The 143,458-nt window shown below is 43.9% G+C and overlaps 3 protein-coding genes across 3 annotated transcripts; 1 reads left to right on the plus strand and 2 right to left on the minus strand.

Annotated features, from left to right (window-relative positions):
* Positions 1-18,323: 18,323 nt before the first annotated feature.
* On the minus strand, positions 18,324-48,603 carry SYNJ2BP (synaptojanin 2 binding protein). The gene is made up of 4 exons (XM_075844567.1): positions 48,427-48,603; positions 33,416-33,552; positions 28,963-29,058; positions 18,324-21,721 (listed from the first exon to the last, which is right to left on the minus strand). Exons 1-4 carry the CDS (start codon positions 48,482-48,484, stop codon positions 21,578-21,580), a joined length of 435 nt encoding a protein of 144 aa, XP_075700682.1. The 5' UTR covers positions 48,485-48,603; the 3' UTR covers positions 18,324-21,577.
* Positions 48,604-57,246: 8,643 nt separating this feature from the next.
* Positions 57,247-68,580, minus strand: MED6 (mediator complex subunit 6). Its single transcript, XM_075844675.1, has 8 exons — positions 68,408-68,580; positions 66,488-66,647; positions 64,380-64,471; positions 63,207-63,289; positions 60,079-60,187; positions 59,493-59,608; positions 58,797-58,824; positions 57,247-57,496 (listed from the first exon to the last, which is right to left on the minus strand). Exons 1-8 carry the CDS (start codon positions 68,427-68,429, stop codon positions 57,369-57,371), a joined length of 738 nt encoding a protein of 245 aa, XP_075700790.1. The 5' UTR covers positions 68,430-68,580; the 3' UTR covers positions 57,247-57,368.
* A 22,287-nt stretch (positions 68,581-90,867) lies between these two features.
* On the plus strand, positions 90,868-118,431 carry TTC9 (tetratricopeptide repeat domain 9). Its single transcript, XM_075844826.1, has 3 exons — positions 90,868-91,360; positions 109,977-110,159; positions 113,469-118,431. The coding sequence occupies exons 1-3, from the start codon at positions 91,108-91,110 to the stop codon at positions 113,546-113,548; spliced, it is 516 nt and encodes a 171-aa protein (XP_075700941.1). The 5' UTR covers positions 90,868-91,107; the 3' UTR covers positions 113,549-118,431.
* The last annotated feature ends 25,027 nt before the right edge of the window (positions 118,432-143,458 follow it).

Raw genomic sequence — 143,458 nt, forward strand, 5'->3', positions numbered from 1 at the left:
GAATTAAGGAATAAAGGTAAAATATTACATGTGCCTCCAGTATCTCCAATTACCGTTTCCCATTGAAAAGATGAATTCGAGAGTTACACCAATATGTCGGATTACAGGAACATGAGTCATTTTAAGGGAGGTTAATTCAGGCCTCAAGATGTCATTGTGTTGTGGGGGTACTGAAAGTGACATGCCTTGGGCTAACACGGGAGATAGCACTCATACTTGCCAAACATTAGATTATCTCTTCTTACCATAGGGGAAGTTTACTCTAATTTGTACTTTCTTCAGCCCCAGGGCAACATTTTTTGATATACAGTACCATTGTATAGAGCTCCGCTACTCTCTGTGACCTCACTTTTCATGACAGTCAATAATTGTCAAAGTAGTTATGGTTTTATTAACTGTGCTACACATGCACAAGAATAGCGGATTCTCCCTTTTAGAATGGGGAAAAATCCCTTAGGCTCTGTTAATATCAATGTGAACATGTTCGGTGTATGTGGTGGGAAAGTTTGCGGTGCATACACTTAATTTGACCATTTACCCAGTAGAGTCCTCCGTCAGCAGACCTTTTTTTTTCACTTTATAGGAAAGCATGGCAGACTGCACTTTCCCATACAAAGGACCACTGCAAAAAAACATATACCGCGCAGTATCCATTTTTTTTTTTTACCTTGTGACCAATGGGCAACGTACGTCATTGTATGGCTATATAGTGGCATACGTCAGAGCCTCATGTCACATGCCACTGAAGCCAGTGATTGGCTGCAGAAATTACGTGGGAATACGGGCATGTCAATGCTGTAGCAGTTTCAACAACGAGCATCGGGGAGCTCCGCTGCAATGCCGGGGGATTTTTTAGGTGAGTAATGGCTGTTTTATTGTTTTATGGTTCCCCCCCTTCCTTGGTCAAATTTTTGCTGACCCCGGGAAAACGCCTTTAAGGACCCTTTACGGATGGGTACGTTTGGCCTTCACAACACAAAGATTTGTTTTTTTTGCCTTACCACATTATGAGAGCTATAGTTTTTTTTGCTAATGTTGCTGTGTGAGGTCTAGTTTTTTGTGTCGTGGGTGTAATTTGTTTTTATTATCCCTTGTGATGATGCAATTGATTGAGGCATCCCAAGGGTTAAAGGAGTATTACAGCTAAAAACAGGTTTTTGCTCGTTTAATTGTAAAAGAGAGACTTATGTACATATAGATGGCCAATCCGGTGTTCAGATGCACTATTCCATCCCGTTCCACCGTTATTAGCGTGAGTCACGTGATCATGGCACACTGTTCTTCTTTCAGAGGGCATTCCAATGGGTGGGTCAATTACATAATGCGCACTGTGAACCCCTCCCTCTCCTCCTCTACATCTTGCCGCTCGTAAGCAATAAGATGTATTTGGTATGGTCTGACTCGCCGACCACTGGAGGCATGTTCCAACCGACGGGTGGTCAGAACCACTGACTACAAATGAAGAGGTGGAGCAGATGTAATCACGTGACTGGTGCCGATAGCGGGGAACGGGGCAGGACGGTGTATATGACCACCAGCCCAGCCATCTATATGTAAGTAACTCTCTCTTTACATTTAAATGAGCAAAAACGGAGGGAATATCTCAATAACCGCTGCCCCCCGCGGGCACAACCGTTGTACCCAAACGACTACAGGCTCCCATCTACATACATTTTTTGTCAGATTGGGGCAAAGTCTATGGTCAACCTTAGACCAATAAACCAATTTAAATTATTTTTTTAAAGACTATTGAAAGTACAATCTTACAGACTATAACTGATGTAGCCCTAGAGGAATATGTATCACTGGCGAGGAGTTTGTCCCAGGGGCAGAAAAAGTTATTTTTATAGAAAAGACCACGCTAGAACTGCTTTGCGTGTCTGAGTAATTCCCACAACGTATCATTACAAATAAAGTGAGCAAATTATAATGCATCATTTAACTCATCTTGTGGATTTCCTCCAAGACGCAGGCTTGAGCAGATGGGTTTCAAGATTTGGATATCTCTATATAGAACGAATATTCCAAAGTCTGGCTCATATCTTGGATTGTAGGTGGAAGAGTTAAAATGAGGATAATGCATTGCGTAGTCCATGGAAACATTGTGCGGAGTAACATGGAATGTTTTCCACTTTAATGTGTTTTTTTCTGCACACTTCAAATAGCTTCTAAATTGGACGACATGACAAGCATATGGATTCGTGATTAGCCCTGTCTGCCAGATACCATTTTCTTTTTTTCCAAGTCAAAAAATAAAAGAAACATGATATCTTGAGGCACTTCAAGAAACGATCCTCGGGGAGAAGAATTCCTGGAGCCCTCATTTATAATCTGTTTCATCCAACATGAAGCAATCAGATGGGTTTGCAGAGCCATCAAATAACAGACTCATTTATGAAACTGTGACACCTGCTCCCCACCTCCGCTCTATTAGCAGGACAGGATTAGATCTTCTGTTTGCCCCTGAAGTACAAAGTGATGATAAAGGAATGATGGAGATGAAACCGGCTCCAAAATGTCATAGATGACTAAGCGCGCAGCTACACTTACCAAATGTACATGCTAAGTTACCAAATACATTTGGTCTGTTGAGAACATCAAAATAGAAACAATTGTTCAATTAAAGTAATTTTAATATAATATATAGTAATACTAATAAAAAATAATATAACTCTACCAATAGGCCTTGTCCGGTTTCTGCAAATTAATCTTATTTTTTTGTTTAATTAAAAGTTATACAATTTTCCAATACATTTTCTGTATTCATTCGGAACATTCATGGTTTACTTCAAGTGGATGCAATTCTGTCCATGGTCATGTGATGGACACACAGGTGCAGGGATTGTTAGAAAACACATATCTGATACACGTACTGTCACTGTAAGGAGCCCAGCACCTGTGTGTCCATCCCATGGACAGAATTTTATCCACTGGAAGTAAACAATGAATGTCCCTATTGAATAACAACAAGCAGAGATTCGGAAAAACTAAAAGGAATTAATAAAGAAAGTATATTAGAAAATTGTATAACTTTTAATTATACAAAACAATAAAAATCATTTGCTGAAATCGGACAAACCCTTAAAACCACTCGAATGACACATGGACCACTTGTATCATGTCCAACCATCACCATCATAGGCGTGAGTGATGTTTGGATTCACTCATTTCTCTCCATCCCTACTTATACCTTCCCTTTTTTTTTTACCCCTTTACCCATCATTCTATGCTCTGGCTTCCCATTTTTTCCCCACCATCCCTACCTCTACTTTACAAGCGATCTTAGTGAGATTGCATCAATAAAAATTGCGAGTGAAGTGCAGACAAAGAAGATAGTGAGAGTACATGAAAATACTTTTATTAGTAGTGTTATGTGTTATCTGTACCGGCCTCATAATTTTGGGGGATTAACTAAATGAAAGGACACATATGAGAAGATCCCTGATCTCTGACCATCAACTTCGGACTGAGGCTCCTTGGGCTCACCCTCCATCTATAGTGAACCTGCACCTCACTTATAATTACATTGTAAACTCTGTTATTATTGTTCACACAGAACATAACATTAATTAAGTCTTATAGGTTATTTGTTAGCCATCCCATAAGAAATAATCCCTAGTGGCAAGCGATTAGTTCAAAACGAGGTTGTCTTCTGCTGGACCTCTTGGGGTCGATTATGGTGTCAGACCTGGGTCCCACCGGAGGATACTCTGATAATTGGGTTAGCCGTGCGACACTACAGACCACCGCTGATTTCCAACATGAAATGGCTCTATAAAGCCCTCAGAATTCCCATCAACAGAAATTTCTGAGCAGTACAAAAGGGTTTTAAGAAACCGGTGGTGCAAGATCACAGACTTCACTAGTGTGATCTTCTGAGATGTATCAGAAGATTGTTTTGGCTGGGTTGCTTGATCATGATTCTTGAAATGGCTTACATAACAAATCTAGATACGTTCGAGCTGGTTCTGTCTTGAGTTGGTTGGGCAGATCAGCACATAATTAATTGCAGTCTTTGAGTTTATTTAGAAGATAGACTTCCAGAGCCATTTTTTCCATCCTGACAATGACTTTATCATTATCTTGACAAAATGTTTATGTACCCCACTGCGTATCGGTTATTAGTAGTAGTACTCTCCAACTCAAATATGAAGAAATGTTTACCTATCGAGTACTATTGAAGTGTAACACCGCACTTTTGAAAATATGCATGGCGTCCTGGGTTTGACATTGCTTCCAATAAGGTCAAATTTTGGATTTGTCAACATGTCAATCATACCTCTCCATTAAAACCAAGAACCTTAAAAGCACTGTGGTCAACTCATTCTTGAACTGGTAGGGGTCCCGGACAATCGGGGAAGCTATGAACTTGCAAAATTACAAATGTTGAAAAGCAGAGGTCAGACAACCATACAGAAAGAAAGAGGACCTTGTCCATAAGAGTTTATCTTGAAAATAAGATAAGTGAAATTATAAAATTTACAAAGTAATGATTTTGTCTAATAAACCAAACCACTTACGCCTCATGCACACGACTGTGTGTGCCGTCTGAGTCCCGTCAGTGATCCGAGGAAAGATAAGACATGTTCTATCTTTCCTTGGATTGGAGACTCAGACCATTTTTCACGGACCCGATTCACCCGCTAAAGTGAATGGGTCCGTGAAGACTATCGGGTGCCACTCGGATGCCGTCAAAAACTGCCCGAGTGGCACAACGGTCGTGTGCATGAGGCACTAGGCTTCGATCACATCTGCGTCAGGGCTCCGTTCATGGATTCCGTTATAGTATTCCGTCAGGGGAACCCATGAACGGAACCCTGACTGAAACAAACGGAAACCATAGGTTTCCGTTTGCATCACCATGACGGATCCGGTGCAAATGGTTTCAGTTTCTCACACTTGTTTAAGGGTTCCATCGTTTTGATGGAATCAATACCGTAGTCGACTGTGCTATTCATTCTGTCAAAACTACAGAACCCTTTCACAATGGTGACAAATGGAATCCATTTGGCGCTGGAGGGAGCCCGCGCGCAGGATCCCTGACGTCCGACCCGGGCTCTCCATCCTCCCTCACCTCTGCTCCTCCTCGACGCAGTAGCTCGGTCCCTGCTCTGCCACCGACGGGAGCAGCAACAAGCCCGCAGAGCCCGACACAGCTTGCACAGGCGGACATCTCCGCGCCGGACCTCCGGAGCCGCCATCTTGGCACAGCTACACGGGGCACCTCCTCACAGCCCTCCTCTCCTTGCAGCTCCAGACGCCCTGTAACATGGGCTCCGTGCCGATCTCCTCCTCTCCTCGTCAAGGACCAGGTAGGGCATACTAGCACTGTGACACCTGACCCTCCAGCACCAGGAGACACACTTGCTAATGCACCCTCCTCCACTGACCCTATCACTGAGCACACGCTCAAAAGCATGTTGCAGGCCCTACAGCACTCCATACATTCTGGGTTTGCCCAGCTGCTTAAACCCCTATCTGACTCACTTCAGGCAGTAGAAGACAGAGTCCAACATGTGGAATTAAAGATGGGGGTGCTCACTACATCCCATAACGAGCTCATTGATGCTCACTATGATCTTGAAACAGATCTCTCTCATTTACAAGCTAAGGTAGCTGATTTGGAGGATAGATCACGTTGGAACAACGTTAAATTCAGAGGGGTTCCTGAGGACGTTGCAACCAAAGATTTAACCCCTTATATACAGGATTTCATAAAAGCTCTACTTCCCGATTGCTCCCCCAGGGACCTTATCATTGATAGAGCACATAGGCTTCCAAAGCCGAAGCACTTGTCCGACAATGTACCGTGGGACGTGCTAGCCCGCTTTCATTTCTACCACATTAAGGACTCGTTCATGTCTGCATCTAGGAAGAAAGAAGCGTCCCCCGCGCAATACTGGATGGTCTCCGTCTATGCAGATTTTTCGGCGGCCACTCTGCAACTACGGCGGCAATTTGCGCCCATCACCTCTGCACTCAGAGATAATAAAATTCTCTACAGATGGGGATTTCCTGTACGCCTGCTCGTCCACAAAAACGACTCCTTACACATCATCAAATCCGTACAAGATGGCATCTCTCTCCTTCATCTGTGGAATATTCGGGTCATATTGATGGAGAATACGCCGAAAGCTGCTCCCCCTCCTGTTGCAGAGGAATGGCACATGGTTCGTTCACGCAATCATCCACGGCGTTGAGGTGGCTTGCTTACTAGGATGCACTGCCGTTCACTGTACCGGTCTTCAAGATGACTGTTTTCCCCCATTATTGTCCTGAACACAGCCGGTGTTCAGACACATTTCCTTTAATGTACATTTTTCTTTTGTTTTGGTTTGTCCTGTTTTGCCACATATATCTGCAGACTTGCCGAGGTAGCTATATGTTCTTCCATAATGTCTTTTCCTTGATGATATCTGTAATGCATTGGTATGTACTCCTGATAGGCCAATTCGATACACGGTTATTTTCATGTATCCGCAGGCAACGACACACCTTACATAGTCATGGCGCTTAAATTTGCTTGAATAACCCATATAAACGCTCTACTATGTGGAAAGAAGCCCTTAAACTCTCCTGTGACGTCCTCTGTGTTCAAGAGACGCATCTATTAAAAAAGGATGCCGTTCGCCTGAAACATCCTGCATTCCCCCACATTTTTCAATCTCATCACTCAACCAAAACTAGGGGTGTGTTGTTGGCTGTGAAAAATACGGTCGCTTTCCAAATGTCTGAATTATTAACTGATCCCAATGGCCGATATATTATTTTGCGGTGTTCTATTAATAACGTCCAATATACCATAGTTACAATATACGCCCCTAACCGTCACCAATTGAAGTTCTTACACAAGATGACACGCCTAATTTCTAAACACAAACAGGGTAGATTGACCTTGTGTGGGGACTTCAATTCTATAATGGACGCGGAGCTGGACTCCACCTCGCAATCCCACCATTCACATGCTGTCATAGGAGATTTGTTCTGGAAGGAAGAAATACACGACATTTGGCGCATGTAACACAGCTCGGGGAGGGATTTCACTCATCACTCTCATGTGCATAATAGCTATGCCAGATTAGACATGTTCCTAGTAGACAAGGAGTCTATCTTCCTAGTTGAGTCCACGACTATTGTTTGACGTCTGCTGGTCAGACCACGCTCCTCTCACCCTCACTCTCAAAGAAGCACACAATGCCCCGCCTACATACCTGTGGAGGGCTAGCCCCTTTCTCCTCTCTCATCCCACACATAGAAAGACCGTGGGGACCGACCTGGCGGAGTATTTTGCAAATAATGACACACCAGACGTCGGAATTGCAGCCCTATGGAACGCTCACAAGGCCTATATTAGAGGCACCTTTATAAGACTGCGTCATATGGTTAAAAAACAGAGGGTAGCGGAGGTCTTGGGCCTGACGGAGGAAATCAGACGCAAAAAACAAATCTGCTCCCACAGACGCCCAAGCTTCTCAGCTCCTACTTCTAAGACAACGTCTCAGATTGTGTCTGCTTTCAGAGTATGAAAAATCCCTTAGAAAAACTAAGGCGAAATATTATTCCCAAAATAATAAGGCAGGGAAACTATTAGCGGCGCGCCTCAAACTCCAACACCAGAAATCCAGAATACCGTACCTCCTGAACCCTCAGTCTCAAGCTAAAATTGTAGATCCTAGGGACATAGCTGAACAGTTCCGTAAATACTACTCCTCCTTGTATAATATTAGAGATGACCCTTTTGTCGCACGGCCAATCCCCTCTGATACACAGGGCTTCCTCCAATCTGCCTCTCTACCCAGTTTCTCTCCAGCGCAACTTCAGACACTAAACGCCCCTATCACCGAACCGGAAATTTAAAAAATTATACAATCCCTTCCACAGGGGAAAGCCCCTGGTCCTGACGGACTCACTACCTTATATTATAAAAACTTTGCTACCCAACTGATTCCATATTTGAGTAGATTTTTCCAACAAGCCATGGCCTGTGGTTCATTCCCTAGGGAAAACCAAGCGGCACTAATTGTCACACTACCCAAACCAGGGAAAGCCACTGACACACCTCAAAACTTACGGCCTATCTCATTGCTTAATGCCGATCTTAAACTCTACGCAAAGTTGATAGTCAATAGACTCACTCCTATGTTAGCCACCCTGATAAGCAGTGACCAAGTCGGTTTCATCAAAGGCAGACAAGCATCCGACAACACCCGTCGTGTCTTGAAACTATTACACCATCTTGAAACATCTAAAGAGCCGGCGACACTTTTAGCACTAGACGCGGAAAAGGCGTTTCACCGTATTAATTGGGCATACGCTTTTTCGACCCTACAAACAATGGGGTTGGATGGTGGCATCTTGACTGCTATTCAGGCTCTGTACTCTGCCCCGTCGGCCAGAGTGTATACCAATGGTGTCCTCTCTCAGGATTTTGATATCTCTAATGGCACCCGTCAGGGCTGTCCCGTCCCCAATAATATTCATCCTCTCTATGGAACCCCTGGCTCAGCACATCAAAAAACATAGCTTAATTCATGGTATAAAAATTGGTAACAGAGTGCATACCATCTCACGGTATGCGGATGATATTATCTTGTCCATTTCTCAGCCTGTTAGTTCACTTGAATCAGTTATGGATGTTATTAAATCCTTTGGTAAACTCTCCTATTATAAGCTGAACACCCAGAAATCCCAGATGCTACCCCTACACTTAGACTCCGATACATTGTACTTTCTGAAATCAAAATACCCATTTGACTGGAGAGTAGATGGTATTCAATATTTAGGCATTACCATCTCACCCTCCTTCCGCGACCTATACAAAGTCAACTATGAACCTCTACTTCAATCCATACATGCAGAATCTGACAGACTTCAACACGACACGTCATGGATAGGACGCATAGCGGCGTATAAAATGCTTCTTTTACCTAGACTATTATACCTATTTCGCACCCTCCCAATCAGCTTGCCCTCCAAGTTCTTCGTGGCGGCACAAAAAACACTATCCCGATTTGTTTGGTCTGGATGTAAACCCAGAACCTCCCGACACATCTTGTCTCGTGACAAAAAGTTAGGTGGACTGAGTGTCCCAAACATACATAGCTACTATACTGCCACCCTAGTGGCACAGACTATGGATTGGTGGCATGATGATCAAGATATCCATTGGCTCCAAATTGAATCATCATACATATCTCCGATAAGCTTAAAAACCGCCTTGTTTTTGACCTTCTGGGATATTCCGTCGATTCGCTCAATATCTCCACTAACTCAGACGATTCTACAGTGTTGGTCCTACTTGTACCGCACATCTACTGAACAAATCCCACTATTAAAGTCGTACATCCCCATAGATATTTTTTCAGATTGTTCCCAATTTACCACGGTCTTCATGGTCCCTGAAAGGCATTACTACTGTATCTCACTTGTTTAAAGATAATTGCTTGGTGAGCTTTGAACATCTCGTGTCTCAATATTCTATTCCTGTCTCAGATTTCTTTAAATACCTCCAGATTAGAGATTGTGCTACGACTTAGGCCTCATTTACACGAGCGTAATATACGCGCGTGCTTTTCACGCGTGTTGTACGCACCTATATTACTCTATGGGGCAGTGCAGACGATGCGTGAATTTTGCGCAGCGCGAGTGCGTTGCGTAAAACTCACGACATGTTCTAAAATTCTGAGTTTTTCGCGCATCACGCACCCATTGAAGTCAATGGGTGCGTGAAAACCACGAAGGTCGCACGGAAGCACTTCTGTGCGAACTGCGTGATTCGCGCAAGAGCTGTCAAACTGAATGTAAACAGAAAAGCACCACGTGCTTTTCTGTTTACAAACATCCGAACGGAGTGTCTTACACATGAGCGAACCGACCTTTACCGGGTTCGGCCGAACTCGTTTTGACCGAACCCGGCAGGAGACAGTCACTGTGCAGGGTGCTGAAAGAGTTAAACTGTTTCAGCACCCTGGACAGTGACTTCCGATCACAATATACGTGAACGTGTATAAAAAAAAAAAAGAAAAAAAAAAGTTCTGACTTACCGATAACTCCCGGCTTCTTCCTCCAGTCTGACCTCCCGGGATGACAATTCAGTCCAAGTGACAGCTGCAGCCAATCACAAGCCAAGCACAGGCTGCAGTGGTCACATGGACTTCCGCGTCATCCAGGGAGGTGGGGCCAGATGTCAAGAGAGGCGCGTCACCAAGGACGCGTCACCAAGGCAACGGCCGGGAAGTTCTCGGTAAGTACGAACCTCTTTTTTTTTCTACAGGTTACTCGATATGGTGATCGGAATGCACTGTCGAGGGTGCTGAAAGAGTTACTGCCGATCAGTTAACTCTTTCAGCACCATGGACAGTGACTGACGTCGACTAGCCTCATCTCTATGATGGCTGCGCGAAAATCACGCAGCCGCGCATCATACACGGATGACACACGGAGCTGTCAAGTGCCTTTTGCGCGCGCAAAACGCACACGCTCGTGTAAATGAGGCCTTATAATAATTTTGATGCTGTATGTCTTTTTAAAATGTTTGGGTATCTTTCTAAACGTAGCAAGGGCCTGAGATTTGTGTATAACTTACTACACTCACACTCACTCTTCTCCAGGGGCGTAACTAGGAAAGACTGGGCCCCATAGCAAACTTTTGACTGGGGCCCCCCCCCTCCCCTGGGTGTCACACAACCCCCCCCCTTGTAGATAGTGCCTTTTTTACAAACCCCCCCCTTTTGATAACGCCATACAGCCCCCCTGTAGATAACGCCATACAGCCCCCTTTGTGGATATCTACAGAGGTGGCTGTATGGCGCTATCTACAGAGGGGGCTGTATGGCGTTATCTACAGAGGGGGCTGTATGGCGTTCTCTACAGTGAGGGCTGTATGGCGTTATCTACAGAGGGGGCTGTATGGCGCTATCTACAGAGGGGGCTGTATGGCGTTATCTACAGAGGGGGCTGTATGGCGTTATCTACAGAGGGGGCTGTATGGCGTTATCTACAGAGGGGGCTGTATGGCGTTATCTACAGAGGGGGCTGTATGGCGTTATCTACAGAGGGGGCTGTATGGCGTTATCTACAGAGGGGGCTGTATGGCGTTATCTACAGAGGGGGCCGTATGGCGTTATCTACAGAGGGGGCTGTATGGCGTTATCTACAGAGGGGGCTGTATGGCGTTATCTACAGGGTGGGCTGTATGGCGTTATCTACAGAGGGGGCTGTATGGCGTTATCTACAGAGGGGGCTGTATGGCGTTATCTACAGGGGGGGCTGTATGGCGTTATCTACAGAGGGGGCTGTATGGCGTTATCTACAGGGGGGGCTGTATGGCGTTATCTACAGAGGGGGCTGTATGGCGTTATCTACAGAGGGGGCCGTATGGCGTTATCTACATAGGGGACAGTATGGCGTTATCTAGAGGGGGTACTGTATGGCGTTATCTACGGGGGGCTGTATGGCGTTCCCTACAGAGGGGGCTGTCTGGCGTTATCTACAGGGGGGGGGTCTGTAGGGAACGCCATACAGCCCCCCCTGTAGGGAACGCCATACAGCCCCCCCTGTAGGGAATGCCATACAGCCCCCCCTGTAGGGAATGCCATAGAGCCCCCCCCTGTAGGGAACGCCATACAGCGTCCCCCCTGTAGGGAACGCCGTACAGCGTCGCCCCCCCTGTAGGGAACGCCATACAGCGTCGCCCCCCCCTGTAGGGAACGCCATACAGCGTCGCCCCCCCTGTAGGGAACGCCATACAGCGTCGCCCCCCCTGTAGGGAACGCCATACAGCGTCGCCCCCCCTGTAGGGAACGCCATACAGCGTCGTCGTCCCCGTAGGGAACGCCATAGAGCGTCCCCCCCTGTAGAGAACGCCATACAGCGTTGCGTCCCCCCCTGTAGGGAACGCCATACAGCGTCCCCCCCTTGTAGGGAACGCCATACAGCGTCCCCCCTCCAAAAAAAATGCGACCTACAGTGTGTCCTAATAAAAGACATGTATCCCCTATCCACAGGATAGGGGATACATGTGTGATCGCTGGCAGCGATAGGGAGAACGGGGGACTAAAAGTCCCCCAAGTTCTCCATGACTAACCTCTGACTTCCGGCGTCTGTGTCGGCAGCTCACTAAAAATGAAAGGAGCGCTGGTCACGCATGTGCACAAGCGGGACCGGCGCTCCATTCATTTCTCCGGAGCTGCCGACACAGACCCCGGAAGTCCGAGGTTTGTGATGGAGAACTTCAGGGGACTTTCAGTCCCCCGTTCTCCCTATCGCTGCCAGCGATCACACATGTATCCCCTATCCTGTGAATAGGGGATACATGTCTTTTGTTTGATGGCAGAGCGGGGAGATACCTCCCTGCTCTGCCGTACTGTTCAGTAGCGTCCCGCTGTAGCAGCCATAGCGGCTGCTAGCGGAGCCTGCGGCCATGGTGGGGGCCCGTGCTGGCGGGCGACACGGGCCCCCTCATGCCGCGGGCCCCGTAGCAGCTGCTACTGCTGCTACGGCGCTAGTTACGCCACTGCTCTTCTCCAAAACGCATCCCATGCGGTCCTGGGAGAGAGAATTGAACTGCTCTTTTTTAGAAGCCTGGGTGTCTGCGTTTAAATTAATTTACAAAGCATTACCCTGTATGCAACACGTAGAAGCTGCTATAAAGACCTCACTACAGTGGTACTACACCCCTGATAGACTACACAAAATGTTCCCTGAGTCATCACCTTTATGCTGGAGAAGCTGTGGCCACATTGGCACTCTTTATCATACGCTGTGGGCATGCCCTACACTTATTCCGTACTGGTCTGAGGTTTTTGACCTTGTGTCCACAGTCTCCAAATGTCATATTACACAGTCCCCCCAGATGGCCCTGTTGTTTATAGATATGGATTCAATACCTGTAGCGCTACGATGCTTGATTTGCAAAATCTTGGTCATAGCCAAACTGGTGGTAACTCGCCATTGGAAGGAGATCGCTGCCCCGCTATTAGGAGAACTGATTACACTTATCAATACGACATATGCATATGAAAAAATCATCTCCTTGGGTAACTCCTCAATCCACAAATTCTGAACAATATGGAATCCATGGTCAACTAGTGTGTACTACAACGCATAACACGATTGTTCATTTGGCCTCGAAGTCATTGTCTCTCCCCAGTACGGGGTATCGAGATCTGCCAAGACGATATATGTGGCTTACATGTTCTTCTTTGCCTGTTTATTCTTTTTCTGTTCTTTTTTATGTTATGATGCAATGACATCTCTCCAATCACGACTGCCTGAACTCTTGCTCTCTATGTAGAGATGATTGATTGTACCGATATCGCAATGTTTAAATGCGAAAATGTTGTTCTGTTTTCTTGCAAATACTAATAAAAAACTATTGAAACAAAATCAATCGGGATGCAAACGGAAAATGGTTTCCGTTTGCTTCAGTCAGGGTTCTGTTCACGAGTTCCCCCGACGGAAAGCTCAGACAGAACCCATGAACGGAACCCTGACACAGATGTGAATGAAGCCTTAATAGTTTAATTGGGAAATATATAAACTAGCCACCCAGCCAGTATGTACCAGCACAGTTATAAATTGACTTGTGATGTAAAACATGCGGCAATTGTACATGGACAGCAGATTTTAGTGGAGGGGTACTGTATGGGTAAAACGGTCAGGTTGTATATGGCCCGGTCTGTTATGCGGCATAAGCATCCCTGAAACTGAGGTTTAAAGCCATGCCTAAAACTGTGAGTGTGTCTGATGGTCAGAGACCAATAATTCTAGAGTATAAGTGCAGCACAAGAGAAGTTTTGGAGACCGCTAATAAATAGCTTAAAGAGGCTCTGTCACCACATTATAAGTGCACTGTCTCCTACATAAGTAGATCGGCGCTATAATGTAGGTGACAGTAATGCTTTTTATTTAAAAAAAACGATCTATTTTTACCACTATTAGCGATTTTGGTTTATGCTAATGAGTTTCTTAATGCACAAGTGTGCGTGTTTTTACTTTCGACCAAGTGGGCGTTGTACAGAGGAGTGTAGGACGCTGACCAATCAGCGTCATGCACTCCTCTCCATTCATTTACACAGCAGCATCGCGTTCTTACTAGAACACGATGTGCAGCCACATACACAGACATTAACGTTAATCAAGTGTCCTGATAATGAATATACATGACCTCCAGCCTGGATGTCATGTGTATTAAGAATCCTGACACTTCTGAATCTTTTCTGTGAGATTTCCAGCAAGGGAAACGAAATCTTGTGGCTTGCTGGAATCTCACAGAAAAGATTCAGAAGTGTCAGGATTCTGAATACACATGACGTCCTGGCTGGAGGTCATGTATATTCATTATCAGGACACTTGATTAACGTTAATGTCTGTGTATGTGGCTGCACATCGTGTTCTAGTAAGAACGCGATGCTGCTGTGTAAATGAATGGAGAGGAGTGTATGACGCTGACTGGTCACTGATTGGTCAGCGTCATACACTCCTCTGTACAACGCCTACTTGGTCGATAGTAAAAACACGCCCACTTGGGCATTAAGAAACTCATTAGCATAAAGCTAAAAATCGCTAATAAAGTGGTTTAAAATAGATCGGTTTTCTAAATAAAAAGCACTGTTGTCACCTACATTATAGCGCCGATCTCCTTATATAGGAGATAGGGCACTTATAATGTGGTGACAGAGCCTCTTTAAGGTGGTTTTACACGGGCAGATATTTGCCCACATTTAACCAACTTTTACAAGCGCCATTCGACAATACAGCTTGTCGATCGTCGCTCATTTGCTCCATTCAAACTGAGCAATGATTGGGAGTAGGGGGGGCGCTTGATAGTTACTTCGATCGTTCGTACCCATACAAAAGCATCTTGTCAGCAGAACATCCCGTTTACACAGGTAGATGTACTACAAACTAGCGACAATTTCTATGGGCGCATAAAAGATCCGATCAGCCAGGGAACGAGCTGCCCTGTTTACATTGAGTAGTGATAGTCAACGCTCGTTCACCCAATCCTTGGCCCTTGTAAAAGGGTCTTTATGTGAGGCTGCAATTCTTATATAAGAAACTCATTTGTGTCACAGGCCATTATTGATCTTCATATGGGCACATCTTTTTCAGCTGAACTGTAAATTACAATTCTTTTATTTAAAGCCTTAGTGTGCTCACTGTGTAATCTATTTTCCTGCAACATTACTTATTATAGTCTTTCCAGCAGATCTACCACATTTTTTCAAGTAGTTTTCATATTGCCCACATGCCAAAAGAATTGCTGCGATTATCTGAGCAGACTTGTTTCAATTTATTTGTAATTGGATCTATTTCTATCTATGTTCACACAGCATATGTTCAGGCCTATTTCGGAGCGCAAGACACTCGTATTATACTCCAAAATACACTTAAAATATGCCTGCAAACTGCTTCCTATTGATCTCGATGGAAAATACCCTGTGTAGTTAATGAGTCATACTTTTATGTTGCCGATTTAAAATACAACTCGTAAAAAAAGAAGTGAAACGTCACTTTTTGAAGCGTTTTACAAAATTATTTTTTCGAAATACGCTGCAAAAATCAAAAACGCTTTGAAAATCAAATACAAAAGCGCCGGGATTTCGGAGGCTGTTTTCTCATCAGAGTCCGTATAAAATATTGTCATGTGATGCATCCACCTTTCTGAACCTGTAAATCCAAAGAAGTATTACTGGACAAAGCAATTTTCGTTCTTTTCAACAAAATATTGGCACTTGAGAATCTTTAATATATTGTTAATATCATTCACGTTTTAGCAGCTGGAAAGACCTGTAAAATAGACAGGGTAGTCTAGGAAATGATAGGCTGTATATTATTTCCTATAGTCCATGCTTTCCATTTCTCGCTTTATAAACGGTCCATAACGTGCTAATTGGATGCTCAAAGAAATCTCTACAAGTCTAACCTCCTCCCAGTCGCTTGCCCCCTTTTTGGATCATTTTAGAGATGCTTTGTTATCAATATACAGTGAAATTCCTTTAATCCAGCATCTGATAAACCAGAATGTCTGCTAAGGGTATGTTCACTCTACAGCGTCCGTAACGGCCGAAATTACGGGGCTGTTTTCGGGAGAAAACAGCCCCGTCATTTCAGCCGTAACGGCATGTGCAGGCGCTTGAACGCCGCGTCCAATACAGACGTAACTGGAGCTGGTTTTCCATGGAGTCCATGGAAAACGGCTCCATTTACGTCTGAAGAAGTGACATGACACTTCTTTGACGCGGGCGTCTTTTTTACGCCCCGCGTTTTGACAGCGGGGCGTAAAAAAAATTACCGTCTCAACAGAACATCGTAAGACCCATTCAAATGAATGGGCAGATGTTTGCCGACGCTATTGAGGCGCATTTTCGGACGTAATTCGGGGCTAAAACGCCCGAATTACGTCCGTAAATAGTGTGTGTGAACATACCCTAATACTTCAATTGTTTCCAATACTGCAATATAATTAGGAATTTTACATGAGCACAAGTAGAAGACTGAGCTGAATGAACCACATGAGAAACTCTTCTGATTAACATAATACAGTAATCTTAGCACATTTTATATTTAAGACGTTATTTGATTAAAAACATGGATTTTTTTTCTTCCAGAAACGGCGGCGCTCTTGTCCACGGGCTGTTTCTGGTATTGAAGCTCAGTCCCAAGTAAATTATCTAGAACAGAACACCAGGTCTTTAGATACCCATAAAGAAATAGTGAACAAATATAGGGGAGTCCCACATTCAGAACCTCCATAAATTAGCCGGTCCTGAGAGCAGCTACAAATAGCCTCTCTCTCGCAGGAGGACCTTGCATGTCCATTCATTACACGTATCTCCCAATCATTTTAATGGCCACCATGTAATGCTTTGTTTCTCTGGTGGGGGAGCTGCAGGGGAATTTAACACTTGCTGTTGTGTTTCCCCACAGATTACATCGGTTTGCTGGTGGTCCTAGCAGCATGATCAGCTTTTTTTCCTGTGGACATAGCCCTTGGACAAGAATGGTGGGGTTTCTTGAAGAACGCAGCCATGCTTTCCAAATCAAGTAAAAACCCCTTTAAACATGTAATTTTGGCCTTCCTTCCTAAATGTTCTCTATCCTTGCAATGAGTTTTATATACTTTCAATGACCATCTGATAATCCATAATTTATATGGTCCCATGGATGCCAGATTAAAGGAATTTGACCATATTAGGTGTTTGCTGTTTATGGCTTTTTAGATTTAATCAGGTTTGCACAATTACTTTTAGTATTGCAGTTTCTCATGGGATGTCTCACTGCGGGAAACCCTCGGGATCAGCAGTTATCACCAAGGGAAACACCTTAACTCACTTATTTTCCCTTCAGCGCCGCTCCAGTGAAAAGGAAGCATTACCCAGCACCAATTGAAATGAAGACGGCATGGCTCTTGATAATAAAGACCCGACTGGGGACCTCTTTTTTTTTTTATATGTCTTTTTTAATTCAGCTTGAACATCGCCTAGACAGAAATATAACAAGCAAGGTCTTGTATGAACCAGACAACCACTTTAATACAAGGTAGAAATCGGATATGAATTCTGTCTGGAAAATAACGCATGCATAGGATAGACCAAGCCAGTATAGGAGTGAAGAAATAAACAGATTCTGACTTGACTAAAGCTGGCCAAACACTAGGTCCGAAAAGGAGGATCGTCTGCCAACTGACGGTGCTTTTTTGTGACATGAACAAGTATGACAGACGCCAGATATCTGTGGAAATGTTGATCTGGCGTGTTGTATTTTATTTTTTCGTGCTGTAGTTGTAAAGACAATCTTGCCAAGTGACAGATCTGCATCCCATCAACAGAAGCCCAGATCAAAACAGAGATCGATCGAAGGTTTGTCGTTAACTTAAGGCGACGTCATCCAGAACGGCAAACTTCAGAGCCTGATCATGAAGGACAAGTCCTTCTGAAAACGGCCATTTGAAATCAGTAATGGATGGCCAACTATAAGGGGTTTTCAAGCCTCCTGCATTTTTCACCTTTACACCGGGTGAGTGTAGATCCAACCGCTGGGACCCCCACCGATCGCTAGTACAGGGGACACAGCCCCCCCCCCCCCACCAGCAAGACAGCAGCTAGAAGTTTGAATGGAGCAGAGGCTGACGGAAACAGCCAAGTACTGTTCTGTCAAGTGGATGGATCCCCACTGATGTAGGATTTTCACCTATCCAGTGGAAAGGTGAAACGCGCTGGAGACTGGAATACCCCTTTAAGCTTTAATTTCTACTTCTGCTATAATATGTTCTTATCAAATGAACAAAATGTAACATCAAATAAATGAGATTTCAGAAGTAAATGCAGGTTGCTTAAGTGTGTAGTTTTATTTTTTTCATACCAACACAGACTCTATGAAAGCGATGTTTAAATATCCTACACATTTTCACAATTGAGAACCCATTTGATAGTGTAGTGCCTTGATCACAAACCTTTTAGTCTTAAATGAATAAGTGAAGCTCCATTTTTTATTAATCAGCTCTATAGTAACCAAATTCTATCATCTGTAATGTATGTCAATATCATGCGCAAGTGCGTATAGAAGCTGCATACAACTTCAGAATTTTACAGACCCATAGACTTTTATGGGACTCTATTAAACCTCTGTATAACTCTAAAAATTGTATGTAGGCTCATATGGAATCTCAAAAAGATTGCTCCATTGGATGCCTTAAAAGCAAAAAAATCTCCATAATACAGAGTGCATACAGCTCTGAAGTACAGAACTCTTCTGTGCACACAGTTTTGCCGTGTCCATGAGGCTTTATTCTGATTTCACACAGGGAATCTCAGCTGAACCACTTCTTGAGAACGTGTGGAAACAATTTGAAAACATCAGCAGAGTAGATAGGAAGGAAGTAGAAATGATCCCTAAATAAGTTAAGACCGTGGGAGAGGTTAGAATAATTTTTTTCGCTTTATGAAAAGAGTTCCGACCTGAATATATCGCTCATGCTCTAGGGACTACGTAGCTACTACCGTCAAGAAGTGTTGCTTCCAGCGAACAGTTGTTATATAACAGGGTATTGGGGTAATGCAGCTTTCTCCAGCGTCACACGAATTAGTGTTCTCACGAATGGTTGGGCACTCTAGATCACTACAAGAATTTTAGCCCCATTACCTTCATACAAATTCAGTGTGTATGTAAAAGCCTAAGGGTATGTGCACACGTAAACTGCATTTATGTCTGAAATTACTGAGCTGTTTTCAGGAGAAAACAGCTCCGTAATTTCAGACGTAAATGCTCGTCCTCGCATTTTGCGAGGCGTCATTGACGGCCGTAATTTAGAGCTGTTCTTCATTGAATTCAATGAAAAACGGCTCAAATTACGTCCAAAGAAGTGTCCTGCACTTCTTTGACGAGGCAGTCATTTTACGCGTCGTCGTTTGACAGCTGTCAAACGACGACACGTAAATTACAGGTCGTCGGCAAACCCATTCAAATGAATGGGCAGATGTTTGCCGACGTATTGGAGCCGTATTTTCAGGCGTAAATCGAGGCATATTACGCCTCGTTTACGCCTGAAAATAGGTCGTGTGACACCAGCTTAAAACACAAATATTCGTAGCTCTGTAACTAGGCTTTGTATAGCATCTATTGAAGGGGCTGTCCAGTTGTGGAATATGCAAGTTGTGCAACTTTGTAATATACATTTGTTTTAACCCTGAAAATGCACAAAATCTCTGCTTGCGGTCACAAAGTACACTAGAAAATGGTATAACCCTTTTTTACATAAGAATAGACAAGCCCTTGAGGCAATGTATAGCTCAAGCACCCAAATACTAACAGAACACCAGAATGAGCATTATTTCAGTGCCTTACACATATACAGTAAAACAATGTTAACATAAAATTAATCTTAAGATGTCAAAGCACCTGTTACAAGGCACTTCCGCCAATATCAGGACAAAAGGCACAAGTCATGAAAGTATTTGGGAGAGAATCCACTTTCCTTAACCACCTATTTCTTTTCTACAAACAATTCGAGATGTCCCAAATTAGAGGCTATCCCTCGCCAGCCAGCAGACTAGTCTAGTAGAGTGGTTGCATCGAAAAAGCTGATCGACGTTGGACATTCAATGTAAGATTCAAGCTCTGAAACATATTCTAAACATGGAGGTTCATGTTCATGTAAAAGGGAGTGGGGAGTCACATGCTTATCATTAGGAAACCCATAGCAAAAAAGGGCGTCCGCTGCAGTCTAGTGGTGCCCACAGACAAAGTATATGGGTAGTTTTATGATGTTAAAGGCCAGATTGGATATTGCCATAGCCAAAATTAATTAAAAGATAGAGAGGACATATGGAATGTTACATTCTAAGGGAGTAGTAACGTAATAAAGGCTATGACTTATTTTTTTAGAAGTAGAACCGTTAAGACCCCCTGCAAGATAAATGTCATGGAATCTCAAAAATAAAATATCTATATTAAAATTTGTTAATATTTTTTTTTTTTATTGTATTGGGTTCATTGTATGAAATAAATAAGACTTTAATAGTGTATGAAGAGTACGATGAGGGCAAACTAATTGTAGGAACCGCGACTCTCCTTACTGAGAGGTGGCCACCGAATAACCACATAATTGAGCTTCGTAGAACCCAAGATTTTACATTCTCTACCAGTTCATAAAATAACAATATAAGTATTCTGGGCATACGAGGGCCAGTACAATCTGTGAATGCTGCCTGCAGCGTCTATAGTTTATTAGTGAAAACTCTGAAGCTAAACCATCAGCTACAATTGGCCAAAAAGCAACCACCAGATGCCATGGGCTAAAACACAGTAAATAGTACAACGGTGTATTAATGATGAACCAATGATTAGGACAGGCCTTTGTATACATTTCATCCATATGATGCCCTACCAACGTTTCGCCTTAAGGGCACATGAGCATAACTGGCCACATACGAAGCACCTACTGTGTCCTCTAAACTATTCAGTAGAACCAAGCTGGTCACACTATCCTGTAGCCATGACACCCAAGAAGCAGAAATGCCTTTTTCTAAGAAGTCATGGGGCAAAGCTCACTGCTCCTACCCCCAATTGGCACTTGCGGAGAATACAACATTGCGCACTTAACATCTTACAGATGCTCCAATCCTAGTGACAGGTTCTCTATAAAGGCTTATGTCGTAAATATTTTTTGTAGGAAAAAAATATCTTCTCTCCTTAACTTTGTCGTTCAGTACATACAAGCATTCACATACCGTCCCTCGTGTTTTGAAGGCCCCCCCCCTAATTCATTTGGAAAAAAGGTTATCTGAAATAAGTATACATGGACACAAAAAGGGACATTTACAAAAAAATAACTTATTTCAAATTAATTAATAGGACAGGAACAGAGGAGGTGTATAGGAAAGTATAATGTCACAGCTAATGCAAGATACCATATAATGTCAGAATGATTGTACTCAAAATATTCCTGTGGTTTGTACCACTCCAAGCGATTAAATCTATTTCCAGGCAGAAGACACTGTGGAGGTATCTCGGGAGCTAGCGTATGTATAGCTGTATTCGTTTGTCTTCTTCGTATTTGCATACTTTGGCCCATTTAGAATCTTGCCGAACGTTGTCGAAGTTTTACAAATGCATAGATGGCCACAGCAGCTAGAATTACAGGCACCACAATCATTACCAGTGACGTCCCTTCAGAGTCTCTATCACTTTTACTTCCCAAAGGACCATTTAGATGACTCTGGTAAAAAAAAAAAAAAATAAGCGATGTAAATAGGAAATATTCAAAAAGACATAATATACACATTTAAGAGGAAAAAAATCTTCAAAAACAAAAAGCAGCATCCTACCATAAATAGGAGACATAATAACAGTTGCATTTAAATTTTGGTGGAAATGTTCTACAACCAGGGTGGCCACAGTGTGACTTGCAGGTCTCTCGTGTGGTTCTCGACTCTTCAAACACCATAACAAGTATCCAGAGTTTAGTGATACAGCCGGGTTCCTGGTATTGTACCAGATCTACACACATCAGTCTTGCTCGAAGAAACCTACAGAGTTTTCCAGTGCTGATCGGACGTTAGAGATTGACATAGAAAGATCTGGCTACATGTAAGTGCCTGCGCAAATAGAAGGCTGGCCATACATTTTAGATAGCCGTCAGCTGAATGCTCGTTCGGCCGACAGCTGCTCCTCCCGACTCCCCCGTACACATGCACACTCTGATTGGCTCGTGCATGTGTTCTTTGGGGAAAAAGCCACCGGCAGACTCCTCTGGCAGTGGCTTATCTAATAACGAACAAAAGGATCGGGCATGTTGATATTCAACATGCCCAAACCTCTCCACCAACCTTTGCCATCATTGGAGTCGAAACGCCGCCATACACATAAGATGGTAGGCCGGTACTGTCGAAATCAGCCTATATACATTCGGTTCACGTGACGGTTGAGGTGCACACCTAAAAAAAACGCATCCGAAATCAGCATGCGCTTTTGCCGCAATTTGGTGCGTTAATCGATGCGGTTGCTTTTTTTTTTTTCTGTTTCGTAACAAATCACTAACAACGCATGTGGTTTTCAGATGCGTTTTTTCTATGCGGTTCTAAGCCCATCTTAACCGCAACGTGTGAGTGGACCCTAAAGGTCTAAGGCCCTGTTCACACAGAGTGTATTTGATGCGTGTCGAATGCATGATTTAAGCTTCCTATTGACAACGGGTAAGGGCATTGTTATTGTATGCAACGCGTTTTTTACACAAGTGTATATAAAAAAGCGTGTCATGTAAAAAAAGAAGCGTCAGGGCAATTCTTTGGCACATAAACCACGCCTAATTCCCATAGCCAACGGGAGTCCTAATAACGCACCAATAAAAAGTGCAGAAAGAGTGAACAAAACACGTAAAAAACGCGTCCCAAAATGCCTGTATTTTAAAAAGCGCTTTACAAAACCGTTTTTGACACGTTTACACTGCATTGTTTTTTAGCGCCGTGTGAACAAGGTCTAAGGATAACCGGATCACCACATCTGCATTATATATTGCCTTATGGATTGGGAGTTGGAAAAGTATCACTAGTCTGCCTATAGTATTTCACGGGTTAAAGTAGCATCAAATATGGAGAAGAGGAAACTTTTGAGAAAGTGAGAAAAATAGCGCTATCTTGTGAAGCAGAGCTTGCTATCCGGTGGTAGAAGCATGACCGGTGAACGAGCCGAGGGAACGCGACACAGAGGTGACTTATTAAACAGCAAACCGGCAGCTTCTGCAATATGTAACTCGCAGAGACCTTCACTTGTATAATAACTGGAGAGATTCTGATGCCATTGCTCCTCAGTGTTACACAGAGCAGGAACTCCGAGGCTCTAGATCAGAACATAGGACCAGCATATGAGGCAAGGACAGGTTAAAAAAAAATCAGTCCTGACAGCTCGCGTTTGCCTGCCGTGTTGGGTATCACATATCTGCTGCCATCTATCTTTGATGGATAACCCCAGATCAAACCTGTTTCTATGGCTACAACTAAAAATCGTGATAGTTTAAAAGTTGTTCAAGCAAATACTAGAGTAAGGCCTCATTCACACGGCAGGGTTTCCCGGCCGGGTGCCGGCCGTTCATAAATCGGCCGGCACCCGGCTGCATTAGGAATGATAGACCCCTAATGGGGCTATTCACACGACCGATTTTTTGACGGCCGGGAAATCCAGGCGTCAAAAAATAGGACATGCTCTATCTTCGCCCGGGTACCCGGCTCCCATAGAAGTCTATGGGGCCGGGTATTACACGGCCATCACCGGAATGTGTTCCGAGTGATGGCCGGGTTTCCCGGCGCTTGCGCTCTATCTCCTCCTCCTCACAGCGCAGAGTGCATGTGAGGAGGAGTTGATGCCATTCGGACAAATGGCATCGCTGTACACTGTGTGGCAGGGCCGGGGTGTACAGCAGGTGGAAGGGAGCGCTGCGCTGGCTCCCTTCCCCTGCTTGTTTTAAAAGCACCCTCGCCCGGCGACACCTTCCATGGCGCCGCTAGCAGCTGCTACTGCTGCTGCTACTACTGTAGCGACGCCACTATAGCAGAGCAGGGAGGTATCTCCCCGCTCTGCTATGTGCTAGCCGCACTTTAGCTCCTTGAAGGAGCGGAATCCCCGTGTTTTCGGGGATTCCGCTCCTGGACAGAGCGCTTGATGTCTCTGTCCATATCTGGGCAGTGACATCAGGGGAAACTCCTGAAGCGGAATCCCCGAACACATGGGGATTCCCCTTCAGGAGTTGCCGCTGATGTCACTGTCCGGATCTGCCCGGCCCGGCACGGATGCAAAACTTATGCAAACCGGCCGGGCAAAATGGCCGATTTTACCGGCCGACACTCGGGCTCAGGAACGACCCGGTCGTGTGAATCCCGCCTAACGCAAGTCACAATATATTTCTTAAAGAGCGTTTCCACCTAAAATGACTTCTATCAGTTTCTGCTGTCCTCTCCGAAATCTAAAAGTGAAAAATACGAAGGACTACAGCTCCCAAGCTCTTCCAAGCCCCTGAATGGCAAATGCCTAGTTTTATTGAGATATATACGGCCTCTCCTATATAAATAACAATTATATTTATTTATTTATTTTCACATATTCTGCAGCACTTTATAATTCAGAGGGAACATGTACAGACAATATCAGACATTACATAGTGACAAAGCTAATTAACAATCCAAACAAGAGAAGTGAGGACCCTGCTCGCAAGAGCTTACAATCTATGAGAAAATAGGGCTGACACAAGAGGTTAAAAATGCTTGTCCAGTACAATGGTCCAGCCATCTTTTATACTTGTGAGGTAATACACACAAAGCTGCATGAGCCGGTCACCAGCCAATATGCGTGTAAGACGGACATGAAGTACATTAGGGTGCAAGGAGTGTGGGGGGGGGGATGCTGCTGAATGAGGGGGTCAGGTTCTAATGAATAATGTAATAGGCGGGCATAGGAAAGGAGTCAGATTAGGGAACGTGATAGGCCTGTCTTAGAAAAAAAACATACATTTTCAAAAGTCTTGGAGATGGGAGGGAGGTTCAGATTATGGAGGGTGTTAAAGAGGCTCTGTCACCAGATTTTGCAACCCCTATCTGCTATTGCAGCAGATAGGCGCTGCAATGTAGATTACAGTAACGGTTTTATTTTTAAAAAACGAGCATTTTTGGCCAAGTTATGACCATTTTCGTATTTATGCAAATGAGGCTTGCAAAAGTACAACTGGGCGTGTTGAAAAGTAAAAGTCCAAGTGGGCGTGTATTATGTGCGTACATCGGGGCGTGTTTACTACTTTTACTAGCTGGGCGTTCTGATGAGAAGTATCATCCACTTCTCTTCAGAACGCCCAGCTTCTGGCAGTGCAGATCTGTGACGTCACTCACAGGTCCTGCATCGTGTCGGCCACATCGGCACCAGAGGCTACAGTTGATTCTGCAGCAGCATCAGCATTTGTAGGTAAGTAGCTACATCGACTTACCTGCAAACGCCGATGCTGCTGCAGAATCATCTGTAGCCTCTGGTGCCGATGTGTCCTCGCTCGTCCGACACGATGCAGGACCTGTGAGTGACATCACAGCGTGATCTCTTGAGAACACGGCTGTGTCTGCACTGCCAGAAGCTGGGCGTTGTGAAGAGAAGTGGATGATACTTCTATACACAACGCCCAGCTAGTAAAAGTAGTAAACACGCCCCGATGTACGCACATAATACACGCCCAGTTGTACTTTTACTTTTCAACACGCCCAGTTGTACTTTTGCAAGCCTCATTTGCATAAATACGAAAATGGTCATAACTTGGCCAAAAATGCTCGTTTTTTAAAAATAAAAACGTTACTGTAATCTACATTGCAGCGCCTATCTGCTGCAATAGGAGATAGGGGTGGCAAAATCTGGTGACAGAGCCTCTTTAATCTTAGAGCTGGCAGAATATAGGGCACGGGTCAGGTGGTAGACATAGATGAGTGAAGAGATGTAAGGAGGTGCAGCACAGTGGAGAGCTTTGTGGGTCAGAGTTAGAAGTTTAAATTGTATTCTAAAGTGACTGGCAAAGGGTAATATATGGCTGCATATTTTCGCAGAGTTGTACAACAGACATTTTCCATTATTAATATAGGAAAGGGTTCTTTACAGTAAGACTGGTCAAATTCTGGAAGGCGGTAGTAATGGCTTAATCGATAACATTTAATAAAGCACTAGACACTTATTTTTGTTCCTAGCCGAGAAGCCCGGGATAACACCGTTAAAAATGTTGTCCCTGATTATGAGGGCTTGTATCTCTGGGTCCCCACTTTGCTTGCATTCTGTGGATGCAGAGAAGGCCTTTGATAGGGTCAGCTGGAGGTTCCTAGAGGCAACTCTTCACTCTGTCGGCTTGGGTTCTCGCATGTTACAATGTATTATGGCACTCTATAAAAACCCCACGGTAAGGATATGTGTAAATGGCTCCCTTTGCTATCTCGGACGTGACTAGACATGTCCCCTACAGACTCGGAGGAGGGGGGATGTTTTGGGGGTCAAAGAGATCTCCTGATTCCCACATGGGCATTTCATCGTTCCTACAGACCCTAAATGCGGCTTGACATAAGTTCTGAGTCTTATCGGGGCTAGTAGCTATACCAGGTCCCCTCACACCGATAGTAGATAATACGCAATTCCCTGCCACTCTCCATCTTAGCATTGCCCCTCCACATACATTACCTCGAGTTAGGGATGTCATTAATGAGAAAGGGGTATGAACCGTGGCAGACTTTGTCGACATTATGGGATTTCAGTCTAATAGATGGCCTCCTTACTTTCAACTTCATGGCTTCATTTCCTCATTGGCTCCTATTTCATGTCTCATAAAAACACTTACCTCCTTCGAAAAGCCGTGTCTCTCCCTCTCCCCCGACTCACACTTTCTCTTTAGTCTATGGAATGTTATCAGGGGAGATGGGGGACTCAAGACCTCGTTTTATGCGCTCATGGGAGTCTGTATTGGGCCAGAAGTTTATTGATGAACAGTTACTTAAATCTTACGCTCCCATTCATAAAACGTCAGTCTCATGTAAAATGCAAGAATTAAACTATAAAGATCTGTCTCAATGGTACAGGACTCCTGACAAGCTACATAGGGCTTATCCAAAGGTGACCCCAATGTGTTGGCAATGTAATCGGGGAGTGGCATTCATGCTGCACACTTGGTGGCAGTGTCAGCCCATAGCTTCGCTATGTCAAGATATTGCTCTCCTTTACAACTCCTTGTGTTGACCCAATATTACCTTGGTACCATCCCAAGCCCTTCTATCTATGTTCACAGGCTTACTTCGAAATGTTATAACAGACGTGGAATAATTTGTCTTACTCTTATGGATATCTAGCGTAGCGACTTCACGTCTCACATGGTTGAAGCCCTCAATCACATCATGCATACGGAAGAACTTAAAGCTAGTGACGATGGGCGATTAGAATCCTTTCTTGCAACATCGACCCCATGGGTGGCATTCAGGTCTTCAGACTGTTTTGATTTCTGGGTAAATGGTAATTGATTTCAATATCTTTTTGTATTGCAATCTCCACCCGGATTTATTAAGTGGTCATAAATATTATGTCCCCTTCCCATCTCCTCGTGTACCTTCTCCACACCCATCTTCTTTTATTGGTTTCTTTCCCCCCACTCCTTATTGGATTGAATTCTATCATTTGTATGTGCAGAATGCATTATCCAAGTTTATTTTTCGGAACAACTTGTTTACACTTACACTCCTATGTGAAACATTTTTCCAGAGCCGAATTAGAATTATTTTATACTTTGTAGCTGTTCTATTAAAATTTTATTGAACCATAAAAAATGTACTAGACACTTGTTTTAAAAGTTACAAATAAAAGTAGGGTAATATGGAGTTGAGTGGTTGAACTTGCACAAAAAAGTTAAGTCTCAAAGACAACTCCTGTGACAAGCCAAACGTTTACTTGCAGCATAATTTCAATGACTGACTATGTAATACATGAGTGGACCCAGTCCAGCAGTGCGAAAGTAGCTCTCCGCTCTGGCTATTAGACGGTGGCCCTGAGCAGGGGACCCCCTTTATGGTGTCGATATGCCCTAAAAATCACATAGAAATAAATGGGTAGTCCATATGAGACAACCCCCTTTAATCTGATTCATAGAATTGATCTAATTTCACATCATCCACACGCAACCCCTAATAGATCAATATAGGCATCTATGCAAGGTGGGCATTTATTTGGTTTTGTTGTTTTGCCCTCTTCAGGATTAACTAGGCACATATGTGATTCAGGAGCCTGGGAAAACTTGGGACAAATCCTATGGGAGCTGTAATGGATATAAGTGACTCTGTAGTTCATTGTAGTGAAATAGTCTTATGGTAATCACTAACTTTATAAAATCCTGTTCACACAATGCAAAATGAAATCTGTGATTTTAGGAAACGCGAGGTGTGTTTCGTGGATCTCTGGATTGACTTTGAGGAAAGACATACCATTAAAAAACACAAGTAATTGTTACATAAGGTATCGGGACATATCCACAGCGAATACATTTAGGAGGTTCCACTGCTGCAATTAAAATAATTGTGCGTCCTGGGAGGACCAAGTCGAACAGAGATCCAGTTTTTGACCAGCAATGTGGTGCTCTACATGTCCCAAAAGCTTCACTCTCATCAGAACTGCTGTTTCAGAAATCCCAGACCCTAGATCAATCCTGGGCAAGTCCATCACTTCTGTCATGAGCTACCTGGGAGTCTGCATAGGAAATACTCCCACTGTACACGAACCAGTGACAATGATCACACGTGACGTCCCAGAGCACAGGAATAAACTGGGGCCTAGCAGAGGATGGTGGGTGACCAGCTCTGGACTTTATATATACATATACAATGCCTTTTCTCCAGATAAAAGGGGGCTATATATTATAATATATTCATGTATAGCTGTAGCCCATGGAGTTGACCAGTAGATGTCACTGACCTGATGTTGAACTTTTAGCACCACACGTTCACCAGAGCTTCTGAAGAGGTCCACAGCCTTCTTATGCAAGAGATTTTCTAGTTTGAAACCATTTACCTGAATAGAGAGAAAAAGAAATTATATCCAGATAATATTGAAGGCATTCGTAGTTGTCTCCAGAGGCTAAGTCAACACCTTGATCTCTTCATCATGTTCCTCAAAACATTCCTGAACAATTTTTGCAGTGTGGCAGGGCGCATTATCCTGCTGTAAGAGGCCATTGCCGTTAGGGATGTCATGAAGGGCTATACTTGGTCTGCCACAATGTTTAGGTAGTAACATCCACATGAATGCCAGAACCAAAATTTCAAGCAGAACATTACCCAGAACATCACACTGCCCCTGCTATCGGCTTGTCTATTTCCCATAGTTCATCCTGGTGCCATCTCTTCCCCAGATAAGCGACACACACGCCCAGACAGTCCACATGATGTTAAAGAAAAAAAAGTGACTCACCAGACCAGGCCATCTTCTTCTATTGCTCCATGGTCAAGTTCTGATGCCCACGTGCTTATTGTTGGCACTTTCCACAATGGACGAGGCTCAGCATGCCCACTCTAACGCCTAATGCATACCACCGCTGTGTGCCAACCAGGTCCCGTCAGTGATCCGTGGAAAGATAGGACATACCCTATATTTCCACGGATCGGAGAATCTGATCATATTTTACGGACCCGATTCACCTGCTCAAGTGAATGGGTCAGTGAAAACTATCGGGTACCACTCGGATGCCGTGTAAAGCGGCCCAAGTGGCACTAGGTTGTGTGCAACTTCACTTACATTGTACATCTCAGAAAGTTGCTATGCACGGTGTATTTGGACACCTTTCTATCATAGCCAGCATTAACTTTTTCAGGAATTTGTGCTATAGTAGCTCTTCCATGGGATTGGACCAGACAGGCTAGCCTTCACCCCCATGCGCACCAATAAGCCTTGGGCACCCATGACCCTGGTTATCCTTCCTTGGACCATTCTTGGTAGGTACTATCCACTGCATACCCCACAAGAACTCCCGTTTTGGAGATGTTCTGACCCGGTCGTCTAGCTATCACAATTTGTCCCTTGTCAAAGTTGATAAGATCCTTCCACTTGCCCATTTTTCCTGCTTCCAACTCATCAACTTCAAGAACTGACTGTTCACTTGCTGCCTAATATATCCCACCCCATGACAGGTGCCATTGTAACAAGATAATCAATGTTATCCACTTCTCCTTTCAGTGGTTTTAGGTTATGGCTGATCGGTATAAATCAGAGATGTATGTGTGCATCCCACCCATAAAGCCATCTGTATGTACCTGCATGCTGTATTCAGCTGTACCATGCAAGTATTGTCCTGGTCTCTACGGAGTATGAAGTGTACTTCTGGTCAAGAGGTGCTTTAACTAAAATATTAGGGAATTCGATTATTACCAAGTTAATAAGGCAATCGCAGGGAATTCTAATTTCATGAATTGTTCTTAAGCTGGCTGTACACATTAGATAAACGTACGCATTAAGCTTCGTTCACATCTGCGCTAGCCCTGACAGACACAACCGGATTTAGGATTCAGAATCGCTGCTCTTCTATTGTGGGTTTTCCCCATTGAATTCAATGGGAGGTAAAACCCTCAGCAAATAGCCAGGTGTTGCGATCTTTGCCGCGGAAAAGCTGCGATTCTTTTGAGTTAAAAATGAATAAAAAGGATACTCACCCAACCTAAGCGTGGTCATAGCGACTCCTCTGTTGTCTGTCCGGGACAGCCTCCTGGGATGACGTTTCATCCCATGTGACTGCTGAAGCGTCATCCCAGGAGGCCACGCTGCACGGGGACCAAAAGGGACGTATCTCTATTAGTTGTTTTTTTTCAACCACAGCTTTCCACGGCGGAGATTCTGCCCAAAAAACGGCAACATAATTCAGTACATTTTCAGGCGGAATTCCCTGCAGGTTCCAGGACGGATATGTGGTGTACTTTTACGCATATACCACCCTGTGTGAACATGGCCCAAAAGGCAGAGAAGGGGCTTTGAGAAATACTAAGTCTGCACAGGGCTCTGTTGCTTGCATATGGTAGCAGCCAGATTTATTACTATAAGGCCCCATGCACACGAACGTGCTTTTGCGGCCACAATTCCCCCGAAAATCCACAGGACAATTGCAGCCCCATTCATTTCTATGGGGCCATGCACACGACCGTAGCTTTTACGGTCCGTGCGTGGCCCGGGAGCCCGCACCGCAGAAAGAACGGACCTGTCTTATTACGGCCGTCTTCTGCGGCCATTGAAAATAATGGCCGCGGCCACGTGCATGTTCCGTGATTTGCGGCCGGCTCGCGGCTGACAGTCCGCAGCCGGCCGACCCGAAAATCACGGCCGTGCACATGGCTACGGTCGTGTGCATGAGGCCTAAGATAGGTATGCCTCCCTGTCATTTTCAATTGGATCGAAAGCTAGACTTTAATTCAGTGCTGGATGAAACCAGAAAACCGACCCCGTCAACATGGTTTTGCTCCCTATCATGTAGCTTTCTGCAAGCGGAAATGACATGGTGGGAGCGTGCGAGAGGTGAGTATATAGGAGGGGAGGCCTTGCTGTGCAATAGGGTGGAATGTTGTGACTGGGGTGGGGGCCTGCTAGGTCTAATGGGGGGACACGTAAAGGGAGAATGGTAGGTCGGCCCACACTGATGTGATTACTATTAAGTAGCTCTCTAGATTACTGTGCTTATGATGGGCATTTACAGCCTCGGATTAAAAAGGCTCACATCAATTTGTATAGGTTTCCGAACCCTGAACCATAAATCTAAAACAAAAAGCTATTGGCTAAATAACATGCTAACCAAAGACCGCAATATGCATGCATTATCGGCCGAGCAAACATTAACAAAAGCAGCATGTTGGGTTGAACTGATATTCATGAAATCAGACAACAGTAAAGACTTAAAGAGGCTCTGTCACCAGATTTTGCAACCCCTATCTGCTATTACAGCAGATAGGCGCTGCAATGTAGATTACAGTAACGTTTTTATTTTTTTTAAACGAGCATTTTTGGCCAAGTTATGACCATTTTTGTATTTATGCAAATGAGGCTTGCTAAAGTCCAACTGGGCGTGTTTAAAGTAAAAGTCCAACTGGGCGTGTATTATGTGCGTACATCGGGGCGTGTTTACTTCTTTTACTAGCTGGGCGTTCTGACGAGAAGTATCATCCACTTCTCTTCAGAACGCCCAGCTTCTGGCAGTGCAGACACACAGCGTGTTCTCGAGAGATCACGCTGTGTCGTCACTCACTTCCTGCCCCAGGTCCTGCATAGTGTCGGACGAGCGAGGACACATCGGCACCAGAGGCTACAGATGATTCTGCAGCAGCATCAGCGTTTGCAGGTAAGTCGATGTAGCTACTTACCTGCAAACGCTGATAATGCTGCTGCAGAATCAACTGTAGCCTCTGGTGCCGATGTGTCCGACACGATGTCTCTCGAGAACACGCTGTGTGTCTGCACTGCCAGAAGCTGGGTGTTAACGAACAGAAGTAGATGATGCTGATTCGTCAGCATCATACACTCCAATTCCTAACGCCCAGCTAGTAAAAGAAGTAAAAACGCCCCGATGTACGCACATAATACACGCCCAGTTGGACTTTTACTGTAAACACGCCCAGTTGTACTTTTGCAAGCCTCATTTGCATAAATACAAAAATGGTCATAACTTGGCCAAAAATGCTCGTTTTTAAAAAATAAAAACGTTACTGTAATCTACATTGCAGCGCCTATCTGCTGCAATAGCAGATAGGGGTTGAAAATCTGGTGACAGAGCCTCTTTAATTTTAGTCCAGGGTAAGGTGCCTGTCACACTTTTTTTTTTTTCCCCCATCGGAGGAATGCTACAACATTTCCTAGTAGATAGGCATAATGTGGGATAAGCTCGCCAGGGAAGCCCTAGTGACCTGCAGAGATAGCAGCTTACGTGGACAGGCTAATGGAGCCCCATGAACAAGTTTAATGTGTATGTAGAGCTAAAACTTAGTCTGAAACGGGCCTAACACAAAAAAAATTCAGGGACATTTATTTTTTTCCCATTCTACAAAACTATAATTATCAAACCCCTCACCCCAGCTTAAATTTAGAAAAAAAAAAAAAAGAAGAATTGAAACAGGTTTCAAGTACTGGAGGTATTTGTTTAATAGATGAATGAGCCGCACACATCTATTATAACACCTACTATGCAATACTTTCTTCAGTACACACACGGACGATACAAGTTCATCCACATAGAGGTGTAGAAGAACCTATCCTGGTGAAGTCTCGCTCTATGTGAATTTGCTCGTTAAAGGGGTATTCTTATCTTAGACATTTATGGCATATCCACAGGATTGTATGAGAATATAAGTGAAGTAGATAGCAGCCAAACAGTTCACAATCGTCTATGGTGCCTCACCTCCAATATCCGGTCTCCTTCCTGCAGCCTGCCATCAACCGCGGCAGCTCCATTCTCCTTGATGCTGCTGACATAGATACCGCTATCATGTGAGACATATTGTTGGTCTGTGCCACCCACAATATTAAATCCCAGACCTAAAGAATGAAAACATGTATGAACTAGGTGTATATAATAAACCGGCTGCTCCAGCCAGGTAGAGAAAGCACACAGTGGCTGCCATATAATGGCTTATACCCTACCGTAACTGCCTGCTGAGAAAAAGGGGTTGGGTGGCCATGCTGTGATCTCAAGTGAAAAGTGACCTGCTGAGACTACTGGGAATATCCTGCTGTGATTAATGGGTGAGGACTGCAATGACTACTGGGGCAGTGGGATGCCTGCTGAAGCTACTGTGGAAGTGTGTAAATCCTGCTGTAACTAATGGGCGAGGACTGCAATGACTACTGGGGCAGTGGGATGCCTGCTGAAGCTACTGTGGAAGTGGGGAAATCCTGCTGTAACTAATGGGCGAGGACTGCAATGACTACTGGGGCAGTGGGATGCCTGCTGAAGCTACTGTGGAAGTGTGTAAATCCTGCTGTAACTAATGGGCGAGGACTGCAATGACTACTGGGGCAGTGGGATGCCTGCTGAAGCTACTGTGGTAGTGGGGAAATCCTGCTGTAACTAATGGGCGAGGACTGCAATGACTACTGGGGCAGTGGGATGCCTGCTGAAGCTACTGTGGAAGTGAGGAAATCCTGCTGTAACTAATGGGCGAGGACTGCAATGTCTACTGGGGCAGTGGGATGCCTGCTGAAGCTACTGTGGAAGTGAGGAAATCCTGCTGTAACTAATGGGCGAGGACTGCAATGACTACTGGGGCAGTGGGCGGCCTGCTGAAGCTACTATGGAAGTGGGTAAATCCTGCTGTGGCTAATGGGCGAGGACTGCAAGGACTACTGGGGCAGTGGGCGGCCTGCTGAAGCTACCGTGGAAATGGGGAAATTCTGCTGTAACTAACGGGGCAGTGAGAGGCCTGCTGTAACTACTTGAAGGGGTTTCTATGACTACCAAGTCAGAGGGGCTGCTGTGACTATTGTGGAAGGGGGTAATCTTATATGTGGACCCGACCCTGTAGCCTGTCGTTTTAAAATAATTTAAAAAATAAATAATGTTAGATATATTACTAGCAATACTTGTGATTGTCCAAAATCTACGAAGCCCAACATTTCATTAACACTGGTTATATAGTCAGCATATCTGATATCCTTGTAATACATTTCCAGGACCATTTTTTCAGTCTGGTTTTAGATTTGCAGCAGTTTTGCTTCATTGATTTCAACGGGGAAATCTGCAGAATTACAAATCGCATCTATAAACCGTGATTACAACTTTATAAAAAAAAAATCTTTAAATAAGTGACCTCTTTTTATAGTGTGTTTCAGCTCTGAGCTGGAGTGTGTGAACTTACCCTTATACTTCCAGAAGGGAGTGATTTTTGTGGGTTCACTTTTTGACCTATAAGGGTATGTTCACACAGGGCGGATAACCTGAGTAAAAATACACCGCGTATCCATCCTGGACACTGCAGGGAGTTCCAGCAGAAAAACCGCACCAAATTGTGGTGCAGTTTCTTGTCCAGAATTACCACTGCGGGAAAAAAAAAAAAAAAAAAAAAAAGAGAGCCCATACTTACCAGTAGCCATTGGCGATGCGTCCTTCTGACGCCCTGCAGCCTCGGCCTCCTGGGATGACTTTATCTCATGTGACCGCTGCAGCCTGCGATTGGCTGCAGTAGACATGAGATAAAACGTCACCCCTGGAGGCCTGGCTGGACGCAGAAAGATCTGGATAAACCTTTTTTTTTTTTTTGAGTCGAGATGTGATTTTTGCAGCGGAATCGCAGACTTTTCGCTGCAAAAATCGCAACATCTGTTTTTTATTGCAGGTTTCACCTCCCATCGAATTAAATGGGGAAAACCCGCAACAGAAGAGCAGCGATTCCACAGCATAAATTGACATGCGGCGGATTAAAAAAAACGGAGGTCAATTTATTAACAGTTTTTCGGCTGTTTCTTTTATGCAGCATGTGGATGAGATTTATTCAAATCACACTGCTGCTACTGTAACACGGATACTGCTGCTACTGTAACACGGATACTGCTGCTACTGTAACACGGATACTGCTGCTACTGTAACACGGATACTGCTGCTACTGTAACACGGATACTGCTGCTACTGTAACACGGATACTGCTGCTACTGTAACACGGATACTGCTGCTACTGTAACACGGATACTGCTGCGGATTTTCCGCAATGAAATCTGTTGCGGAAAATCCGCAGTATTTATGCCACATGTGAACCCGGCCTTAGTGTTTAATCAACACAGACTGCCCCGGCAACTGGCTAGTAGCCATGTTTCCGGCTCCTGAGACCCCCAGCAAACAGCTAATTTTGCAAAGGGAGGGGGGGTTCTAGTTTTACATGCAGCCATTCGTCTACGGTGTGTAGTCAGGGAAGGGTCGTCCACTTTATCAAATTTCGTTACATGTAATTACGTAGTTACTTAGGTTGAAAAAACGACCTAAAGTTCAACCTTTACACTGTACAGATCCTCCATAAATACATTTACTGTAAACCATTAGCTTAATACCAAGCCCATTTGTCTTTGGTGGTCAATGTTGTGGCTTCTGGAGCACTGCAGACACCATTAAATATCTGGTCTCTCCATAGAATCAATGAAGCCTTGAACAGTTTTATGACCTCTTTCGCTAAGTTCTCCCCTCCCCCTCCGGTCATATAGATCGAGTTACATGTATCCTGCAGGTAGATGGGATATAAATCATCATCCTCAGACCTATCCTCATCCAGGATTCTGTCACTAGTAGCTTCACACATGGAAAAAACACAGCCAAAAAGAGACAAATCCAGAAGCAAATTGGACTTTTAATGAAATCTACAAAAAGTGACACAAAAAGTTAGGAAAAAGTATTTGCCTCTTCCCAGATTTCCCCAATCTCCTTTTTTAACGGATTGATATTTCTGTATATACTTGTGATGTGATAACATTTGGATATATTTTTGAATATATTGTTTTGGAAATTCTTTTCTTCAGTGTTTCTTCGCTTTTTGGTTCAATGGTTTGTGGAGGTGCCCTGGTTTGCTACTCGAGAGGATGTTTTTTTTTGTAGGTTTTTCCTTCACACTAGACAGGTTTTGAACCATTCCTGAATTTCTTTGCGAGCAATGTAGATTATTGCTCCAATGATCCTAAAATAAAAAAAATTATGCAACTTTGCATATCGTCTTGATTTAAAATATCCTACCGTTTTAGGTGTACAGTTCCTATGCTGACCTATACATCTCCATGGTAACAGAGGACACCCTCCCTGTGTATCCGGATCCTGCAGCTATACTCCCAACTGTCCCAGAGCTCCAGATGACAACCATAATGGTCGCAAACAAGGCCTAGAATTTGAAAACGGCAACATGGGTTTACATTCATGTCGCTATTTGCAACAACCCCATCTCCAATATTTTGCGGCTGCAATTTTAAGAAAAAAGATGCTCTCTTAATGTGATGCACAAACTAGCGTTTACCTGTTTGCTTGTAGAGGCTCGGATTTGTGGAGTCGCCCCAATTTAACAGCCCGGGACCCTTCAGGTACAGGGAAGGAGAGGCACAATGGGGCCAAACTTTGTTTGGTCTGGCCACGGCATTACAGGGATATTCCCAGAATGGACAATTATCACTTCCCGCAGTGAGGACGACTTTGAATGGAGGAGGACTTTGAATGGAACAGCGGTTGAGCAGGCGCGCTCCGTTCACGGTCTATGGTATTATCGGAAACAGCTGAGAGCAGCGCTCGGCTACTTTTGTCAGTCTCATAGACGTTTAATCTAGCGACGGGCGCATGCTCGACCACCATTCCATTTAAGCTCCTCCCCACTGCAGGGGGTGCAGTGAGGAGGAACAGGAGGGGGGTTCAGGACCCAGTTCTCACGATCGGTGGGGATGCCAGCAGTGGGGGACTCGAGCTATCAGACGATTGTCACCTATTTTATGAATAGGTCTTAATTGTGGATTCCGGGACAACCCCTTTAATACTCCACATGAACTGGCGCTGTAAGCAGCACCAGAGGCCTATAGAGGGACCTAGAGAGCAAAGTACCACTAGAAATCCCTTAAAGAGGCTCTGTCACCAGATTTTGCAACCCCTATCTCCTATTGCAGCAGATAGGCGCTGCAATGTAGATAAGAGTAACGTTTTTGTTTTTTTTAAACGAGCATTTTTGGCCAAGTTATGACCATTTTTATATTTATGCAAATGAGGCTTTCTTGAGTACAACTGGGCGTGTTTAAAGTTAAGTACAAGTGGGCGTGTATTATGTGTGTACATCGGGGCGTTTTTACTTCTTTTATTAGCTGGGCGTTGTGAATGGAAGTGTATGATGCTGACGAATCAGCATCATCCACTTCTCTTCAGAACGCCCAGCTTCTGGCAGTGCAGACACAGTGTGTTCTCGAGAGATCACACTGTGTCGTCACTCACTTCCTGCCCCAGGTCCTGCATCGTGTCGGACGAGCGAGGACACATCGGCACCAGGTGACAGAGGCTACATCGACTTACCTGCAAACGCCGATGCAGAATCAACTGTAGTCTCTGTTGGATCCAATTCTGGTTTTGGGTTAAAAAAAATATGTATGAAAAATCTGCAGCAGATCTGCACTGTACCTGCAGATTTTCCTTCTAAGTACCAGCCATGTAGATGAGATTTCATCAAATCTCACCTACACGCCACAGATTTTTTCCTGCATGAAAATTAAAATCTGCAGCAGGTCTATTTCTATTGCAGGTTTTAACTGCATATTTCCCGCTTTTCAATGCGAGGGGTGAAAGCCGCAACAAATTCCACAACTTAATCTGCATGTGTAACATGCTGCAGATTTGTCGGTTGTACCCTAAGGCTACATACAAACGAACGTAGCCAATTTACGAGGTGCACCCGTGTGGGATGCGTTATCGTGCATCCCCCATAGGCTAGAGTTTTTGGAGGGATGCGTGAAGCGCAAAAAAATAGGACAAGTCCGATTTTTTCACGGACCCTTCACGCGCTCCGTTGAAACAACGGTCATGTGAACGGCCCTGTTGAATTACACGAGTTCGTGTGATGGCCGTTTTAATAGCAGTAATTCATATTTATTTATACTTATCAGCTTAGGGGACATTGGTGTTCGCAGTGTGCGGTCGCCATTTTCTTGTGTGTTTTAATGGCCGTCACACGGACTACATATACGCTCGTCTGAATGAACCCTAACAGCGCTCCCGAACTCCTGTGCATGGACTATACATTAGGATGCCTTTCAACCTGATTGGCCGAGAGGCAACACGTAATCAAGGCTACGGCACTTCAGTGCCAATAGGAGTCCTGGCCATGATAAGATCGTGCCTCTTGGCCAATCTATTTCAAAAGGCACCTTTATTGGCATACAATATGTGATTTACATCAGCACCCTGAAGCTCGACACAATGTCCAGACGGTGCGATTTATGTAGTGTAGAAAGACTTGACAGTTTGTTACAGGGGGTCTGTCTGATAAGACGTTGCGGTCTGCCATGGTTTAAAAAAAGTAAAAATGTATAATAAAACCATGTATTACGTGTGCCCAATCGTATGGAGATCAGAATGTACGTATGGCATATGACATGTAGTAATAGGGGCACCTAGAACACATTTGTTCCCCACTGCTGTATATATATTTCAATGTGAAATGAGGTCATAGCGTTCCTGCGCCTCTTCATATTACTACGGTCAGCAGTTACATGAAAGTAAATGGAATCATCTATTGTGCAGAAACTCAAAGGGTGTTCACACCAAAATCGAAACAAACGCCACCTATAAAATGTGGTTATGAGCTGCCATCATAACAAGGCACAGAATACATTACACCCAATCCTAATGTACTAGGATTTATTGTATCTATCAGCATAAAGGATCAGGCTCCACATATCAAATACGGTGAAAAGACACGTGGGCAGTCTTGTGATTTCTCTGCGGGATCATCAGACGACTGCTGTGCGGATAGGTGTACGGCTTACAGCCACGTGCAGGATTTGTATAGAATGTAAATTATGGACTAACAATACGGATAATGGACTGCTATCAGCAGGTGCGGCACATTGGATTATGGCTTCAATGAATTTACTTCTGGGTAAAAAGGAGCGTCAGCACTTATTGCGTAATTCATGATATTCAATCTTTACCAATAAAATGGCATACAATGTGATTTTTCACGGTCTCTTAGCCAGGCACAACATTTATATACGATCAGCACTGGTTCACGTAGCAGCTCAAGTGCAGCTTTATGTGAACGTTCCAATCACAGAGTATCCCATATCACAGCAGACGAGGCTCTGATGACATTATTAAAGGGAAATTGGTCCTTGATTGTAATTAGTCGTTAATTAGGAAATCTACAAGGACGTCTAATCATTTTTAAGCACATCATTTGCTACGCAGGTCCTCAGTGCTGGAATTTGGATCTCTTGGTACCTTTTTATTTTCCTCTTTTCAATGTCACCTTTAAAATAAGCACAGTAAGAACGAACAAAGAACTTTTAACCTCAATGCTGGAATTCTTTTCTTCACCAGATGCACTCTCATGATGTAGTCCTTGAGTGTATCTGCACCCAACGAATTACCCCTGATCTTTTGAGCAGTTTGATCCCCGCACGATTTGCAATTGTGCTCTTCTGAGTCAATCAGATGAGCCAAAAAGGCTCACGTGCCGACGTAGACTAATTCAGAAAGAACGGCAGGTGACATTGAATAGGACTGCTATTTCAATTCCCACATGGGTTGTCAACCAGCTTTCCTACATTCCTGAAAAACAGACCTGTCTAGTTATACAGCTATATGAGAGCGAGGAATATATCAAATAACTAGGCAGATTTGTGACTCCGCTAGATGTTAAAGTGGTTGTCCACGAACGGACAACTGTAGACCTATCCACAGGATAGTTCTCAGTATATGATCAGTGTAGGTCCAACACCCAGACCCCGCACCGATCAGCTGCCTCCGTGCAGCGCACATCCATGCCGGAAGCAGATGGCTCTGGTCACGGAATAGCGGCCGAGCTGCAGTTCTGCAGCACGGCCACTATGCAGTGGTCTTAGCCATCTGCTTCCGGCATGGATGTGCGCTGCCCGGAGCGGGGTCCGGGTGTCGGACCCCCACCGATCATATACTGATGACCTTTCCTGTGGATAGGTCTTCAGTTGTCCGTTCGTGGACAACCGCTTTAAGGAAAACCCCCGTGTAAGGCCTCATGCACACGGCCGTGCCCGTAATCATGGCCCGAGATTGCGAGCACGGCCGGCCACGGGTCGAATTTTCGGCCCGTGCTCCCATACTTCGGCTCGTACAATACAAAAAGTAGGACATGCTCCATAAATCGTATTACGGTCCGCAATTACGGAGATTTTTTACAGTCATGTGCACGGGGTCTAATGGCAGCCAAATTGGTTGTCATCCAGATCTCCTAGACCCTGATAAAACAAGGAAATAGAATTCTTAAAATCACACAAAAAGAAAACAAGGGGATTTCATGAGGAAACGCTCTTTAAAACGGTTTCTTAAATAAGTTTACATAAATTATCTAATATAGGACAAATTTATCTAAAAGGAGATAAAATGTTATAGTTTAAAGGGGTTTTCTCACTAAGAATATTGATCACCTATCCAGAGGATAGGCGATAAATGTATGAACGCCGGGACCCCACAAACAACTAGAAAGGGGTCCTGAAAGTTCGTTCCTCCTCACAGTAATGAGGACTTTGAATGGAGTGGTGGTCGTGCATATGCCCTGCTGTTAGGGCTGGGCGATTATGATCAAAATCACGATTAATTGAACATGTAACCACGATTATGATTAATAATTTGTTTAGGCCACACCCTATTTGCATGCCACACCCCTATTTGCATGCCACACCATTTAATTAATATAGAACCCCTAAGCCTGCTGTATACTACTGTATACAATATACCCCCTGACACAGTATAATGTCCCTATAGCTCCCCCACACACTATAATGCCCCAATAATAAAATGCATACTCACCTAACTCCGTTCCAACGACGAATGGAAGAGATCCCTCTGCTCATCCAGTCTGTAGCTCGGCACATATTTTCAGGTTCCGCTGCACTTCTGACATATACCATCGTTTTAAGCATCCTATTGGTCCACAGTGTCCTCAATAGCCACCCCATTTACTTTTTGTTTAGCCTAAATGCCCGCGCGCCACGGCGAGCGGTAGGTGCCCGCTCTAATGGTATATTCATGTTTCATGGCGGTTAAATACGGGGATTATGGCTGACTGGTATATACAGGGATGATGGGAGTTCTATAAAGGAATACCAGGGGGTTATATACAGGGATGATGGCGAGATGGTACGTACAGGGATGATGTGGGTCCCTGTATATAACCCCCATCATCCCTATATATAACTCCCATCATCCATGTATACAGGGATGATGGGGGTTATGTACAGGAATGATGGGGGTTATGTACAGGGACTCCCATCATCTGGGTATATACCATTAGGGCAGGTATTAAGGCTTAACAATAAATAAATGGGGCGGCATTGGGGACTCTGTGGACCAATAAACTGCCTGAAATGCCGTTATATGGGAGAAGTGCAGCAGACTTAGAACACATTCGTGCTGAGCCGCTCACGCTCAGCACAGACAGGTGTGAGGCAGTGACGTCATCGCGCCTGTCTGCGTTGAGCCATGAGCAGCCAGCATTATACAGTGAATAGTAGAGCAGGGAACGGATGTTCCCCTGCTCGAATATAGGACTCAACTGTATCTGCGTACGCGTCTGAAAACACAGATACAGTTGAACCCAAAAAAAATAAAAATAAAACCAAAATGCACAAGAGGACCTCTGTTATTTGCGCTGAATTTCGGTTTCGTTTTTTTTACGATTAATTGCCCAGGCCTACCTGCTGCTCTATTCAATGAGTATGGGACTGACGGTAAGAGCTGAGCGCTGCACCCACCTATCTCTGTTGGCCCCGTAGATATTGAATGAAGCGGCAGGGCACTGCGGTTTGGTGATAAATGGTCTTAGAGGGAAACACCCTGTTCACACCCAGCGTAAATACTGCGGATTTTCCGTAATTGATTTTATTTCAGAAAATCCGCAGCATAGTACATTAGCAGCACAGTGGATGAGATTTAAACAAATATCATCCACACGCTGTGTAAATGCGGAGCGGAAAAAATTAAATAAAAAAGGAAGCTCAGAAATTGACCTGCGGTTTTTTAATCTGCAGCATGTCAGTTGTATTTGCGTAATCGCTGCTCATTTGTTGTGGTGTTTCCCCATTAAATACAATGGGGAGGTAAAACCTGCAACAAATCGAGTTGAGTTTTTTTGCACCGGAAAAGCAGCGATGCCACCACAAAAACGCAACTCAGAAAATACTTACTCAGAATTCTGGTTTCTTCGTCCAGGGCGGCCTCCTGGGAGGACGTCTCATCTCAGGCTGCAGGGGTCACATGGGATGAAAAGTCATCCCAGGAGGCCGGCCTGCAGGACGGCAGAGGGACGCATCACCATGGCTACGGAAGTATCAAACGTTTTTTTTCTTTTTTCTTCCTACGTGGAGTTTGCTGCAGCGAGCATTGCAGCCGAAAAACTGCACCGCAGTTTGGTGCGTTTTTTTTTTACCAGAACTCCCTGCGGTGCCTAGAGCGGATACGCTGTGTGCTTTTACGCAGTGTATCTGCCCTGTGTAAACTTATACTTAAAGGGGTTGTCTCATAAGAGACAACTTTTTTCAGAGTAGAGCCGCCATGGTGATCAGGCACCCTTGGCAAATAGCCGATTTTGTTTGGTAAAGCTGTAGGGGAAATGTAGTATTACTTGGGAGCAATTCTACTAAATGGTTAGCAATGGGATGCACGGATGGCTCGAGTCCGCCAGAGAAGGGGTCCACTCACTATGACATCCATGTGCCCTAAATGGGCATATGGATAGGGCTCATCTTTATCAGACACCTCTTTAGTGGTAACCCCATGCACACGACCGTTGCCCGTAATCACAGCCCTCGACTGCGGGCACGGCCGTCGACAGCCGCCTGTATTTTTGGGCCGTGCGCCCATACAAAAGTATAGGAGCACGGCCCGTAAAATACGAAAAATAGGATATGCTCCATAATTCCCGGCACGGTTCTACGGCACGGACACCCATCCATAGCACTACGGAAAGGTGTCCGCAAACAATAGAACCGAATGAGTCTGAGTTTTACGGGCATGTCCATAGGGCCTTACTCGAGTTGCATGGTACATCAAAAGTGTAAAAAAAAACAAAAACGTATGGAAATGCCACAAATGTTTTAGTCTCGAAGGGTAGGTATATCTGCAGATCCTACGGATAATCTGGATATGGGTTCCCTAGAATAGTCCAGTAGTTGCTCGTCTCGCTCTCTCCTATTGCATTAGCTATCTAAAAATATGGAGATTGACATATGTCATGCATATGGCAGTAACGTATTTACTTACAGGTGTATTTATATAAGTTGGCTGCATTTTCAATTGGGCAGCGTGCCACATCAGATGGTTTATTATGGACATTTGTTCCCATAGAGATTAATTCAGCCTTAAAAAAATGCATGTGATGTGTATGAACACCCATATGTATTCCATATATTTTATTCAAGTACCGGCAGGGTGGGCTCTGAGAGAACAGAAAGTCTTCCTAAAGAAAGCCCTCTACAAAATACGGGTAGCAAATGGAAAAAATAGAGGTAAAAGAAAATCATACGGACAAAATACGGTGTCAATACAAAAAACGTATACGGAACTGAACACTGATAAAATATTCTGTATATTAGAACCGTATTTGGTTTAGTATTTCAATATGCTTATCTTAAGCATTCCCTCCCTTGTTTGGGCAATGCCACAGCAAACAGTTAAAAGGGGCGTTTTGGGGCAGAGCTTAAAATGTCCCACAATTTGGCATTTAACTGTTAATAACTATGATATCTATTTTTTGGGGGACCGCAAAAAAACCTTTGTTGTGCATCCGCGTGTCATCAGGATTCTCGGATCTACAACAAATATGATTTCACCAAGAGTGTGAACCCGTAAATCCGGACCATAAAATTACTTGTCCTGAGATTTTGCGATCTGGATTCATGGGCCCAGCACGGATCCGTGAAAATCACAGTTGTGTGCGTAGGGCCAGAGAAACTAATGTGTCTGCAATATATCTGCAAAAAATGCGGATAAATTGCGGACGCAAATGCACGGTCGTGTGCATAAAGCCTAACATCCCACAAAAGTGGCACTTAGCTGGCAGGCTATGGCTACTCAGCTAGACTAGACACGTGATGTGTGTCAATCATAAATTTAATACAACAATAGTGCAACATTTAGGCTGGGTTCACACGAGCGTGGCGTTTTGCGTGCGCAAAAGCCACTTAACAGCTCCGTGTGTCAGCAGCATATGATGCGCGGCTGCATGATTTTCACGCAGCCGCCATCATAATGACACTCCGTTTGGATGTTTGTAAACAGAAAAGCACATGGTGCTTTTCTGTTTTCATTCATCCTTTTGACAGCTGTTGCGCGAATCACGCAGTTCGCACGGAAGTGCTTCTGTGCGGCATGCGTTGTTTTCACGCACCCATTGACTTCAATGGGTGCGTGATTCGCGAAAACGCCCAAAGAACGGACATGTCGTGACATTTTTTCAGGGGACTGACGCTGAATAAAAATCACGGACATGTCTGCACGGCCCCATAGACTAATATAGGTCCGTGCAACGCGCGAGCGTTGCACGGACGCAATTCCCGTTCGTCTGAATAAAGCCTTAGGGTATGTTCACACAGCTTATTTTCAGCCTTTTTGGGGCCATGAAAGTCTCAAAAAACAGCAAAAATATGGAGGCTGAACACCTCCAAACATCTGCCCATTGATTTCAATGGGAAAAAACGGCGATTCGTCCCCACTGGGCGTTCGCACCGTTTGTAAAAACGACGTGTAAAAAAAATGTCCCGTAAAAAAAGAAGTGCATGTCACTTCGAGGCGTTTTTGGAGCCGTTTTTTATTGTGTGAATAGAAAAACATTTGTAAAAAAACATCAAAAACTGCTGCAAATAAGGGTCTGTTTTCCCTTTCTTCTCACATCTACACTATATGGACCAAAGTATTGGGACACATCTTAATCATTGAATTCAGGTGTGTCATTCAGTCCCATTGCCACAGGTGTATAAAATCCAGCACCTCGTCATGCAGTCGCCTTTACGCTGGGTTCACACGAGCATGTTCGGTCCGTAAAGGACGGAACGTATTTCGGCCGCAAGTCCCGGACCGAACACACTGCAGGGAGCCGGGCTCCTAGCATCATACTTATGTACGACACCAGGAGTCCCTGCTTTTCCGTGGAACTACTGTCCCGTACTGAAAATATGATTACAGTACGGGACAGTTGTCCTGCAGCGAGGCAGGGACTCCTAGCATCGTACATAACTGCCGTGTGTTCGGTCCGGGACTTGCGGCCGAAATACGTTCCGTCCATTACGGACGTAACATGCTCGTGTGAACCCGACCTAACAAGCATTTGTGAAAGAATGTGTCGTCCTAAAGATCTCACTGAGAAGTCCTGCGTGGTCCTGTAATAGGATTCTGCCATTGTAAACAAGTCACTTCGTGAAATTTCTTCCCTCCTAGATATTCTCAGATGAATTGTGAGTGGTATTATTTAAAAGTGGAAACGTTTAACCCCTTAACGACCGCCAATATGCCCTTTTCACGGCGGCCGTTAAGGGTACTCATGCCAGAGGGCCGCCTTATTACGGCGCTATGACATAAGCCTGGCAGTGTCGGGCGGTCTAAAGACAGCCGGGCACCTGCTCTAACAGTGAAGATCACAGAGTGAAGTCCCCTGGTGAGACTAAAAATAAAAGTTATCAAAAAGTTTAATAAAGTTAATAATGAATAAAAATCCCAAATTAAAAAAACTTTTTTTTCTTATAAAAGACCCAAAAAAATATTCAAACATATTTGGTATTGCCGCGTCCGTAACGACCCCAACTATAAATCTATTATGTTATTTAACCCGCATGGTGAACGCCGTAAAAAATAAAATAAAAACCAATGCCAGAATTGCTGTTTTCTGTTCATCCTGCCTTCAAAAAATGTGATAAAAAGTGATCAGAAAGTCGCAAGTACTCCAAAATGGCACCAATAAAAACTAGAAGTCGTCCCCCCAAAAAAACAATCCCTCACACAGCTGCATTGGCGTAAAAATAAAAAAATGATGGCTCTTAAAATATGGCGACACAAAAACAAATAATTTTGAAGAAAAAAAAAAAGTGTTTACTGTGTAATAGTAGTTAAACATACAAAATCTATATACATTTGGTATCACCACAATCGTAATGACCCACTGAATAAAGTTATTATGTTATTTATACCACACAGTAAACGGCGTAAATCTAAGACTCAAAAAGAGTGGCGAAATTTGTGTTTTTTTCCCATGACCCCCCCCCCCCCCCCAAAAAAAAAGTTAATCAATAAACTCTATGTACCCCATAATGGTGCTATTAAAAAATACAAAACTTGTTCCGCAAAAAAACAAGACCTTATACAGCTATGTCGACGCAAAAATAAAAAGTTATAGCTCTTGGAATGAGACGATGGAAAAACTTTGCCAAGTGCTGAGGTGCATAAAAGTCTCCAACGCTCCACTGACTCAATAGTTCCAAACCTCTCATGGCATTAACATTCGCACAAAAACTGCGCACCGGGAGTATTGCATGGGTTTCCATGGCCACTCAGCTGCATGCTCCGAGCATTGGATGGACTGGTGTAAAGCGCGCCGCACTGGACTCTGGAGCAACGTGTTCTGTGGAGTGATGGATCACGCTTCTCTATCTCGTGGTCTGATGGAGGAGTCTGGGTTTGGACAATTTTATGCTTTCAACTTTGTGGGAAGAGTTCGGGATTTGGCCCTTTCCTGTTCCAGCATGACGGTGCCCCAGTGCACAAAGCAAGGTCCGGAAAGGAATGGTTGGGTGAGTTCGGTGGGTAAGAACTATAAAGGAAAGATTGATCTGTCTCCTCCCCTGTGTCTGGCTCAGGAAACTTAATCAAAAACGGCATGTGAGCTTGGATGAGACGTTCATGGCGTATCTACAGGATATGCCATAAATCTCTAATAGATGCGAATCCCACCTCTGGGACCCGCACCTATCTCCTAAAGGGAGGTCCGCCGACCCCATCCCACTTGGTGGGCAGGCAGAGTAATGGCGTTTCTGTAACTTGCATCGAAGTAAATGGGAGATACAGAAACAAATCTGAAGGGTGTTACAGAAACAGCGTAGCTCAGCGAACTCGGCTGTTTATAGAAACCCGTCCCGTCCTGTTGTGCATTGCTTCTCCGTCTGAAAGCAACGACCAGAGGCCGGCGGACTCCATTCCCAAGAATAGTTCAGGTACCAGAGGTGGGACCTGCATCTATCAGACATTTACAGGATATCCGGTCCATCGGACGTTTACGGGCTATCCGGTCTATATGGTATAAATGTCTGTCGTGAGACAACCCCTTTGGGGGAGATGGCGAATTTTAATAATGAAGTGTCTATAAAGCAGCATTCTCCAACCAATGGTTCTACAGCTGTTGAAAAACTACAACTCCCAGCATGCCTGTCGTTTTGCAGCAGCCGGAGAGCCACAAGTTGGGAAGCACTGCCATAGTGTGCGGCACAAGTCATTGACAACCAGTGATCGCTGATATAGTTGGAGCGGTCACCTCAGTGACCTGGATGTAATGTGAACACGTCCTCCTCGCTGGCAGCAGTGCACTGGACATGCAGCTCTTCCCTTGTATCTATCTGCATATTCCCACAGCGAGGCCTGCAATGCACCGTGACACGGCGTCCATGAAGTGACCCGCATGGGGCGCGCAGTGAAACCCCAGGCTGCTGCCGTGATCACCCCACCCCTGGTACCTGAGGGGCCCCTGATGAGCTCGATCTCCTCCACCGGAGCCCGGGATCCTGCGCTCATGTCGGCTACTCGCCCCCCTGCAGGTCTGTGATGAGATGAGGGCTGAAGGTGAACACAACCCAAGCACTTTCTGTTTCTGCAGCCAGGCGGCCCCACGTGGGGAGGATGCGGCGCATGGCATCTTGGGACTTGTAGTCCTGTGCTTAGAGGCGGAAAGTTCAGCGCAGTCAGTGGTGGAATATATAATCAGAGGATGACGGTTTTTTTCCTATTTATTATTATTATTTCACGTATGACTAACTAAAAACTAGTAGACGCCTTGCCAAACAGCTCAATGTAGGCGGCGTGCAAACCCCGCTACATGGTATGACACATTTTAGTGTTTTGTTTTTTTAATGTAAACTATAACGAAAACGCCAAATAGAGTGGTATCCATATTCATACTCTGTACTGTTTAGTAAAATTGAAAAAAAATGCATGTATTTTGTGTCCTATAAGTAGTGGTGCACTTTACGACCGCACGACAATGGTTACAGGTGCACTCACACGTGACTCTGCAGTCATTTACCAAATGTGATATTGTAACTAAAGGGGTTCAGAGGATGCAGTCACCGGGCCCTGACACTAGTAATGAAAACAAGTGATTTTACTCTGTACTGTCATGTATTGTGACATTACTGTGTGCATTATGCTTGCTCTTACATCACTGTGGTCATTAGCTGTGACATCAATATTTAATATCCCACTTCTGTGACATCACTGGTCTTTAGGCATTAGCTGTGACATCACTGTTCTATCGCCTCACTGGTAATTAGCTGTGACATCACTGTTCTATCGCCTCACTGGTAATTAGCTGTGACATCACTGTTCTATCACCTCACCGGTAATTAGCTGTGACATCACTGTTCTATCTCCTCACTGGTAATTAGCTGTGACATCACTGTTCTATCACCTCACCGGTAATTAGCTGTGACATCACTGTTCTATCGCCTCACTGGTAATTAGCTGTGACATCACTGCTCTATCGCCTCACTGGTAATTAGCTGTGACATCACTGTTCTATCACCTCACCGGTAATTAGCTGTGACATCACTGTTCTATCACCTCACCGGTAATTAGCTGTGACATCACTGTTCTATCGCCTCACTGGTAATTAGCTGTGACATCACTGCTCTATCGCCTCACTGGTAATTAGCTGTGACATCACTGTTCTATCACCTCACCGGTAATTAGCTGTGACATCACTGTTCTATCTCCTCACTGGTAATTAGCTGTGACATCACTGTTCTATCGCCTCACTGGTAATTAGCTGTGACATCACTGCTCTATCGCCTCACTGGTAATTAGCTGTGACATCACTGTTCTATCACCTCACCGGTAATTAGCTGTGACATCACTGTTCTATCTCCTTACTGGTAATTAGCTGTGACATCACTGTTCTATCGCCTCACTGGTAATTAGCTGTGACATCACTGTTCTATCACTTCACTGGTAATTAGCTGTGACATCACTGTTCTATCACCTCACCGGTAATTAGCTGTGACATCACTGTTCTATCACCTCACCGGTAATTAGCTGTGACATCACTGTTCTATCTCCTCACTGGTAATTAGCTGTGACATCACTGTTCTATCGCCTCACTGGTAATTAGCTGTGACATCACTGTTCTATCACTTCACTGGTAATTAGCTGTGACATCACTGTTCTATCACCTCACCGGTAATTAGCTGTGACATCACTGTTCTATCACCTCACCGGTAATTAGCTGTGACATCACTGTTCTATCACCTCACTGGTAATTAGCTGTGACATCACTGTTCTATCTCCTCACTGGTAATTAGCTGTGACATCACTGTTCTATCACCTCACCGGTAATTAGCTGTGACATCACTGTTCTATCACCTCACTGGTAATTAGCTGTGACATCACTGTTCTATCACCTCACCGGTAATTAGCTGTGACATCACTGCTCTATCGCCTCACTGGTAATTAGCTGTGACATCACTGTTCTATCACCTCACTGGTAATTAGCTGTGACATCACTTTTTATTATGATGTTGTTTATTATATTTGTGCTGTGACATCACGGTGGTGCTCAACCATTTTATATGACATCACTATGTTTAATATCCCTGTTCTGTGACGACATTGTGTTTATTATTTGTTTTATGACATTACTTTTTTGCATCATCCCTGTCTAGGTGGGAGAAGGGGACGCCCTGTTAATGGTTTTACATCAGGAGCTGAGTTTTAAGTTACACATCTGGTAGTAGCAAATTAAAGTTCACAAATACCATTCCCTCCCTATTTGTTTATAGGGAAAGACTTGTCAATTATAGTGAGTCGACAGGAAAGATACCCTTCGGAGACTTCTCCCTGAGTCCAGCACATAACATTGGCTGTGACCCAGTGTTAGGCCGGATTCACACGAGCGTGAGCGTTTTGCGCGTGCAAAAGATCCATAACTGCTCCGTGTGTCAGCCGCGTATGATGCGTGGCTGCGTGATTTTCGTGCAGCCGCCATCATTATGACACTTTGTTTGTATGTTTGTAAACAGAAAGGCACGTGGTGCTTTTCTGTTTTCATTCATAGTTTTTACTGTTGCGCGAATCGCACACGGAAGTGCTTCCGTGTGCTGCGTGTGATTTTCACGTACCCATTGACTTCAATGGGTGCGTGATGCGCAAAAAACGGACAAATATAGGACATGTCGTGAGTTTTACGCAGCGGACATACACTGCGTGAAAATCACTGACAGTCTGAACGGCCCCATAGACTAACATAGGTCCGTGCGACGCGCGTGAAAATCACGCGCGTTGCACGGACGTATTACACGTTCGTCTGAATTAGCCCTTAAAGGGAACCTGTCACCAGCATTTCACCTATTAAACCAGCAATACCTGGTGGTAGTGGGTGAAAAATCATTTCTATATAACCTATAATTGTCTTCTTAGTCGGCTCTGTAGCTTTAGTATTCCGTTTTTTAGTGTTCCCGCACCGTATGCTAATGAGCATAAAAGAGTCATATCTTCATTCCTCAAGTCTTTCCGAGTTTACCCCGCCTCCTTACTTTTGATTGACAGCTCGTCGCCTTCCCCCAGCACACAAAATCCTGCGCTTGTGCATTGATGTCCTCTTCTGGTGTGTGCGCACAAAGGGACGCCGGATTATTACGATAAAAAGCGGAAAATGTTTGCAGACCATTATTTACAGTCGGGGGAGGAGTTTAGGAGAGGGGATAACGGCAATGAACTTTTTATAGCAGCGGCCAGTGAGGGATAAGTGAAGTTCAATAGGTGAAATTCTGGTGACAGGTTCCCTTTAAAGCTATGTTTTCTCTATGACATGGCAGCACTTTAGAGTTAAACATAACAGATTTAAGGCTATGTAAACCTTTGAAACCGTGTTTTTTTGTTTTATTTTAATAATAAAAATGTGTATCAATGTGTTTGGTGCATCTTTCTAATTATTTTTTATTCAAAATCATCTTTACTTTTTGAGATACAGCTGCTTTGTATTTTGTATACAGAGCAGCTGTATCGTGCGCTAAGACCTGAATCCGTCAGGTCCGCGAGACTGACGAGTTCAGTGAAAGTTTGAAGTTATGAACTCAGATGTGATCGATAGCAGCTCGATCCTGCGTGCCAGAGACACGCAGGACCCGCTGACACGGAACCCGTCAGTCCCGCTGACCTGACGGGTTCAGGTCTCCTCAGCGCACGATACAGCTGCTCTGTATACAGGATACAAAGCAGCTGTATCTCAAAAGTAAAAATTATTTTTAATAAAAATTAGAAAGTTGCATTAAACACACTGATAGACATTTTTATAACAAAACAAAAACTTTTCAAAGGTGTACATAGCCTTTAAAGCTGGCCATACACAGTAGAGGAAAATTGGCCAAGCCCGCCGATTTCAGCAGGATCGGCTGATGTGCCTCCAGATCAACCCCCAATGCAGCGGAGAGAAAGATCAGGCATGTTGGATTTCAAAATGCCCAATACTTTGCTCCCCTCCCCTCAATGTAATAAACATTAATGCTCTGCCGAGTTGGGTGAAATTGTTTTTTTTAGGTTAAAAAGCGCTCAGCCGAGTGAATATACGCACAACATCTCTTGCATGTGGATGGCCAGCTTGACCCATGCTGCCCGCAGTTAGGGCAGCATGATCTTGGTGACCGGTTCACTATATAAAAAATTAAATAAGACACAGCTTTAAGGCCTCATGCACATGGCCGTGCCCATAATCAATACAAAGTATGGGAGCACGACCCGTAAAAACCGAAAAGTAGGACATGCTCCATAATTCCTGTCACGGTTCTACGGCACGGACACCTATCCGTAGTGGTACGGAAAGGTGTCCGCGGGCAATAGAACCGAGCGGGTCCGTAATTGCGGACCGTATTGCGGTCAAAATATATTACAGTGGCAGAACCACAACAAAAACTGCATGTTAGAATTGCAATACAGCCTGATTCACAGCAGTCGCGCCACCACCGTTCTGATCCTGATGGTAAATGTAATTGATATGCCATAAATGTTGACAGTGAGAAAACCTTTCATAGAGTTCTGCACTGTGATCCAGTCGCTCTGACTTCCTAATGTCCATGCTGCAAAAAAGTTCTGAAAATCACAAGCACATACTTTGTGGATCCTGTACTCAGCGTGGAACACGTGCTGTCAATTTCATATTGTTTATAAAAAGGTCATGAAAGCCAGATGGATGCATAACTGTCCACAGTCCCGAATCTTGCTGCAGAATCTCATGTGCTTTCTTTGTTCTGGGCTCCATACTGGGAAGTATTCACAGAGACCCTCCTTGTCACCCCGCTCACGTCAATGGCAGGAGGGCAGCACAAATCCAAGCTGGTGTCTAGGGTAAGCAGGGTTTTGAAGGGGGCGCATCTGTGACCGGAACTGAAAGAGGGCATCTGAGGTCAATGCACTTAAAAACATTGAGTGTTCCTTTAGCTTTTGTAATGGACATTAGGTACACAGTTGTTCAGTTTAAAATCCGACCAATCGCTTTATTCCAGATTTATCAGTCTCCGTTGCACCACGCAACCGTTCTCTGACTCTCCGAATCATACAGGCCCTTCTGTGTGGACCGGAAGTCAGTCTCTTTATGTAAGTCTGAGAGCCTCGACCTGGGTCTCATAGGTGAGACTGACCTCTGGAGAGTCAGAGTGCAGTCACGTATTGCAACCGAAGAGCCGTTACGGAGTCTGATCAATCGGGAATAAACCGATCAATAGGATTTTTAATTAAACAACAATATACCCAATGTCCATTACAAATGGGGAAAAGGATAAAACCGTTGTCGGGAGTAGTTTAAGTACTACCGCTTCACACTATTAAGAGAACGCGTGTGGCGTACTTAAACTCGATCAGTGTACAACATCGGGTACTACATTTGACTTGTGTTTTGTAATTTGAGCATACCTGCATATATTACTTGACAATTTCTAATTTAACCCTTTCATGACCAAGGGTCATTGATGCCCCTGTATCCAGGTAAAATGTTCCATTTTTGATATGCGCTTCTTTAAATACAGTTGTGATATTCAAAGCGGTTTCAAAGATATTATCGTTTACTTTGTTTTTTACAAGACTAACAGGCTCAAGACTTATGAGGCTTTCATTTTCTAGATTAGTTTAATTAATTCAGCAGACAAATCACACAAAAATTAAAAAAGCCCACTTTTTTTGGTAATTTATATTATATATATATATATGTATATATATATATATATATACACATACATACACACACACACACACACACACACACACACACACACACACACACACAGTAGAGCTCGGTAACAATTAGTCCTCTTCTCTCTCTCCGTCACCCTGGATCTCTGAGTGGGAGAGTGAAGAGGGCTATATACACACGACCGTGAAAAAAATGGCAGTTGTTAACGAATCAACTGTCAGTTTTTCATGGCTGTTTTGCATCAATGTGTCTAAAAATATGAATCCATTTCCCGGCCATCTGACCGTTTTTAACCGCCATTTGCCATCCGTTTTTCATGGACATTATAAAAATGGATGAATTTTTTTCATCAGGGTTGGTTTGTCCCAACCCCCTGAAAACACCACAGTGCCCATGTAGATAGTGACGCAATACCACTGTAGATAGTGCCACATTGCCCAGATAGATGGGACCCATTTAGATAGTGCCACACCCCCTGTAGATAGCACCACACCCCCTGTAGATAGCACCACACCCCCTGTAGATAGCACCACACCCCCTGTAAATAGCACCACACCCCATTAATAGCGCCAACCCCCCCTGCAGATAGAAACATCTCTGCTGCAGATAGCGCCAACCCCCCTCCGTAAATGGCACCCCCTTCCTGTAAATAGCACCACTGTAGCTCTCTGTAGGAGTGGAATCCATCTGGCCGAAGATTCCGCCCCTACAGGAAGCCCCTGATGTCTTTGTCCATATATGGACAGTGACATCAGGGGTTAACACTAAAAGCGGAATCCCCTGCATATATATATATATATATATATATATATATATATATATATATATGGACAGTGACACCAGGGGCTTCTCCAGTAGCGGAATCCCTGACACAGAGCAATCACACCGCTGACGTCATTGTCCATATATGGATAGTGACACCAGGGGCTTTTCCAGTAGCGGAATCCCCAGCCAGAGTGTCAGCCGGGGATTCCGCTTCTAAAGAGAGCCACTAATGCCACTGTCCAAATGGACAATGACGTCAGGGGCTCTTTCTAGAAGCGTAATCCACGGCTGGTGTGATCTGACATCGGGGATTCCGCTCCTAGTCAGTTCAGGTGGCGCTATCTACATCGGGGGGGGGGGGGGAGGCGGGGATAGAGACAACGGAGACTCCCTCTAGGAGGGGAATCCTCGACAAGAGCGCTAGCCAGGGATTCCGATGCTGGAAGGAGCTTAAGTGGCGCTATCTACAGAGGGTTGTGTTGGCACTATCTACAGTGGTGGGGGGGGGGGGGTGTATTCCGGGGCTTTGAGAGTGCAGTGCTGCTCACACTGAAGCAGCACTGCACTCATTAATCCCGTTCCTGGCTTTCAACGTTTATGAACGTGCTAACTGCACAGGGCATCGACAGTTAGAACGTATATAGCCGTATGGCAGTCGTGAAGGGGCAATCTTTACGGCAATCCATTTGTTTGTTCATGCAGAGCTGCTACGGGCAGGTTTGATTTATACGCAGCTCCACAAGTCTCTCCCCTTTATATACAGTATTCCTCTGGCTGGACTGGTGACCACTCCTGTTCTTTTAGTAGTAGCTGTAGGTAGTGAGGTAAAAGTATTAAAGGGGACTTGGGCAAGTGGGCGCAAGTGCAGTACTCTAGTGAGCGGTCAGGTGACCTATGATGTGTTTTCCACAGGGAGCTACAGTGGACAGGCCTGCTCCATCACAGGACTGATGGAGGAATCTCTCAAGCAATTGGCTTCTCTTCTTGCTGGTTAGGGAAAGCATGGAAACTTCACAATTTTTTAACACTTTCAACTAGTAAGTGGTATAACTTAGAGGATCTGTCACTAGTTTAGTAATGCCCCATCTCCTAGCTAATCTAATAGGCGCTGTCACACTAATTATGCTAGCGAAAATTGTGTCCCAAAATGTTTTATTTTAAAAGTTATGAGTTTTGTTTTTTTTAAGTATGCAAATGAGCAAATGGGTGTCGTCAACAGCAGCGATTCTCCTGAGGTGGAGCCTCCTCATAGCCTCTGACGCTGCCCTATCAGCATGAAGCTGCTTCACACAGTGTGAGAGACTGTGGCTGGAGTGAGGGGGATCACTTCAAACAGCCATATGTCTGGCTGTGGACCAACTTGAACAGAGGTTATAGTGTCATATGAAAGATGAGATTCTAATCTTTCATATGACACCAGGATCACAGTTGTGAAACAACCGGAGATATCACCAGTTGAAAACAGGAATGGAAGCTGTATACTACAAGATCACTCTGTGTTGCTGGGCAGGGAAGGGGGAGAAGCTGGATGCTGATTGGACAGCGTCATACAGAAAATATTACACCGCCCAGAGTGAAAAGAAAGTCACCTCTTATTTCGCAAGTATAGCCAAATTAGCATATTTAGAAAAATGCTCATAACTTTGCAAATAATAAACGTTTTATGAAAAAACAAATCACACTGTAGTTATCAGCATTATAACGCCTATAAGATTAGTTAGGAGATAAGGAATTAATAAACTGGTGACAGATCCTCTTTAATCGTGGGACTGTGAAGACTGACTTATTATAACCCAGATACCCCTTTAAAAGCCAGACGTGGTCTTCTTCTGAAGCCGAATAACCCTCTAAATAAAGGGTCATTAACCTGATGAAGTACTCCGGGCAACATGAGTCAGATCACAAACGGTTACCACGTATGTGACATTAACCAATTCATTAAACTCCAGTGTGACCCTTGTCCCTGACTTTCTTCGCATAGATGAATTATCTGAGGTGCATACAGTGGTCTGCAGTAAACCTGCTTCATGTGGGGCTGAGGATGGAATTCATGTGTGAGAAGATCTAAGAGGGTGGTGTGGGGCTAGGTTCAGGCTGGAGAGCACTTGCGGGGCCTAAGACTCAGCGAGCCTGGCAAACATGCCCCGCATGCCAGCTGTGGAACACGTACCATAGGTTGCTGACCCCTGCTCCAAATACTACTTTCCCTAACAAGAAACCGTGACAATGACCGGTATCAGACACTGAGTGACATTATATAATTATGGATTACTATAAAAATTACAAAATCAGTACATTCCGCTTCTTGCAGTCTCCTTAACAAAGAACAATACCAATGTTTCCTTTCCAAGCTGGCATTTATATGTAATGGGCACGGAGCGGGTATAAATCTATTTACAATGTCCACATGTAACAGCGGGAAACCTCCACTCTTTTCAGAAAATAGAAAATGCTATCGGTCTACTGAAGTCTCATTCTCTTCTCTGGAGGAGCTTTGGGAGTTGTTCCCTGAGGAGCTTTGACTGGTTCCTTTTCTTCTTGTTTTATGGTTTCAGTCGGTTGTTCTGGTTCTTTTTTTATTTGTTCAACTAGAAACGAAATAAAACAGAGTTCATATTAAGGCTGGGTTCACACAGAGTTTTTTGCAGGCAGAAAATCTGCCTCAAAATGCCGTTTGGAATTTTGAGGCAGATTTTGCTCTGCCTGCACGCCGATTTTCGCCCGCGGCCATTGAGCGCCGTGGGCAAAAAAACGCTGCGAAATACGCTTTCTCTGCATCCCATTGATGTCAATGGGAGGTCAGAAATGTAAACGCCCGAAGATAAGGCATGTCGCTTCTTATTCCCACAAAACGTTTTTTCCGCTTGCGGTAAAAAAAAAACGCCTCCACCTCCCATTGAAATCAATAGGAGGCATTTTCGGCAGTTTTTTGGCGCATTTTCCGACGCTGTTTCCACATAAAAAAAATCTGTGTAAACTTAACCCTTATGCTGACATTTCCCACCCTGAACATTTATTACCTAGGGATCTAAGTGCTTATAATCCCACCAATCAAGACTTCATTCTTCTCCTCCCAGCCTCATAATACAAAATCCCATTATTCACAATCGTTGGGTGTCACAGCGCTATGAACCCCAACAATCTAATCCTAGATGATAAATCTTCTAGATGGGAGAGCTTCTCCGGACATGTCTTTTTTAGTAAATACTTGTATTCTCCATGAAATAACAATTCTCGAGCATCTTTTCTTAGAACTATGTGTTGTGCTGTTCCTCTGTTATTCCTCCTTGGAAATTATGAAGAAATTGACAGCTGGGTGTTACCAGTTTAGGGGTGTGTTCTTACACAGACTGACAACGTCCAATCATTGCTGATATAGTAAGCCCACATGCACACGACAATAGCTATCTGCACGGCCGTGATTTTCGGGTCGGCCGGCCACAGAGTGTCACCCACAAGCCGCCCGCAAATCTCAGGCTGTGCACATGGCCGCGGCCATGATTATTTTCAATGAGCCCGGACCGCAGAACACGGCCGTAATAAGGCTTGCCCGTTCTTTCTGCAGTCCGGGCTCCGCCACGGTCGTGTGCATGTCCCCATAGGACTGAATGGTGCTGCAGTTCTCCCGTGGATTTTCAGGGGGAATTGCGGCCGCAAAAGCACATTCGTGTGCATGGGGCCTAAGACTGTATAGGGACACAGCCCTTTTACAAGGGGAATGGTATCACCCAATTGTCAATTTATTCATAAATTTCTAGGAGGAACCACACAGGAACAGCACAACAAATAATTACACTGCAAGTATTTAGTAATACAGACACGTCAGGAGTGCCCGACAGGCTCACATCATAATTTTTAGAGAGTTCGGATAGGGGTATAAATACTTACCAAGTACTGGTTTCTCCCCAGATTTTTGCTGCAACATAAAACATAAAATCAGTTCATAAAATATAGTATAAAAAAAAACAGAAAATCAGATAGTACTTCTCTCTGTGTATGAATAGATTTCTTATTATTGGTACACAATGAGACAACTGTAACGGGCAATAATATACTGATGTTATACCAATGTTGTTTTAAAGGGGTACTGTAAAACATTGTAATATCAATTAAAAACTTATCTATATTGCAATCATCACATCTATAACATATTGCAAATTCATACAATGCTTAGCATGCTGTGTTATGTCATGGTACAAACAGCTATGCAGAAGGTGAAATACGCAGATTTCATGCTATCTGCTGCCTGCGCACATGGTTCCCCCATCACTCCTTCTGAACACGCTCCCTTCATGTTACAGAGACTTCATAGACTGCTCTCTAGTGATTTCTCCTGCAGCTGCATTCGCTCTCAGATGCACCACAGCAGGCTGCAGTGACTGAAAAGAACCCTTCAGCAGCAGGAGGGGTGAGGAGACATTATAGGAGTAGTGAGAGGGTGTAAGAAGAAGTGGCTGCCTCTGTGTACCAGAGAATGATCTCACACAGCAGGGAAAGGGGGTGTCATGAGATGGGGGGGGGGGGGGGCAACAATTGTATTTATACAAGTCACCCTTTTCTTTTTTTCTTTTTTAAGGAGTTTACCTGAATAAACTTAGGAGGAAATTTTTGTCGGAGTTCCAGAAGTAAAGCGTCTACCCTCTGTCTCTGGAAGTAGGAGCTAGCTTCTTCCTTCTTTTTAGCCTTTGGTTTGGCTTTGTCTGTAACAATAAATACAATTGTGCAACATAAATAGGAGTTGATTCAGTGCATTCTGCAATGTTGGATAATCAAAAGACAAAGCCTATGAGGGTGACTGAAACAGCCAAGCATTGTCCCACATCATTCCTGCGATCGTGGAGGTCCCCAAGGTCAGACTTCCACCGATCTACCATTTCTCACCTATCCAGTGGATAGGTGAAAACGTTGAAGGCTGGAATACCCCTTTAAAGGGATTTTACCAACTTCCACTTGATAGGTGATAAAATTGTTAAGATTTGCGTCGCCAAGACACTGGAACCCACAAAGATCTAACATTTGTCACCTATACAGTTATCCATGTTTTTTTAAATTCGAAAAAGTCCTTTAACATAACTTGTTTCCAACAGGAAACAGTAAAACAGTAAGGCACCTTTATACAAAATAAAGAATATGGTTTCCTCCTTCACCATATATTTATAAAGTATCATACCTCTTTCTTCCTGGTCCTTAAAGTGCCACCAGTAGCCTTTAGAAGGATGATACCGGCAGTAAGACATTGCCTCATCAAACGCGGACTGGATCCCGTGAATTGCAGAAAGCTGGAAAATCAAGTAACAGTGACTCAATAAGGATTATTGTTCCAATAAAGGGTTAATGTTTTAGAGAATTACTGTAACGGAAAGTATATTTTACAGATACTGGAATAAATCAGCTGTGTTATAGCTGCACAGCAACAGAGTAAATGTATAATACACTAAATAAAGGCTAAACTATGTCTAAAAGCAAGATGTAATGTAACATAATATACAGAACATAAGAGGTGCAGAAATGAGGACATTTACACACAGTCACAGAGAGAGATTATAATTATGTTATAAGCAATTCCCTAATATAAACCTAGTACACAAACTGTCCTAAGGCCTTATTCACACGACCGTGTTCGGCCCATGATATATGGACCGCATGTCGGCCGCATTTCCCAGGCCGAACACAGTTCAGGCAGTCGGGCTCCTAGAATCATAGTTATATATGACGCTAGGTATTCCTGCCTCCCCGCGGTAATACTATTCCGTACGGACGGTATTCCTGCGGGGAGGCAGGGACAGTTCAGCAAATATAGGAGAGCGAGTATGTGTATGCCGCATCATAGAGAGTGAGTATGTGTATATCGCATCATAGAGAGTGAGTACGTGTATGTCGCATCATAGAGAGTGAGTATGTGTATATCGCATCATAGAGAGTGAGTACGTGTATGTCGCATCATAGAGAGTGAGTATGTGTATATCGCATCATAGAGAGTGAGTATGTGTATATCACATCATAGAGAGTACGTGTATGTCGGATCATAGAGAGCGAGTACGTGTATGTCGCATCAGAGAGTGAGTACGTGTATGTCGCATCAGAGTGAATACGTGTATGTCGCATCATAGAGTGAGTACGTGTACGTCGCATCATAGAGAGTGAGTACGTGTATATCGCATCATAGAGAGTGAGTACGTGTACATCGCATCATAGAGAGTGAGTACGTGTACATCGCATCATAGAGTGAGTACGTGTACATCGCATCATAGAGAGTGAGTACGTGTATATCGCATCATAGAGAGTGAGTACGTGTATATCGCATCATAGAGAGTGAGTACGTGTATGTCGCATCATAGAGAGTGAGTACGTGTATATCGCATCATAGAGAGTGAGTACGTGTATGTCGCATCATAGAGAGTGAGTACGTGTATATCGCATCAGAGAGTGAGTACGTGTATGTCGCATCATAGAGAGTGAGTATGTGTATATCGCATCATAGAGAGTGAGTACGTGTATGTCGCATCATAGAGAGTGAGTATGTGTATATCGCATCATAGAGAGTGAGTATGTGTATATCGCATCATAGAGAGTATGTGTATATCGCATCATAGAGAGTACGTGTATGTCGGATCATAGAGAGCGAGTACGTGTATGTCGCATCAGAGAGTGAGTACGTGTATGTCGCATCAGAGTGAATACGTGTATGTCGCATCATAGAGTGAGTACGTGTACGTCGCATCATAGAGAGTGAGTACGTGTATATCGCATCATAGAGAGTGAGTACGTGTACATCGCATCATAGAGAGTGAGTACGTGTACATCGCATCATAGAGAGTGAGTACGTGTACATCGCATCATAGAGAGTGAGTACGTGTACATCGCATCATAGAGAGTGAGTACGTGTATATCGCATCATAGAGAGTGAGTACGTGTATATCGCATCATAGAGAGTGAGTACGTGTATGTCGCATCATAGAGAGTGAGTACGTGTATATCGCATCATAGAGAGTGAGTACGTGTACATCGCATCATAGAGAGTGAGTACGTGTACATCGCATCATAGAGAGTGAGTACGTGTACATCGCATCATAGAGAGTGAGTACGTGTATATCGCATCATAGAGAGTGAGTACGTGTATGTCGCATCATAGAGAGTGAGTACGTGTATGTCGCATCATAGAGAGTGAGTACGTGTATATCGCATCAGAGAGTGAGTACGTGTATATCGCATCAGAGAGTGAGTACGTGTATATCGCATCAGAGAGTGAGTACGTGTATATCGCATCAGAGAGAGTGAGTACGTGTATGTCGCATCATAGAGAGTGAGTACGTGTATATCGCATCATAGAGAGTGAGTACGTGTATATCGCATCATAGAGAGTGAGTACGTGTATGTCGCATCATAGAGAGTGCGTACGTGTATATCGCATCAGAGAGTGAGTACGTGTATATCGCATCATAGAGAGTGAGTACGTGTATGTCGCATCATAGAGAGTGAGTACGTGTACATCGCATCATAGAGAGTGAGTACGTGTACATCGCATCATAGAGAGTGAGTACGTGTATGTCGCATCATAGAGAGTGAGTACGTGTATATCACATCATAGAGAGTGAGTACGTGTATATCGCATCATAGAGAGTGAGTACGTGTATGTCGCATCATAGAGAGTGAGTACGTGTACATCGCATCATAGAGAGTGAGTACGTGTACATCGCATCATAGAGAGTGAGTACGTGTATGTCGCATCATAGAGAGTGAGTACGTGTATGTCGCATCATAGAGAGTGAGTACGTGTATATCGCATCATAGAGAGTGAGTACGTGTATGTCGCATCATAGAGAGTGAGTACGTGTATGTCGCATCATAGAGAGTGAGTACGTGTATGTCGCATCATAGAGAGTGAGTATGTGTATGTCGCATCATAGAGAGTGAGTACGTGTATATCGCATCATAGAGAGTGAGTACGTGTATATCACATCATAGAGAGTGAGTACGTGTATATCGCATCATAGAGAGTGAGTACGTGTATGTCGCATCATAGAGAGTGAGTACGTGTACGTCGCATCATAGAGAGTGAGTACGTGTATATCACATCATAGAGAGTGAGTACGTGTATATTGCATTACCATGACTGCATCAGTAAATGGAGAGGAGAGGGGCTGTTACAATGTGCTGGTATCATGACAGACCCACTTCTCCAAATAGTGACTTCAATATTTGAAAGCAGTTCCACTGTGAGTTTAGAATTACATAATAAAACGCGAAATCCTGAGAAACCAGTTTCCCTGTATGCACAGATTATCCACAAGATCTTACTGTTCTAGAGTTGATAACTGTTCCGAGGTCTGGAGCTTGGTAGATCACTCCTGCAATGATGTAGTAGTCCGCCAGCGGTATAGCTGCAAAGACAATTTAATATGTCACCAATTACTCTAGAAATAAGTCCACCTCGCCATGTTGTCTCAGTCAGTCAGTGTATATATGGTTAAATGGTTATGCGTAAGTCTTCCTAAAAACAAATATAGCAATATATTCTTTTTCAGGACCCTTAAGCAGAGCAGAGAGCGGCTGCAGAGACCATGTCTTGCTTGGGAGGACCCTACACTTTCATGCATTACACGGACAGCACATTAAGTTAGTGGTAATCGTGTAATTGTTTGTTTTCCCTGCGGGGGTGCTATAGAGAAATTAAATACTTGATGCCAGAGTCTCCCACTGGTTTCAGCTGATTGCTTGGGGTATCAATTTATTATTGGGGAATCTTTTAACCAAAAAAAGATTGCCCAAGATTTCATAAGGGCGTGTTTTTCCGCTACCAATCTATTTTTTATAAAGCAATAGAGTAACAGAAGATTTATCATTGCATAACTAGGCATATTTCCTGTGACATCCCCTATAGAGGTTGTAAGGGTGACGTACATTGAAGGGGTTTTCAGAGTTAGCGTTTTATGTTGTCATTATATTTAGACTCTCCTCCGCACAATTTTTTTTACTATGTCAAAAGTGCCCCGTTTCTCTGCCCTCGCTGCACGTCATGTGACCTTTGACGTCACTTTGCATTCAGTCTCTAGTGACTTGTCATATACCAAACACATGGGCTAGGAGCCGATAGTCCTAGCCCAGTACACTGCACGTCATTAGTGACGTTTCAAGGGGGGGGGGGGCTGGTTGTATTTTCACAGCATGGGAATGTGCATGCCCGGTCCCCGATGTACTCTATGTAGGGCAGGATGTCAGGCGGTGGCGAGCGAGAGCGGGGAGATACACAGGAACAACAGGGAGGGTGTACGATCCACGATGCTTACAGCAAACAACAAAAACACTCCCAAAGTCATGTCAACCAACAACACGCAAAGGGAACGCAAGTCACAGTAAGTAATGATATTTTTTTTATAGGAATATGGTCATCAAGTTGGGAAAATTGATTTTTATTGTGTTTTTGGGGGAGGGGAATCTCAGAAAACTCCTTTAATTCTAATATCCACTCACCCTGTGTAGGAGACTGTCTCTGCTGTTTTCTTATGATGAACAATATTGGCTCCTGTGCATGCAGCAAAATATACTCCACACCAACCATCTGACTGTTATACAATCATAAAACATAGTTAGGATCAGAAGGAGTCACGATTTTAATGTCAACAGAAAATGTATTTAAAAAGAACCCATCAGCTCTGCTGCCACGTAGGTGGTGATGGTCTTTGATGGATCAGTGGGGAAAAAATAATTTCACACTGATCCGTCACCGACGATCCCACCTATGATTCTCTAGCGCTCATCTTACCCCTGGATACGACCAGCGCTATACTAAGGAAAGTAGCAGCCATTCCACCAAGTCTACCGTTGTGGCTAATAATACCGGAATAGGCGAGTGCATTACCTATACTTCCTATCTACAAAGATTACTTGTTGGCTTTTACCTTACGGTGCGCTTATGGGATTCTTTTTTTTTTTATAGCTCTCCTGACTTGTCCGTTTTATTAAATACAGTACTTGCATTCCCCATAAAATAACAATTCCGAAGCATCTTTTCTTATAGATCTGCGTTGTGCCGATCCTCTGTTATTCTTCTTGGAACTGTATGAATAAATTGACAACTGAGTTTTGCCATTCCCCCCGGTCAAAGGGGCGTGTCCCTACCCAGTCAAAGACTGACCAATCAGTGCTGAGATTGTGAGACTATCTAAACACGCCCAGTTGTCAATTTAGGGCTTATTTACAAGAGCGTGTTAAAGGTCCGTGGAACGGCCGTTGAAACAGCAGCCGTCCCATGGACCTATGTAATTCAATGTGGCCGTTTACACGAACCGTGTGAAGGGTCCGTGGGAAAATAGGACATGTCCGTTCTTTTCACGCATCACATATCCCTCCATAGACTCTCTACTATGGTGGATGCGTGACATCACGTCCCACAGCGTAGAGCACAGATACACCTCGGACGTGAAAAACTGTAGTTTTTCACGTCCGAGATGCGCAGCGTTCGTGTGATTCCGGCCTTACTCATACAATTCCAAGAGGAACGGCTCAATGCAGATTTTCAAGTAACGATGCTCCAGAACTCTTAGATGGGGAATACAAGTATTTACTAAAACAGACATGTCAGGAGAGCAGAAAGTGAAGCTCTAATTTGCAGCCACTTCATATAATAGACTAGATCTTAGGTTCCCCACCCGTGGTACTTGTACCCCAGGGGGTACACGTTTCTTGTACTGTGCTCATGATTTGCTTTTAATAGGTAGCACTGTGTGTGATCGTAGCCTTGGGGTACATTGATGTCATTAGGGGTACTTGGTTTAGGAATGTTGAGAAACATTGCACACAGGGATAGAATAAATAGCAATTCTACACTACAATGTTATTATCTAAATTATTCCCTTTAGACATATAAGCATTTTATTACAATAACCTGCGGAGGTGTCAAATTCTTTACATTACAGCAGGTCCATAGCTTATCAGAACTTCGCTGCCATCAGGAGCAATCCCAATAATATTATATAACTGATAGGTAACTGATATTTGAGGGGTTTGGATGACATTAGAAAAACGCAGCTGCTTTCCTAAGAAATAGCGCCACTATTGTCGATAGGCCGTGTCTGTTGTTGCATTTCAGCTGCAAAATGATAAAACATTGTACGCCAGTGTACGCTAGTGTAAAGTATATGTTTTCCTTAGCAATTAGATTCCAAACTTAGGTAACTTTTAGGCGGCCCGATGCTGGCTGTAAAAACGAGCGCCAATCGACAATACATGGCATCGATCGGCGTCTGTCAGCTCCACAAGGAGCAATCGTCAGTCAGGTTACTGTGATTGTTTTCCCCCACGCATTTCCATCATGTCGGATGTGCTGCCAATTATCGACCATTATTTGGGTCGCATAAATCATGCGATCATCCGATGAACAAGCGTTTGCGCATTCATCGGCTGAACTTTGCCCTGTGATCGGCACGTTTAAAGGGCCTTACCAGATCTGCTGACAATCTAATGAGTATGATCACCACCAAGACCCCACACACATAAAAAAAATCCCTCCAAAAAAAAACAACCCAATAACGCCAGGGGCAATCTAACAATAACAATAACACAGCCCCAATAGAACTTACTTCAAATGATCTAAAGTTAACCTCTGCATTTTAACAACTTCATTATTGCAAGTCCTATCGTAGAACGGGTTACTCCTCTCTGAGAAATAGTCAAGGACAGTCCCGGTATTTAATATGGGGATCCAGGAGCTGTCAACCCAGGAGATGCTCAGTAAATTATCTGGAACAGAAAAACAACAAAGATTAGTGGAACAGGAGATCACAAGTAGCAGCAACTCCTTCTAAGTCACCACCTGGAATATCACGACCCGAGACCCCTGGTGTAGACGTGATCCAGGCTGGGGTTACATAAAGGGGTATTACAGTTTTAGCAAATAAAGCTTATACATCGCAAAATGGGAGGATATGTAATTTTATTATGTACTTAAAGGGTTATTCCCAGTAGCATAATATGCCATAAATGTCTGATAGACGGGTAACAGCTCTAGGGCCCGCACCTAGATCAAGAACGGGGCCACAAGCTGACAATTCCAGGGGATTGCTCGGCTGTTTCTATAACTCCCATACAACAGAATAGAGAGACCTGCGCGCAAGCGTGACCCCCTCCCTCTCTATTAGTCCCTGCCTGGAATTGGCAGCAGGCGAAACGGGTGTAAAGTGACCCTCCATCTCAGTATGTGTGGGTCCCACATCTATCAGACATTTATGGAATATCCTGTGGATATGCCATAAATGTCTAAGTTGGGGATACCACTTTAATTTCTTACCGTTTTTAAGGATTTCTACTTGCTGTCATTGAATAGGAACCTATATAGTTTACTTCCTGACGATGACAATCTATCCCGGTCACGTGATGATCGGTAAAGTACAACCCGTTACAAGAGAGAATTCTGATGGCGATACTGTTACAAGTCGTGCACCTGTATGATCATCACACGACTAGGGCAGATTTTCATCAACACTAAAGGTTCCCATTTAATGACTTAAAGCAGAGGAATTAAATTTTAATTATACAACAAATAATCTTAAGGGCCCTTTAACACCGGCCAATTTGCTCTCTCGATAATTGCTCTGTGTAAATAGGGCAACGATCAGCCGATAAACGAGCAAAACGGGTTTTACACTGGACGATCATCGGGCAGACATTCATAGAACGCTCGTTGCCGATGATTGCCCTGTGTAATCGGGAACAATCAGCAGATGAACGAGCAAACGCTCCATCATCTGCTGGTCGTATCGTTTTAGAAAAGTGAAAGATTATCGTTGTCGGCAGCACATCTTGGTGTGTAAACAGGGAGACGCGCTGCCGACATGATAATGGATGGGGACGAGCGATAGGAGTAACGACCGCTCGTCCCCATCCATCCGTAGCACCGTGTGACTCGAGAAAGAGAGCGCCGATCAATGATTCTCGTTGATATCAGAGCTCGCTGCATCGGCCACTGTAAAAGAGCCTAAACCCTCGTTCATCAGCTGATTGCATCGTTTTAAATGCCGAAACTATTATCGTAGAGACGCGCTGCCGACATGATAGAAATATATGGGGATGAGCAATTGGAGTAACGAGCGCTCGTCCCCATCCATAGCTCCCTGTGAAAGGAGAAAACAACCGCCAATCAACGAGCTGTCTCATTGATCGGCGCTCGTGTACACGGCCCACGTCCAGCCGTGTTAGACCCCCCTAATTTGCTGAATCTGGAATTAGACAGATCAAAAAAGTATAAAAGAAAGGGAAGGTGGGTCTGACATCTGGGACGCTACCAAAGCTGAGATTGAAGGGCCCCAAGTCCCAGCTCTCAGTCACATAGGAGCCACTCACCCCAGAAATGAATTGGACCGCTGAAAATAGCTGAGCAGTTCTTTGTACTGAGTCTAGCACTGTTATGGGGCAGTGTAGATCATTACTTTCTACCATTATGGGGGCAGCGTGAATCGGCAGCTATTTACTAAGCAGAAGATAAAACGCAGGTAGCTACTAACCTCTGATATCCACAGCCGCCATGCTGAAACGCACACACAAACCTCTTCCGGAAACCAGACAATAGTCCAAATATTTCAGCTGTCTCAACAGTCTTTTCCGGTACAGTCCTCAGCGGCCATTTTGTCGGAGACCGTTCCCTATGCAATATAGCGCCTTACGGAATAAGTCTCGTAACGAGTAAAAAAATAAAATAGTACAGTAGTTTTGTCTCTAGCGCTTCTACTTTACGTTTACGGCTATTCGCATAGAACAAGCTGGTTTTCTAATGGAGACAGAATGAAAGAGTTATAGAGCGCCCTCTGTATGGTGGAAGGCTGCAGAACAAGCATCATGAAAGAGCAACTTGTCACCCGGAATATTATTTTCAATATGTTGTAATTAAAAGGCGGACAGTGAATGTGATATTCTGTATATAATGAATCCGGACACTAATTATTAGAGTAGTGGTGGTGGGTTCAGATGGGACATAAAGTTGACCACAGAAGTTTGCCCCGAAAGCTCAAAAATGAGCAGCCCTGTCTCCGACTCATGCCATTAAAGGGGCATATTGGAAGATTTTTTATAAGTGTCATTTTTTGCATCGGGTACCAGGGGCACATACCACAAGTCTTTTGGCCAGTGCCCCAGATATCCCATTGCCAGCGCTCTCTGCTTCTGTCAATTCTCCAGGTACCTTCCAAATCTGCCAACACCCGTCTACAACAATAGGAACGATCTTCCACCTGCTACAAATATCTTTCTTGTGTATCATTGTATTTATATTTTTCTTGACAGAGAGACTCCCACAATTAGGGGAGACTGCCCGGACCCCCAGCTCAGCAGATAACACTGTTCATACTGATCTATGACCAATGACGGGAGAGGACGTGACATGTGTGGCCGCTTTTGGGCTACTTATGTTATTTGGAAGTGTGGAAGAGGCAAGACTTCGTTCACATCTGTATCAGGGCTCCGTTCCGACGGAGCTTTCCGTCAGAACGGCGCCCTGACAGAAGGAAACGGAAACCATAGGAAACCATTGATTTCAATGGTGCCGGATCCGGTGCCAATGGTTTCAGTTTGTATCCGTTGTGAAAGGGTTTCGTCGTTTAGACGGAATCAATACCGTAGTCGACTGCGCTATTCATTCCATCAAAACGACGGAACCCTTGCACAACGGAGACAAACGGAAACCATTGGCACCGGATCCGTCACCATTGAAATAATTGAATCAATGAAACCTATGGTTTCCGTTTGTGTCTCTTAGGGCTCCGTTCCGACGGAAAGCTCAGACGGAACGTCGGAACGGAGCCCTAGTGCAGATGTGAACAAAGCCTAAGCATGTCTTTTTTTTTCTTTTAACTTGTGGCATTGTGAGTAGCTCTGTGTGATGAGGGCAGTGTGGTTGGGACTCTGATGGCAGCAATGTCTCTGGCACTGTTGGGGGGTATGTGGTCTGGTTTGATATGGAGGTGTGACTGTCATAATGGGGACTACTGTGCCAGAGTTATAGGGGTGTCGTTAAAATATTTGAGACGGTTATGCGTGAAAAACATGGCACATCCAAGTTAACCCTGAAGCCCACACAGCATTATAAATGCTGATCACACAAGCCAATACTTCACCCGCTGGCTTTCTAAACTTCCTATTTCAAATAGGGGAATCTAAAAGATGCTGTCATTTCGACTCACAAGGTCTTTATGATGACTACAAGAGTAAAACAATAGAGCACACATTATCCCCACACAGGAGCAAAAAATTATAATGGTTAGTGTGGCAAAGTACAATAATGTAAAAAAAGAATAAGAACTAATGAGACTCTGGATTATGTAAGGGATTGTAATCCAGTTATGAATTCAGCATATCAATTTGATTGTGGTAAGAGTGTCATTGGACAAGAGAGATGGATTAAAGTGGTAAAATGTGGGCAGCCACATGTAGTCTAGCTACCATACATATATACAGGGCCAGTCTGAGGTTGGATGGCGCCCTGTGCGGGACTCTATTGCTGCCCTCCACAAATTAAAAATTAACCACATATATAGACATGCACACAGTGGTACATATATACTGTACATACATAAAGACATATTTAGACATACAGGGGAATAAAAACGAATATATACACTACCGTTCAAAAGTTTGGGGTCACCCAGACAATTCTGTGTTTTCCATGAAAACTCACACTTATATTTATCAAATGAGTTGCAAAATGACTAGAAAATATAGTCAAGACATTGACAAGGTTAGAAATAATGATTTTTATTTGAAATAATAATTTTCTCCTTCAAACTTTGCTTTCGTCAAAGAATGCTCCATTTGCAGCAATTACAGCATTGCAGACCTTTGGCATTCTAGCTGTTAATTTGCTGAGGTAATCGGGAGAAATTTCACCCCATGCTTCCAGAAGCCCCTCCCACAAGTTGGATTGGCTTGATGGGCACTTCTTGCGTACCATACCGCGTTTTGCGGGTACTATTTAATGAAGCTGCCAGTTGAGGACCTGTCTGGCGTCTATTTCTCAAACTAGAGACTCTAATGTACTTGTCTTGTTGCTCAGTTGTGCAGCGGGGCCTCCCACTTCTCTTTCTACTCTGGTTAGAGCCTGTGTGTGTTGTCCTCTGAAGGGAGTATTACACACCGTTGTAGGAAATCTTCACTTTCTTGGCAATTTCTCGCATGGAATAGCCTTCATTTCTAAGAACAAGAATAGACTGTCGAGTTTCACATGAAAGCTCTCTTTTTCTAGCCATTTTGAAAGTTTAATCGAACCCACAAATGTAATTGTAATGACGGGGGTAGGGAAACGGACAAGTGAGCCCTAATCTACCCGCCACTCTGTCCCTGCCTACTTGCAACGACCCGCCCTAGGCGACGGGGTACAACTGGGCGGTGGTCCCTACGCTTAAGCTTAAGCAGTCATCGGAACCCCGCAATTAGAAATGCAGGGTTCCAATCGGCTGGTAAAACCACATAGATGCAGCACTCGCTTTTGAGTGCTGCATTTAAGGGGTTAATTTGCCGGATCGGGGGCTAGCTCCGGTCCTGGCCATGCAGCAGGGTATCAGCTGTAATATACACCTGACACCCACTGGCGATGGTGTGGGCTCAGCTTCTGAGCCCGACCATCATCATCCCATACTATTACGTTTCTTTGCCTCAAGACCTTGGCGACAGCAATGTAATAGTACGTGACATGTCGCCAAAGGGTTAAGGAGGCTTTTGTTCTCAAGATCAGTGGGGATCTTGGATCCTAAAGATCTGACCCTGATGACATGTCCGATTGACATTTCATAAATTACCCTTTTAAATCATACACGCAATGCAATCTATGATCAATACAACAATCATCTGAACAAAATTTGCTCTGGCAGCTCGCAGTTTTTTTTGCCACATGTTGTGTTGATTCTTACAAAAGCTGCTGTTCAGCGTCTGGAAATCTGATTATATGCTTCCTGACATTCACTGTCACTTTCAATAAGCTCGTCAGATGGAAAAAGAGTTCACTAAAGTAAGTCAGCAAAATAATAGATGTGATTACCAGTAGAATGAGTCTAGACATGTCAACCAGCATGGGCAAGAACCCTCAGAGGAAACCTAAAAATACCAGTGAAAGGGACATTAATATTCTGTACTGAACATAAGGTAGTCAAAAGAATAATAACTGCAGATAAAGATATAAATAATGGTAAATACATAAAGTAGATGTTCAAAGCGACCTGTATTTGCCTTCAAATATGTTTCGGCACCAGTTTTTGATCTGCAACTTTTTCAGCAAAAGCGTAAAAAAATCTCAGTAGCCAACAGATGGTTTTCTAGCACAGATGACAACCTAAATAGGGTTTTCCCCACCAGAGACCTATATAGCTTATAGATTGGATATGCTACAAATATATGATCAGTGGGGGTCCGATCCCTCTCACACGACTCATTGAAAAGACTCATCACTCCTGGCAGAATGGTGGTTGCACATTTGCAGTTACTCTCCATTGTGAGAGTCTTCCCATTCTATGGTAGTTGCCGATACAGCTGAGAGAGCCCCCATGGCTGCCTCCATATCACTTATTGACTTCAATTGAGTGTAAATGCGCATTTATGGCATATCCTATCGATGTATCATGGGATCACATATGCCACCCCAGAAGCTCGAATAAAGACAACAGACCAACTTTGGAGATAAAAGGTCACAGTGTTTATTATGAGTTACGATACAATGCAATAAAAAATTGAATATTTCAATATTCAAATATAATGACAGCGACTAAAAACATTCACAGCAGTTTTTAAGTTGAGCACAGGGCCGGGCGTTTCGTAAAGTTACATGTACATTAAAATGTCTTTATATAGTCCCTACTTATCAATAGAGAGGTAAGGGTTAGCCTCGGCACACGTTCTGTCTGTGAGAGATTTGAAGGCAGCCATATTGGTTATTGCCCAACTTTCCACGAAACAGATATCACTCAGAAACAGCTGAATTTGAAACAACTTGACACGGCTGTATAACTAATGGATATTTAATGGAGATTTTTATTTTAGTTTTAAAGGGATATGCTCATTGAAGGGGTTGTCCACTTTGAACATCCCATTATCAGTTTGCAGGCGCCTGGACACAGAGTTCATTGGTCTTCCGACAGTACGACCTCCTGAGATTAGATGTTCTGACCTAGGATTGAGAATGCTTCCGCCGCTGCAGAGAACGTTCCAGAGTGGCCCAAATGAATGAGGTAAAGTTTATAGTTTATTATTATACGAGATGGAAAATGAAAAACTCGTCACGTCACATAAAATAAATAGTCGTCTATGCACCTACGTTGATAAATGTCTATCTATGACTTCAATCAGATTCATGTATATCTCAGGACAGCTTCAAGATGTAGATAGTGTGTATCACATCTGAATACTGAAGAGGTTTGGATTGTCCTTCGTTTATACATTGGAGAGTGTTTTCTATTACGGAGAACAACTCTTGAACATTGAGGTTTCATTACATTAAGCTGCCATACTGTACTGTGTAATGTAGCACTTCACAATGATTGCTAATGGAATCCATTACTGCAGCTAATCCCAATCTTCTTATCCACACCGTTCCTTAATAGCGCCTTGTTCTGGTGCCAGTGCTTTTAAGTGTTTGCCAGTTTTTAACCTCCCGTACATAAGCAGCGCAGCCTGGAAAGGACCTATAACTTGGATCATTTGACCACCTCATAAAAAAAACAAAAACATTATTTTGTATTTTTCATTGTCTTATGTCCTAGTTTCTTGTTCCTATAGTCAAGAGGATAGTCAGCTCGCTGATGGAACGGACAGTCATCACTTCTTCCTGATTTCACGAAGGAGAATGGGGGGGGGGGGTGTTTAGCATCCAAACTTTATCTGAACTTTGCTCCCTCGGTCACTAGTGTTCTCTTAGCAGCAATGAAGTTAGTTCCTCTGACTTCATAAAGTATAACTATTGATTGGCAGTGAGTAGTGGGGCATCTCAAATTACACGTGTTTACTTCAATATGGGAGCTGTGTAGCATCATAAATGTTTACAAAGTGTGGTTAAAAAACCACATAGGGACTAATTTACCAAAACTAACAGAAAAATGGGCTTTGTTGTTCATAGCAACCAATCAGAGCTGAGCTTTCATGTTTTAAAATGCTTTGCAAAAATGAAAGCTGAGCTGTGATTGGTTGCTATGCGCAACTGTCACGACCCTGGGAGTATGTGGAGCCACTAGGCCGTTATGCCGTAGCGGAGTAGCAGCGGGCCAACTACAGTCAATGAAAGTCTCTAGCACAGGAGTACCTGTATGAAAGTCCTGACAGACACGAGACGTAGCAGACGCTTTGGCACAGATGATACGTGGCCGATGACAAGTAGCGTGGCAGATGATACTTGGCGTGGTAGAAGACACTTGGCGTGGCAGAAGACACTTGACGTGTCAGTGAGGATGAACTCAACTCCAACACTAGACTTCGCTCAGGAACAAACACGGTTACTGGATACCGGAAACGGGAACACTGGGAACAGGATACAACTAAGGGACCATTTGCAATACGAACATGGGTAGACACAACAATGCTCAGTCACAGGAAAGACGGCAGCACAGATTTAAATAGGGTATGGTGCACAGTGATAGGATAGGGAAGTTTATAGTGGTGTGCTGGCCCTTCAAGAGGTTACCAGGGCGCGAATGAGCGAGCCACAAGCAGGAGCAGTACACGCCATCGTCCCTTGGGAGGAGGATGCCGGCGCAAAGTAAATGATGATGGCTGCCGCTGGAGAAAGCCGGATAGCGGCGAACGCCAGAGCTACAGAAACTAGGCCAGTTTTCTATTAGATTGTTTTCATAAATGAAGCCCAAGGTTTTTAGGACATGCTACTATTTTTTAAAACAATAGCATGTCCTGTTGGACGTGTGCTATGGTTTTATCATTAGGCTTTTGTCATGGTTTAGCCATGGTTTTCCCCATTAACTTTAATCAGGAAAATTACACGTTTCTAAGAGCTGCCTCCATAAGAAAAACAACATGATTTTACAGTGGCTCTTACTGATGAGGTAGTGGTGCGGCTTCCAGCCACACCAGCACTGCTACGTGTGATTTTAGTTTTACGTGTACGGAGCCGTAGTAAGGGGTACATTGGGCCTTTACTGCATCTACATGTGCTACTGAAAAATCGTGATGTTCCATTGCATGGAGAATTGCTTTTAATAGCACCATACGTACTTGTCAACTGTCCCGAATTTGCCGGGACTGTCCCGAATTTTCAGTGACAGTCACAAACTACTGTCCCGGGACTTTCCCCAGCAACTGCTACATTCAATTGTTTCTGCGTCCTCAGGACGCAAATACAATTGAATATTATGGCATTGCCGACGCCCTGGCCGGGGATTCTGCTGCAGGAGGTGCCACTGACGTCACTGCCCTTATATGGACAGTGAAGTCAGGGCTCTCTCTATGAGCAGAATTTCCAGCCAGGGCGTCTGCAACGCTTTGGCCGGGGATTCCGGCGCTCCAGGAGAAGCCCATGACTTCACTGTCCATATAAGAGCAGTGGTGTCAGGGGCACCTCCTGCAGCGGAATCACCGGCCAGAGCATTGCCGACACCTGGCATTAATTCCGCTCATAGAGGGAGCCAATGACGACGTCACTGTCTATATATGGACAATGAAGTCAGGGGCACCTCCTGGTGCTCCGGAATCACCGGCCAAAGCGTTGCTGACGCCTGGCTGGGGATTCCACTCATAGAATGAGCCAATGACTTCACTGTCCTTATAAGGGCAGTGACGTCAGGAGCACCTCCTGCAGCGGAATCCCCGGCCAGAGCACTACTGACGCCTTGGCAGAAATTCCGCTTATAGAGGGAGCCACAATGGCTCTATCTACAGGGTGGGTGCTATCTACAGGGGGAGTTTGTGCCACTATCTACAGGGGGAGTATGTGGCACTATCTACAGGGGGACTATGTGGCACGATCTACAGAGGGAGTATGTGGCACTATATACGGGGGAGTATTTGGCACTATATACGGGGGAGTATTTGGCACTATCTACATGGGGGCTGTGTGTGGCACTATCTACAGGGGGCCTGCGTGTGGCATAATCTACAGGGGGTCTGTGTGTAGCATCATCTACAGGGGGGGTCTGTGTGTGGCATCATCTACAGGGGGGACTGTGTGTGGCATCATCTACAGGGGGGTCTGTGTGTGGCATCATCTACAGGGGGGTCTGTGTGTGGCATCATCTACAGGGGGGTCTGTGTGTGGCATCATCTACAGGGGGGTCTGTGTGTGGCATCATCTACAGGGGGGTCTGTGTGTGGCATCATCTACAGGGGGGTCTGTGTGTGGCATCATCTACAGAGGGTCTGTATGTGGCATCATCTACAGGGGGTCTGTGTGGCATCATCGACAGGGAGCAGTGTGTGGCATCATCTACATGGAGCAGTGTGTGGCAATATCTACATTGAGCAGTGTGTGGCAATATCTACAGAGAGCAGTGTGTGGCAATATCTACTGGGGGCAGTGTGGAGCACCATCTACAAGGGGCACTGAGTGCGGCACTATTTACACTAGTTTACACGCTGCTATTAGTGGTCAGCACATATCGCCTAGCCTTAGTGATAGTGAGACATCACCTGCCTGTAAACAACCAGATAACTGGAGACATACCGGCCACCATAGTAGTTGTCAGCCAAACTAGTACTGAAATTTTTTTGGTATGCAGAAATTCTGGAAAGCCACGCCCACTAACCACACCCACCAGATAAACCACACCCCATATGACACACCCACCAAAGACAAAACACCTTGTTCCTGGAAAAAACAAAACAAAAGTTGGCTACTATGACCGTACATACTGCGCATGATTAAGCATTGCACGGCGGCACATGGATGGTACAGACTCTCTGCTTTGTTCATAAGGCCTTATCGTTATTTTAAAAACTTTTGCAAAAAAAGAAATTGAGGAATAAACAGAGAAATCTCTGTAAAGTTACAAACATGGTATGCAGCCCTGCGCAGGAATGGCCATAACCCCAGACCAAGGAGTTCTGGGAACTGTTCAGTGGTGATGGTCCTTATGGTCCTGAAGGCTGTACATAGACCGAGCATATTTATTAAAACGGGTGCAAAGGAAAATCAGAATAGTTGCCAATCAGATTCCACCTTTCATTTTGCAGAGGTTATTTGGAAAATTAAAGCAGAAACCTGTTTGGTTGCCATGGTCAACTACTCAACTTTTCCTTTGCACTAGTTTTGATAAATATGCTCCTTTGCGAGGAATCAATGTAGAGCCCACAGGTTCATGAGGACCATCACCATAAAACCCCCCCCTTTGTGTCTGTAAATGTTAGTGACGCTCATAGCCATGAACAAAATCCGGTAAAAATACCGGTTAGACTGTGGGAGGGAATTTATTAGGCCTGGTGTTTTATACGCCTGTCTTATTAGGAAACAAGTTGAAGTAAGATGCAACAAATTTATTAGGAGGAGGATGCCTCTAAATAAATTTGTTGCATCTTCCGCTGTCCGTGCGCCACTGAGTGAAATCTGCGCCAGCCAGGAGCTGGTTTAGATTTCCACTATAATTAATTACAGTTTCTGGCATAAATTATAGAAAATGCGCCAGATTGCGATGACAACGCCTCCTTTAACTAAGCTCCACCTACTTTTAAGAAAAATGCTGAGAGTGACGGAAACATACCAAAATTTGCAATGGCGTAGAAAAGTTGTTAAATTCCTCCCAAATTTTCACACAGTTATGCCTTATGTCAGACATTGAGTTTTTTTGCCATATAGTGCAGAAAGAGAGATGCAACTGTGTACCAGCTTTAGCTTTAATGGGCAGAAATAAAAGTGTAATTATGTATGCACGGACAGTCGCTTTAGGGGTCTTTGAGCGAAAATTTTTCTCAAATGAAAAATATTTTGCGTAATTTTATGGTTGTTTGCTCTTTGTAACCTTTTCCCTTTCTTTCCTTTATAAAAAATAAATATAGAAATATAGAAAATGGTGGTGTGGTTTCCTCCACCCTCTTTAGCTAAGGATCTATTCACACATCGAAGTCAAATTGCGGATTTTGCCATGATATTCATAAAATTTGGCACCGTGTTAATGGACCCTAACAATGGAGCAGCTGTGAAGAGGGACAGCCCTGTGTAGGTTCACACCACCCTTGGGGAAAGATTGTGGAGCAAGCGAAGCTGAAGCCCTCCTTTTCTATGGGCCCCTTTATTGTGAAGGTGTCTTGTGATTATTTCACAATTGTGTTCGTCACCTCTGATATGGATACCAAGCTATCTGCTTCCAATATAGATATCTTTGAGTGACTCACCTGTACACACTTTTTGAAACGTGATAGAGTCTAAAAATTGGTCTATAAATGAAACATGAACCACGTCCAATGTTCCCTGTAAACAATACACTATATTGCTCTGGTCTTCTCTATGCATTTTTCATAGTCTTTAGAGGACTCATATTTCCTGTGCTCCCTATGTACATTGCTTGTAGGGTAACTTGGACTAAACGAGTCCCTGCCTTTATTCCATATGTTTGTTGAAGGTGTCAACAAAACAACATTTTATTTTGCATATACTAATGAGAATTCAATATAAATGATTAAGTATTTTCACAGTAATTTTTTGATCAAGGAAGAATAACAGATGCATCATTACAGTAAATAAACATTGAATTTCCCAGGCAGTGTGAGGTCTGATAACAATTTAAGTTAGATCAGGGAAATACAAGTATTAGTCATAAAGAATTAGAAGAGAACATATGGCAGCAGCTATAGTACACTATAGATATATGAGTTCAAATTGAATTGCAGGCATGTTATGAGCCTTGCAAATATGTAGATGTTCATTAACTCTAGAGGATGAGTGAGAGATTGGGGGGGTTTTTTATCATCCTTAGTCCCCAAAGTCTTGTAAGAAACAACATTTTAGAGAGGTTTTATAAGAGGATTTTCATATATAGTTTTTTACTTATATTTTTATTACTTTATTTTCTTAATCTGATTCTAATAAGAGGCAGCCAAAACCGAGGTGCCTCTTTATTATAAAAAGCAGCCAAAACCAAAATTTTCATTTAGTCCCATGGGACTCACTGTCTTCATGTGGAAGATCCATTCGCTCTCCTTTTTAAGGAGTGCCTGATCTAGATTGCCCCTTCTGATGCCCAGATGTATTTGGCACAGGGCCCATCCCTTCAAGGAGGTCCAGTCAGAATTGTGTACGTCCCCAAAGTGTCTAGCTATTGGGGTCGGATTAAATTGCTTGTTCTTGGTCTTACAATCCTTCATGTTTTTTTCAAAGTTGATTATTGAATTGATATGCTCGCGAATTCGTATGCGCAATTCTCTCTTAGTTTTCCCAATATATTTCAGGCCACACGGACATTCGAGGCAGTAAATCACACCAGGAGTTGAGCATCTTATGTGATCTGTAATTCGATGGAGATTACCAAGGGCATCCACAAAGTCTTTTTTACCCACTAGTACCCGACAGGCTCTGCACATTCTACACGGGTAAAAGCCAGGACTGAGTACCTTATTAGCTCTGTTCTTTCTTGAAAAGTGACTTTGTACCAAGATATTTGAGATGGTCTTACATTTTCTGTATCCCAAGGAAACTTTGTTACCGAGAAGGTTTTTAAGTACTGGGTCACTAAGTAAGATGTTCCAATGGTGGTTCAGGATATGCGTCATTTCATCCCAGTTTTCATTGTAATCTGTAATGAATCGTGGTTGTGGTTGTGCTGTGTTGGCCCTAATTTTAGGGGTCAGCAAGCTGTCACGATCAGTCCTCAGCGCCCAGTTATAGGCCTTTTTAATATTTCTGTTGCTGTAATTCCTGCTTAACAGCCTGTTTTTTAATTCTGTTGCCCGCATTTTGAAAAGCTGGAAGGTGGAACAATTCCGTCTAAGGCGCAGGAACTCTCCCTTTGGTATGCCTCTAATGGTGTTGACAGAGTGTGCACTTGTTGCATCCAAAAGGCTATTTGTAGCTGTTTTCTTGCGGTAGAGGTCTGTCTCAATTGTGCCTTGCTCGTTGGTGAACAGCCTCACATCCAGGAAAGGGATTGAATGTTGGTCATATGTAAGAGTTAATCTAAGATTAAAATTGTTGGTGTTCAAAACCCTTATAAACTCTTCAAGTTCCAAGGAGGGGCCGTTCCAGATGAGTAATATGTCATCTATGAATCTTCGCCAAATGTTGATCCTAGATGTAAATTTGTCAATTTCGGGGCAGAAGACGTGACATTCTTCCCACCAGCCCAGGTATAAATTGGCAAAGGTGGGTGCCACTGCCGCTCCCATAGCTGTTCCGCGTAGCTGCAGGTAGAATCTACCATCAAAAAGAAAATAATTGTGCTTCAAAATGAACAATTTAGCCTCTTCCCGCTTTGGCCACTTTTGACCTTCCTGACAGAGCCTCATTTTTCAAATCTGACATCTGTCACTTTATGTGGTAATAACTTCGGAATGCTTTCACCTATCCAAGCAATTCAGAGAGTTTTCTTGTGACACATTGGACTTTATGTTACTGGTAAAATTTGGTCGATACATTCAGTATTTAATTGTGAAAAAGAACAAAATTTAGTGAAAAAAATTAAAAAATTAGCATTTTTAAAAATGTAAATGTATCTGCTTGTAACACTGATAGTATTACCACACAAAATAGTTGCTAATTAACATTTCCCATATGTCTACTTTAGATTGTCATCGTTTTTTGAACATCCTTTTATTATTCTAGGACGTTACAAGGCTTAGAACTTAGGAAGTATTCTAAACAGCATTTAGAAAGTTTCTTAACCCTTTAGGCGTTTCACAAGAATTAAAGCAAAGTAAAGTTGAAATTTATAAATTTCATATTTTTTTGCAGAAATTCAATTTGAATCCTTTTTGTTCACAGAAGGTTTTACCAGAGAAACGCAACTCAATATTTATTGCCCAGATTCTGCAGTTTTTAGAAATATCCTACATGTGGCCCTAGTGTGCTACTGGACTGAAACACAAGCCTAAGAAGCAAAGGAGCACCTAGTGGATTTTTGGGCCTTCTTTTTATTAGATTATATTTTAGGCACCATGTCAGGATTGAAGAGGTCTTGTGATGCCAAAACAAAGGAAACACCCCAAAAAAGACCCCATTTTGGAAACTACACCCCACAAGAAATTTAGGGTTGTAGTGAGCTTTTTGACCCCACAGGTGTATCATAGATTTTATTAGAATTTGGACGTGAAAATGAAAAATATATATATATTTTTTTTAAAAAGTGTCATTTTAGCTACAATAACCAAACATTTTCCAGAAGGAATAAAGAAGAAAAAGCCCCTCAGAATTTGTAAAGCAACTTCTCCAGAGCACGAAAATAACCCATATGTGGTCATAAACTGCTGTTTGGGCACACGGCTGATGTCTTCTCCTTCCAACACATCAACTTCAAGTACTGACTGTTCACTTGCTGCCTAATATATCCCACCCCTTGACAAGGCGCCATTGTAACAAGATAATCAATATTATCCACTTGACCTATCCCTGGTCTTAATGTTATGGCTGAATGGTGTATATAGATATGAAAATAACGTTTAAAATGTTTGAAATGTATATATTATTATTAATAAACTCTTAGATGTCAGGAGTGTGACATTAAAACCAGGGATAAGTCAAGTGGATAACATTGATTATCTTGTTACAATGGCGCCTTGTCAAGTGGTGGGATATATTAGGCAGCAAGTAAACAGTCAGTACTTGAAGTTGATGTGTTGGAAGGAGAAGAAATGGGCAAGTGTAAGGATGTGAGCAACTTTGACATGATGTCTGGATGTTTGGTTTTAGAGCAGGGGGTCTCAAACTCGGCCGGGTAACTGGGTCACACATAGAAAAAAATGTGAAGTTGACGGGACGCATTACTTTCAAATTTGATACAATACAAAAGTATTGTTAATCAATTAGTTATTCGAACTACTTTAACAATACTACATTACTAGAACAATATATTACTATAACAATACTACATCACTATAATAATACTACATTACTATAACAATAATGCTACATTACTATAATAATACCACATTACTATAACAATAATGCTACATTGTAGGGACACATCGACCTGACAAGGAGAATGGTAACACCAATTTGTCTATCAGTCCTGGACTGCACAAAGACTTTTTGTGAAATACAAGGTTTTCCTATAATAAACATGTCAGGAGAGGTGACAGATTCTCTGTAAATCTAGTGACTCACAGGTGACGAGTTCTCAGATTCTAGTAGTTTTTTTTCTTCTTTTCTTCTCCATCCGGTCCAGACTTCATGACGACTTCTCCCGGCCATGACCCATTTCTGCAGAATTTGCTACTCAGATGTCTTCGGCTCCTCACTTTTCCAACATTTCCACACCCATAAACGAAGATAAAATTATCATGGTGCCACACACTATGCCCCTAAATATAATAGCACCATGCACTGCGCCCCTGAATGAAATAGTACCAAAAATTGTGCCCCTGAATATAATTGTGTCAAACACTGTAAAGTAAAGCCCCACATACACAGTGCCCCATGTAGATATTGTTATACACCCCCCATGTAGATAGCGCCACACCCCCATGTAGATAGCGCCGCACACATCTCCCTGTAGATAGCACCACATATATCCCCCTGTAGATAGCGCCACCCCCCATGTAGATAGTGCCACACCCCCCCTGTAGAAACAATCCTACACAGCCCCCTAAAGATAGCGCCACGCAGACCCGCTGTAGATAGCATCACACACATCCCCACGTAGACAGCACAACACACAGCCCCCTATAGATAGTGCCACACAGCGCTCCCCACCTTGTATATAGTGCCACACAGCACCTCCCCCTTGTATATAGTGCCACGTAGTGCTTCCCCCTTGTATATAGTGCTATATAGTTCCCCCCCTTGAATATTGTGCCACACAGTGCTTTCCCCATCTCTTGTATATAGTGCTACACAGTGCTCCCCCTTTTATATAGTGCTACACAGTGCTTCCCCCTGTATATAGTGCTACACAGCACTTCCCCCCCTTGTATATAGTGCCAAACAGCTATCCGCCCTTGTATATAGTGCCACACAGTGCTTCCCCCCTTGTATATAGTGCTACACAGCGCTTCCCCACCTTGTATATAGTGCCACATAGTGCTTCCCCCCTTGTATATAGTTCCACACAGTGCCTCCCCCTTGTATATAGTGTCACACAGCGCTTTCCCCCTTGTATACAGTGCTACACAGCCCCCATCCCGTTGCATATAGTGCCACACCGCTTCCCCCTTGTATATAGTGCCACATAGTGCTTCTCCCCATGTATATAGTGACACACAGCGCTTCACCCCCTTGTATATAGTGCCACACAGCGCTCCCCTTGTATATAGTGCTACACAACGCTTCCCCACCTTGTATATAGTGCCACACAGTGCTTCCCCCCTTGTATATAGTTCCACACAGTGCCTCCCCCTTGTATATAGTGTCACACAGCGCTTCCCCCCTTGTATACAGTGCTACACAGCCCCCATCCCGTTGCATATAGTGCCACACCGCTTCCCCCTTGTATATAGTGCCACTTAGCGCTTTTCCCCCATGTATATAGTGACACACAGCTTCACCCCCCTCATATATAGTGCCACACAGCGCTCCCCCCTTGTATATAGTGCTACACAGCGCTTCCCCTCCTTGTATATAGTGCCAAACAGCTATCCGCCCTTGTATATAGTGCCACAGAGTGCTTCCCCCCTTGTATATAGTGCTACACAGCGCTTCCCCCCTTGTATATAGTGCCAAACAGCTATCCGCCCTTGTATAAAGTGCCACACAGTGCTTCCCCCCTTGTATATAGTGCTACACAGCGCTTCCCCCCTTGTATATAGTGCCAAACAGCTATCCGCCCTTGTATATAGTGCCACACAGTGCTTCCCCCTTGTATATAGTGCTACACAGCGCTTCCCCACCTTGTATATAGTGCCACACAGTGCTTCCCCCCTTGTATATAGTTCCACACAGTGCCTCCCCCTTGTATATAGTGTCACACAGCGCTTTCCCCCTTGTATACAGTGCTACACAGCCCCCATCCCGTTGCATATAGTGCCACACCGCTTCCCCCTTGTATATAGTGCCACTTAGCGCTTTTCCCCCATGTATATAGTGACACACAGCTTCACCCCCCCTCATATATAGTGCCACACAGCGCTTCCCCCTTGTATATAGTGCTACACAGCGCTTCCCCTCCTTGTATATAGTGCCACACAGTGCTTCCCCCCTTGTATATAGTTCCACACAGTGCTTCCCCCCTTGTATATAGTGCTACACAGCGCTTCCCCCCTTGTATATAGTGCCAAACAGCTATCCGCCCTTGTATATAGTGCCACACAGTGCTTCCCCCCTTGTATATAGTGCTACACAGCGCTTCCCCCCTTGTATATAGTGTCAAACAGCTATCCGCCCTTGTATATAGTGCCACTCAGTGCTTCCCCCCTTGTATATAGTGCTACACAGCGCTTCCCCACCTTGTATATAGTGCCACACAGTGCTTCCCCCCTTGTATATAGTTCCACACAGTGCCTCCCCCTTGTATATAGTGTCACACAGCGCTTTCCCCCTTGTATACAGTGCTACACAGCCCCCATCCCGTTGCATATAGTGTCACACCGCTTCCCCCTTGTATATAGTGACACACAGCTTCACCCCCCCTCATATATAGTGCCACACAGCGCTTCCCCCTTGTATATAGTGCTACACAGCGCTTCCCCTCCTTGTATATAGTGCCACACAGTGCTTCCCCCCTTGTATATAGTTCCACACAGTGCTTCCCCCCTTGTATATAGTGCTACACAGCGCTTCCCCCCTTGTATATAGTGCCAAACAGCTATCCGCCCTTGTATATAGTGCCACACAGTGCTTCCCCCCTTGTATATAGTGCTACACAGCGCTTCCCCCCTTGTATATAGTGTCAAACAGCTATCCGCCCTTGTATATAGTGCCACTCAGTGCTTCCCCCCTTGTATATAGTGCTACACAGCGCTTCCCCACCTTGTATATAGTGCCACACAGTGCTTCCCCCCTTGTATATAGTTCCACACAGTGCCTCCCCCTTGTATATAGTGTCACACAGCGCTTTCCCCCTTGTATACAGTGCTACACAGCCCCCATCCCGTTGCATATAGTGCCACACCACTTCCCCCTTGTATATAGTGCCACATAGTGCTTCTCCCCATGTATATAGTGACACACAGCGCTTCACCCCCTTGTATATAGTGCCACACAGCGCTCCCCTTGTATATAGTGCTACACAACGCTTCCCCACCTTGTATATAGTGCCACACAGTGCTTCCCCCCTTGTATATAGTTCCACACAGTGCCTCCCCCTTGTATATAGTGTCACACAGCGCTTTCCCCCTTGTATACAGTGCTACACAGCCCCCATCCCGTTGCATATAGTGTCACACCGCTTCCCCCTTGTTAATAGTGCCACTTAGCGCTTTTCCCCCATGTATATAGTGACACACAGCTTCACCCCCCTCATATATAGTGCCACACAGCGCTCCCCCTTGTATATAGTGCTACACAGCGCTTCCCCTCCTTGTATATAGTGCTACACAGCACTTCCCCCCCTTGTATATAGTGTCACACAGCGCTTCCCCCCTTGTATATAGTTCCACACAGTGCTTGTCCCCCTTGTATATAGTGGCACACGGCGCTTCCCCCTTGTATATAGTGCTACACAGCCCCCCTCCCCTTGCATATAGTGCCACACAGCACTCCCCCTTGTATATAGTGCCACACAGCACTTCCCCCCTTGTATATAGTGCTACACAGCGCTCCCCCCTGGTATATAGTACTACACAGCGCTTCCCCCCTTGTATATAGTGCCACACAGCACTCCCCCTTGTATATAGTGCCACACAGCGCTTCCCCCTTGTATATAGTTCCATACAGCGCTTCCCACCCTTGTATATAGTGTCACACAGCACTTCCCCTTGTATATAGTGCCACACAGCGCTTCCCCCACTTGTATATAGTGCTACACAGCGCTTCCCCCCTTGTATATAGTGCCACACAGTGCTTCCCCCTTGTATATAGTGCTATGCAGCGCTTCCCCACCTTGTATATAGTGCCACACAGCGCTTCCCCCCTTGTATGTTGTGCTACACAGCGCTTATCCCCCCTTGTATAGAGTGCTACACAGTGCTTGCCCCCTTGTATATAGTGCTACACAGCGCTTCCCCACCTTGTATATAGTGCCACACAGCACCTCCCCCTTGTATATAGTGCCACATAGCACCTCCCCCCTTGTATATAGTGCTACACAGCGCTTCCCACTTGTATATAGTGCTACACAGCGCTTCTCCCCCCTTGTATATAGCGCTACACAGCACTTTCCCCCTTATATATAGTGCCACACAGTGCTTCCCCCCTTGTATATAGTTCCAAACAGCGCTTCCCCATTGTATATAGTGTCCCACAGCGCTTCCCCCCTTGTATATAGTTCCACACAGCACTTCCCCCCTTGTATATAGTGCCACACAGCACTCCCCCCTTGTATATAGTGCTACACAGCCCCCCCTTGTACAGCGCTTCCCCCCTTGTATATAGTTCCACACAGCACTTCCCCCCTTGTATATAGTGCCACACAGCACTCCCCCCTTGTATATAGTGCTACACAGCCCCCCCTTGTACAGCGCTTCCCCCCTTGTATATAGTGCTACACAGCGCTTTCCCCCCTTGTATATAGTGCTACATAGCACTTCCCCCCTTTGTATATAGTGCCACACAGCGCTCCCCCTTGTATATAGTGCCACACAGTGCTTCCCCCTTGTATATAGTTCCAAACAGCGCTTCTCCATTGTATATAGTGTCCCACAGTGCTTCCCCCCCTTGTATATAGTGCCACACAGCACTCCCCCCCTTGTATATAGTGCCACACAGCACTCCCCCCTTGTATATAGTGCTACACAGCCCTCCCCTTGTATATAGTGCTACACAGTGCTTCCCCCTTGTATATAATGCCACACAGCTCTTCCCACCCTTGTATATAGTGCCACACAGTGCTTCCCCCCTTGTATATAGTGCTACACAGAGCTTCCCCCACTTTGCATATAGTGCCACACAGCACCTCCCCCCTTGTATATAGTGCCACACAGAGCTTCCGCCCTCCCTTGTATATAGTGCTACACAGCGCTTTCCCCCTTGTATATAGTGCTAACAGCGCTTCCCCCACCTTGTATACAGTGCCACACAGTGCCTCCCCCCTTGTATATAGTGCCACACAGAGCTTACACCCTCCCTTGTATATAGTGCTACACAGCGCTTTCCCCCTTGTATATAGTTCTACACAGCGCTTCCCCCACCTTGTATACAGTGCCACACAGTGCCTCACCCCTTGTATATAGTGCCACACAGAGCTTCCACCCTCCCTTCTATATAGTGCTACACAGCGCTTCACCGCCTTGTATATAGTGCCACGCAGTGCTTCCCCCCTTGTATATAGTGCCACACAGTGCTTCTCCCCCTTGTATATAGAGCCACACAGCGCTTCCCCCCTTGTATATAGTGCTACACAGCGCTTTCCCCTTTGTATATAGTGCTACACAGCACTTCCCCGTTGTATATAGTGCCACACAGCACTTCCCCCGTTGTATATAGTGCCACACAGCACCTCCCCCCTTGTATATAGTGCCACACAGCACCTCCCCCCTTGTATATAGTGCTACACAGCGCTTCTCCCCCCTTGTATATAGCGCTACACAGCACTTTCCTCCTTATATATAGTGCCACTCAGTGCTTCCCCCCTTGTATATAGTTCCAAACAGCACTTCCCCATTGTATATAGTGTCCCACAGCGCTTCCCCCCTTGTATATAGTGCCACACAGCACTCCCCCCTTGTATATAGTGCTACACAGCCCCCCCCCTTGTACAGCGCTTCCCCCCTTGTATATAGTGCTAAACAGCGCTTTCCCCCCTTGTATATAGTGCTACACAGCACTTCCCCTTTGTATATAGTGCCACACAGCGCTCCCCTTGTATATAGTGCCACACAGTGCTTCCCCCCTTGTATATAGTTCCACACAGCACTCCCCCCCCTTGTATATAGTGCCACACAGCACTCCCCCCTTGTATATAGTGCTACACAGCCCTCCCCTTGTATATAGGGCTACACAGTGCTTCCCCCCTTGTATATAATGCCACACAGCGCTTCCCACCCTTGTATATAGTGCCACACAGTGCTTCCCCCCTTGTATATAGTGCTACACAGCGCTTCCCCCACTTTGCATATAGTGCCACACAGCACCTCCGCCCTTGTATATAGTGCCACACAGAGCTTCCGCCCTCCCTTGTATATAGTGCTACACAGCGCTTTCCCCCTTGTATATAGTGCTACACAGTGCTTCACCCCCCTCGTATATAGTGGCACAGAGCGCTCACCCCCTTGTATATAGTGCTACACAGCGCTTCCCCATCTTGTATATAGTGCCACACAGCACCTCCCCCCTTGTATATAGTGCCACAAAGCACCTCCTCCCTTGTATATAGTGCCACACAGCACCTCCCCCCCTTGTATATAGTGCTACACAGCGCTTTTCCCCACTTGTATATAGCGCTACACAGCACTTTCACCCTTATATATAGTGCCACACAGCGCTCCTCCTTGTATATAGTGCTACGCAGCGCTTCCCCCCTTGTATATAGTGCTACACAGCGCTTCCCCCCTTGTATATAGTGCTACACAGCGCTTCCCCCCTCCCTTGTATATAGTGCCAAACGGCGCTTCCCCCCTCCCTTGTATATAGTGCCAAACGGCGCTTCCCCTTGTAGTGTCACACAGCGCTTCCCCATATAGTGCTACACAGCACCCCCACTTGTATATAGTGATACACAGCACTTCCCCCCTTGTATATAGTGCTACACAGTGCTTCCCCCTCCCTTGTATATAGTGCTACACAGTGCTCCCCCTTGCATATAGTGCTACACAGCGCTTCCCCACTTGTATATTGTGCCACACAGCGCCTCCCCTTGTATATTGTGCCACACAGCGCTTCCCCACATGTATATTGTGCCACACAGCGCCCCCCCTTGCATATTGTGCCACACAGCGCCCCCTCCCCTTGCATATAGTGCTACACAGCCCTCCCCCCTTGTATATAGTGCTACACAGCAGTTCCCCACTTGTATATTGTGCCAGAGAGCGCTCCCTTTGGTATATAGTGCTACACAGCCCCCTCTCCTTGCATATAGTGCCACACAGCGCTTCCCCCCTTGTATATAGTGCTACACAGCCCCCCTCCCCTTGCATATAGTACTACACAGCGCCCACCTTGTATATAGTGTCAAACAGCGCTTCCCCCTTGTATATAGTTCTACGCAGCGCTTCCCCCCTTGTATATAGTGCCACACAGTGTTTTCCCCCTCCCTTGTATATAGTGCTACATAGCACTCCCCTCTTGTATATAGTGCTACACAGTGCTTCCCCCCTTGTATATAGTGCCACACAGTGCTTCCCAACCTTGTATATAGTGCCACAGTGTGCTTCCCCCTTGTATATAGTGCTACACAGCGTTCCCCAAAAAAATAAATTTATATTTTACTTACCTTGTCCCGTTCTCGTCGCGGGACCAGTAAGACCAGTCAGATTCTGACCCCTTTCCACCACCGAAAGCGTGAGAGCATAAGAACTGGAGCATGGAGCATGTGGACAGCCAGGTGCATTTACATTACTTACCTGGGGAAAAGATGGCACCAGGATGCACTATGGGAAGAAGACAAGCCAACAGAGGCAGTGTGATGCTCTGGGAAATGTTTTGCTAGGAAACCGGGTCCAGGCATTTATGTGAATGTGACTTTTAAGGTAGGTGGTAGATATCAAATTGATTTAGACTAGCAAGAAATGGGATAAGCGCGGGCACCCGGCGGGCATAGGCCGGGGTGGGAGGAGAGAGCAGAGCGTGCCAGCGTCCCTGGGGAATGGAGACGCCGGCGTGAGGAAGAGCAAGCTGGGGGCCATTGGGGTGAGTGAGACCCGCGGCTATCGGCGCTACACCATGTATTTCCCAATAGAGTACATGAGTCTTGTGGCACACAGTTCACACCACTGAACACCAGGACATAAATGTCACTGAGTGGCATTTTTTTGTTTTGGTTGCTAAGCACCTATTGAGAGACATAGAAATTTATCTACCAAAAAAAACCGCATCAAAAATGCGTAGTGTGAACCAAGCCATAAAGGGCTCATACCAGAATCAACAATTATCACCTATCCACATTATAGGTAATAAATTGTCTGCTCATTGTGAGTCCCACCACTTGACCCCCATTTGCGAAAACGTGGGTGCTGAACCCCTTGTTCCTCCTCACTGCACCCCCTGCAGTGAAGAGGAGCTTGTATGAAGTGGCGGTCAAGCAAGCCCACGCTGCTCCAATCGATGTTTATGAAACTGATGTAAACAGCTGAGCACTGTACTCGGCTGTTTCCGTCCTTCCCATAGACTTTGAACGGAGCGACAACTTGACTGCTCATTTATTCAATGTCCTCCTCATTGCGGTCGAGAAGTGAGAACAAACAGGGGGTTTGTGACCCCCATTCTCGCGATCGTTGGAGGTCCCAGTGGTGGGCTCAGACAATTATCATCTATACTGTGAATAGAAGACAGTCTTGTTTCTGGGAATACTCCTTAATTAGGGGTCTTTTCAGGCTTAGTGCCTAGGGTAGCCTGAGCTGTGAATACAGTCCTGGTTGATACACCTACCTGCTTCCCCGTCAGCCAGGTATTCTGCTGACGGATTTGCAAGGCACTTGGCTGGAATTGGAATTACATACATAGAGCAATTATCACTAACGCTATACTACATAGTTACCAGCAGGGGGAGCTCTTACACACAGTCACTGTGATGCTCATTACTGTTAGCTTTTCTTCAGTGCGTTTTATTTGGATAACAGAAATCAGATAACAGGTCTGATCCTAAAGAGGTTCTGCAGCAGTGGGAGTTACCAGGTTTACTAGCTGGCAGTGGTATTGAGAAACACGGTCTGTTATCTCTGCTTGCTGTGAGATTGCAGCTGACTGTCCCTTTAACAGCTCAGGAAGGGGCTGCACTAGGAGGAGGAGGAGGGAGCTGCCTCTGTCTGGTTTGTTTGCAGACGGATCTGCTTTATACTGCGATCGCCCTGATCTGTGGATGTGCTGGACATGTAATCACTGGCTGCCTGCACAGACATGGACCGGCCCAGAGGGGACCCGGGACAACTCATCCATCGATCCGTGGACTTCAAGAGCCAAGGAGCACAGTGCTACAAGGACAAGAAGTACCGGGAGGCCATCGGCAAGTACCACCGGGCGCTGCTGGAACTGAAGGGGCTCCCGGGGGAGCAGGACAGCGCCGGTGACACGCAGCAGCAAGTGAGGATAACGGAGGAGCAGAGGAGGGCGGTGGAGAGTATCGAGGTGGATTGTTACAATAGCCTGGCAGGTGGGTGATGATGGGCATGATGCTAGCCTGACATGTCAGATCTGTGGTACTCTGCCCATGTTACTGGAAGTGTGTGATCATCTGTCAGTGCCAGCTGGGAACACCTCTGATATGGTGGCACTTGTCGGCCTATAGTAAAGATGATGGGCACCCATACATAACAAAGAATAATGGACCCTGTGCAAAAAAGCTGCCACTCCTGCCAACCTCCAAGGCAGCTGTCATGCCCCTATGCAAAAATGACTAGTTATGTTTCCGGGCAAAAGTGGCTAGCTGTGATGCCCCTTCCCTGGGCAAAAGCGACTGGCTGTGATGCACCACCCCCAGACAAAAACAGCTGGCCTCCTGGGCACAAGCAGCTGGTTGTGATGCCTCTCCTAGGAATATTGGCTGCCCAACTCCCTCCTTGGGCAATATTGCTTGCCTCTTATTATCCCCCTTTCCAGGAAAAATTGTCTGGCTGTTACCCCCCCCCCCTTTTCGTGGCCAAAGTGGCGCTGGGAGTGGTGTGCCCCATGGGAGAGGGCAACTGTGCTTGGTGCCTCTTGTCAAGACCTTCTGTATATGGTTCCCCTTCTGGTAAAAATAGCTGGATCATATGCCCCTTTTGAGCAATTTCAGAGAGGAAAATGTCTCCATATATATATTTTTTTAATGACTAGTAAAAAAGTACAGATGCAATCCCGAGATATTGTTTTATACCAACGAGTAGCATTAATGACCATCTGAGGAGAACTTGGTGAATGTTGAAGAAGAGCGGTAGACCTAGTGTGACTTGTAGCGTTGTGATGATGCCCGGGCTATCCCTCCCTTTACATTACCTCAAGTGAAAGATTGACGGTGTTGTGTGGATGGGTCCTTGTACCATTATAGTTATAGGTGCCCACAGTGTTGTGAGATAATGGGTGATGTAGCATGGCCTACTACAAATTACGCACTCTGTGGGTGGTGTTGGTCCAGCTGCCCACAATTTGGTTAATAAATATATATATTCTCTGTTCACAATGGGCACTATAATGTTTTGTGGAACCCGTTACGTACAAGCATTAACTGAAATAGTAGGACTCCTCTCCGACGTTACTACAGCGAACCTGATTCCACCTTAGACCTAACAAGACAATCCTACCCAAGCAGACATTTGAGTAGGGTGTCACTCCGTATTGTTGGCAGGATCCTCTTCCTTCACCAACTCAATGTAAACCCGATACCCCTATGACTAAATCCTCAGTGGATTCCTGTTTGCCTCCGTTATGGAGCGTTGTGATCTGACATGAGTAATTCACCCCCGCATTAGACCACATCTCCCGGATATGTCTATATAGTATTGTTCAGTGATTATGCAAAATTTGTGCCCTAGAGGTGCCCTTATAGTAGTTATTCCAGGGAGATCCGATTTCTCTATTACAAAAGTAAAGACGAATACCCTACGTTTATTGGCTTTTATTTATAGGAAAACGTTAAATGGGAACGCAGTGCTAAAGTAACGCAGCCACATAATTCTTAGGATTATGCGGGTCCCGGCAATCAGACACCCACTGATCAAAAAGTGATGGCCTATCTTAGTGACATACCATCACTTTATGAGATGAAAAACCTTTTTAGGGCCTGTTCCAGACGGCCATAATGCAGGCACATTTTAGTGATTGTACTACGGCTGCGATACACAACTCTCCATAGCGTTCTGTGGTGATCCCGCTTAGGTTTTGTAGAGGCACAGGAGGTCTGGGTATTGCAGCCCTAGTAGGGATGCTAAAATGTGCTCGCGTTATGGCCGTCTGAAAGTGTGCGACCTCAGAATAAACTAGTGGGGTATTTGAAATAGGGTTTTAAAAAAAAAACAGACAATTGTTGCATCTATGGTAAGGCTGGTGAAATCTCAGGAACCAGTTAATTCACCTTTTACTTTTTGTTTTTTCTATTGATTTACTATAAAAGTTCTTATTTCTGGGCTTCTAAAAAAATGTGGTTTGTTGAGTGGTGTCGTATGATCAACCTAGTTTCCATTAAGGATCTATGGTGCCAAGAGAGTTCCATGCAATCAATTAGAATCCATTGGCACAACCATGTTGTCACGGTCACAGGGTATGTGGACGCATCTATACAAGAGTCTCTGGCAGTTCGTAACACAAGGGTACCTGAAATAGTACAGACAGTGGCCGAGGCTTCAGCACGGATGGAGGTGGGTGCAGCAGGTTGCGCCAGGCGGGGTGGATAACACTATACGTGGCAGAGGACACTGGACATGGCAAACGACAGCAGGTGCAGTAGGACAGGACTCCAACACTAATAGGCTCAGGAACAAGAATACAGCACGGGATACAGGTAGCAGGGCACGGGTAACAACAGGAATGGGAAAACACTAAGGGACCATTTGCAAGACTGACATGGGATACACTAACAACGCTCAGGCAAGGATCAGAAAGGCAGGGCCCTTCTTATAGTCCAGGAAATCATGGGCCGTTGATGATGATGATTTCCACATGTCCATGCGCTGGCCCATTAAGGCTGGGCACGAGGGTGAGTAAACCCAACGGTCCGTGTATTACTTTTTTTTGTGACTGCCGTGTAATTCTATATAGCAGGAAAGCTGCTTCCCCAGCTATAGCCACTGATCTTCTCATCATTGGTGGAGCTGCTTTAGGAAAAGGGATGGTTCTGATGATTTGAGTTTCGTTAAAGGAGTTGTCCCACCCTTAAATATCATATCATATTAAAAAAAAAATTGAACACTGTTTATCATTTACAGGCTGTTTAAAAAAACAATCCAATGAAGAGTTATGACATTTACTTAATAAGTATGGGGTTCAAAATGTATAGTATTGTGCACATCTACCTAATAAGCTGAGTGCTGGTGAACACACATGCACACCCTCTCTCTCCAGCAGTCCCTTTCCCCACAGCCATTTCTCTGCATAGTGATTCTCTGTTCAAAGTAGAACAACCAATAGAAATAGCTTTCTGCCCTCCTTGTCAGGGAAGGAGCAAAGTCTCTGCAGTATCATGGCCGTATATCTGAGGAGACTCCATTAGCAGGAGAAGTAGAAAGGGCCTATATGGTTCGTTGCCAGAGTGGGAAGGAGACTTATTCTGCTCAGAGCCCCCAGCAGTACAGATTAGCAGCAGCACCAAGGGGAACACATGAAAGCAAATACTGATTAAAGAAAAGTTGTTGTTTTTTTTCTTATATGCAAGAAACAATGGTGGGTATTTAAATACAGCATTTCTGGACTTTTTGTATAAAAAGGAATCGTGGGATAACCCCTTTAAAGAAGAAAGTCTGGTTACTCCCAGCCTCACTGTTCTAGATTGTTTTCTATTGATGGCTATGGAAATCCTTGCTTCCGGGCCTTTAAAGAGTCAAATAGGCTTCTGGTGTGGTCTAGGTGGCTCCTAAAGTCTATATTATTTTGCATATCCACGATCGACCTTCCATATTTTTAACATACACATTGATTTATTAATTATGAACAAACCGGCTATATTATGCCTACACTGGCATAGTAATTGGTAGCTGGGCACCATCCCAATTTTGCAGTATAAATTGTATGGAATTATTTTAAAGTTGTACACCCGCAGCTATCACTGAGTAGGCAGCTGTTCTGCATGCCCGCTCCGACATCCCGGCACCTGTTTCCACCTGTAATTTGTGATCCAGACGCTCTTCTGGTTCTCTGAGCAGCTGTTCTTAGTCTTGGACATAAAGGCTGGGTATGGGATGGCTCTGCTCTTAGATGTTGGTCAATTTTTGCTGCAGATGCACACGATTCTTCCAGTGTTTGCACAAGTTCCTATTTTTGGAGTGACAGCTGCTCCTTGTTGGCGCCACAGTGAGATTAAGGCTATACTTATCTGTAGGTTGGTCATTGAGGAGTGCAGTGAGTAGATGGCATATTCTGCGTGCCACAGTGAGGAACAGCTATTGTGTGATGTTCAGGTCTCGTTTCCTTTTAATGGGGTTCAGTGACTTTTTTTTTTATGGGGTGATTGTCCGTTGTAACACGGTATGTTTCCCTCAATGGTGTTTTTGCATTTACTAGTTTACACTAGTATTCTTTATACATTTCATACTTAATAAGTTACAGTTTCGTCACCGTAAAAACTGCCGTGTAACCTAGTTCTTACAGTAACCATCTATATATCAACATAAAAAAAAGAAACCACACAGAAACAAAGGCCATACCGTACATATTCATCTTTATTCAACTATGGGCATAATAATATCCATACAAGAAGCAATAATATGGGAATACACAACCAGACTAGTGTTCAACCGTCAGTATACATTGCGAGCGTACATGTGACGGTTCACGCATTGAAGACAATGATGCTATTTCCAACTGTAACCAAATATCAATGCAAAGCACGACCTCACAAGCATATCGGGCAACGTTACTTAAAACAATAGGCAGGAAATAAAGTGCAAAGCCATATGTAGTATCAAGTTACCCATCAGGAGAAACCCTGCACCCCAACACGTGATTCGCCGTCACACTCTTACGGCTTCATTACATGACCCTATGATTGGTCTGTTCTCTACATTATTTTATTTATTAAGGTCACATTCACATCTTATCAACATGGGACATGGGTGTGACTGTAAGGGGTTATTCTATTTCTACGTACTCAATCTTGTACTTGCCTTAATGCTGTACATTAAGGCTAAAAATGGAGCATACATCACGCACCCAACACTATCCACGCACCCCAGACACACAACTCGCTGCCAGCACCTACAAAATAATGGTCCAATAGGTACTCAACAGGCACACGCTGATCTCTAGCAGTCAAAGGGTTAACAATCTCCAAGGAAGGCCTATGGATTCTGTAGAGTATACATATTAATGTTTTAAGCTTTAATATAAAAAGTACAAAGCTTATAAAAAATAAAGACACAAAATAAGATAATACAAACAAAACACGCAAAACAGTAACAAAATAAGAGGAAGAAACAAAAAAAAAAAAAGACCTAAAATCTGTCACGTTCTTAGAATTTCCTTCTGCTTCCTTGGAGGCCGGAAGAAACCAGGTTTGCACATCTCGGACTTGGATTTAAACCCCAGAACGTGAACTACTATTATATTTTGCAGTCCTAGTCCTTGATTCAGGCTTTTAGAGATGCCCACTAGTTCATTAGATAAATTAGGGGTTCAGGAATGGACAGTGAGGTGATAAAGTGGGGAGGACTACGAATATTAAATAGGTGATTGTCGTTTTATTCACCTCGCTATAATCCCTTAGTGCTGATGAGGAGATGGGTATTGGCCAAGCTTCTAAGATTTGCACAGACAAGTCTTCGGTGTTAGTGGGGGGGACACTATGTCTTCCCCAAACGACAGCCCTAAGGCCCCCTCCACATCACCTTTCCCTCATAGTTATATGTCGGGGGGACTCATTCATGTTCACGTTATGTCGGAGCCATATGTCAAGGGTATACTTTGGGAGGACCTCCAATGTACGGCTGTGACATATCCCACTGTAAGATACATCGCCCTCAGGACCCCATTGAAAAAAGGGTATGTCGCACAGTATCTTTTATTTATTTTTATTTTTTTACTGTATACCTATGTCTGGAATAGCATAGTCTACCATTACTGAGCTGAATATTTATACATTATCCATCCTGCCGTCCGTTCTCCTGCAGCAGGTTACTATTTTATTTTCTTCTTATCTGTTATATTGTGTCTTTTATTTTAAACTTTGCAGTGTTTCTATTTAACACTTTCTTCCATCTACTGTTACTAAATATACAAAAGACTTCGCCTTTGTATTTTAGGATAAAAGGTGTAAGAGACGCTCCTGGGAGGGAGCTGACACATCACGAGATGCACTGCAGCGTACGCTCAAATCTTAAGGTTTCAAACTAAACTACAAGCTTCTGGCAGGGCTGGACAAATCCCAGGATCTAGTAAGCCAAAGCACCGTGAAATTTGCTCCCTAACTTTTTTTTAATTGTTTTCAATTAATGACTATAAAAAAACTTCTAGCGGTCTAAAGGCGCTTTGACACGGGCCAATGAACACTCGTCCCTGAACCTTGCCCTGTGTAAACAGGGCCAGGATCAGCCGCTCATCGGCTGATCTGTTAGTTTTTGCGGCCAATGAAATGGTCGCTAGTCTGCAGCACATCTCCCTGTAAACCGGGAAATGGGCTGCCATCATAATGGAAATGTATGAGAATAATCGTAGTCGCGATCGCTGATCCCCCCCCCCCGTACATAACCGATCATTGCTTCTTGCGAAAAGAACAAATGAGGGCTGATCAATGAGCTGTCTCGTTTAATGGTGCTCGTTTTCACGGCCCTTGTAAAAGGAGCTTTAGTCCGCTGACGTGCCCACTGTTCTGAGGGTGCGCTCAAATGAAATGTGCACATTGCTCTTTGTTGAAGTTCTTCTGACATGTGAAAGGTACAATGAGACGGAAACCAGCTAGAGTAAGGGGAAGGCCACACGGACACGGTCGCAACGCGGCCAACAACCGCGCTGGCACTTTGTAGGCACGGCTGTCAAATACCTTGTTAAGGAGTATTCTGGTTACATGCTCATGCGCACTCCATTCATTCTCTATGGGAGCACCGGAGATAGCCAGGTGCAGTGTTCGGCTTTTTCCGGCGCTGCCATAGAGAATGATTAGGGGTAAGTTGTTGTAACCTGCAAAATCGTGCGGCCATAAAGGGTGTAAAGATATTGTTTACCCGCATTAACGTGTGGCCACTAACAGGCTGTTTGACAGCCACACCGAACATGGTGCCGGCGCGGTTGTTAGCCGCGTGGCGACCATGTCAGGGCCGCTCCGTGCGGCCTTACCCTTAGATGCAACAAACTTAGTAAGAGCCGCACACCTCTTTAATAAATTTGCATCTTTGTCCGTGTTCTACTGACAAATCATCAGGAGCTGGAATATATTTCCGCTATAACTTATACCAGTTTCTTCAGCTGCCTCCGCTCACTCTATAGAAAAGTGTCGAAAACGGCTGAAACAATTCAAAAGTCTGTATTTTTGTGACTTTCTAGCCATTTGCAACTTTTCTACGCCAGAAAACTGTTGTAGAAAAGTTCATAAATTCCCCCCACTTACCTAGTGGTCCATCCGGTCTGCCCGTGTTGTATGTATATTATCATGTACATATGATATTGTTATACACGCATGCAATAACGGTGTCTGTATGTAGTAAGCTGAGGCAGTCAAGTCTACTGTCAATGGTGCACATAAAACCGCCTTATACCGAGTAGCCATCCAATCCTGCTACCATCCGTACTAAAATAAGAGGAAAGCAAGTCGTAAGGCTCTATTCACATCTGTGTTGTTAATTTATGTTCTGCTCCATCAAGGTTACAGAACAGCGAATATTACGGTAGTGCCGGATCCCTCACATGATGAACCCAAACGGCGCCCAACGGGGTCCGTTGGTTTTCTGTCATAACGTCCATCGTTTTACCGAATCTCTGAACTCCAGTGCAGGTGTGAATACAGCCTTTGGTCTCAGCGTTGTTATTGTATTATACGCCATCACTAAATGGTTAATTGGTGGAGTACCCCAGCTGCAGGGTTGTCCCTAGTCCTCGGGGATAGTGTCAGTCTGCCCCACCTTGAACAATATATTTTATCTTCACAGAATATATTTTGGGTTGTACAGGATTAGAAAAAAATGTCTGCTCTCCTCCAGAAACATTGCCGCACCTGTCCAAGGGTTGAGCTGCAATACTGTAAATAACCTGTTGATAGGTGTGGCACTGTTTCTGGAAGAAAGCAGGCATTTTTTTCTAATCCTGTACAACTCCTTACTATTTCTGTCTGTAGGGCGTTTAGGTAGGCCTGGCGACTTTCAATTGTGACTGCTTTATGTTTTAGGACAAGCTGCGGTCTTCGGCAATACACAATTGGACAGCTGTATTACATTATGCCTATTCTAGTGTCACAGCTTTCAATCACAAATGGCAGATTACATCTGTGCCCCACATAGGTAACATTTTGTAGACTGCTCTCCCGGGCTACGATGCCAACGTTTATTTCAGCCGGCCTGTAAGCATTCTCATTGAATGTAGCAGCATTGCCTCAACAACTCTTGTATAATTTAATGGGACTATAACTGAGGTCTTCTGGCAGGAGCGGGATCAGGACGTTCTGTAACCTGTCTGGACCCGCTTCACATCAGGAATAGGTTTTCTATAGCTGAGGATTGGAGCAATAAATGGAAACCACGCAGCAGAGATGTATCCTGTCCTTTCCTGTGTTGCAATGTTCTCCTCACATTTCCTGCCTGTCAGGATGCCCCTAGGACAAATACCACAGCAAAGGAGTTCCTGCAAGATCATGAGAAGTCCCACCTGCTTCCTCTACGTTCCACAGAGACATGAATTGTTTTCAGTGATCTCTGTTTTGTAGATACAAGTTAAGCCCCAAACACACGACCGTGCCGGTAATCACAGTCCGTTATTAAAGGCACAGCCGGCCGTGGACAGTCACCTGCTATGCTTTCATTGCAAGTATAGGATTTCTACAGCCCGGACATCATATACAGGAAGGTGTCTGTGACCAATAGAAATGAATGGGTCCGTAATTGCGGACAAATTACGGTCGTGTGTATGGGCCTTACACTATTTTATTTATTTATATATATACACACTACCGTTCAAAAGTTTAGGGTCACTTAGAAATTTCCTTATTTTTGCAAGAAAAGCACAGTTTTTTTCAATGAAGATAACATTAAATTAATCAGAAATACACTCTATACATTGTTAATGTGCTAAATGACTATTCTAGCTGCAAACGTCTGGTTTTTAATGCAATATCTACATAGGTGTATAGAGGCCCATTTCCAACAACCATCACTCCAGTGTTCTAATGGTACATTGTGTTTGCTAACTGTGTTAGAAGGCTAATGGATGATTAGAAAACACTTGAAAACCCTTTTGCAATTATGTTAGCACCGCTGTAAACAGTTTTGCTGTTTAGAGGAGCTATAAAACTGACCTTCCTTTGAGCTAGTTGAGAATCTGGAGCATTACATTTGTGGGTTCGATTAAACTCTCAAAATGGCTAGAAAAAGAGAGCTTTCATGTGAAACTCGACAGTCTATTCTTGTTCTTAGAAATGAAGGCTATTCCATGCGAGAAATTGCCAAGAAACTGAAGATTTCCTACAACGGTGTGTACTACTCCCTTCAGAGGACAGCACAAACAGGCTCTAACCAGAGTAGAAAGAGAAGTGGGAGGCCCCGCTGCACAACTGAGCAACAAGACAAGTACATTAGAGTCTCTAGTTTGAGAAATAGACGCCTCACAGGTCCTCAACTGGCAGCTTCATTAAATGGTACCCGCAAAACGCCAGTGTCAACGTCTACAGTGAAGAGGCTGCTGGCCTTCAGGGCAGAGTGGCAAAGAAAAAGCCATATCTGAGACTGGCTAATAAAAGGAAAAGATTAATATGGGCAAAAGCACACAGACATTGGACAGCGGAAGATTGGAAAAAAGTGTTATGGATAGATGAATCGAAGTTTGAGGTGTTTGGATCACATAGAACATTTGTGAGACGCAGAACAACTGAAAAGATGCTGGAAGAGTGCCTGACGCCATCTGTCAAGCATGGTGGAGGTAATGTGATGGTCTGGGGTTGCTTTGGTGCTGGTAAAGTGGGAGATTTGTACAAGGTAAAAGGGACTTTGAATAAGGAAGGCTATCACTCCATTTTGCCACGCCATGCCATACCCTGTGGACAACGCTTGATTGGAGCCAATTTCATCCTACAACAGGACAATGACCCAAAGCACACCTCCAAATTATGCAAGAACTATTTAGGGAAGAAGCCGGCAGCTGGTATTCTATCTGTAATGAAGTGGCCAGCGCAGTCACCAGATCTCAACCCCATAGAGCTGTTGTGGGAGCAGCTTGACCGTATGGTACACAAGAAGTGCCCATCAAGCCAATCCAACTTGTGGGAGGGGCTTTTGGAAGCATGGGGTGAAATTTCTCCCGATTACCTCAGCAAATTAACAGCTAGAATGCCAGGGCCCCCCATAGCAATCGCTTGGGGGACACATGGTATCACAGCCCCACATAATTTTTATGATTTAAAGGTTGCTGGTTTGGTTTCTTCCTCCCCACCCCTCTTTTATTATTACAGTTGGTATTTACCTGCATGGGTCAGGTTCAGGTCAGCTGTACAGGAATGTACGAGCAGGTTCTGGAATTTTCCACCTTGCGCTCGTGAAGCCCCCGCTTTTTACTGATTGGATAACGAGCAGCAACGGCGGTAAGATTTCCTGTTTAAATTCTGGTGTCCGGCAGTGTTCCGGGCCGTTTGAAGAAGATTCAAGACAAGCCGCGCCCAGCCCTCCCCTTTTTTAAAAGGGCTTCCCTGTCGCGATGTTTACTAGTGGGGTTTAGTCTCCCAGCTAATGCTGGGGGGACTTGGTTCAATAATTTGATGATGATTGATTAATGAATTTTCAATAATTTTATGGTTATGTTGGATTGAATTATTTATTCTTGGGTAACCCTTAATAAACATCGCGGCCTATATTTCCAATTATAAAGTTGTGGTTGTCATTTATTTGTATGTTTATATGTTGGGGTTTGTGTTACCATGCCAAAGGTCTGCAATGCTGTAATTGCTGCAAATGGAGCATTCTTTGACGTAAGCAAAGTTTGAAGGAGAAAATTATTATTTCAAATAAAAATCATTATTTCTAACCTTGTCAATGTCTTGACTATATTTTCTAGTCATTTTGCAACTCATTTGACAAATATAAGTGAGAGTTTTCATGGAAAACACAATTGTCTGGGTGACCCCAAACTTTTGAACATTAGTGTATATAAGGTCACAAATTCTGGAATGCGTTCATAAAAACAGTCAAGTTGTGCAAAACCATGTGGACAAAGAAAATAGATTTTGCATGTTTTGGTTTCGTAATGCTGACAGGGCAGCTCAACCTGGACTTGGGAACGTGTTTTCGTCATCTATGCAAACTATGCGAGACGATTGTCAACAAACGCCTAAACCTCCCCAACAAGGAACCCCCAGCCTCAAAGAATCCATGACTGTTGAGACCCAATGTCTCCTTTTGTTTCACTGTCCAGTTCTGGGGAGAGGCATCTGCCTTCGAGGTGCCACCAATATGACCACCAATGTTCCTAGAGAGTGGTGGATGACTAAGCTGGCCACGACAGGATCAGAGGGATATGACGCGGACACCTGCTGACTGCAGCACTTATTACTACCACGTAGCTGGACTTTTCTGGACACCAAATGCGGCAAATGACCATTTTATTCATTAGGGAGTCAGAATGTCTCTTATTCAACCACCCCTCCCCCGCATTACAGTTCCACATATTCCTTATGTTGCTGTTCTGGATAGTATGTTGGCCGGCCGGCCGCCCAGCAGACCTGGCATCCTCAGTGGTCGACATGTCACCCCCTTCAGCTGTTTTTCAAGATTGGGAACAAACCATAATCTGAATGAAATATTTTATTGGATATTGTTTCTTCTCTTTGAGCCGAGTTCTGCAGTGTGGTGGCGGCTTTGTGGTCCGTCTGCATTCAGACATTGCCAGAAATCTTCCTATTGACCAAATCTTTACAGAGATTCTAAACTGCAATTGGCTTTCCTTCACGTTCAATGCTGAAATGTCCCATCTCAAATCCGGCAACTGTTTCTAATGGGCAGAAAGGACTTGTGTTTGCCAAATAAAATGGATAAATCAATGTAAATTCTTTGTCGTTTTCTGTCTTTCCTTTGGGGGAACAGGAAGTTCATCATTGCTCTGCAAGCTCTTGCCATGACCCTGCCACCCTCCTGCCCCAATTACTGTGGGTTACCAGTTCCCCCACGTCATTCTAAATATGGAGCAGGGAGCTACCTTCAAAATGGTGGCTAGTCTGTGTTCTCAAAAATATTTCTGGGACCAAAGAAACGTTAACGCTTATGTCGCACAACGGAAGTTTTGCACAGTAACAAACCCAGCTCTGCTACATATGTTTGTTATTAATTTAAATAAGGCTATTAGGCATGATCCTTGTCTGAATCTGCAAGTGATGAGGCTAGTGCATTGCGTGATATTGACAAACGTCTAGACTATCCATAGAATAAAACCATGTAACCCCCCCCCCCCCCATCTATATCATTCTCCATAATATGGCCTTAAAGAGGCTCTGTCACCAGATTGTGCAACCCCTATCTGCTATTGCAGCAGATGGGCGCTGCAATGTAGATTACAGTAACGTTTTTATTTTTTAAAAACGAGCATTTTTGGCCAAGTTATGACCATTTTCGTATTTATGCAAATGAGGCTTGCAAAAGTACAACTGGGCGTGTTGAAAAGTAAAAGTACAACTGGGCGTGTATTATGTGCGTACATCGGGGCGTGTTTACTACTTTTACTAGCTGGGCTTTCTGAAGAGAAGTAACATCCACTTCTCTTCAGAACGCCCAGCTTCTGGCAGTATAGATCTGTGACGTCACTCACAGGTCCTGCATCGTGTCGGCCACATCGGCACCAGAGGCTACTGTTGATTCTGCAGCAGCATCAGCGTTTGCAGGTAAGTAGCTACATCGACTTACCTGCTAACGCCGATGCTGCTGCAGAATCATCTGTAGCCTCTGGTGCCGACACGATGCAGGACCTGTGAGTGACGTCACAGATCTGCACTGCCAGAAGCTGGGCGTTCTGAAGAGAAGAGGATGATACTTCTCATCAGAAAGCCCAGCTAGTAAAAGTAGTAAACACGCCCCGATGTACGCACATAATACACGCCCAGTTGTACTTTTACTTTTCAGCACGCCCAGTTGTACTTTTGCAAGCCTCATTTGCATAAATACGAAAATGGTCATAACTTGGCCAAAAATGCTCGTTTTTAAAAAATAAAAACGTTACTGTAATCTACATTGCAGCGCCTATCTGCTGCAATAGCAGATAGGGGCTGCAAAATCTGGTGACAGAGCCTCTTTAAGTGTGGTCCGAAAAATAACTAAAATCTTAGAGGAATTTATAAAATGAGGTTGTGTCCCAGGACCTTGGAGAGCTCGTACAACGATGAATACGATCTAACCTCTTTCTACCCCTTCTATTGCCCGTTTCACTACTGCAGCAAATGGGATAAAATGGTCACAATCCAACGGCAGCGTGTAATCTTCAAGGTAATGCCGCTTATCCTATTATGCTCTTTAAATTCCAGATTGAGTTTGCAAAGCTGCATCAGACGTTAAAGCTCATTGAACACCACTGATGTTTGTTACCCGGCTGCAGAACTCTGCCAGTAATTGTATGAAAGCACCGGATGCGCACAATGAGATCTGCAGATCAAAGATCTTTTCATTTCATCGCAGCTATAGTCCTTTCTTTGTCTAAGTATTCTGTATGTAGTCAGGTGGCGAGAGAATATAAATGGTTCAGAATATAAAAACGACTCTTAACCATGCTATTATATTAATGACAAATATGTACGAACATATTTATTATTATAAGTGTAAGGCCTTATTGCAGCGTGGCATGCGGAGTCACCGTGGATTCATAGGCAATGTGTGTGCCGCCATATGGCGCTATAATGATATTGCCCCCTAGAAGAATGCCGATCGCCGTGGTGTCCTCCAATATGAATGGAGTTGTCTGTGATGAGAAACCCCCTTTTAATTGATACTTAAGCTTCTGCCATCACACAGATCTGTAGCGTCAAGGAATCAACTTTCCAAAAATAAAAGTAACCGCTATCTTCAGTGACAGCCGCTGTCCCCCATGACAGACTCTCCACCTCCACAGTCTAGCATTGCCTCTATCTATCAGCAAGTGACATCTCCACTGCTTTTAAGAGCCGCAACTGAATATTTGTTGCCAGACAGATGATGCGGGCACACAAAGAGCAACCCATAGGCACAATGATACCACAATGGTAACTCTCTTTGTCAGACTGCTTATTTAGTATGAGTAAAATACTGGTCATTACAATGTACTTTCACTGTCTTGGTTGCAAAAATGCAGCGGTTAGAATTTGATTGAGGCGTTGGTAAATGTCAACCTTTAAAGGGTTTGTCCACTACCGGACAACTGATGACCTATCCACTAGATAGGTCATCAGTAGATGATCTGTGGGGGTCAGACACCCGGACCCCGCACCGTTAAGTCGCTCCGGCTGCCTCGGGCACCGGACATACAAGCCAGAGGCAGTTAGTTCTGGCCACGGAATAGTGTCCCAGCTGCAGTACTGCAGCTCTGCTCCTACGCTATGCTATTTACGGAGCCAACTGCTTCCGGTCCGTACATCACATAATGGGCAATAACATCCGATGCCCGCAGGCCACCAGAGCGGCTGATCGGTGCGGATAGGTATACTGACGGATAGGTCATCAGTTGTCCTGTAGTAGACAACCCCTTTTAATATACTATTCTGTTTTTTTAGCCTACCATGTGTACTTCAGTAACTTGAGGATTACAGCTGACTTAAGACAAGCACGATCTCTGGATCAGAAACCAAGTGGTATTGCGGTGTATAAAACTTTAATGTATGTTTTAATGTAACACTTCTACATTATGAAATATTCATTTAATTGTTCAGCTTCCATTAGAATCATTTTCTTAAAACCTAAAAGGAACCACAAAGCATTTTCTCTAAATTATAAGGTGTTAAAAATGCAAAGCCCCTCCCTCTCCAAAGGAAATGAAGAAACTTTTTGCAGGCCTCATGTGGAATCGTGTGGATTTTTCTTATTTTATTGGTGTTTTGTCTCTGTGTAGCTGCAGGTCTGCCAAATGTGAGCAGGTTTGTGTCTGTGCTATGAATAAGGCAGCTCTCTCTACCCTCTACCAGCAGGAAGTCCTAGCACCATTCCAAGCACCAATCAGCAGTTGACTTACTTCCATGCAGTCAGCTGCATCATGTAACCAAAGCATCGTCTTCATGCTTCTCAAGTTGGGTCAATTCTATTGGTGCTACTCATGAGAAGGGACATTGTGGTTTTTATTGTAAAATATATTTGCAGTGCCCAAAAATACAATGTTTTCATCTAAGGGGTTGAAGGTGTACGTAAATGTATAGTATAACTTGCATTTATTCCAGGGATTTTCATAATCTGTAGGGTCCACAACAACTGATCTGCTTAGAGTTGAGGAAGGTTGTCCCTATTTTTTCCATAAGAATGAATGAGCTAAATGAGCAAAATTGTTCTTTGGCGCCTCTTGCCACGGGGATTATTCTTACCATAGAGTATTTTTGTGACATAACGAAGATTTCACGTTTTCAGATGACCGGGAAGAAATCTGTAGTTGCCTTTGCTCCCTCATTGATCTATGTTTGTAAAGAAATGTAGCACCCTGTAATAGTAGGTTTGGATTGTTGCTTGCACTAGTGTGTAATTCAGATTCCTGTTTCAAGTAAGATTACAGGGTATTTCTTCCAAAATAATGGTGTATTTTTAAAATAGCTTTTCGTACAGGTAGGCAGACTGTTTACGGCTTATTCTGCGCTGGTAATGCAAGGGTCGCTTAAAGGGAAAACCGAAATCACCGGGAACTTTTTTTTTTTTTCTCCCGATACACATCTGTGCTAAAGGAGCTGTACAGGATTAGAAAAACATTTCCAAAAACAGTGCCACACCTATCAACAGTTTGTGTGTGGTACTGCAGCTCTAACCTATTTACTTCATTAGAGCTGACCTGCAGTACCAGATAAAACACGTGGACAGGTGAAGAAAGCAGTCCTGTTAAATTAATCCTATACAAACCTATTAAGTAAAAAAATAAGACTATTTTATATAGAATCTGGTGTCTAACTTTAATGCCCTTATGGTTTCCTTTCTTCACATGCCAGGTGGATTGCAGAAACTGGGCAAATGATCGGAGGAAAGAGACCACATCCAGTTGACCATATTAGGCTCTGTTCACATCTGCATCAGGGCTCCGTTCCGACGGAGATTTCCGTCAAAACGGAGCCCTGACTGACACAAACGGAAACCAGAGGTTGATTTCAATGGTGACGGATCCAGTGCCAATGGTTTCCGTTTGTCTCAGTTGTGCAGGGGTTCCGTCATTTTGATTGAATCAATAGCGTAGTTGACTACGCTATTGATTCCCGTCAAAACGATGGAACCCCTGCACAACTGAGACAAACTGAAACCATTGGCACCGGATCCGTCACCATTGAAATCAATGGTGATGGAAACGGAAACCTCTGGTTTCCGTTTGTGTCGGTCAGGGCTCCGTTCCGATGGAAAGCTCCGACAGAATGTTGGAATGGAGCCCTGATGCAGATGTGAACAAAGCCTTAGTCATTTTTTTTTTTATGAATCTGGTTTTAGGAAATCACCTCAAGGTCAAAACTTTTGATATATCTTTTTGTACCTTGTACAAGTGAACGTATGGAGTAAATTCCACGTGTCTATGACATAAGTTTTCTGCCACTGCTCTACTTCTCTGGCCTTCTGCTGGTACCCTAGCATGTAGAATTAGTGTAGCATATTCCCTATTCATGAACATAATGTATGCTGATAGATAAATCCATGGCCACTACTGGGCCTTGAGAAAGCGTGTACGCACGTGAAACAGCCGTAGGCAATTCCACATCCTGACCGAGATCTTTTTGTAATAAAGACATTTTTTGCCAGCTCCGGTGAGTGCCTCGATTATTCCTCTACAATATATTCAGCCGATTGTGCTACACTTTCGATGAGCAACTCCGTGGCAATTTACCTGCAATTATCCAAATAGAAAGAAAGCCATACTTCTATACTCCCATTCCGATTGAGCGGTTTTGGCAGTGCCAGCCTCCTTCCTTCTTCCCATTTATTATTATATTTACTACTGGGCTATGCCTGGCTGTACGTGGCTCATGGCTACATTTCCATTAGGGTTTTTGTTGTTTTAAATAAATATGTGGTCCAAATCTCCATTTCTTCACTGTAGAGCTGATTTAGGAGTTGTAGACATAGAGCTCCCTCTCTTTTTAATAAGAGTATTTTTGGCAGTTGTAGATTGTGTAAGGCTCTATTCACATTTGCGTTGGAGGTTCCGTCAGAAGCCTTAGTCGCAGACTCCATCATATTTGATGGGAAGAATAGCGCAGCACTATTCTTCACGTCAAAATGACGGACCCCATTATAACTTAGGGAGGTCGGTTGGGAGCCGTTGGTGTGCGACGGCTCCAGCACTTTTCATCAATTTTGTTTTTCTGCTCCTATGACGTAGCAGAATGGAAATGATTATGCAAATGTGAACTCTTTCTCTCTGACTTTCTTTTTAGGATGAGGGTGTTTTGTGTCAATCAATGGTTGACTGGAAGCTCCCTCTTAGGGTATGTTCGTAGGCTTCTTTTCGGCCGTTTTTCGGGCCGAAAAATCAAAAGCAGAACGCCTCCAAACATCTGCCCATTGATGTCAATGGGATATAGGGCAATCTGCTCCGACAGGGTGGAGTTTTACGTGGCCGGTTTGAAAAAACGGCGCGTAAAAAGAAATGCATGTCACTTCTTGAGGCGTTTTTGGAGCCAGTTTTCATTTACTCTATAGAAAAACGGCCTTAAAAAAACGCAGAGGAAAAACGCGAGCTTGCTTGAAAAACGGCTGAAAATCAGGAGCTGTTTTCCCTTGAAAAGAGCTCCGTATTTTCAGACGTTTTTTTGGCTAAGGGTGTGAACATACGGATGCAGGATACGAGAACACGCGATACAGGATACAGGTAAGGAACCATTTGCTAGACAAACATGGGTAGACACAACAATGCTCAGGCAAGGAGGAAGAGGGTAGTGTCGTTTTTTTTTGTTTGTTTTTTTATTTTTTAAAGTCCACGGTTAATAGGGATTGGTTAAAGAAACCCTGGTGAAGAATACACTGGTGCGTGCGCTGGCCCTTCTAAGTTTCATATTGTGTCGATTTTTTTTTATTTTTTATTTTTTTTTTATTTTTTTTTTTTAATGGACTATGAATTTCAGTGCAAGAAATGTATAACGCGCAGTATGTTTCTTCTACATGGGATCCTAGGAGCTAGGTATGCAACTGTATAGTATACAGTTTCATACATTGGGATATTTTCCTGCCATCTGTGGCGAATGTAATCTAACAACGCATTGTGAACAGATGTTATAGTGGTGGGGTAACTGCATTTTAGCTTACACAAGTACATGTAGAGATGTCACGGATTGTGTCGCCTCCATACACAGGCCGAGGCCACAGAAACTGTCTTCTTTTTTATATATTTCATTACCAATTATGAGTCCTTACAAAATCCGTTCATTTTACAGTCTGTGTGCAAACTATTATGTCAATTATATTCTCCAGAGGCGCTGGAGGTGACCACTAAACATATCATCAAGATAGTCATAAATTTTTTTATTTTCAACAAATATAAAAAGGCTTCAGAATCATGTCGGTCCGGTTCTTGTTCACGTGTGGTACATTACTGTAATTTATCATTGTAAGTTCAATACAGCGTAGGTATCCAAGCACTTAAGAAGAAGTGGACACCATGATGTTACCTACAGCACTTGAAAACGTGATAATATAAGAGACCAGTGAGGCCCTCAGATCTGACGACTTGTATAGTATATCTCAAGCCATAGTATAGTGTCCCACATCTTCCAGAAAATACGTTTGTCACCCTTTATCAGTCTGTGCCTAACAGTCTCCTTCTCCTCACAGCATGTCTTCTTCAAGCTGAGCTGGTGAACTATGAGCGGGTTAAAGAATACTGCCTGAAGGTCCTGAAGAAGGAAGGAGAGAACTTCAAGGCCCTGTACAGATCTGGAGTAGCCTTTTACCATCTGGGAGACTATGACAAAGCACTGTTCTACTTGAAGGAAGCCAGGAGTCGGCAGCCAACAGGTACAATAACTTAGTGATGAAGCAATGTAAACGTTAAACGGGTGTAGTACCACTTTTTCCCAGGCAATCTTCTTGACTCCAGTCTGAAGTAGCCCTGATAAGGCATGAGATACCTTTTTATATGGAAGTAAGTGAATGCGTCCAATAGATACTGCTAATCCTTATACAATTCTCCCTTCCCCTATATTTGCTTGGAATCCTGACATCTCACCTACCTCCTGACCTTTGGGCCAGTTTCTCCTCACAATGTTTGCTAAGGTTACATTCAGACGAGCGTGTGCAACCTTGGACATGAAAAACGGGCGTTTTTCACGTCCGAGGTGCACCCATGCGGGACGTGTTACGGATCCCCCATAGACTAGCATCTATGGAGGGATGCGTGAAAAACGCAAGAAAATTGGGCATGTCCTATTTTTCCACGGACCTTCACACCGGGTCAGGGAAACAGGGCCTTATAGAATAAAAAAAAAAAAACAGCCATGTATTGTTACGATTATTCCGGAGTACATTTAAGACAGTTGGCAACCCGCCCCATAACTGGTTGAATGATGAGTGACGTCTAAGAGCTGGTGTAATGTAGATCTATACCTCTTCAGCATTACATATTTCCATCATATCACAGCTGTCAGTGTCCCATAAGGGATAGTTTCGAGGAACCAGTTCATCTCCAGGCACGTTGAGCACTGTCATTATGTGATTCCCTCCTGAATGGATGGTGGATGACCAGAAAATAATCCTATACACTTTTATAGGAAAATATGGAATAACCTTATCCCCCAAATGTAAATGATAAAAAGCGTAGTTGCTTTGATGCTTTCATATAATCATATAGGTAATGGATTACATCCGAATGAATTTATAGATAGAGATGTTTAAAGGAAAACTCCAGCCATAACATTTTTAAAGGGGTTCTCTCATAGAGCATGTGGACTGATGTCTACATTTGGCCATGGCTTCCCCTGCAAAATCAGCCTTTTACAGAGGGTGCTGGGAACCGGACGCAGGGTGTCCAAATGATGGCCGTGGTGGCTCCATACTGAAAGGGTTTGTCTCTGATTAAACACCTTTAATCTTTCTTACCCTTTGTGGAGCTTAGTTGTCACATAATACATAAGGAAAGGAAGCCAACATATCTCCATGACACAGGAATGTGTCCGCTCTAACACCCACAAGCTGCTACTATGGTGAAACCATACTGTAGAGAAAATGCAAATCATCTGATCGCATATTTGACTGCGGTTTTCCCTTTATAAGAACTTTTTAATATAGAGCCCTGCTGTGTAGAAATCGTCCAGAACTTTGCTCCGGTTTTTTGTTTTCGCTTGCCTTCTTAATATGCACCAGATTTATCATCATGAAGAAAATAAGTTCTGCTAAAAGGTTACAGGGCCTAAATTAAAATAACATAATACGATAATGAACTGGAAAATCTGACTCCTTTTGTGCAGAACTCCATAGCAGGGGATGTCAGGGCTGCACGATAAACTTGTTGCTTCCACAAGGATGATCACCATTGACTACACGTAAATGTCAAATTACCACCAGTAATTCATCATCTAATATATATATATATATATATATATATATATATATATATATATATATATATATATATACACACACACTTTACATAAATTTAAAAAAAAAAAGCGCATCTAACCCAAGTGTGCACGTGTTCAGATTGTCAAAGATATTACTGATCTGTGTAGCTGTGGCTGTAGTCCCCTCTAGATCAGACAGTGCAGCACAATTTTTAGTTTTGGTAATGCTGCGTGTAAAGACTCGACAGGACTTTTGTCCGTAGCTTTGGTTACGGACCAATTCACTTCTATTGACCAAGGACTCCTTCCTGTATATTTACGGGAAGGTGTCTGGGCCGTAGAAAGCCACCGCATAAGATAGGACATGTCCTATCTTTTTGTTTTTTACAGACAGAATGTCAAGTTCCTGAATTTGTGTATCTAAGGGCCTGTTCACATCAGCATTTGCGGTTTCTGTTGCTCCATCAGAAGAGTAGAGTGACTGAGGTGTCTCTTCCGTTGCATGGAGGTTGTGTTAACGGAAACCATGCTGTACTATTGTGTTTGGTATTTTGTACTGGATCTGTGACTGAGGCCCCTGACGGAGAGTCCAACGCAGATGTGAATAGGCCTTAAGCCCACTATACTTCAGAGGACCACATCACTACGACCTTATCCACCTGGAGAAATGGTTATTTGAAATCCTGTGGTATATATGTTCTTTGAGTCTTACTTCCAAGGAAAAAAATATTTCGATTTCTGTGTTTAAAATACAAATATTTTGAGTGACATTTTATGAGAAATACACAACTCTGGAAATGAATTCGTACAGCAGGTCGTGGCCAGCTGTTCTTAAAGTGAAATTCCAGTATGGAGCGACCTCAAACATTACTCGAAAAACTCTATAACTAGCATTTTTATCGGGGTTATCCCACCGCTGAAACCCCCCACCAATCCAAAGAATGGGGCTTTCAAGTCCCCTGTATGAACTGAGTGGCAGGTCACGCATGTACCATTCATTCTCTATGGCACTTCGCTTATACAGGGGACATGGGGACTCCTGTTCTCTAGATTGGTGGGACCCCAGCGATCCAACGCTTATCACCTATCAAGTTCTCCACTAATGGAGCATGAAAAACGGAGCAGTTGTTCATAGAAACCAATAACGTTTCAGCTTCCATTAAAAATAGGGCCTCTAAAGAATGAGGTGGAGCATGATTGGTTTCATTCTGCTTATAGAGCCGGCACGGCAGCAATGGGTCATTTGAAGTTTACCACAATCTTGTAGGGCTACTCCGTGATTGACCGCTTTCCTTGTATAAGTGTGAATACAGAGATGGCTGACCATCAGTGATTAGGACCGCCCACTGGACTCCTAAGCCCAGAAATAACAGAGGTTTAAACTAATATATTACAAGTTATACTGAATCTTTTCCTACAAAAATATACATCCATCTGCTCAGCTTCCCTCGCTCTATAACACGCTGCCCGCGGATTAGTCTGCATTTTCAACGTGTCAGGCTTCTTTTAAAGTGACTTTAAACTAGAACTGCACATGGATATCGGATTTACTAAAGCGACTCAAACTATGGAAATAAAAATATGATTTTGTAAAGTCTTTGTATCCACTAGAAAGATCCATAACCATTAATGAATAGGATAATGGATGTGAAGGGCACCAATACTAACCAGATGACCGCTGTACTCTTGGTTGCTATGAGCGGACGCTGAATCCATGTGATCACATCTCAAAAACATATTTCTGAATTTTTGTTTCTTTTTTCCTCAGATACCAACGTCATCCGATACATCCAGTTGGCAGAAATGAAGCTCAGTAGATGTTCCCAAAGAGAAAAGGAGCTATCCTAAATAGGAGTTCCATTTGCCAATGGGGTCACATGACTGTTTCATCACTGCGAGCTGTGCGGGTCACGTGTCCTATCTCACTGACCAGTTCCACTGCTTTTTTGTTTTGTTTTGGGGGTACCTGGCTCGATGTATCTTTGCTTAAGTACCCTGAATCCTTACTGCCAAGAGGGCCAGGAGACTAAAGGACCTGGAGATGTAATATGTCGTACGTGTAATTCTGTGCACTGCTGCAGTGGACCCCGCCACTGGTTTGCATCCGCTAAGTGGAAAAGGGAAGGTTGGCGGTAAACTCTGCTGGGTGCAGATCTCACATAAAACCCTCAATCATTTTTTTTTTTATTTTTTTTAATTCTGCTTATGGTTCAAATTGTTGACATTCAAAGGGTCTACTGAAAAAACATTTCCAGCTTGGCTTGATTCCTCATTCACTTTAGACACTGCGAGCTATTTTTATAGATCTGTAATTGTTAGAAGCTTCGTGCCAATTTATGTGATGATGGAACGTGCAGAACAGAGGCAGGAAACGGGCACTTTGTAGATCGCTGCCCTCGCCTGATTACAGAGTATGTCCATGTGCGCAAATTGTCTCGACCTGCCCACATTCACATGGCCGTGCACTCACAGTCGAGCAATGATTACAGGGAGCTGCCTCTTGTTAACACTACAGTACATGGCATCCCACAGAGATGCAGAAGTCTTCATTACAACCTTTTTGTAGCTGAAAAAATATAGAGCGTTTCAATTAGGGATAGATGTTCCCGAGCTATAGGGCCCCCGCGGCCGGGCTCTCCGCTTCTAAGCTGCATGTTACAGTGTGTTGTTTGCGTTGAAGAATGACGTTTTTATAAACTAGACCACATACCTGTCAACCTGTCTTTTTCAGCACGGTCATATAATAGCCTGGGCTGAAGTTTATTAATTTGAATTAAAGGGGTTCTCCGGGAGAACATGAATATAGCAGAATACTAGACGTACGGTGTTGTGATATATGATCGGCTGTAATTGACTTCTAGCAGCAGATGATGTAAGGGTTTGGATTATTATTTTTTTCCATCTTTGGACGTGACATAAGTCTATAGGGATCTGTACGCTTATCTCTAATCCAAGGAATAGATGGAAGGAAACACCTCATGATCTCAAACTTACTCAGCAGGTAGATTTGGTCTCCAAGATCAGCACTAAGGGACTGAATTAGAACAGAAATAACAGATGTATCCAGCTAAATGTCCTACTCATTAGTGCTGTATCATGTCACTTTAAGGCCTGGATCACACATGCAGTTTTTGGCTCGTGTTTTTTTTTTTTTTTTTTTTAAGCCAAAGCCAATAGTGGATCCAAAAGGAAGGAAAAGGCTTTTTTTTCAATCCACTCCTGTGTTTGGCTAAAAAAAAAAACAAGCAACAACTACATCAAAACTGTGCGTATGATCCTGGATTAAGGGCCTATGCAGACGTTGCATTTTAATAAAAACATTTTTAACCGTGATTTGATGCATTTTTTTTGCTTCAGTTGCGGTAAAAACAAACAAGCGCATCGAGAAACCTATCAAATCGCAATAAAAATGAATGAAGTTTTTGGACGCGTTTCTTAATGCAGTTTTAACCACACCTTAAATGGGTTTTCCCCATCAGAGACATTTATGATGTATCCACAGTATGTGTCATAAATGTCAGTTAGATGCGGGTCCCACCTCTGGGACTCGCACCTATCTCTAGAATGGGGACCCCTAAACCACGTTCTGCTGTGTTGTGTCTGACGGGTGTGATTCCCAACCGTGAATTACAGAAACAACGTAGCTCGCTGAGATACGCTGTTTACTTAAGTCCCATAGAACTGACTGGTAGTTACGGAACCAGTGTAGCTCGCATGCTTTTTATCCATGAAAATTCAGTGTCAAGTTACAGCCACTAGATGTCTTCATTCCTGTAATCTGCCTCCTGTTGCCAAGCAAAATTCTGTCTGGTTACAGAGCTGAGGAGAAGGACTGTAGGAAGTGGGGGTGTATCAGTTTACTGGCTGGCCATAGACGTTTAAGGAGAGGTGGAGCAGAGAGAGGAGACGCAGGCTGCTGGTAAGATTTAGATCCCACCCCAGTGCTGGATTCTCAGCTGCACTGCTCTATATTACTGTATAATCTCCTCTCTCATAGATAGAGATAAGAAAACAAGACAGCCTCTTCTCTGTGTGCAGTGTATAGAAGACATGATAGCAGTTAGGCTCCGCCCACTACCTCAAAGAAAACTGAAAATTACAGAGAGAGCCTGCAGAGGGGACAACTGCTGAACAATGCCATATACACGTCCTATAATGGCTAGAAATAGTGTTAGCCACATATGACAGCATATTCTGAAAAGTCACCTGAAAGGTACGCTTTAAAGTCAACTTGGCATCAGTCAAATAAGGCCTGAAGTGTCTGCTGGGCATATACGCAAAATGGAAGTGTCAAGTGTTTCCAGCGCTATCCAATCCATCTGTGCTTTATTGATGTGGATGACTCCTCCATCATCCACACTCTTCTCCAAATCTTGTGCTTGCTGCGAAGTGGTGCATAGGGAACTCCTTCATGTGAGCAAAGGCTTCAGTTCCCTCTGCGCATGCTTTGGTCCACATTCCAGGGTAATCGCGGTTCACACAGACCTCCCCACTACAGCCACGAACGTGGAGCATAGATGGGGACCGGAGCATGCGCAGAAAAGAATTAAAGCCTTTGCTCATAACAAGGAGTTCCCAATGCCCGCACACAAGATTTGGAGACGAGTGTGGCTGACGCAGGAGGTGTCATCCACGTCAGTCAAGGAAAGATGGGTTGGCTTAGCGCCGAAAACGCCGGACACATCAGAGCTGAGTATATACGCTCAGGAGAAAATTCAGGCCTCATTGGCATATAGTGTGGGGCATTTTAAAGCTTTTTAGAGGGTATATTGTGCTACTGGGGGCAAAAAGGCATACGTAAAGAAAGGTGTTGACCCTAAAGGGGGATAAAAACAGATGCCCAGTTCCCTTTAAAAGGGACACTGTCGTCTTCTGGTGAGAACCCCTAAACTATGGTCACTGCCAGAACTCATGGTCCAGTACATCCAGAACTAAAATTAAAATTCCCGGCCACTATGGGCAATTCCAAGGGTTTATTGTACGAACTCCAGAAATGAATCATGTTTTGGCCAGTTACATACAAACGTGTTACCGGCTTCATTACAATTAGCTTTGTGCCTTTTGTATGATCACTGACATTGATGCTTTAACATATATCATCATACTAAACATAAGACAGTTTGACAGGTATGAGAAAGATAAAAGAATGACCTGCTGCATTGCTTTCTGGGAACCATTTCTCCTTCACAGTCCGTATAACACTGGTTGATATCTCATGATGTACCTGTAGCATATAGATAACTGTAGCTTCTGCAAAATGTAAAGTGAAATTGTCTTATTAGTGGTAAGTACTATAGGTGACGCTTTACAGCAAGCTGCGTTTCTGGAAGGCTGTACTTAAAGATGTGGTCAGCCATATTGATTATGTTATATTTTTAAAAAAATGATTCTAATTCAACTAAGGCATGAAAAATTATACAGTTATTTAATAATATTAAAGCTTTAATATATTTTCTTCCACCTTTAAAAGGAGTGTACAAATGGCTAATTTCTTAAGAGTTGTGAAAATTGAAAAGGTTGTCCTATAGTTTATCTCTTATGACCGGTGGGTACTAGGCAGATGGTGCCACCATTGATCAGGGACAAGTAGGTCCCAGTCACTGGCTTCAATGGAGAGGCAGCCATCCCACATTATTCATTTCAATAGAGAGACAGAGTTGCAGAACCCTCTTGGTACCTTAACTCATATTTCCCTACATTTTAAAAAGGTCATGTCCGCTCTTTCGATGTGTCTGTTTTAGTAATTGATTATATCCCCCATAAAAATAACCATTCTGAATGATGTTTTCTTAACTCTCCATTTTGCTGTTCCTCTGTTATTACTCATGGAAATGTATTAATTTGAGGACTGGGAGTCTCTCTTCCTCTTGTCAATTGGGTGTGTCCCTTCACACGACAACTGTCTAATCAGTGCCCACGTTGCCAGATTGTAATGACAAGCTGTCGGCTGATTCATACATTTTTACAAGGAATGGCACAACGCAGAGTGCTTAGAGTAGGTGCTCTAAAATTTAAATTACCAGACACAGGAGACGTTTGGGGGGGGGGAGACTAATTTTTATTTTATTTTTTTATTTTTTTTTATCATCAACCCGTTTAGTGGATGCAACATCATGGTGGTTGTTGAGGTTTATCCAGCTCTGCATTCACTCTCCAGTCTTAGGCACTCATATTCAGGGTGTCAAAAGTCGTAAAAAAAACACCCAGTAATAGCAGCTGTACTGAGATACTTCGTATTATTTTCACACCCCTGCATGCTGTAGTCTATGGACGCACTGGTGTCCATAGACTCCAGTGTACACAGCTCGTCCATAGACTGCAGTACAAAGGTTCATGTGTAAACAGTATATAGCCGCTGTTTCCAAAATGATGGCTTGGGGATCATGCAGGTATATAGCATAAATTACAAAACATACTAACACTACAAAACCCCTTTAGTCATCATTACACATTGTACAAATATACTTTCCAGACACCAGCTAGATGTTAGGCACTATGTACAATACTACTATGGTGTCTCGCGATATGTCTGGTTCATTGGTTTCATAAATTACAAGAATGAATTATTTTTTATTTTTTTACTTCCAAATATTATTTTTTTTTTTTAAGGGTAAGCCTCTTCTCCAGGAGTGATGTGTGTATGTATTAGATGCTAAATCTTGACAGTAATTCTTTTTCCAGAACTATGGTCATACATGAGAAATCTGAATTAAAACTTTTGTTTGAAAACATGGAGGTTACACGAGTCTTTTTAAAAAAGAAAAAATATGAATGTATCTTGCTAAATGGCTTCATCCTATAGAGCAGATGGTTTCACCAGTGGCTGTAGGTAAGCCGACACATCAGCATAAGGGCTTATTTAGACGAACGTGATATACGTCCGTGCAATACGCGTGATTTTCACGCGCCTCGCACGGACCTATGTTAGTCTATGGGGCCGTGCAGACAGTACGTGAGTTTCACGCAGCATGTGTCCGCTGCGTAAAACTCACGACATGTCCTATATTTGTGCGTTTCTCGGGCATCACGCACCCATTGAAGTCAATGGGTGAGTGAAAATCACGCGCAGCACACGGAAGCACTTCCGTGTGACGCGCGATTTGCGCAATAGCAGTAAAAAGTATGAATGAAAACAGAAAAGCACCACGTGCTTTTCTGTTTACAAACATACAAACAGAGTGTCATAATGATGGCGGCTGTGCGAAAATCACGTAGCCACGCATCATATGCTGCTGACACACGGAGCTGTTAAGTACCTTTTGCGCGCGCAAAACGCACACGCTCGTATAAATCCGGCCTAATAATACCGGTGTAGATACATTATGTTGGAGATTTTTAGTTTGTGGCTTCTCAATTTGCATCCTGCAGTAGAAAAATGACAAACTCTTTATTTATAAACCTCTCTCCTGGTTAGGGCTTGTCCACACGTAACGGAATTGCTGCAGAATTATTTTTTTTTTACTGCAGAAAATGGTTCGGCTTTTGCTGCCTTTTTCTCAATGTTGGGAGATGGTGACATCTCCTCTGAAAAACGCGGCAATTCTGTCCACTTTCTGCAGCAGGAATTGACATGTTGCAGTACGAAAAATACGCACCGCAGGTCAATTTCTGATAAGAAATTTTACGCAGCGTGTGGATGAGATTTGTTAAATCTCCCACTTTGCTGCTACTGTATTCTTCTGCGTATTATCCCTCCGCAATTCCGGACGGAAGATAATCAGCAATTCAGTTATGTGTAGACAATCCCTTAGAGGTGAAGAAGAATCAAGGTTTTGTTGCGGCAACTGTGTCTGCCATTTGCAGTTTCCAAATGGAGCCCAGTATGTAAACAGCGAATATAGCGGGTATTCTTGCCTGTACTTACATCACTGCCAACATGGGCACACGCTATGCCAACATGGCAGCATAGTTTCAGACAAGTTGATGCCCCGAAGTTATAGTGGCACTAGTACAGAAGTCAAACTGGGACGTCAGCAAGTTTTTTTTTTTTTGTATTGGAATAGCCCAGATTATTAAACCTGTAATATCACTTTAATCCTGCTGGTAAAGATGAGGAATTGCTTGGTTTAACCCCTGCCACACTTTCTTCCTATCTGTCAGCAGTTCATGAATGACAGAGACATACTGGTTCTTGTGAATACACTGCATAAAAAGCTATGGAGTTGTAAGACACTGTATCTCTAGCATCCAGGCTGTCCCAGATTACGAAAACATTCGGAATTTAAAGTCAAACTGGCAGTGGACTGCGGGTATAGAAGCGGGAAGGAGGCTTTGCTGTACAGATTGGGGGAGATTTATCAAAATCAGTGCAAGGGAAGCGTGGAGTAGTTGCCCATAGCAAGCAATCCGCTTCCAGCTTCCATTTCAAAATGGTCTCTGAAAAGGAAGGGCTGGAATCTGATTGGCCGCTATAGACAACTACTTCACTTTTCCTTTCGCACTACTTTTGATAGCTGACACCCAGTGACTCTTCTCTTGGGCTATATCAATCAGATTTGTACAAATGAATCAATGACCTTATGCCAACTGGGCTGTTAAAGGGACCTTTAGTGAATGAGCAGTCAACAAGGCAACCGTACAACGCTGGAAGCTTCTCCTGCGAAACGACAATCTTCTGGCCGTACCTCTGGAAACGCGAAAGCCGACATCACTGGGGGGGGTAAACACTAATGCTCTAAGGTGGGTGATGGAAGAAAAATACTATGTACAATGAAGCACGTCCTCCATGTGGCAATTGAACAAGAAGTTAATCAGTATATAAGGCTACACAACGCTGCGGTAAAGTGTATAACATTATTGCTTCTGGCTGCTACATTTTCCGCTGTTCCCAAGAAATCCTCTTACAGCGTCGAGCAAGATTAACAGGTGTCATGTGTATATGCCGTGACTCATACCGATGAAAATTATGTCGCTTTATGTCTTGGAGCTAATTACTTCTCCGTCTCCTCTTCCATCCCTCTGATTTACTCCTAAAATTTATTTTATACAATTAGGATAGAAGGAACTCACAATGAAGTTTTATTTGAATGAAAATAATTCTGTTAGGGAATGCTTCTAGGCAGAATATACCGCAGCACGTCAATACCATACTCCAGAATATGTTCTATGAGCTGCAGCACTTCACGCTGCGTCCCGTGTCACATCTATGTCCTTAATAATGGACTTGTGCTATCTTGTAGGATTTTATGAACTTTTATTATTATATCACGTGCTCTTCTTGTGTGTGTACATGCTTCAATCTGGAATGCATCATCCGAAAACAATTCTAACCAGAAACCATTTCACTACTCCAGACTACCCTCATCGTTGTGGATTGGTCACGTTTGATCTCTTTCCAGATCGGTTGGACAGTTCTGATCATTGCAAGTAAGTCATTGTGATAGTGTAGTGCATGGCTGAGTACCATTACCAAGCCCAGTCCAGTCCTGCTTCATACTTGGAGAACCTGTCACTAGGTCATTTAAGTTAAACCGGTTTACTGACCTGAATAGTGCTGTCTCCCTGATTTCTGCTGTTTTTTTCTTGGACTCCCCTGTTCCAGAGATACGGCCCACTGCATCAGATGCAGGGAAAAAAGTCGCAAAGATGTACATATTCTTTAATGATAAAATTGACTTTATCTAGATGGCAAACCAGTGTTTTATGCTTGTTGATAATGGTTTATATCACATTAAAGAGCTATTTTTTAGGGTATTTAAATTATTTTTTTTTAATCAGTTCAAGTTTATTAAACAAATAACCACAGCATTACAGGTCATTATACAATCTGACATGTTATTACATCAGTGCTTCAAAAACCCAAGAATGTATTACCGACATAACAATATACCCTACCCCCAACTCCCCCTCCTCCTCCCAACCCCCAGCCGGCCTTCTCGCTAAAGGCTTCCATTCCCTAGCACCTTCTCCATATTTCAACTCCCCTCCTTCCTCCAACTCCCCATATGCACCCCTCCGTCAGTACAACAAAACCCTAATGTGGAACCCCTCCACCCCTGCTGGAACTCTACAATGCCCCATGTGACAGTGTTATCCCCTTGAACCTCATGACAGTTTAAACTGGAACAACCGAGCGGAGTGCCAGGAGTTCCGACGAAGCACACCCAGAGTGATCGATCCACCTAGCCCATTGTTTTTCAAATTTGTTCCTGGACCCCCTCTTGGAATATAGCCTGTATTCCATCAGAACCTGAAAGTTAAGTGCACCTATAATTTCTTGCTTCGAGGGTGGTTCCGCATCCAGCCAGTGTTTTGCTATACCCTTCCTAACTTGGTATAATATTTTCGCAATTGCCAAACAGGACAACCGATCCCAGGGTATTTAAATTCTTAGATATTCTATATATACACAGACTGTGGTTTCATTTTTCAAAATGATGTAGAATTAACTATGCATGGCTAACATTGTTGGCATATCCTTACCTAATTATAGTCCAGGATAAACCCTTTAAAAGTAAGCACTTTATTATACTGCCCCCTGTTGTTAAGATCAATCTATTATTTTTTACTGCAGAACCTATTTTATTACCTAGTGTGAATGTATTAAACAAGATTGGGTGATAACTGAACATTTTGTCCTCAAAGCCCAAAGAAAGGAGTTACGAAAGGGTTTTGAGATGTTCTGTATTTATGTAGAGCTTCTGGCATAGAAGAGATTCTGTATTATTTATAAGTTAGCTGTGCAAAGCTTAAAATAAGCATAGAGAGATAAGTGACTCCTTAACTGGCCCAGTGATTTCATAACAATGCAGTTTGTGGAAGTAAATGGGACGTGTATTATTGGTGATTTAGCAATACGGCACAATGCTTTATGCGGATAATATCTGCTGTGTGGGTAGTTTACTACGGATAAATTATACATCGCTGGAAAGTATCTTGTGTTAGAATACCGCTCAGAAAAATGATGCTCCCTACAGTTATGGTTTATCTTCGAGTGAAGAGTAAATTACAATTTGTGTGCACAGGTAAAAGCAACATCTGCATAGTTTTATACTCCGCATGAATTTATGGACTTGGCAAAGTTGTAACACAGATAATGTTGCCTTTTTGGGCATATATCAAAAAGCAATTTCCACATTCCTAACTGCCAGATTGAAATATTTTATAGGGGCACATTAATGGCTTGGCTGGCAAGACTGACATTTGCAAAATTAGGGCAAGGGGTTGTTCTGTGTGGATAAGCCAGGAGTTCAAGCATTCGGGAAAAGGGCTACTGAAACTAGATGCTACAACCACATCTTTTGTGGTCTTGCACCATGCATAACTAGAGCACAAACAAAATAGCTGACAATTGCGGTTTTCAGCAACCTCCCTTTCAGACTTGCTGTATAGACTGGGACAGAATGTGCAGAGCTATCTCATTATCTTTTTGAGGGTGGTAGATTTAAAGCAGATCTGTCAGACTATGATGCCCTATCTAAGGACAGCATAGTATGTGAACAGGTCCGCCCTCCTATTGGCCAAAAGGTGTAAAAAAATATTGTACTGAAAGAAACGCTGGACTCATAGTTATGAGACTGGTGTATTCATGATGGGGAAAGCTCCCCCCTGCCCTCCCCACAATGATTGACAGGTGGCTGCGTATACAGATACACAGCAGCCAACTGTCAATCACTGCTGAGAAAAGCAGGGGAGGCGTGGACAGCGCTGCCCCCATGAATACACTGGACTCATAACGGAGACCACTGTATTCTTTCAATGCTCCTATTGAAAAAAAACTCTGTGTACACGATAAACATATTTATAGGGCCTCGTTAGTCAGACGGAAGCCCAAATTATTTTTTATAATATAGTAGACAAGCACATAATCTGTTCTTTCCAAAGAGTGTACATAGGACTACGGGACATTGATTGCATGTGGAAGAAAGAAGTTTCAGACATCAATATAGTAAAGGGTTCTTTACAGTTGGAGTAGTAAAACTATGGAATGCCCTACCCCAAGAGGTAGTGATGGCAGATGCTATGTCAGCATTTGAAAGAAGGCTAGATGATTATTTACTGACAAATGGCATTGACTGTTATAATTAGTCAAGCAATGAATGACAATTATTTATTGAGAAATGTTGGACTTGATGGACCCGTCTTTTTTTCATGTAACTATGTAAAAGTGGATATCACGCAATATACTTTTTCTTTTACAATGGGATCCTATGGGCAATGTATCCTACTGTATGCCAATAAAGCGGGATACGTCGTAACCCCCATCTAAGGTATACGTCGGGAGATTTCCTGGTGCATACGTCAAATGGTGGGCAATACTGTTATGTGAACAGGGCCTTAATGCGGAGATGTTCTGCCATTATTTAGGGAACCATTCATTCAGCTGTGTAGCAAGCTACAAACAGATTATGTGGTTGGCATAGTTCTAATATACATGTAGTGTCAAATATCTGGTGATAATCATGGGCATATCAGGTTTCTCATGGTACACCCAAAACTATTTCTGGCTGGCTGGAGACTGAAGCAGAGCTGGATACATCCCATGAATTAGGAAGGGGCTTAAAAAGAAAACTGCTGGTGCCTGAATGTGACTGGATCTTACCTGCTGCTGCCTAGATGTGTGTGCACGCTCCTTTCCTGGGACATCGGATTAGCAAGACATCTTTGGGACAGTCTAGATGACCATTCAGTCTACATTGATAGGGAAAACAGGAACTTTTTTTGATACCCAGTTAAAGGTCCTTGGGTTGGGTTGTCCGTGATTGTCCACCATGCAGAGACCAGTGTGAGTGACTACCTGAAAAACAATTAGTCGTATTAAATTTATTATTTATTTATTTCAGTTACTTATATAGCGCCAACATATTACGCAGCGCTGTACAGATGTCTTCTTTTTTTTTTTTTACTGTCCCCATTGGGGCTCACAATCTAAATTCTATTGGTATGTTGGGTCTATGTATGTATACCAAGATTGTTATGACAAAGCCTAGTGATATCCCTGAACAGTTCAAGATGGAAAAAACCCGTTAAGTCCAAGCATCAACTAGAACAACAGCTGAAATACTTTAAAAAGTGTATGTCTAAGGCTTCATTTACACTGCAGTTTTTTGATCAGTGTTTTGATTCAGTACACGGAAGCCAAAACCAGAAGTGGAATTTTTGTCTTGATTTAGGGACAATTATTCAATGAAAGGTATTGTGCTTTGCAAGCTTAAAAAAAAGACCATTGCCTCTGTTGTATTTGCCTAGGTATTTTTTTTATTCATATCACTGCTATCGTGAATAAAGTTATTTGCAATTACTTCAATAAGACTTCAAGGGATTTTCCAAAATTAGAAAATCCCCCCCCCCCTGAAACAGTGTCTATGGACTGTGTCTGGTATTGCCCCACATACTTAAAAGATAACGCCTGATGAAGACCTTAGTCTGAGGTCGAAACGCGTGGCTTCTTGCACCACCATTGAGACATATGCGGTTTATTACACATCTTTTTTTTAAGAAATAAATTCCATATTTCATCCCCACTGAGATATTCTGCCTCGACTGGGGATTTGGCTTAATCTTCCACCGAGAGTGATCATTTTTTTCAAATCATTTGGAACCACTTAAAAGATAATGAACTGCAATACTAGACACAGCCAAGAACAAGAGTGGCACTTTTCCTGGGAAAAAATAAATACTTTTTTCTAATCTGTGACAATCCCTGTAAGAGGTACATTCCAGGCAAAACTGAATCACTGTGTTATGCCTATGGCAGGCCTTGAAGGGGCGGTGCACGACTCAGGGATTTAAAGGACACCAGAGAGAATCCTTGTGTCATGCACCGCCCCTCACGCGCTTCACTAGACATAACATAGTGGATCAGTGTTGCCTGGATTTTTATTTTTATTTAGAAACTGGTATAAATATATTCTACTCCTCCGTATCTGCCGTACACATGAACACTGCTCTTTAAAGAAACGGTGATGTCGGTCTTGCCGTTTCAAGACGTTATTTTAGATTTTTATTTTCTGTAATCAAGGAGACTTGTTTTCTACCCCAGGCTTTCTGTTCCTATTTCTGGGTTTTAATGAGTATGAACATCTATGTTAATGCCTTCCTGTGGCTAATACTGTTGTATTATTAAATAGAAGTGTATTTGGAATTTCGCGCTGGATATACGTAGTACTACTTAAACCTTTATTTGCCTTGATCATTATGCACTGACTGGATGTGTGGGAAATATATATTAGGCAGATATAAAATGTGAAATATTAGTCCGAGGATTAAATAGAATTTAACTCATTGGTTCAACTTCATCTGTTTCAGCATTTTGTCTTTTGGAATGGTCTATTTACAAATCACCAACTTTTGTGATGTAATAACTTATATTCAATTTTATTTTTTATTTTTAAAATGAACAGCACTCTAAATGCAAAACATGTTCTAAGTAAATGAAAACACCTAAATAACTGTGGCAGCTTATTTCAGACTAAAGACTTACCGTACATAGAATGAGGATTTCAGAAATTGGTCATAATCTACAAGATTTTTTGAACATAATTTGTAAATTCTAAAGCTATTACAAATTTCCTATTGATTTACTATCGTTAGTGGCTGAGGATTTGAAAATCAATTCACAAAACAAAATCTAAAACAAGTCCTTCTGAAATTAGACTACATCTACATAGCTCATTTCTATCATATATCCAAAAAACAAGGCGGCAGAGACAAGCAAATATTTCCAATTAATTTAACATTGATAACATTCACATTCCACAGGTACAAATAATTAGCACATCTTTCCTCAGGTACGAGTAAAGAACATATCAAGACGTCTCTACACATCGAACCCGCGGGAGAACGCTCATGTAGCCTGTATATATAGCCGGCTAAAACTGCGCACTCTGAAGTCTTTGTATTGGTCGTCACAGCAGAAGGCCTCACTGCTCATGCAGCAAATACCTTGATCATTCCTCTCCTGTGTGTATTTTATCTCTTATAGAAGTTGTTCCAAAAAAAGATTGACAATCCTACTGGTCATAAAAGGATTAATGGGGTCTAGCAGGCGGGACCCAGAGAGTGAGCAAGTCTTGGTCCTGACTCTCAGCAGGTAGGTAGCCATACATGTCTGGTCAGTCTCCACTAAAAAGCTTTCTGAGCTAACTTATTTCAATGGAGGCTTACTGGACATGTGCCACTACATCTTCATTGAGGGTTAGGACCGTGACTGTCTCGTTCTGTGGACCAAGACCCCACTTCTATAATGTACAATTGTCAGGTCATAAAAGTCTTTTAGGGACAACTCTTCATTTCGGGGATTGGGGGTTAATCTGATCTGAGTAAGTGAGGAGGGCTACTCGAACTTAAGCTGGCTATACATTTCAGATAGCGGTCAGTCGAATGCTCGTTTACCGACCGCTATTCCTACCGACCTTCCCATACACATGCACGTTCGGCTTGGCTGAGTGTGCATGCGTTCTCAATAGGAAGAAAGAGAGAACACAGCTTCCAGACTCCCCCCGTACAGATTAGATGGTCGGCAGGACCCACAGAAATCGCCCTTTAGTATCATACCACACTTACTGCAACTCTACTCCCTTCTAATCTAGGATCAGACCTAACAACCATGCATCTTGCACATCTAAGGCTGTATTCACACGAGCGTGTGCGTTTTGCGCGCGCAAAAAACGCGTGTTTTGCACGCGCAAAAGGTACATAACAGCTCCATGTGTCAGCAGCATATGATGCGTGATTTTCGCGCAGCTGCCATCATTATGACACTCTGTTTGTATACAGAAGAGCACGTGGTGCTTTTCTGTTTTCATTCATAGTTTTTACAGCTGTTGCGCAAATCACGAGAGTCACACGGAAGTGCTTCCGTGTGCTGCGCGTGATTTTCATGCACCCATTGACTTCAATGGGTGCGTGATGCGCGAAAAACGCACAAATATAGGACATGTCATGAGTTTTACACAGCGGATACACGCTGCGTGAAACTCACGGACAGTCTGCACGGCCCCATAGACTAACATAGGTCCGTGCGAGGCGCGTGAAAATCACGAGCGTTGCACGGACGTATTATTATTATGATTTTTTTTTGTCTGAACTTGCGATTTTTGGCTTTCTGTTGCGGGTTTTGCATCCCCATCGAATTCAATGGGGAAAACCAACAACAGAAAATCAACAAAAACGCAGCATATATTGACATGCTGCGGAATTAAATTCCGCACCACAGGTCAATTTATTAACGTTTCCGCTGCTTTGTTCCCGCAGCGTGGGCATGAGATTTTCTAAACCGCATCCACTTTGCTGCTACTATAAATGCTGCGGAATTTCAGCGCACAAATCCGTTGCGGAAATTAAACAGCGTTTACGCTACGTAGGATCCCGGCCTTACACAGTCTGGGTGGCCCTTCACTCTATCATCGGCCCTGCTGCTTACCTGTAGTGAACCGTCATTCAATCCCTATAATCTATTCATAGTGTTACGTTGGGTTCGTGGACTCACTGGGCCATACCGCATCGACGGTATGGCAGCTGGCCAACAGGGCGCAGGTAACAGTCTATAGTTTGTATAGTGTACCTCGGACAGTAGCAACCCAGGCTCGGTTGGGACTAGGCAGCAGGTAGACGTCAGGTGTGGAGTAGCAGGACAGGCGTGGAATACAGCACAGCACGACTACAGCTCAGCACGGCACTTGACCAGGATAGCACAGGATACAGGTACAGGGAACACTGGGAACTGGAAAACACTAGGAGACCATTTGCATAGACAAACTTTGGATACGACAAACAACGCTTAGGTATTGCAGGGAGAGGCACAGCCCTTCTTATAGCCCAGGGTGCTCTGGGAGCAATCAGCTCAATCTCCCACCTGCGTGCGCTTTGGCTTCTTAAGTCTGGACTGAGCTCGCGAGCGCACCCTGGTGGTCACTTTGGAACAGGACGGCCGTATGTGCAGACATCTCTGGAGAGAAGGGCGTCGATTGGATGGAAGGAGTTCGTGGTCAGCGACCACGGATGTTACACATAGGAAACACCTTTGCAGAACATTTTAAGGGTACGGTAACAGATTTGCTGAAACTGAAAATCTGCTCCACACATCTGAATGGGGTTGTTTCTGCAGAACATGCATGGATTTTACACCCCCATTCAGATGTATGGAACAGACTCTGAAAATTTCTGCAACAAAACCTGCCATGTGTGAACATACCCTAAGGGTACTTTTACACAGCCCATCGTGGGGCATGTAAACGAGTGCCAATCAACGAGACAGTTTGTTGATCGGCACTCGTTTGCTCCATTCACAAGGAGCCAGTACTACAGTCGCTTGTCCCCATAAATTTTTCATGTCGGCAGAACATCTCCCTGTTTACAGTAATAATAAACGATAATATTTAATTAATTTAAAACTATACAATCAGCCGATGAACACGTGTTTGCTCGTTCATCTGCTGATCGCTGCCATGTTTACACAGGGCAAATATTTCCCCCGAGAATATCCGTTTCTGGATGGACATTTTTTGTACTGAGTCATTTTGAATGTTGTTTCAGCCTGGCTGTAATCTACTTTGAAGTGTTTTCTAGATGTTCTCATAGATTGTAACCCAAGATGCAGCATTGCTTACCCACAACAATCAGGGTATGTTCACACAACCTATTTTCAGACGTAATTCAGGCGTTTTACTCCTCGAATTACGCCTGAAAAGACAGCTCCATTATGTCTGCAAACATCTGCCCATTGCTTGCAATAGGTTTTACAATGTTCTGTTGAGACGAGTTGTAATTTTACGCGTCACTGTCAAAAGACGGCGCGTAAAAATACGCCCGCGTCAAAGAAGTGCATGTCACTTCTTGGGACGGTTTTGGAGCTGTTTTTAATTGACTCCAATTAAAAACAGCTCCAATTACGTCCGTAAAAGACTCAGTGAGTACTTGAAAAAACATCTGAAATTCAGGAGCTGTTTTCGCCTGAAAACAGCTCCGTAATTTCAGACGTATTTTGCGTTTGCGTGTGAATATACCCTCACATTTTATCATAGAAATCTCACTCATCTTACTGCGACTTCCTCTGTCCCCCACAACTCCATGTCCTGCAGCACAGTTCTCCTCATCTTGAGCTTCTTGATTCATGAATAGAGCACAAGAAGTGCAGTGAAGACTGACACAGCCAGGAGAGAGGAGAGGAGAGTAAGGATCTGCTCACACATTTGACTTCTGTTTCTATAATTTTTCATCACTTACTAATGGGCACTGGGGGAAGCCGGAGTGTGGTCGCAGTGATATCCATCGCCATTGACTACTACTTAGTTCATGCAACTCTGTAAAACAATTCAGCATTTTAGGCCATTCTGAGTGTGTAGAAAGCTGGGTGGCAAATATGACGGAATCTGCGATGGAGGCTACTTACAGAGCATCCGACGCAGATGTGAACAGAGCCTTACCCATGCAGGAAACCATGATTACAGAGAACAATATAGTTACAACGTAACAGAGTTCCAAATACCAGCTGTCAGACAGAAAATAAAATAATTATTAAAGGAATCTTCATAATCAAATAACTGTCTCACACGTGATGTAATAAAGAAGGAGAACGATAAGCAAGCATTCATAGAAAATACATATATAGTGCAGCCCCTGACCTAAAACAACCTAGTGTTCCAGCTGAGCAGCCTCTGTGCTGCCCCTAGGCATGAACCTGCCCTACATAACTAGTATATTACTAGACCGCAACTGCGCAGAGGTATCAGGTCTGAAAAGCTAAAAGAAACGTTCACTATCAGATTCCTGCAATCATTTTGTGTAAGGCCCCATGCACACGAACGTATTTTTGCGGCCACAATTCACCCGCAAATCTGCGGGTGAATTGCGGCCCCATTCATTTCTATGGGCCCATGCACACGACCGTGGTTTCCACGATCCATGCATTGCCCAGGAGCCTGGACCGCAAAAAGAACGGCCATGTCTTATTACGGCCGTGTTTTGCGGTCCAGGCTCATAGAAATTAATGTAATTAATGAAGAAAATAAAGACAGACGGACACACCTATACATACATACATACATACATACATACATACATACATACATACATACATAAAGGAGGAAAATAAAGCCAGAAGGACACACCTATACATACAAACATACAGGAGGAAAATAAAGACAGAAGGACACACCTATACATACATACATACATACATACATACAGGAGGAAAATAAAGACAGAAGGACACACCTATACATACAAACATACAGGAGGAAAATAAAGACAGACGGACACACCTATACATACATACATACATACATACATACATACAGGAGGAAAATAAAGACAGACGGACACACCTATACATACATACATACATACATACATACATACATAAAGGAGGAATATAAAGACAGAAGGACACACCTATACATACATACATGAGGAAAATAAAGACAGAAGGACACACCTATACATACATACATACATACAGGAGGAAAATAAAGACAGAAGGACACACCTATACATACAAACATACAGGAGGAAAATAAAGACAGACGGACACACCTATACATACATACATACATACATAATAGACAAATATACAGTTGGAAGAAAAAGTGCAAGTAGAATTACCTGGATTTCTGCATTGATTACTTATAATTTGTGCTCTGACTGTTCTGTAAATCACAATTACATACAAACACAATCTAACTAAACTAATAACACACAAACAGTTGGGCCTAGTTCACACGGGAGTATTTTGAGGCAGACTTTGACCTGCCTGCACTTTTTTGCTGTGGCTTTCGCAGCATTTTTTTGCAGGGTTTTTCACCTGCGGCCATTGAGCACGGCAGGCAAAAACACTGCAAACAAATACTTTTTCTGCCTCCCATTGATTTCATCGGTAGGTCAGAGGTGGAACTGCGGCAAAAAAAAACACCTCCACCTCCCATTGAAATCAATTGGAGGCGATTTCGGCCGTTTTTTGCCGCCGGTTCCGACGCGATTTCCGAGTCAAAAAATCAGTGTGAACTGGTCCTTATACTGTTCATGTCTGTGTGTTATTAGTGTAGTTAGATTGTATAGATAGATAAATTGTTAATGCTGCTCTTGTAAAATAGAAAACTTGATAATGTGTTTAACCCCTTCCCGCCCAATCACGTACAGTTACGTCTTTAGCGCCTTCTCACGTAATTGTACACGATGGAGCGGGCTTACAAGCGGGTATATTACAGCTGACATCCCGCTGTAATGGCCAGCTAGCTTCCGATCCATACGATTAACCACTTAGAGGCAGCAATCAAAAGCGATCACTGCATCTAGGTGGTTTCTAGCCTGTCAGCACCCCTGTGTGGCGGTGCTTGCTATGGCAACCAGAGGCCCAACAATGGCATCCTGGTATGCCAAGCACAGAAGCCTTTTAGGCCCCGCCTGGAAACAGGGCCTAAAAGGCTTACCATTAGGGCCAAGAAGCAGGCGCATGCTCAAAAGCTGAGCCTGCGCCATCATCCATGGTTGTCAGCGGTTTGTTACAGCTGACACCCTGATGTAACGGCCAGGATCGGATCTAGCCTATTCTATTTGACACCCTGATGTAACGGCCGGGGCTGGAGCTAGCTATTCTATTTGAATAGCGATAAGTGCTTCATGCCTTCAAGTCCCCTAGTGGGACAAAAGAAAAAGTAAAAAATGTAAAAAAGTTTCAAGTTAAAAAAACAATAAATGCCTTTTTTCCCCATAATAAGTCAGGAAAAAACTGAAAACATAAAAATTACAGCTGACATCCCGCTGTAATGGCCAGCTAGCCTCCGATCCAGACGATTAACCACTTAGAGGCAGCAATCAAAAGCGATCACTGCATCTAGGTGGTTTCTAGCCTGTCAGCACCCCTGTGTGGCGGTGCTTGCTATGGCAACCAGAGGCCCAACAATGGCATCCTGGTATGCCAAGCACAGAAGCCTTTTAGGCCCCGCCTGGAAACAGGGCCTAAAAGGCTTACCATTAGGGCCAAGAAGCAGGCGCATGCTCAAAAGCTGAGCCTGAGCCATCATCCATGGTTGTCAGCGGTTTGTTACAGCTGACACCCTGATGTAACGGCCAGGATCGGATCTAGCCTATTCTATTTGACACCCTGATGTAACGGCCGGGGCTGGAGCTAGCTATTTTATTTAAATAGCGATAAGTGCTTCATGCCTTCAAGTCCCCTAGTGGGACAAAAAAAAAGTTACAAATGTAAAAAAGTTTCAAGTATCAAGTCAGCAAAAAACTGAAAACATAAAAAATAAATAAAAAAATACAGATATTTGGTACCAACACGTTCGTAACGACCAAAACTATAAGGATATCACATTATTTTTCCCGCACGGTGAACACCGTAAAAAAATAAAAATAAAAACTAATTCCGGAATTGCTGTTTTTTGGTCACCACCCCTCCCAAATCAGAATAAAAAAAGTGATCAAAATATTGCATGTATACCATTAAAAACTACAACCCATCCCGCAAAAAAACAAGCCCTCCCACAAATTTTTTTACGGAAAAATAAAAAACATATGGCTCTCAGAATATGGTGACAAAAAAAAAATGATTTAAAAAAAAAAAAAGTGATTTTATTGTGCAAACGCTGTAAAAAAAAATAAAAATAAAAAATAATAATAATTATATATATATATATATATATATATATATATATAAAAATCTAAAAAACTATATACATATGGTATCACCGTAATCGTATCGACCCGCAGAATAAAGTAAATATGTCATTTATAGCGCACGGTGAACACCGTAAAAAAAAAAAATAATAAAAAACTATTTTCAGAATTGCTTGTTTTTGCTCACCTTACTTGCCAAAAAAATGGAGTAAAAAGTGATCAAAAAAATAAAAAATCGCATGTACCCCAAAATTGTACCAATGAAAAGCCCTCACACAGCTCCAATGGAGAAAAAATATGGCAACACAGAATGTGCAGAGCATTCCAAAAGGCAGATAAGATCCGGCACCATTTATCAGTGCGACACCGGCCACACATTTGCGGATTATTTTTTATTTACCCGATTATTATACCCACTTATTATGCCCTGATGCCCCCACATTGTAAACTGAAATACCAGTAATACCCCAAACAGAACTACCAAGCTAAATCTGCACTCCAAAAGCCAAATGGCGCTCCCTCCCTTCTGAGCCCTGCAGTGTGCCCAAACACTAGTTTACGTCCACATATGTGGCATCGCCATACCCAGGAGAACCCGCTTAACAATTTGAGATATTTGTCTGCAGTGGCACAAACTGGGCATCACATATTGGGAACCAACATGGCATCAGTGGAAAATTGCAATTTTCATTTGCACCATCCGCTGAGCGCTCATTTCTAATAAATTTTAAAAAAACCAAACTGTGGGGTCAAATTGCTCACTACGCCGCTTAAAAAATGTATTCAGAGTTGCAGTTTGCAAAATAGGGGGTCACTACTTGGGGATTTGTTGCCAATGCTGCGAAAATCACCAAAATAGTCCTCAAATGCGCATTGTGCTCTTTCACTCCTAAGCCCTGTCATATGTCCAGGCAAATGATAAATGCCTTGAGGTGTGTAGTTTCCAAAATGGGGTCACTTCTCAAGGGTTTCTACTGTGCTCTGGTACCTCAGGGGCTCTGCAAACGCTACATGGCTCCCGTACACCAATACAGCAAAATCTGCGCTCTAAAAGCCAAATGGCGCTCCTTCCATTTTGAGCTCTGCCATGTGCCCAAACAGCAGTTTAGGGTCACACATGGGGTATTGCCATACTCTGGAGAAATTGAGTAACAAATTGTATGTTGGTTTTTCTATTACCCCTCGTGAAAATAATAAATTGGGAGCTTAAACTACATATTTTTGAGAAAAGATTAACATTTTTCATTTTCACTGCCTAATTCTAATAAAAATCTATGAAACACCTGTGGGGTCAAAATTCTCACTACACCCCTAGATGAATGCCCGGAACGGTATAGTTTCCAAAATGGAGTCACTTCTCGGGAGTTTATACTGTACTCGTACCTCAGGGGCTCTGCAAATGACATGGCGCCTAAAAACCAATCTTGCAAAGTCTGCATGCCTAGTAGCACTCCTGCCATTCTAAGCCCTGCCGTGTGTCCAAACAGAAGTTTATAACCACATATGGGGTATTGCTGTGCTTGGGAGAAATTGGTTTACAAATATTGAGGTGCTTTTTCTCCTGTATTCCTTGTAAAAATGAGAAAATTCTATGTTTTTTCAGAAAAAAAAGTAGATTTTCATCTTCACAGACCAATTCCAATAAATTTAGCAAAAAACCTGTGTGGTCAAAATGCTAACTATACCCCTAAAAAAAATTCCTTGAGGGGCGTAGTTTCCAAAATGGGGTCACTTTTGGGGGTTTTCCACTGTTTTGGTCCCTCCTGTGCGTTGCAAACGTGACATGGCACCAAAAACTATTCCAGCAAACTCTTCCCTCCAAAATCCAAATGGCGCTCCTTCCCTTCTGAGCCCTGCCATGGGTCTAAAGAGCAGTTTAGTACCACATATGGAGTATTGCCATAATCAGTATAAATTGCTTTACAAATATTGGAGTGCTTTTTCTCTTTTATGCCTTGTAAAAATGTAAAAATTCTATGTTTTTCCAGAAACATTTTTTTTTTTCATTTTAACAAACTAATTCAAATAAATTTAGCAAAAAAAATGTGGGGTCAAAATGCTAACTATAGCCCTAGATACATTCCTTGAGGGGTTTTCACTGTTTTGGCACAAGACCTCTTCAAACCTGACATATACTAAAAAAAAAAGAAAAAAAAGGAGACCCCAATAGCCACTAGGTGCTCCTTTGCTTCGGAGTCCTGTGTTTCAGTCCATTACCATACTAGGGCCACATGTGGGATATTTCTAAAAACTGCAGAATCTGGGCAATAAATATTGAATTACAGAAATGTCTTTATTACAATTGAATTTTGGTCAAAAAATTTACATTTGTACATTTCACCTCTACTCTGCCTTAATTCCTGTGAAACGCCTGAAGGCTTAAAACACTTTGTGAATGCGGTTTTGAATACTTTGAGGGGTGCAGTTTTTAAAATGGGGTGTTTTATGGGAGTTTCAAATATATGGGCCCCTCAAAGCCACTTCAGAACTGAACTCGTCCCTGAAAATATAGCCTCTTGAAATTCTCTTGAAAATGTGAGAAATTGCTGCTAAAGTTTTAAGCCTTGTAACGTCCTAGAAAAATAAAAAGGATGTTAGAAAAACCGATGCAAACATAGTAGACATACGGGAAATGTTAATTAGCAACTATTTTGGGTGGTACTACTATCTGTTTTACAAGCAGATACATTTAAAATTAGAAAAATTATAATTTTTTTGCAAATTTTCTCTAAATTTTGGTGTTTTTCACAAATAAGCAATGAATTTATCGACCACATTTTTCCGCTAACATAAAGTCCAATATGTCATGAGAAAACAGTCTCAGAATCGCTTGGATAGGTAAAAGCATTTCCAACTTAATGCCACATAAAGCGACACATCAGATTTGAAAAAAATGGGGCTGGTCCTGAAGGTTTTAAAAAGTAGTTGTTTTTTTAGTGTTTTTATTTTAGATTACGTCCAAAATACTAAACAGCAGGCAATATGCATAGACAAAAAATGTAGAAATGTATTGCTCTGTTTGTGCAGATGCTCCTTTAAAGCAAAATAGTGTCTTTATTGCTGGACCCCGAGATTTGCTTTTGAGGACCGAATTGCAACATGGGGTATATTGAGTGTCTCTCGGATACTAGAGCCGTTTCTTTTTTCTCCTAGTCCCCTTTCCTTTGTTACAGAGATATGGGCCACTGTTGTCTTAGCTCCCTATATGCTAATTTGCTGTAGTTAGCCAACTAGGCATGAACTAACCTCAAGCTGCCTCGTCAGGGCCGCCATCAGGGGGGTATTAGGGGTAGTAGTGTAGGGGGCCCGGCCAAACTTAATTGAAAGGGGGGCCCGGCAACTGCCGCGACTTGCCTTTTGGTAGAAAAAAACAGGCCCCTGCAATGGGGCCTGTTTTTTTCACCAAAACAATGTCGTGAGCTGAGGGCCCCCCTCTCGTTTAACACCGCCGTGAGCTGCGGGCCCCCGTCTTATCACCGCCGCGAAACACCGCCCGCTTGCGCGCGTACGAGCGAGCGCGCGAACGACCGCGAGCGAGCGCGCGAACGACCGCAAGCGCGCGCGTCCAGGCGCGCCGCCGCGAGGGAGGTGGTGCGCCCGCAACACAAGATCCAGGGGGAAGGACAGGACAGCACAGCCACACTGGACAGCGGCGCAGTCTACTTACCTGCTGGCCCGCCTCTGACTCGTCCTCCTCGTCCTCCACCTCGTCCGACTCCGCCTCCTCGTCCGACTCCGCCTCCTCGTCCGACTCCGCCTCCTCCTCCTTCTCCAGAGCGTGGCTGCGTAAGGAGAGGGGGAGGAGTCTAGTTGTTGCGCGGCGGCAGTTCTACGATCCCCGCCATTTTCTGGAGCCTGGAGGTGAAGGTGAAGGATGACATCTGGACCGAAGACATCGCCTGAAGAGGACTGGAGTGGGAGCAGCTCTTCTGACACGGTGAGTAAAGTGTCTCAAAGTGCTGTTTATGTATGGCCCTGTTCACACAGAGTATTTTGCAGGCCGAAAAAATCTGCCTCAAAATTCCTTAAAGGGAATGTGTTGCCAGAAAAACATGTTTTTTTTTTTTTAAATTAAACATTTAGTGTGTGGCGGATAAGCTGTGTAGTTTTACTCAGCATATCCGCCTAGTGTGTCCCTTATGATGTCGCTCCTGGAGCTGCTGCCGGTCTCTAAATAGGCAGTTGGTCCAGTAGAATTTGGAATTATTTTTTTTTGTGAACCAGCTTAAAAAAACACAAAACTTTTGTGTTAGGGCCTGTTCACAACACCGTTCGCTTCCGCTCCGGGGTTCCGTCTGAGGTTTCTGTCAGGTGAACCCCGCAACGGAAAGTGAAAGTGACAGCACAGCTTCCGTTTCAGTCACCATTGATCTCAATGGTGACGGAAACATCGCTAATGGTTTCCGTTCGTCACCGTTCCGGCAGGTTTTCGGACGGAATCAATAGCGTAGTCGACTGCGCTAATGGTGACGGAAACGGAAGCTTTCACTTTCCGTTGCGGTGTTCACCCGACGGAAACCTCAGACGGAACAGAAGCGAACGGTGATGTGAACAGGCCCTAACAAAAAAGTTTTGTATTTTTTTAAGCTGGTTCACAAAAAAAAATAATTCCAAATTCTACTGGACCAACTGCCTATTTAGAGACCGGCAGCAGCTCCAGGAGCGACATCATAAGGGACACACTAGGCGGATATGCTGAGTAAAACTACACAGCTTATCCGCCCCGGTAGCCGCAGGGAATTCCGCCAGCAAAACCGCACCAAATAGTGGCGCAGGTTTCGTGAGGCGTGTCCGCTGCGGGAATCCTGCAGGGAATCCTGCAGGGAAATAAAAGTTTCGACTTGCCCCGGCCGTAGTTTAGGTGACGCATCTCGCTCTTCTGAACGTAGCCCCGCCTCCTGGGACGACGCTGTAGACCATGTGACCTGCAGCAGTCACATGGGATGAAACGTCATGACAGGAGGCGGGGCTGCGCTAAGAATAGAGGATCGCGTCACCTAAACTACGGCCGGGGCAAGTCGAAACTTTGTATAAATTTAAAAAAGTGCCTTTTTTATTTTTTCTCATTTGTGATTTTTGCGGCAGAAACGCAGCATTTCCGCAACAGAGGAGCAGCGATTCCACAGAATACATTGACATGCTGCGGCTTAAAAAGTCACACTGCAGGTCCATTTTTTTTGCAGCGTGTGGATGAGATTTGTTTAAACCTCATCCACTCTGCTGCGACTGTGATACGCTGCGGATTTTCCACAATAAAACGTGTTGCATAAAAACTGCAGCGTTAATGCCTAGTGTGTTCCTACCCTAAGGCCGGATTTACACGAACGTGTGCTTTTTGTGTGCGCCAAAACGTGGCGTTTTGTGCATGCAAAAGGTCATAACCGCTCCGTGTGTCAGCAGCGTATGATGCGCGGCTGCGTGATTTTCGCGCAGCCGCCATCATTATGACACTCTGTTTGTATGTTTGTAGCACGTGGTGCTTTTCTGTTTTCATTCATAGTTTATACTGCTGCGGAAGCGCTGGGCGTGATTTTCACGCACCCATTGACTTCAATGGGTGCGTGATGCGCGAACAATGCACAAATATCGGACATGTTGTGAGTTTTACGCAGCGGACACACGGACACACGCTGCATGAAAATCACTGACCGTCTGAACGGCCCCATAGAGTAACATAGGTCCGTGCGAGCCACGTGAAAATCACGCGCGTTGCACGGATGTATTACACGTTCGTCTGAATAAGCCCTAACAATAAGGCCCAGTTCACACAGTTTTTGGGCCTTGATATTGACTCGGACACTGCGTCAGAATCAGCACCAAAAAACTTCCAAAACCGCCTCCCATTGATTTAGTCTGAAATCAATGGGAGCCAGTCGTGGAAAAAAGAAAAAGCAGCACGTCCTTTCTTGCCGCAGTTCTGCCTCTGACCTGCCATCGAAATCAATGGGAGGCAGAAAATGCATTTTTCCCTGCGTTTTTTGTCTGCTGTCATCAATCGCCGCGGGCAAAAAACGCGGCAAGATAGTGTGGGCAGGTCAAAATCTGCCTCAAAATTCGGTGCGCGGTTCCAGGCGGTCGCGGGTGCGCATGCGCGGGAGTTTGCGGGTGCGCGCGATCGGTCGCACGGGCGGCAGTGTTTGACGGCCCCCATGCTACCCAGGGCCGCCATCAGGGGGGGTATTATGGGTACTGATGTGAGAGGCCCGGCCAAACCTAATTGAAAGGGGGGCCCGCAGCTCACGACATTCTTTTGGTGAAAAAAACGGGCCCCATTGCAGGGGCCTGTTTTTTTTCTACCAAAGGCAAGTCGCGGCAGTTGCCGGGCCCCCCTTTCAATTAGGTTTGGCCGGGCCTCTCACATCAGTACCCATAATACCCCCCCTCATGGCGGCCCTGGGTACCATGATATAGTGCTGGACGGAGTACCGTTAACAGGCGGTGCCACGGTAGGGGGGCCCAGAAAATTTAGCTGTAGGGGGCCCTGAAATTCCTGATGGCGACCCTGTGCCTCGTGCATGCTGATTGGTAGGCATCAGAGGCAGAGGAGCTAGCTCCGCCTCAGAAGAATGCCCCCTTGGCTAACTACAGCAATTTAGCAAATTTGGTGCTGGGGGGGGGGGTAGTCGAGGGAAAAAAAAAAACCTGTGCTGGAGTCAGAGAGAAAGCGCTATTCAGGTCAGATAGCCAGTTCAATTTAGATGACCTAGTGACTGGTCCTCTTAAAGAGAACATTTCACCTCCCCATACATGTGCAGCTGAATGCAGCATGTAATGGGGAGGGCTGGACAAACCCTGGGGCACTTTAAATAACGGAGGGAGGTAGAAAAAAAATTTAGATATCGGTGCCGTTATATTTGGCGCCCGATATTTAAATAACCCCCTGAACGGTCAACGGGGCGTGTACTGGCAAGGGGGCATTTTACTGTGGCTGTGACACTGTCCAATCGGATACGGACAGTGCCACAGCAAGAGCGAGCAGAGAAAGTGCACGCTCTCTCTCACTTCAGCTTTGAAGATCAGTCTTTTCACCCGAACTAGCAAGGGGGCATGTCACTGCTACGGACAGTGCTCTGGAGAGGAGAGCGCGCATGTGCTCTCTCATCTCTTTGTCTGCCGAACTGGCAAGGGGGCGTGTCACTGTTATGGACAGTGTAAGAGCTGGGGAACGTTTACACTGTCCGTAGCAGAGACACGCCCCCTTGCCAGTTCGGCTGACAATACAAGACTGATCTCTCGCAAGAGCTGAAGAGATGAGAGCGCGCACTCCTCTCCACAGCACTGTCCGTAGCAGTGACACGCCCCCTTGCCAGTTCAGCAGACAACACAAGACTGATCTCTCGCAAGAGATGAAAGCGCGCACTCCTCTCCACAGCACTGTCCGTAGCAGTGACACACCCCCTCGCCAGTTCGGCAGAAGACTAATCTTGAAAGCTGAAGAGTGAGAGTGAGAGCGTGTGCGTGCACTCTCTCCTCGCTCGAACACTGTCGACATCTGATTGGATGGTGTCACAGCCATAGTAACACGCCCCCATGCCAGTACACGCCCCGTTGACAGTTCAGGGGGTTATTTAAATATCAGGCGGCAAATATAACGGCTCCAATATCTAAATAACGGTGGGAGGTAGAAAAAAAATGTCAAGTGCCCCAGGGTTTGTTCAGCCCTCCCCATTACATGCTGTACTCAGCTGCACATGTATGGGGGGGGGTGAAAGGTTCTCTTTAAAACATGTCACTCATTCAGTGTTGCCTTTGTAGTGGAGGAAATGATGAGAGTTGTCCTGACCTGTATACATGCAGGAGCCTGTACTTTGGAGAAAATTTACTCCGTTCCATGCCACACAGTATTTCTCAGATTTTATGCCGGAGTTGGGGGTCAACTTGAAGGTAAAATGATGCAGAGAGCTATCAGAACATAGACAGGACCTTGCAGGAAGTGTAGTTTCATCCTCCACATTAGGAAATAGATAAAATGGTGAACGGTCACACGCTGACAACTGCCTTTTATTTACAAGAGAAGTCCGGGCAGTCAGCGGTATTGCCAGGAGTGATGTCGGAGACCCTGATCCGGCTCCTGTATAAAGTGCACCTCTCTCATGACATCATCTGTCTCACATTCAAATATATTAGTACAGGACATTGCATCAGTGAATATATTATACTAGAATAAATTATAGGTAAAAAGACTCCCATTGTCAGATGCCCCCGGAAATACACCATGACTGATCCTCCACTTCACCCCCCAATAGTAGCTCCTCTGAATAGTAAGGCTAGATTCACACGAGCATGTTCGGTCCGTAAAGGACGGAACATATTTTGGCCGCAAGTCCCGGACCGAACACACTGCAGAGAGCCGGGCTCCTAGCATCATAGTTATGTACGACGCTAGGAGTCCCTGCCTCGCTGCGGGACAGCTGTCCCGTACTGTAATCATGTTTTCAGTACAGGACAGTAGTTCCACGGTGAGGCAGGGACTCCTCGCATCGTACATAACTATGATGCTAGGAGCCCGGCTCCCTGCAGTGTGTTCGGTCCGGAACTTGCGGCCGAAATACGTTCCATCCTTTACGGACCGAACATGCTTGAGTGAATCCAGCCTAATAGATTCGAAATGGCTCATCCCAAAACAGGTCTTTAACCCTTTCCTGCCGCAGTCATTTTTTGGATTTTCATTTTCGTTTTTTCCTCCCCACATTCCAAAAGACATAACTTTTTTTTATTTTTCCATCAATATTGCCGTATGAGGGCTTGTTTTTTGCAGGCCGAGTTGTAGATTTTCACGGCACCATTTATTGTACGATATAATGTAGTGGGCAACTGGAAAAAAAAAATATTTGTTTGTTGGAATAGGAAAAAACCAGCAATTCCACAATCTTTTGGGGGTTTTTGTTTTTGCAGCGATCACCGTGTGGTAAAAACAGCATGTTAACTTTATTCTGCGGGTCAATACCACTTTTGGGTACATGAGACTTTTTGATCACTTTTCATTCCATTTTTTGTGAGAGATGAAGTGACCAAAAAAACAGCGATTCTGGCGTTAATTTTTTACAGTGTTCACTATGCGGAATAAATAATGATATATTGTAATAGTTCAGACTTTATGGACACATCCATACCAGATATGTTAATATTTTCTTTTCTTTTTTACATTGTGCTTGAGGGAAAATGTTTTGTTTTTTTTTATTAAAAAAACCAAACCCCTTTATTTTACTTGTCCCGCCAGGGGACTTGAACCATCAATCGTTGGATCGCTTGCATGACATATTGTGTATTGCAGTTTATAGGGATACTAACACTCTCATAGGAGTACAAACATATCAGACCCCCAGGCTGCCATGCCAACCAACGGCACCCCGTTGCAACGTTACAGGGGGCCGCCCATCTGTTTCTAGTTCTTTAAATGCTGCGGTTGCTAGTGACCTTGGCATTTAACGGGTTAAACAACCAGGATCTCCCTCTAGCGGGATCCCGCTCGTTATCCTGAAGTGTCGGCTGTAGCACACAACCGACAAGTTCGTTATATGGAGCTGGCTCAGGCCGTGAGCCCGCTCCATACTCCCCCACCCGACGTGCGGCGGATGTCAAGAGGGGTTAAAACTACCTATTTACTTGATCATAGTAGAGGGTGTACCCAACTTGCTATGGATGCAACCCTGGAAGACCTGCTCATTTATTGCAGGTGTGCCAACTTCATAGCACACAATAGCTTAAAGGTTATGTATACCTTTGTAGCCTTTTTTTTTAATATGAAATGTATATCTTGTGTGTTTAAACATTTATCCAATATTTATTTACTTTTTGTGGTGCAGCTTCTATATATGACAAATGTAGGTAACTGAACAGAGCAAGTAAAATTCTAAATCAGTTCATATGGGCGACAGGTATCCAAGTCCTGCATTTTTGGGAGAAAAATATATGAACTGTAATGTAATAGACTCGGATATTCAATATACTTTCACATTTGGGTACCCGGCTTTATGGGATATATAACGCAGTGTTGGTTAATGTCACTTTCACTACTCTAGGTGATATGTACGCACTATACATAAAAGCTGCATAGTGCCGCTGTAACCCGAAAACGTCAGTCAGCTGACAGCAGCGCCAGTGTGTCTCTAATACACAATATAGCTGTAAGCCGAGCCGTCAGACCAGCAGACTGACATATTTGGCTTACAGAGGTGAAGCAGCTTCTATATACAG

Source organism: Rhinoderma darwinii, chromosome 12, assembly GCF_050947455.1.
Source record: "Rhinoderma darwinii isolate aRhiDar2 chromosome 12, aRhiDar2.hap1, whole genome shotgun sequence".
Taxonomy (NCBI): domain Eukaryota; kingdom Metazoa; phylum Chordata; class Amphibia; order Anura; family Rhinodermatidae; genus Rhinoderma; species Rhinoderma darwinii.

What these genes read in the sequence shown, in the direction of transcription:
- TTC9 (XM_075844826.1), top strand. Translation starts at nt 91,108, where the DNA reads ATGGACCGGCCCAGAGGGGACCCGGGACAACTCATCCATCGATCCGTG. An exon ending in TTGTTACAATAGCCTGGCAG is followed by an intron (nt 91,361 to 109,976) that starts GTGGGTGATGAT and finishes TTCTCCTCACAG; the next exon opens with CATGTCTTCTTCAAGCTGAG. An exon ending in CAGGAGTCGGCAGCCAACAG is followed by an intron (nt 110,160 to 113,468) that starts GTACAATAACTT and finishes TTTTTTCCTCAG; the next exon opens with ATACCAACGTCATCCGATAC.
- MED6 (XM_075844675.1), bottom strand. Translation starts at nt 68,429, where the DNA reads ATGGCGGCTGTGGATATCAGAG. An exon ending in TTCCTCCTAAGTTTATTCAG is followed by an intron (nt 58,825 to 59,492) that starts GTAAACTCCTTA and finishes TTTATGTTGCAG; the next exon opens with CAAAAATCTGGGGAGAAACC. An exon ending in TGGGGAGAAACCAGTACTTG is followed by an intron (nt 57,497 to 58,796) that starts GTAAGTATTTAT and finishes TTTCGTTTCTAG; the next exon opens with TTGAACAAATAAAAAAAGAA.
- SYNJ2BP (XM_075844567.1), bottom strand. Translation starts at nt 48,484, where the DNA reads ATGAGCGCAGGATCCCGGGCTCCGGTGGAGGAGATCGAGCTCATCAGG. An exon ending in GCTCATCAGGGGCCCCTCAG is followed by an intron (nt 33,553 to 48,426) that starts GTACCAGGGGTG and finishes TTCATTCTTTAG; the next exon opens with GTCTGGGATTTAATATTGTG. An exon ending in AAGGAGACCGGATATTGGAG is followed by an intron (nt 29,059 to 33,415) that starts GTGAGGCACCAT and finishes CTCTCTATTCAG; the next exon opens with GTAAATGGTTTCAAACTAGA.